The 144,179-nt window shown below is 39.2% G+C and overlaps 4 protein-coding genes across 11 annotated transcripts; all 4 read left to right on the top strand.

The window, feature by feature from the left end:
* The first annotated feature begins 46,591 nt into the window (after positions 1 to 46,591).
* Positions 46,592 to 57,464, top strand: LOC145774243 (hypoxia-inducible factor 1-alpha-like). 5 transcript variants are annotated; one of them, XM_082585430.1, is made up of 18 exons: positions 46,592 to 46,914; positions 47,159 to 47,281; positions 48,523 to 48,605; positions 49,217 to 49,365; positions 50,247 to 50,328; positions 50,548 to 50,639; positions 51,552 to 51,588; positions 52,143 to 52,269; positions 52,409 to 52,515; positions 52,836 to 52,983; positions 53,283 to 53,373; positions 54,156 to 54,255; positions 54,555 to 54,632; positions 54,843 to 54,926; positions 55,059 to 55,565; positions 55,649 to 55,726; positions 55,912 to 55,977; positions 56,504 to 57,464. In XM_082585430.1, the coding sequence occupies exons 1-18, from the start codon at positions 46,865 to 46,867 to the stop codon at positions 56,647 to 56,649; spliced, it is 2,148 nt and encodes a 715-aa protein (XP_082441556.1). In that variant the 5' UTR covers positions 46,592 to 46,864; the 3' UTR covers positions 56,650 to 57,464. The 5 variants fall into 5 exon arrangements, with proteins under 5 accessions (XP_082441556.1, XP_082441558.1, XP_082441557.1 ...); XM_082585431.1 differs by having other exon boundaries at positions 46,593 to 46,914; positions 52,140 to 52,269; positions 54,198 to 54,255; XM_082585429.1 differs by having other exon boundaries at positions 46,593 to 46,914; positions 52,140 to 52,269.
* An 8,438-nt stretch (positions 57,465 to 65,902) lies between these two features.
* On the top strand, positions 65,903 to 101,432 carry LOC145774236 (protein STPG4-like). Of its 2 annotated transcripts, none has more exons than XM_082585417.1 (7): positions 65,903 to 66,116; positions 69,762 to 69,833; positions 83,216 to 83,419; positions 85,589 to 85,701; positions 93,866 to 93,920; positions 94,674 to 94,781; positions 99,736 to 101,432. In XM_082585417.1, exons 1-7 carry the CDS (start codon positions 65,976 to 65,978, stop codon positions 99,847 to 99,849), a joined length of 807 nt encoding a protein of 268 aa, XP_082441543.1. In that variant the 5' UTR covers positions 65,903 to 65,975; the 3' UTR covers positions 99,850 to 101,432. The 2 variants fall into 2 exon arrangements, with proteins under 2 accessions (XP_082441543.1, XP_082441544.1); XM_082585418.1 differs by lacking the exon at positions 65,903 to 66,116 and adding an exon at positions 68,222 to 68,338.
* Positions 101,433 to 104,756: 3,324 nt separating this feature from the next.
* Positions 104,757 to 130,605, top strand: LOC145774867 (BTB/POZ domain-containing protein 3-like). The gene is made up of 6 exons (XM_082586198.1): positions 104,757 to 105,015; positions 114,734 to 114,912; positions 118,813 to 118,960; positions 120,540 to 120,741; positions 125,757 to 126,002; positions 126,403 to 130,605. The coding sequence occupies exons 1-6, from the start codon at positions 104,915 to 104,917 to the stop codon at positions 126,994 to 126,996; spliced, it is 1,470 nt and encodes a 489-aa protein (XP_082442324.1). The 5' UTR covers positions 104,757 to 104,914; the 3' UTR covers positions 126,997 to 130,605.
* A 4,581-nt stretch (positions 130,606 to 135,186) lies between these two features.
* LOC145774588 (uncharacterized) lies at positions 135,187 to 138,162 on the top strand. Of its 3 annotated transcripts, none has more exons than XM_082585857.1 (5): positions 135,187 to 135,405; positions 136,378 to 136,497; positions 136,815 to 136,976; positions 137,124 to 137,313; positions 137,636 to 138,161. In XM_082585857.1, the coding sequence occupies exons 3-5, from the start codon at positions 136,832 to 136,834 to the stop codon at positions 137,655 to 137,657; spliced, it is 357 nt and encodes a 118-aa protein (XP_082441983.1). In that variant the 5' UTR covers positions 135,187 to 135,405; positions 136,378 to 136,497; positions 136,815 to 136,831; the 3' UTR covers positions 137,658 to 138,161. The 3 variants fall into 3 exon arrangements, with proteins under 3 accessions (XP_082441983.1, XP_082441984.1, XP_082441982.1); XM_082585856.1 differs by lacking the exon at positions 135,187 to 135,405 and adding an exon at positions 135,421 to 135,902; XM_082585858.1 differs by lacking the exon at positions 135,187 to 135,405 and adding an exon at positions 135,419 to 135,902 and having other exon boundaries at positions 137,124 to 138,162.
* Positions 138,163 to 144,179: the final 6,017 nt, after the last annotated feature.

The following is a 144,179-nucleotide window of genomic DNA, read 5'->3' as shown; positions in this document are numbered from 1 at the left end:
GCTGTCGCAAAGGAGCGCAACACGTACGCACTCAAACTTGTTACCACAATACAAATTACTGAGGATAAAAGACGGAAACTTCGTCTGGTTGGTAAGCACAAGCAAAACAGTTTTAATATTCGACCAACCTTTCTAGCGACAATTCTAAAATGACGAAACTGACTTGAGATATTTCAAACCACATAACTTGCATACTGTGACGTAATAGTAGATAAGCGTTGTTATGCAATTTCACAGGTGTTCAAACGGTTTGTGCAATGTTTTACAGGTGTTACGAAGGATGATGCAATCTCTGCTCATTTTTTAGTGATGTTCCATGACGTAAGACGCCAGGTTAAGTAGACCTTAACGGTTTTATGTGACGTTTGATTTTGGGGAACGATTGTCCGTACTAACAGTACTATGATCATTTTTTTTTATCTGAAAACTTTCAGAAAGCATTTAATTTCGTTTTGTCCTTTTTGTAGCCTACGTCAAAAATATGCAATTTACTGCTTGAAATAATCTTTACTACCACAAGGTAGCCATGTGGATCCTTCGGCCCATGTGGTCAAAAAGCATAACCCAATGGTGCCACTACTAGTGTTTTTCCACTAGATCTAGTGTTTTTAGATTCACTCACTAGCGCCATTGGCTGTGATTTTTGTAGGCTACATCATGGCCATCTGGAGATGCGGCCTGATTTGTCACATTTTGCAGATTTTGATTACAGCTACTGCTAGTGCTTGAAACACATTTTTTGAGATGTTCTTACTTTTTGTGGTTTCCTAATGACATAAAACTTTTTTTTTGCCTTGGGGAAGCAGTAGCAAATGAGAAAAAGTAAGTTGAAAAACGCAAAATCAGACTGTTATTGAAAATTAACAGTCTGACTAAAATCTTCGAAATCAAATTTTCTTTGTTTTTCAACATGTGAGGATGTTAAAACCTATTGTGTCATCTGAGGAAAACAGTAAAGAAAGCGTAAAAATCTAATTTTTAGAAAAATTTATTTATACCTTGGCCCAAAGTTAGAAAAACCTGGAAAATTCTGCAAAATGTGACAAATCAGGCCGTATCTTTAGGTGGCCATGGCTACATTATGCATCTAAATTCTAAATGATCCTGTTTTTATCGTACTGGTGTTTTTTTGTGAATCTAATGTTGTTGTTTTTTCAGTCAAATCTAGTACTTTTGCATAACAAGAGAGTAGCAACATTGGCATAGCCGTAGGAGAGTGAAACCTTTTGGAGGGTCAAATACAATTTGCAAAGATTTTTCAAGATTTGCCCAAAATTTGTCTTTACATAAATATTTTCAAAAATGCAAAATTACTCACAATATCTAGGTAGTGAAGTCTAATAACTCTACAGTTTACACTCATCAACTTGGCTGTGTACAATTACACAGGCAACAAAATGCACAACAGCAAAATAAGGCTGAATTAACTTTAATCTACATTCACAGACCTATCTGTGTCCCAATTAAATGAACCATCAAATTGAAACATTCTTGTGCAGAACAAAAATATATATATATTAAGCATAACTGGATTCAACAACTATTTGAACTGATACTGTAGCATTCCATTATTTCATCATATAAGTTTCCCTTTCTTTTACTATTGTAAACTAGTTTAACCTAAATTTGTTTTCTAAACACTCTGTATTTTCCATGCAAACTGCTCCCGAAGTAAAAAGAAAAAAGAGAACAGAAAATAAAAACTGTTCACACTCGCCTTTTGGACACACAGTCAGACCAGTTCAGCTCCGCTTAGAAAATATCAAATCGACTGTGTACTTTTATATAACATTTGGACGACTACTAAAATGTACTAAATCGCAATAAAGTTTCACTAGCCTGTAATGTTTAATTTCAACTTCTGTCATAAGCCTACAATATAATATGAACACCTTCCGATAACTAGAAATTATAATGCGAATAACAAGTGTGTGGAAATTAGTTCATGGAGTCAGATAGCTAAATTAGATTAAGTTAGATAGAATATTTATTAGATAGTCAGACAGCCTTAATATCAATTCAAATATAAACAAACATTCTTACATACTTAAATAAAACGTTACCACAATACTTCAGTAATAACTGGATAACAATATTGCTGAATATCCATGTCGCCAGATTATTTAAAAATCTCCAGCCCAACTTCAATAAAAGGCCTGACCAAACGTAGCTCAATCTTTTTAATATAAAGATAGTCCAAAGACCCTATATTTGTAAATTTGCATTGAAAACAGTTAAAATGACAACTTATCAGTGATGTACGCGCATACAAAAAATATTGACGCCGTCAGCGTAAACGCAAACGTTCGAAAAACCATACGCCGTATGCGTCAACGTAACTTGTAAAAATAGTTGGCGGCGTCAGCGTTAGCGCATGCATTAGTGTAAACTCGTTTTGTTTGCTAGGTGCCAAACATTCACACGGTATAAACCAAGGAGTCGAACCGAACCCGAACCGGATTTTTGTAAACCGGTTTTGGTGCGATTTTGTCTGAACCTTAACCGGAACTGAACCGAAAATTTGAGTTAGCTAAAACCCTAACCGAACCCAAACCGGTTAAAAAAAGCGGTTCACTCCAGCATTACGTCATTGTTCGCATTGTGGTAAGTGAAGTTGTACGTAGCATGTTGTTATCTTGGAGGCCACATTGTACGGATGAATTATAGCCTATTCCGTAACACACGATCCACTATCATCGATGCTTTGGAGAGGAATTTTTTGAGGTAAGCAACTTCTGTTCTGTGACATCATAGACAATATAGTTTGATTGTAACATGTGTTATTATTCTAAACCTTGGTAGGCTACCAGTGTTTGATTTTAATAGTGGGCCTAGGCCTAATTTTATCGGACCCAAACCGGAACTTACAAAACCGGTGTTAAGACTATTTTTGTCGAAACCGAACCGTACCCGAACCACAAATCATTGTTGTTGAACCGGAGCTAAACCGGAACTCTTAAGTTTCTTCAAACCCAAACCGGAGCTGAAACAAATTTTGAAACAATCTTTGAACCAGAACCGGACCCGAACCGGAAAAATCAAACGGTTCGACTCCCTGGTATAAACCACTCGAAACAAACAAGTTTTATTTTGAATTTCCACAAAGAAACACAAGCATCTGAAAGTGTTCATCTCACATTTTGCTGCGTTTTGGTTTCAATATGTCTTTGCTCATTGAAAACATTCTTTCAACTGCAGCGCTGGAAGGTATTGGCGTGTTGTAGCGAAAAAAAGACATTAAAAAGTATGCGTTGACGCTATGCGCTAAAAAACCGCGAGAACTTTACGGCGTAGCCTCAAGCGACAACTATCCAAAAAAAATGTGGCCGTAAGCGTTAGCGCAAACAAAAAGTCTACGCCGCAAGTCTACGGCGTAGAATTTGCGGCGTATACGTACATCTCTGCAACTTATTCATCTGACTCATAAGGTTACCAGAACCCAGTAGGGTTTTAAAATTCTACCTATGAAGATATCTAGGCTATAGTGTGTAGCCCATATCCTTTGAATGAATATCTGTAATATGCTTACTTCATCAGGCCAAATGCATTATTTTACATTTACGTTCTGCAGATACTGAATCGAAACTTAACATTATGCCAAAATTTTAATGCCAAATACAAAAGTTTCCAAAGTTGTTGATGCTACATTCAAAGAAAAATGTTAATGTATTTTATACAAAGTGCAACACTATAAATTACTAAACTGGTAGAATGTTGAAAACTTATAGTCAGGGCCCACAAGAGGGGAGGACAACCGGTGCATTGCACCGGGGCCCGGTGAGTTCAAGAGGGCCTGACAAAATGTCTAAATTCATGCGATAAAAAGATTGACTTCAACGATTTTGCATAAAATATTGTTTTTATATTAGTAGGCTACCGTATGTCGAATGGGACCCCTTAGGGGTAGCCTAGGTTATGCCCTTTTTTTAAATTACAGAATTTTCAATTTTTTGAGTTTAGGGGGGCCCGACAAAATGTTTAAATTTGCATGCTCAGGTCGATTTTGCATAAAATATTGTTTTTTATATTAATATTAGTTTTGTATTTTGAATGGGCCCCCTCATGGGTATGCCCTTTTTTAGAACAACAAAATTTTCATTTTTTTTTGCGTTTAGGGGGCCAATAAAATGTTTAAATTTGCGTGTTAAGGTCAATTTTGCATAAAATTTTTTTAATATTTTGAAGTTGGTATTTCTTATATGAAGTTGGTATTTCTTGTATTGAAGTTGGTATTTCTTAATGTCATGACCAATAGCAATGCATTCATCCTAAGTTTGCTGCCCTAGTCTCTGCAGATTTCAAGGTCAGAAATGGTATTGTATGTCAATGTAAAGCTGTAAGCACACATATGCAATGCTATGTCTGCCATGTCGGATAGTATTGCAATTTTTATCTTCGAAATGGCTGATTTTATCCACTTGCTACCATGGTTACAATCAAGTGTTGACAGAGTTAGGAACGGTTAGAGTTAGGAAAGGTTAAGGTTTCGATCTTTGCCCAGGACTAAAAAAAATATCCAAAATACAAGTTTTTGTTTTCAACAGCTATAAACTTTTTCTCAAATTAGGGCAGAATTCAATATCTGACAACGCTATTGAGGCTATATTTACACTATGTAGTGTTTTAGCATTTTACAGCATTTTATCTTTGTGTATAACTAGTGTGTATCTGTGAATTTAAAGTTATATTTACATAGTGCATTGTTTGTGAAATAATGGAGTGTTAATACTTTAACCTAATTTATCCTTTGTAAGAACGCGCACCGCAAATTTTGCCTGTGATTGGTGAGACATCACGCGACATGTCGCGCTGGGGGGCCCGGAAGCAACATCTGCACCGGGGCCAGGCAGGGCTCTTGGAGGCCCTGCTTATAGTAACCGGTAGCCTAAAAGTTGATTTGTCCAAATAACTAGAAATCCTTACTCAAATAAATTTTACAAATAACTACATTAGTAGGATATTGAGAAAAAACAAAAAACCTCATAAAGCTACCAGTATCCGCAGCAGGCTTTTTAATATTAGCCTACTCGTGAAGAAATGCAGGCTACATGATAGTGAATATTAGTAGTAAGCTTACCTTTGTTCGCCAACTGTGCTCATTCACAGTTAAGCTACTTTATTCAGCTGTGGAATCTAAACTTATCATTCTGCCCAGATTGCAATACCACATGCAATAGTTTTAAAAATCGATGATACATTTTAGCCTACATTCATTGGAAAATATTAATATATCTCACAAATTATAACAATTGTGTAAAGTTTGTAAACTGGTGAGATGTCAAAACATCATTGTAAGATAGATTTTCCCAAATAACTGGACATTTTTGCGACTTTCAAATTCGCGACGTTTTTTGTCAGTGGAGAGCGATCGCCCTCATCTCCTACGGCTTTGTCTAAAAGCATAGATGCAAACAGTGCAACGTAAAATAAAAGCTGTATGTAAATGCTCCCAATTTAATTGTATGCTTTATAGCACGAAAACATCAGGTTTTGTGCGTCTTACAAAAAAACTTTGTTTAACAACGCCGAAGCAAACAAACAAGAAAAATTTATATTACCCTTGTGGACCGAAGGATTCCTTACGTCACTACTAAAAACAATGACGTCAGCAATTAGTGGTGAATCTGAGTGCAAAAGTCCATGGTGAACTGACTGAAAATAACACACCACCCAATGAATGAGAAGAACCATACTCATGCTTGTTTAATGCTAGAAGGTTAATTTAAAGGAAACTCAGTGTGATTGGAATAGTTCAAGCAATGCGGCAGATGCACATCGCTAAAAAGACGTAAGACTACGTAGGCTATATGTGCATCAAACTGCCGATTGCAAGAGAACGCACAATTTCTGTTAGCGTTTCAAATTCCCAACAAACACAGGTTTCACAACGGCAATAACACGCAAGGAAACATAATTATGTTCACGAAATTATTGCCCAGCTCTATTAGTCCTCGTAATGTATCATAGATTGTGACGCAATCGTGACGTCATCATCTCGATGCACTTTCACTCTTAAACGACAATCTCTTATTATTCTTTCTCTATTTACTGACTCGTGTTTTCGCAACTTGGCGAAAACGTGGTTCGGCCTTTTTGACGATGTGCGAATCCATGGGATGGACGTATTTGAGTGTGCAGTGACTATTCCACATCACATTGAATCCGTCTCTTGTTGACAATAATCTTCACTTAACACATGTGCAGGGGCGCCGGAAGCGGGGGGCAGGGGGGGGGCGGATGCCCCCCCTGCTCTCAATTTTTCTGCGAATGGAGGGGCAGGGGGGCAATGGTGCCCTTTTAAAGTCATGTAAGCTACTGCACATTTTACAATATAACAGTTTCTGCTATTCGCTTTTAGCCTAATTATAATCTTTCATTTTTGCCTCAAAATAATATTTACGGCACAAAATTTTGCAACACAGTAGGCTACAGGCCTTAAAACTCGTTTTTTTTCGGCAGCCATCTCGGCGGCCAAATCTGCGTGCTTGGAGGCCAAAATACAAAATAAAAATAACGATAGCACAAGTAAATAGAATTAAACTTGCAACAATGCTAAAATGATCACTTAGCGTTGTTGAAGTCTGGACCTGGGCGACGTCCTACAATAGAATCGTTGCACCACGCAATAACTTAGGGCTACCATACGTCCTCTTTTAAGAGGATTTGTCCTCTTTTTTTCAAAAAAATGAATTGTCCTCTCATTCCTGTGTCCTCTGAGGACACTAAAAAATGCCCAAATGTCCTCTTTTTTGACAGATTGGGTTTTCATGCTTATATTTCAACGGGATTATATTGCTTGATGACGTTTCAGCGACGGCTTGTAGGCTATTTGTTTTCTAAACATTTTGTATACCAATGTAACATGCTGATTTATAAATTCTACAAAAAATTGGCGCATTTTATGGAACTGTGGTTGTTGAACATTCATTTCCTGGTCCACGGTAACACATTAAATGACATTTTAAAAGCCATGCTCACACTTTCACAAAGAATTATTCTTTTACCTACATACGTTTTATGGTGATACAACGCTTGTAGACGTTGTTGATTACCAACTCAGTTTGGTTTGTTTGTTACTTGAAACAAATCGAAACGAATGTCTAAAGTGCAATGTGTATGACATCTAACCTCCAGCAGAAGAAATCGTGCCGTGGATAGGGTACAGCTTTGCAAGGAAAGGAACAGCCTTTTAGTTCACTCCGTTTTTAGCGTCTTAACGGTAATGTGCAGCCTAGCCTACTATTTTAGTCATATTTCTTGCAAATAATTTAACAATTTCGTTAAGGTTGACCATTTCTTGAAAAAATTTACGACTTGACCAGGAGGTCGTGCTTGATTTGTCACATTTTGCAGATTTTTGCGATCATGGTGGTCACAGCGGTAAACCATAATTCTTCGTGGGAAAATTGTAACATAAAATTCCCGGATCCGTTCGTCTGCATGTAATGACCGAAAAAGAAACACTCTTTCGAAACGTCTATTCAAAAAGTGTATTCCTGTAAAATTAGCCCGCGGCTATCGAAATCGGGATGCAACACCGTACACCACTAAAAATTGTCACTACAGAACAGATTACTTAGATAAAGACGGAATTTTTGTCCAGCTAGCAAGCACTAAGCAAACAGTTAAATGTGCGACTAACTCTCAAGCAACCATTTCACGAATGACCAGAATAGATAGCAATATCTCAAACTCACGTTCGCAGTACTGTGACGCAATAGTGAAAGACATTGTCACGCAATTCAAACAGGTGTTCAAAGCTGGTGATCCAATATTTCATGTTTAAACAGGTTTGACACTGAAACAGGTTTAAACAGGTTTGACACAAGTCGTACGAACGATGGTGCAATCTCTGCTCATGTTTAGGAAAAATTCCATGACGTAATACGCTAAGATTCAGTAGACCTGAACGGTTTTTATATGACGTTTGATTATGTGAACAATTGTCTGGAACATAGTGACCCCTAGTTATGACAGTCTGACATGGCATAACTAAAAAAGAATTGACGACAATTGTGAGCCAATGAATAAAAACACACGATACACAAATTGTTTGAATCACTCACGTTTAAGTTAATACGCAAATACAAAGGGCATGCAAAGAATGAACAGCAATAAGAATAATACACGACGATACATGAAATTGGTACCATAGGTACACACTAAAATGACGCTATATACAATGGTTGCGATAATAACCGACTGTTCTGGGCTCAGACAAGGGTCGGCCACCGCAGACAAAACCAGGCTCAAACCCTAACACTTAGGTGTTCTTTACGGGGGCGAGGCACGAAATATCCCTCAACACGTAGTCTACTTTCACTTTCCCCGTACTCTCATCATAGTTGCAGACGGCAACTTTGGCTCTACGAACCACAGGCTTCCCTTTCCTAATTTGTGGAACTACCTCATGCACCCTCCCAAGTTGATACTTCCCACGTTTACCAATGTCTTGGAGAGAACCTACCACTACAAGTTGACCAGGCTCCAAATTCTCGGCCATTTTTAACCATTTTTTCCGTCCCTGAAGCCCTGGCAAGCAAAAATCTATCCATTTACTCCAAAACTGCTGAGAAAGTGACAAATTGAACCGATAATCCCTTCTTAATTGGTCACGATCATGTGGTTGCCCAACAGCACAGTATGGGTCTAAGAATGGGGTCAAAAGTGAGGCAGGGGTGATGACAGTAAAATCCCTAGGGTCGTCACTCAAAGGTACCAAAGGGCGTTCGTTCACGATCCGAACGGCACTGCCTGTATACGTAGGCCTAAGCAGTTCAATAAAATTGGGCTTACAAATTGAAGAGTCCAAAATGTGAAAAAATGCGATTTTAAATTGTTTTACCATTGCCTCCCAGGCGCCACCTTGCGCCGGAGCATAAGGAGGTATAAATTCCCAGTTTATCTCTGTCTGTCTCAGGGCGTTGTGAAATTCAGCTGATTCTATCAACTCGGGTAACTTCTTAGATGCTGCCTGAAAGGTACTTCCATTATTGGAATAGATAGCATTAACCTGCCCACGTAAATCTGTAAACCTAGTAAAGGCAAGTAAAAAATCGCTCAGCGACAATGACGTAGCCAGCTCAACATGAATAGCGCGAGATGCCATACATGTGAACAAGAGTCCCCAAGCTTTTTTGTGACTTCTACCTTCAACAAAGGTCAAAGGTCCAAGATAGTCTAAGCCGCAATCAAAAAAGGGTTTCCTATGGGCAGTTGTGCGACACAAAGGTAAATCAGACATGAGCTGCCTTATAGGCTGCGCTTTCTCAATCGCACATACACCACAATCATTAAGATACCTCTTCACGGAGGCATTACCATTAGCGATCCAAAACTTCTGTCGCGTAGACAACAAAGTGTGCTGTACTCCACAGTGCGCATTTCGATTATGATGCGACAGGACAACAAGCCTAGTGATAAAGAGTGTTTCGAAGGCAAAACAATCGGATGCTTTGCTTCTAGAGAAATCTCTGGAGAATTACTTAAGCGCCCTTCAATGCGGATTACACCAGCATCATCTACACAAGGTCTGTACTTTTTAAGTGAACGCAATTCTTTCAAGCGTTTCTTCTCACGTTGTGAAGCGCCAACACTACCCCGCTTTATCACTTCCTCAAGGGCATCCGGCGATCGTTTGGTCATTAAATGTACCACATCGCCATACACGCTTTTCTGAACAAACTTCACAGTTAAGTCTAAGACTCTATTAAGATAAGAGGCGTCCAGTTTTGGCTTCACAAAGCTACGCTTTCTTGTTTTACAGCACAAAAATTCAACAAAAGCAGCCAAATAAGCGATTCTCTTTTTCATAACATACAAAGAAGGTGCGGCCTCGATCAATCTGTGAAGGCCACCCTGTCCAACGTCAAGCGACTTCTCTTCGTCACGAAGATATAGGCTATGGATAGGTACTGAAGTGACATTTTCTACAGATGAAATTTCTTCACATTGATAGAGAAGACTAGAACCATTCAACCACAACTCTCGAAATTCTTTCTTTGTAATAAGATTTGCCCGTGTGCCAACATCAGCTGGGTTCATATCGGTAGGGCAAAAACGCCAATCCTGGGCTCCAGACAACAATAAAGTATGCTCAACTCGACGCGTGATAAACTTATTCATAGCCTCCTTGTTAGCACTCCACTTAACAAGTTTAAACCCACGGCTATCAAACAAAGCAATTGATTCATGAGTGATTTGCTGAGCTTCCTCTAAGCTATCAGCCGAAAATATAAAATCATCCATGTACATATTATCTGCAATATTGCAGAGAGTTAGTTCACCAGCACCGCTGGGATTCTGCTCGATCATTTTCTTTATAGCCAAGCAAGCGATATATGGGCTACTCTTTATTCCCCAAGGGTGTACATAAAAACGAAAGGGTACCATTCTACCATTTTCAAGGTCATCATCTTCAAACCACAATATACGAAACAAATCCCTTTACGACTCAGGTAACTTTATTTGAAAGAAGCATTTGGTCACATCAGCCATGAGACCAAATCTACCAAGCCGAAATCTAGCCAAGACATCTACCAGAGGGCTTAACAAGTCAGGAACCGAAAACATTACATCATTAACACAAGTTCCTCGAAATTAAGACTTGCCATCGTAAACAATACGCTTTTTTAATTGTGACGTCACAAAGTATGGTAAATACCATTCAAATCCCTTTACATTTTCTGCTTCACCAGCACGCTCAATATAACCATTAGATTTAAGATCCTTCATGGTGTCAGTAAGGAAATCACAAAGTTCAGGTTGTTTTAAAGCCTTCTTCCTTAAAGCAGCAGATCTATCTGACGCCAACACAAAATTGTTAGGTAAATCAATATCTTCCTTCAACGGTACAGGTATCTCAAATCGACCATCTTTCAACTCAATATTCGGTTCAACAAGTTCTCTAGCCAAATTATCATTGCGAGACAATTCACAGGTTTCATTTTGCAACGTCAAATCCTGAATGACTTTATTCAGGTCTGCTATTTCCATATCACGAGACTCAATTTTACGCTGAAAGCCAGAGATGACATCCGACTCTGAAGACGTCTGCACTCTGCACACATTAGCAACGCTTTCATCTAAGGGTGACTTACCACCACAAGCCAACCAACCGAACGGAGTGAGCAAAGCATGCGGTTCACTACGATTTTCACCACCAACACGCTCCTCTTTGGCCCACATCAAATAAGCGTTGTCGTTGCCAATCAGTACATCTACAGTACTACAATCATTCAAATGAAACATATTCACGTCATGAAAATGACGGAAACCACTTAAATCCTGCTTGTGCGGTAAAGTTCTAACATCGTCAGCCCAAGCTGGGTTAACCACCGAAGTTATATCACAAAACAGTTCATCCGTCTCTAACGACTGGATGTTGAGTTTAACAAGGTTAGCACAAGTAGGTTTCTGACCAGCCAGAGTGTCCATCTTTATCATACGGTTTAACGCCAAGTTCGCACACCAAATCACTCGAAACAAACGTCAACTGCGAACCAGGATCATGCTGACAATACACCAACTTCGATTTGCCAGTTATTGGATTCAAAACACGAGCAGCAGTAACGCGGTTAAAAGCTGCTTTAACATTTCCAATCTTAACATTACGCACAGGAACTCTGGCACCAGCATCATATTTGCCAATCGAATCCAGAGAATCACGTGACGTCACATAAAAATCATGCAGAAGAAAATAGTGTTTCCTGTCGTTGTTAGGGACACACTTAATTACGACAGTTGTTTGCATGAACGTAATCCCTAACCATATGCTGGCGCAAACAATTCAAGCATTTGCTAGCTTTCACAATGACATCTCTCCGACCTTTAGGTGTCAAGCGCAAAAATTCTTTACAATTAGACAAAAAATGATATTCAACTTGACCACGTGACGAACAATAAAAACATGCCAGTATGTCACTACGTCTGGCCACACCACCGCGCGGTGCGCCAACAGCAGTCGAGTACTGCGAACTCCCTGAAATCACATTATGATGGGGTTTTACCGACGTCTGCCTAACCGGACAAGAAGGCAATTTTCCTTTGCCAAACTTTTTAAAATACTGCGACTCACCAGAATTACCCATTAGCATAATGCATAATGCTAAAATCAGCCCATTAGCATAATGCTAAAATCAGTCGACTTGCGCGTTTCCTCCCGTACTACAAAATCAAACAAATTACCACCATACTGATCACCTAAAAAGTCAAGATAACGCTGCTTATAGCGTCAAACGGGAGTCGCTTAGCCAAATCCAAAACAAAACGTCCTTCCAATTTGTCACGCTGACCATACGCTTGCGCGTAAAGCAGACACTGCGACAATTCATCTTTAAACTCTTTCAGATCACTGGAAGAGGTCAAAGTCAATTTGCTACCATAGCGGTACTTCCTAATTTCCGGTTCATCGAAAAGACCTCCATCACGAACTCCAAAACGTTGAGACAAGCGAGCTAATGACATTTCTATCCTGTTTTCCTCTGACAAGCCAGGAGTGTCGGACACCAAATTAGCAATCGTTTGCGCAGCTGTTCTAACACAAGCTGCTTGTAACAAAGTCAAACGAGTTCCTTTAAAGGGAGAAGCTGCCATTAAGGCCGTAACACGATTTTTAAAGAAGATAAATGGCATATTATTACCATCGTAACCAATCAAGGCCGCCTTATCGAAAAACGTCTTACTATTTTGGTATTCAAAAAAGCTATCCTGTTGTTGAGAACTCGATTTAGCGGGAGAAGACAAGCTATATCCCTTAAGGGGCTGAGGGGGCTCAGTCACATGCACAGCCCGATCACGATCCTCACAAACGTTAAAATCAGAAGATGCGATACGCCTCTCACAACCACCCAAATTACGTGTAGTTGGGCGATCAAAAACTAGCGGCGCAGAAAACTGTAAAGGGGGCAAAGCATTACTGCTATCAGCGGCCCGTGACCTGTACGCTCTGGGGGAAAAGTTTGACTAAAAGTCGCAGGCTTTGGCTTTAGATCCTTAGCTGCGGCCCCGAGACCTCCTGAAACAGTTTGAAAACGTGTGGATTGCACTGGTCCACTTACAGATTGAACAGGCGTCTGGAAAAGGTTAGATAAATTAAACTGCGAATGATGTTCACTTCTGGAATGCCTAGAAGATCCCTTCTTAGAGCTACGCCGGGAGCCCACCTCTGATCGATATTCAGCTAAAGCTACCTCCTTACGTTGTTCAGCCCTCAACTGGGCGTCTTTGAGTGCGAAGTCAGCAGCTCTCGCTTCGGCGTCCGCTCTCGCGGCAGCCTCAGCTCGTATGGCCTCAGCTCTGGCGGCGGCCTCAGCAGCTCTCGCTTCGGCCTCAGCTATTGCGGTGGCCTCAGAAGCTCTCGCTTCGGCCTCGGCTTGTATCTGGAGCTCCTCTCGTCTTAGCTGTAGGTTAATTTGTGCAACTATCCGTGACGAGCTCTCAGACATCCTAGTGCTTACATTTGAAGTGCTATCCTCAGGATGTATGTCAGCGTCCAACATATCTGAAAACTCTCTTACTTTTTCTTCGAAGTTATTTTTTAACGAGTTAGATTCGGGATCTACCCTATCACGAAGTTCTGCCAAGATTGCAGAGTTAAAAATTTTAGTCAAAAGAGCATGGAAATGCCGTAAATCCTCTTCCAAAGTAGAGAACTTAGATCTAAAAATTAACAGTTCCTGCTTATCACTCAAAGAACCTAGGGCTACAGAAAGTTCCCAATTTGAGTCAAAATATCCCGTCTAAGATGCCGGGCCTCTCGAACTGACTTAGCCTCATCGTTACTGGGCCCCTCCCCAGAATGGCCTGCCCGACCGCAAAGAACATCATCAGGCCTAAACTCAGTCGAGTCGACGGCGGCCGAGTCCCTGTCGCCACCGAGTGTAGACATATTAAATGTTGGGGCTAAATTTAACAATTAAAAAGTTAAGTTACACAAACACACAAAATTATTACAATAGTTATAAAAAACTTAACTGCAAAGACCGTAAAAATACAAAAAAGAATTTAAATGCACGATACCGTAGCTGTACGAGTATATGAAGTCCAAAAGTCCACAAAACTTGCTTGGATTCTTCGACTTGAATCTTCAAGCACAGATCGATTGTCTTTAATCTTCTTTCTTGCCAATGAATGTCAAAGTTATTTTTCTTCAGTACCAAACTGAGAAGAAATGTCTTTAATTTTTATTTGCTTCTGTAGACTACCAACCAACAAGATCTTCTTTTATTATTTCTTTGCTTCTGTAGCCTACCAATAGCTCATTGTCCGCCGATAGCTCATTGTCCGCCCCGATAGCTCAGTGGTTACGCGCCGGGCTCAAGATCACACGGCGCTGGTTCGACTCTCGGGGTGTGCGCTTGAGCAACGCATATCAGGACTGCTCTCCATTCAGCGGCACCTAGTGAATGGAATAATTTCTCGGCAACAAGACTTCAACAATCGGAAAACTTCACTCCGCCAATCTCGGTAACCGGCCCTGCGTCAAGTGCCTCTACAAGTATGCGAACAAGTACCAGGAATAACCTATCAAGGCTTTGTCAGTCCGAGGATAAAGATTCAAAACCAAACCAAACCAAACCAAACCAACCAACAACTTCGTCTTTATTACTTATGATCACAGCAGTAAACCATAATTCTTCGTGGGAAAATTGTAACATAAAATTCCCGGATCCGTTCGTCTGCATATAATGACCGAAAAAGAAACACTCTTTCGAAACGTCTATTCAAAAAGTGTATTCCTGTAAAATTAGCCCGCGGCTATCGAAATCGGGATGCAACACCGTACACCACTAAAAATTGTCACTACAGAACAGATTACTTGGACAAAGACGGAATTTTTGTCCAGCTAGCAAGCACTAAGCAAACAGTTAAATATGCGACTAACTCTCAAGCAACCATTTCACGAATGACCAGAATAGATAGCAATATCTCAAACTCACGTTCGCAGTACTGTGACGCAATAGTGAAAGACATTGTCACGCAATTCAAACAGGTGTTCAAAGCTGGTGATCCAATATTTCATGTTTAAACAGGTTTGACACTGAAACAGGTTTAAACAGGTTTGACACAAGTCGTACGAACGATGGTGCAATCTCTGCTCATGTTTAGGAAAAATTCCATGACGTAATACGCTAAGATTCAGTAGACCTGAACGGTTTTTATATGACGTTTGATTATGTGAACAATTGTCTGGAACATAGTGACCCCTAGTTATGACAGTCTGACATGGCATAACTAAAAAAGAATTGACGACAATTGTGAGCCAATGAATAAAAACACACGATACACAAATTGTTTGAATCACTCACGTTTAAGTTAATACGCAAATACAAAGGGCATGCAAAGAATGAACAGCAATAAGAATAATACACGACGATACATGAAATTGGTACCATAGGTACACACTAAAATGACGCTATATACAATGGTTGCGATAATAACCGACTGTTCTGGGCTCAGACAAGGGTCGGCCACCGCAGACAAAACCAGGCTCAAACCCTAACACTTAGGTGTTCTTTACGGGGGCGAGGCACGAAATATCCCTCAACACGTAGTCTACTTTCACTTTCCCCGTACTCTCATCATAGTTGCAGACGGCAACTTTGGCTCTACGAACCACAGGCTTCCCTTTCCTAATTTGTGGAACTACCTCATGCACCCTCCCAAGTTGATACTTCCCACGTTTACCAATGTCTTGGAGAGAACCTACCACTACAAGTTGACCAGGCTCCAAATTCTCGGCCATTTTTAACCATTTTTTCCGTCCCTGAAGCCCTGGCAAGCAAAAATCTATCCATTTACTCCAAAACTGCTGAGAAAGTGACAAATTGAACCGATAATCCCTTCTTAATTGGTCACGATCATGTGGTTGCCCAACAGCACAGTATGGGTCTAAGAATGGGGTCAAAAGTGAGGCAGGGGTGATGACAGTAAAATCCCTAGGGTCGTCACTCAAAGGTACCAAAGGGCGTTCGTTCACGATCCGAACGGCACTGCCTGTATACGTAGGCCTAAGCAGTTCAATAAAATTGGGCTTACAAATTGAAGAGTCCAAAATGTGAAAAAATGCGATTTTAAATTGTTTTACCATTGCCTCCCAGGCGCCACCTTGCGCCGGAGCATAAGGAGGTATAAATTCCCAGTTTATCTCTGTCTGTCTCAGGGCGTTGTGAAATTCAGCTGATTCTATCAACTCGGGTAACTTCTTAGATGCTGCCTGAAAGGTACTTCCATTATTGGAATAGATAGCATTAACCTGCCCACGTAAATCTGTAAACCTAGTAAAGGCAAGTAAAAAATCGCTCAGCGACAATGACGTAGCCAGCTCAACATGAATAGCGCGAGATGCCATACATGTGAACAAGAGTCCCCAAGCTTTTTTGTGACTTCTACCTTCAACAAAGGTCAAAGGTCCAAGATAGTCTAAGCCGCAATCAAAAAAGGGTTTCCTATGGGCAGTTGTGCGACACAAAGGTAAATCAGACATGAGCTGCCTTATAGGCTGCGCTTTCTCAATCGCACATACACCACAATCATTAAGATACCTCTTCACGGAGGCATTACCATTAGCGATCCAAAACTTCTGTCGCGTAGACAACAAAGTGTGCTGTACTCCACAGTGCGCATTTCGATTATGATGCGACAGGACAACAAGCCTAGTGATAAAGAGTGTTTCGAAGGCAAAACAATCGGATGCTTTGCTTCTAGAGAAATCTCTGGAGAATTACTTAAGCGCCCTTCAATGCGGATTACACCAGCATCATCTACACAAGGTCTGTACTTTTTAAGTGAACGCAATTCTTTCAAGCGTTTCTTCTCACGTTGTGAAGCGCCAACACTACCCCGCTTTATCACTTCCTCAAGGGCATCCGGCGATCGTTTGGTCATTAAATGTACCACATCGCCATACACGCTTTTCTGAACAAACTTCACAGTTAAGTCTAAGACTCTATTAAGATAAGAGGCGTCCAGTTTTGGCTTCACAAAGCTACGCTTTCTTGTTTTACAGCACAAAAATTCAACAAAAGCAGCCAAATAAGCGATTCTCTTTTTCATAACATACAAAGAAGGTGCGGCCTCGATCAATCTGTGAAGGCCACCCTGTCCAACGTCAAGCGACTTCTCTTCGTCACGAAGATATAGGCTATGGATAGGTACTGAAGTGACATTTTCTACAGATGAAATTTCTTCACATTGATAGAGAAGACTAGAACCATTCAACCACAACTCTCGAAATTCTTTCTTTGTAATAAGATTTGGCCGTGTGCCAACATCAGCTGGGTTCATATCGGTAGGGCAAAAACGCCAATCCTGGGCTCCAGACAACAATAAAGTATGCTCAACTCGACGCGTGATAAACTTATTCATAGCCTCCTTGTTAGCACTCCACTTAACAAGTTTAAACCCACGGCTATCAAACAAAGCAATTGATTCATGAGTGATTTGCTGAGCTTCCTCTAAGCTATCAGCCGAAAATATAAAATCATCCATGTACATATTATCTGCAATATTGCAGAGAGTTAGTTCACCAGCACCGCTGGGATTCTGCTCGATCATTTTCTTTATAGCCAAGCAAGCGATATATGGGCTACTCTTTATTCCCCAAGGGTGTACATAAAAACGAAAGGGTACCATTCTACCATTTTCAAGGTCATCATCTTCAAACCACAATATACGAAACAAATCCCTTTACGACTCAGGTAACTTTATTTGAAAGAAGCATTTGGTCACATCAGCCATGAGACCAAATCTACCAAGCCGAAATCTAGCCAAGACATCTACCAGAGGGCTTAACAAGTCAGGAACCGAAAACATTACATCATTAACACAAGTTCCTCGAAATTAAGACTTGCCATCGTAAACAATACGCTTTTTTAATTGTGACGTCACAAAGTATGGTAAATACCATTCAAATCCCTTTACATTTTCTGCTTCACCAGCACGCTCAATATAACCATTAGATTTAAGATCCTTCATGGTGTCAGTAAGGAAATCACAAAGTTCAGGTTGTTTTAAAGCCTTCTTCCTTAAAGCAGCAGATCTATCTGACGCCAACACAAAATTGTTAGGTAAATCAATATCTTCCTTCAACGGTACAGGTATCTCAAATCGACCATCTTTCAACTCAATATTCGGTTCAACAAGTTCTCTAGCCAAATTATCATTGCGAGACAATTCACAGGTTTCATTTTGCAACGTCAAATCCTGAATGACTTTATTCAGGTCTGCTATTTCCATATCACGAGACTCAATTTTACGCTGAAAGCCAGAGATGACATCCGACTCTGAAGACGTCTGCACTCTGCACACATTAGCAACGCTTTCATCTAAGGGTGACTTACCACCACAAGCCAACCAACCGAACGGAGTGAGCAAAGCATGCGGTTCACTACGATTTTCACCACCAACACGCTCCTCTTTGGCCCACATCAAATAAGCGTTGTCGTTGCCAATCAGTACATCTACAGTACTACAATCATTCAAATGAAACATATTCACGTCATGAAAATGACGGAAACCACTTAAATCCTGCTTGTGCGGTAAAGTTCTAACATCGTCAGCCCAAGCTGGGTTAACCACCGAAGTTATATCACAAAACAGTTCATCCGTCTCTAACGACTGGATGTTGAGTTTAACAAGGTTAGCACAAGTAGGTTTCTGACCAGCCAGAGTGTCCATCTTTATCATACGGTTTAACGCCAAGTTCGCACACCAAATCACTCGAAACAAACGTCAACTGCGAACCAGGATCATGCTGACAATACACCAACTTCGATTTGCCAGTTATTGGATTCAAAACACGAGCAGCAGTAACGCGGTTAAAAGCTGCTTTAACATTTCCAATCTTAACATTACGCACAGGAACTCTGGCACCAGCATCATATTTGCCAATCGAATCCAGAGAATCACGTGACGTCACATAAAAATCATGCAGAAGAAAATAGTGTTTCCTGTCGTTGTTAGGGACACACTTAATTACGACAGTTGTTTGCATGAACGTAATCCCTAACCATATGCTGGCGCAAACAATTCAAGCATTTGCTAGCTTTCACAATGACATCTCTCCGACCTTTAGGTGTCAAACGCAAAAATTCTTTACAATTAGACAAAAAATGATATTCAACTTGACCACGTGACGAACAATAAAAACATGCCAGTATGTCACTACGTCTGGCCACACCACCGCGCGGTGCGCCAACAGCAGTCGAGTACTGCGAACTCCCTGAAATCACATTATGATGGGGTTTTACCGACGTCTGCCTAACCGGACAAGAAGGCAATTTTCCTTTGCCAAACTTTTTAAAATACTGCGACTCACCAGAATTACCCATTAGCATAATGCATAATGCTAAAATCAGCCCATTAGCATAATGCTAAAATCAGTCGACTTGCGCGTTTCCTCCCGTACTACAAAATCAAACAAATTACCACCATACTGATCACCTAAAAAGTCAAGATAACGCTGCTTATAGCGTCAAACGGGAGTCGCTTAGCCAAATCCAAAACAAAACGTCCTTCCAATTTGTCACGCTGACCATACGCTTGCGCGTAAAGCAGACACTGCGACAATTCATCTTTAAACTCTTTCAGATCACTGGAAGAGGTCAAAGTCAATTTGCTACCATAGCGGTACTTCCTAATTTCCGGTTCATCGAAAAGACCTCCATCACGAACTCCAAAACGTTGAGACAAGCGAGCTAATGACATTTCTATCCTGTTTTCCTCTGACAAGCCAGGAGTGTCGGACACCAAATTAGCAATCGTTTGCGCAGCTGTTCTAACACAAGCTGCTTGTAACAAAGTCAAACGAGTTCCTTTAAAGGGAGAAGCTGCCATTAAGGCCGTAACACGATTTTTAAAGAAGATAAATGGCATATTATTACCATCGTAACCAATCAAGGCCGCCTTATCGAAAAACGTCTTACTATTTTGGTATTCAAAAAAGCTATCCTGTTGTTGAGAACTCGATTTAGCGGGAGAAGACAAGCTATATCCCTTAAGGGGCTGAGGGGGCTCAGTCACATGCACAGCCCGATCACGATCCTCACAAACGTTAAAATCAGAAGATGCGATACGCCTCTCACAACCACCCAAATTACGTGTAGTTGGGCGATCAAAAACTAGCGGCGCAGAAAACTGTAAAGGGGGCAAAGCATTACTGCTATCAGCGGCCCGTGACCTGTACGCTCTGGGGGAAAAGTTTGACTAAAAGTCGCAGGCTTTGGCTTTAGATCCTTAGCTGCGGCCCCGAGACCTCCTGAAACAGTTTGAAAACGTGTGGATTGCACTGGTCCACTTACAGATTGAACAGGCGTCTGGAAAAGGTTAGATAAATTAAACTGCGAATGATGTTCACTTCTGGAATGCCTAGAAGATCCCTTCTTAGAGCTACGCCGGGAGCCCACCTCTGATCGATATTCAGCTAAAGCTACCTCCTTACGTTGTTCAGCCCTCAACTGGGCGTCTTTGAGTGCGAAGTCAGCAGCTCTCGCTTCGGCGTCCGCTCTCGCGGCAGCCTCAGCTCGTATGGCCTCAGCTCTGGCGGCGGCCTCAGCAGCTCTCGCTTCGGCCTCAGCTATTGCGGTGGCCTCAGCAGCTCTCGCTTCGGCCTCGGCTTGTATCTGGAGCTCCTCTCGTCTTAGCTGTAGGTTAATTTGTGCAACTATCCGTGACGAGCTCTCAGACATCCTAGTGCTTACATTTGAAGTGCTATCCTCAGGATGTATGTCAGCGTCCAACATATCTGAAAACTCTCTTACTTTTTCTTCGAAGTTATTTTTTAACGAGTTAGATTCGGGATCTACCCTATCACGAAGTTCTGCCAAGATTGCAGAGTTAAAAATTTTAGTCAAAAGAGCATGGAAATGCCGTAAATCCTCTTCCAAAGTAGAGAACTTAGATCTAAAAATTAACAGTTCCTGCTTATCACTCAAAGAACCTAGGGCTACAGAAAGTTCCCAATTTGAGTCAAAATATCCCGTCTAAGATGCCGGGCCTCTCGAACTGACTTAGCCTCATCGTTACTGGGCCCCTCTCCAGAATGGCCTGCCCGACCGCAAAGAACATCATCAGGCCTAAACTCAGTCGAGTCGACGGCGGCCGAGTCCCTGTCGCCACCGAGTGTAGACATATTAAATGTTGGGGCTAAATTTAACAATTAAAAAGTTAAGTTACACAAACACACAAAATTATTACAATAGTTATAAAAAACTTAACTGCAAAGACCGTAAAAATACAAAAAAGAATTTAAATGCACGATACCGTAGCTGTACGAGTATATGAAGTCCAAAAGTCCACAAAACTTGCTTGGATTCTTCGACTTGAATCTTCAAGCACAGATCGATTGTCTTTAATCTTCTTTCTTGCCAATGAATGTCAAAGTTATTTTTCTTCAGTACCAAACTGAGAAGAAATGTCTTTAATTTTTATTTGCTTCTGTAGACTACCAACCAACAAGATCTTCTTTTATTATTTCTTTGCTTCTGTAGCCTACCAATAGCTCATTGTCCGCCGATAGCTCATTGTCCGCCCCGATAGCTCAGTGGTTACGCGCCGGGCTCAAGATCACACGGCGCTGGTTCGACTCTCGGGGTGTGCGCTTGAGCAACGCATATCAGGACTGCTCTCCATTCAGCGGCACCTAGTGAATGGAATAATTTCTCGGCAACAAGACTTCAACAATCGGAAAACTTCACTCCGCCAATCTCGGTAACCGGCCCTGCGTCAAGTGCCTCTACAAGTATGCGAACAAGTACCAGGAATAACCTATCAAGGCTTTGTCAGTCCGAGGATAAAGATTCAAAACCAAACCAAACCAAACCAAACCAACCAACAACTTCGTCTTTATTACTTATGATCACAGCAGTAAACCATAATTCTTCGTGGGAAAATTGTAACATAAAATTCCCGGATCCGTTCGTCTGCATATAATGACCGAAAAAGAAACACTCTTTCGAAACGTCTATTCAAAAAGTGTATTCCTGTAAAATTAGCCCGCGGCTATCGAAATCGGGATGCAACACCGTACACCACTAAAAATTGTCACTACAGAACAGATTACTTGGACAAAGACGGAATTTTTGTCCAGCTAGCAAGCACTAAGCAAACAGTTAAATATGCGACTAACTCTCAAGCAACCATTTCACGAATGACCAGAATAGATAGCAATATCTCAAACTCACGTTCGCAGTACTGTGACGCAATAGTGAAAGACATTGTCACGCAATTCAAACAGGTGTTCAAAGCTGGTGATCCAATATTTCATGTTTAAACAGGTTTAAACAGGTTTGACACAAGTCGTACGAACGATGGTGCAATCTCTGCTCATGTTTAGGAAAAATTCCATGACGTAATACACTAAGATTCAGTAGACCTGAACGGTTTTTATATGACGTTTGATTATGTGAACAATTGTCTGGAACACATGGTAACTTTTGCTGCGTAGGCCTATACTGTAATGATCTAAAAACATGTAAAAGATTATTCAAGCGTAAAATTCTACTTGCTGGCGAAACGTGTCCTCTATTTAGGCGATGAAAATATGGTAGGCCTAAATAACTGCTTTATCGAGATTGTAATCCAGTACTGCGGGACCATCTAACGACACTCGCACGAGTGTCTCCAATGTGGCTGATTTTAAAGAAGTTCGCCACTCCCCTAGAATTCTTTTTAGCAACGAAAAACAACGTTCGACATGTGTTGACGATGACGGCAAGGTAATAAAATAAGTATTTCAATGATGTGAAGGACATTACTAAAAGAAGCATGATTTTTGCAAAATATGATCAAAAAATGTTTTCCCATCGGATGTCAACTAACCTAGTTCTCCTTTTTAACAACGACTCAGGGCGGAATTCAGAAACCAGACTTAAGGCGGCTTAAGTCTGTCTGGACAAAATTCTGCGTTAAGAGTCGATTTTGCGATTCAGAAAGCAGACTTACGCTTTAGCAAGGCTTATACTCGGCTTAAAAGCCGAAAGATATAAGCCACCTGCGAAGGTGGTTTAAGCCTCTGTTGAAGGAAAAAGTGTTTGGCTAATACTGGAGGTATTGAAAGTAGAAGGTTTGTTACAGCATTTTTTTTAAAAATAGACCGTCTGGTGCAAAGGCCGCGAGACTTTTTTGATAGTTTTTAATGTGAAGCAGGTGTGCCTGTTATCTTAGCTTGGTTGCAGGCAGAGTTTCGGTCTGACAGTTGGCTTGATTGTTGAATAACTAGACTGCTTTCAGACGCTGACAATAGTAGGTTACTAGTGTTATTGCTGGTGGTGTAAATTTTGAAATGCCTATTTTGTGTTGTTGAATAACCAGACGCTGACACGCAGTTTAGTAATACTGCTTGTAACATCACTTTTACAAACATACAATTGTGATTGGTCATACTTTTTCCTTTGTCTGCAATGCCAGGAAAAAACAAGTCTATTAACTATCTTACATTTGACAGTTTTCAGACCAAAGGGAGTCTATGCACCCGCCCTTTTAGTCATAAACTGGCAACAGTATTCCTACAATTGTACTATTTTTAACTTTCAAGGCATCAAAAATAACCTGAGTTATCTGATTCTTTCAAATTGATGAATTATTGCAAACGAAAACCATGTGCGTATTGGCATAACGTTGTCTTAACGTTGTTTCAGTGCGTAATGAGTATTACTTGCTTGTGAGGGAAATTTTTGTGCCAGATCTGTTGCGTCATGGATTACTTGGCATCTACGTTAACGAACGACTTACTGATGCAACTACAACGTTTCTATTTCAACGTCACAAAAAACGACTTTTTTCTAGTTGTAGGTTTAAATAGCACAACATTGCATTATTTGTTGATTTAGCATGAATATAGCTCAGCTATACGCAAACACTTCTTCGCGTCAGTTAACTATCGCTAAGATATGAACTACTAAATTCAGTGAGCAACTTGATGAGCGAGTTTACTGCGCTTTTAGATAAACATAGTTTATACAAATTCCCGTAATCCTTTAATGTAAATTGCATTATCATTTCTTATTTCAATAAAAATACCAAGAGGATTTAATTACAACGATTCTGAACGCCAACTGCTTATTGACCTCATCAAAGACTTTCCAGTGGTGGAAAATAAATAAAAAAATGATAAAAAAGCCTTTCCAAAATAATCAAGCGAGGAATGATTTAACTAAAGTTTTTGACGCGAACAGCTCTACTGAAAGGACCACCCAGAGAGCAAAACTCGTTATATTTACATTGATTCAACGTCTGCAGGAGTTGAATCAATGTAAAAATGACGAATCTTGCTGTCTGGGCACAGATCAGCTGAAAAAGTTAGGTTTAGTTAGTCCATCTGAAACATGGCGTTATTGACACAGGTTTTGGTTTGATACTTAGGTCACAGTATATTAATTATTGCATATAATTGTATTTTCGTTTTCTCACAAATTTGCAAACCATTGCTTTTAGGCAACTCTTCGATGAAGAGTATGCAAATATTCACATTGAAAGGCCTGTTCGCAATCATGCAAATCCTTTTAATCAACTTAACGACAAGCAGTTTTGTCAACGTTTCCGTCTTAGCAAAACTGCAACTATGGAACTCTTTGAATTGTTTAAAAATGACGAAACGTTGACAGCCCGATTGCATGCAATACCGCCCATACTGCAGCTATTTGATAAGCCTTCGATTTTTTGCAACTGGCCATTTCCAGAGAAGCGATGGCAACTTGGCCGGGGTTAGTCAAAGTTCTGTTTGCAGAATTGTTGCGCGTATTTCTCGGTGCATACCCATTGTCACCCAATAAGATTCCATCAATTTCTCCTTTTTCAAATTTATCTCGAATGATGCTGTTGTAAAAAATCCGCGCATCATGTGTCAATCCTGGCCATGATTGTGCAAGCAAAGTCAAAACTTTCCTATTTAAGCATCAAAAATAACTTGAGTAACCTGATTCTTTCAAATTTATGAATTATTGTAAACGAAAGCCATTTGCATATTGGTATAACGTTGTTTTACGTTGTTTCATTGTCAAATGAGTATTCCTTGCTTGTGAATGAACTTTTTGTGCTAGATCTGTTGCGTCATGGATTATTTGGCATCTACGTTATGTTTTGTTAAAACAGTGCACAGAAACAAAAATGGATTCTTAGAGAAAGATTGTTGCACAAATGCCAGCATTCAATGAAAGCGAATTATTACCGCAGTAAGCGATGTTAATGTAGAACATTTCAAAAATGGATTGCAGTACTAGTTAACGAACGACTTACTGATGCAACTATAACGTATTTCAACATCATAAAAAAGTGCTTTTTTCTAGTTGTGAGTTTAAAGCACAACATTGCCTTGTTTGGTGGTTCAGCAGGAATGTAGCTCAGCTTTACAGCCTTCAGTTTCACGCTTCATTACCTCAACCAAAGAGTTGCTATAGCAATATCTCTTTCGCGCGAAAACAAAGAGGCTTAATATGGTCTTATATAAGTCGCGCGTAAGTCGAGTTTCTGCATCGCAAATAAGCTTCTCGTATAAACCTGGCCTATATAAGTCTGACTTACGCATAACACTGACTTATGACATAAAAACTGACATAAAAACGACTTATGACATAACACTGACATAAAAACGACAATTCTGCCAGCCGATGTAAATTAGCACTTCGGATAAAGACTTTGTTAAGGGAATTGCAAACAAGACTTACAGCGCTGGTGATCGCAGATGGATATATTCCATCAATAACAAATATTCCCGCACAATGCAACAATGACGATTATGACGCGCTGAAGCTGACCTAATACTGCGTCACTCTTTGATACTAGCTACATATTTTCGACAGTTAATCCACGATCATTCTATTGCGAAATTAAATAATTAGCTAGAAGAGAGCGGCGGCCAAACTTGGCCGATTGAGGAGGTAGCACCGGCGGTCATTCAAGCACTACTTAGCGGCCATGGCCGCAGGCTGCTTTAAGGCTTGACAGTAGGTTACATCATTATAACATAGCATGATGCCCTTCTTTGTATACCGGACATTTGTAGGCTATCATTACTCAATACAAAGTGAGCTGATAGATTAGCATTATCGCTATATCTTATCTTTAAATTTAAAAAAAACGGCCTTTTAGTAAACAAATGTGCCCTTTCTTCGTAATCTTGCCCCCCCCCAGTCAAAAATCGTTCCGGCGCCCCTGCACATGTGGAACTTGAGTCAAAAGTTAGGAAGAAGACAGATTAGGTAGGCCTACCATATTTTCATCACCCAAAAAGAGGACATGTTTAGTAAGCGAGTAGGCTAAAATGCCAGACGATTTTTACGTTTAAACAATTTTTACATCTTCTTAGATGATTATAGGCCTATGTAGCAAAAGTGACAAATAAAAAACATAATATATTTATTTGTCAGATTCAGTCAATGAACATTTTGCTGTTTATATGATTTTCTCCATAGAAAACATGCGTTTTACATTTGCATTTTGAGCCATAGCTTATTGCAGATGAAGAATTGCTCGATTTAACAATTAAAAAAAATCTATAGTTCTGCAATATTTGAACTATTCTGTCCATTTTCTAATGTGCTTTCATTTAAACCAGTGGTTCCCAACCTTTTTGTTGTCACGGACCCCTTTAGACAAATTATTAATTCTGCAGACCCCTACCTAAATTTTGCCTGAAACTCAATTAGGCTAACATACTATTGATTATTGTAATAGTTATGCTACTCAACTACTATATTGTGTCATATTGCATTGCCGCTATGACTCCTGTGGCAAATATCAAGTTTAAAAAACAGTTGCTCCAATAAGAAAATGAATGAATTGTTGAAGAAATGTCAGCAGTATTTGAATATTAAGGAGACCTAAAGTGCCATGCCGAAACTTATGAGATAAACTTGGTTGCACCGCATGCTTTCTATTACGTAATAGACGAGCCAATCCTGATAAATACCGGTAATCGACGGTAACGACCAGAACATCACACAACTAAGGCGAAAGAGAAAATTGAATTGAAATTTGCATCGGGAAAAATGATGGTTTGCCAAAATGAAAGAATTGAAAGTAGTTACTTTTAGCACCAAAAAACTCTTTTTTGCAAACCATCATTTTTTCCCGATTAGTTTTCTTTTTTCAATTTCTTTTTCGCGTTAGTTGTGTGATGTTCTAGACGTTACCGTAATCGACATGCGTTGTGGTAGATGACGAGATGTAGTTTAAGGTCAATGTACAGACTGTAGGCAGCAGCATAGATTTATTTTAATGCATACCTGTACAGTTTATTTTTGCGGGCGTGAGCTTGACACATTTGCATTTAAAGAGAGAAATGAAAGTAAAAAAATCGCTTTTCGTTTTTTTTTCAAAAATTTATCAAGGCAATCATGGACCCCCAAATGCTTTCTCACGGACCCCAGGTTGGGAACCACTGATTTAAACCAATGGTTCCCAACCTTTTTTGGCTGTTCCCCTAATCTCCATCATGAAGTGAGCCAACTACCCCCACGATCAATTTTCAAAAACAAAAGTGTTTATTGCTATGCATTTCAAAGGGCTAACTATGACAATCAAAATGCAATACAATACTAAATACAAAATAACAATGCCTGGTAAGCATTCAATGCGAAGGTTGGGCCTGAACTTCAGCCGCCAGCTTTGTGATCCTGGGCTTTGTGGTACTGAGGGCGACTCTTGCGACTCTTTCGACATCCAGACGATTGCGATTCTTTGTCTTCATTCTCAAGACAGTTGAAAATCCTTGTTCACAGCGATACGTTGTTGAAAAACATGTCAGGATATTTAATGCCAGTGTCGCTAGTGTTGGTGCTTCCTGGAGTCTGCCAATCCAGAAAGGTTCCAAGCTCTTCCCCTCGAAATCAAGTTTCAACGCTTCGTTCATTCTGAGAGTGATAAATCTTTGGCCGACACTTGTCATCCTCCACCTGGCTGTCATCACATGTGAAGGGCTCAGTGCAACATTGGAGACTAGCGGTGTACAAATTCGTAAAGTAGTTGTCCAATGTCCATCTTCTTGGCTTGCTGCCCTAGACCTAAAGGGTCAGCTATGTCCTCCTTCAACGCCGCTGTCAACTCAAGTCCATTGCCTTCGAGGTACATGTCAAGCGTTTGAAACTGCGCCACTGTGCCTTTTCCAACTCGCTTGTTCCACAATTTAACCTTCGCGATAAATGCTGCTACGGCTACTTTGGTGTCGAAAAGATTGCCTTTGTTCAATTCACCAAAAATATCAGCCAGGTAGCACAGCAGGGAACTTCACTGTTAGTTAGGAAAATATTCAACTAAGTCGGATTTCTTTTCTATAAGAAAAACATGAAGTTCGACCAGGCAGGTTATCACTTTGCCACGAGACAGCCATTGTAGCCTACTTCTATGTAGTATACCGAACCCTTGGTTGATATGTGAAGGCAAGGAGACAAGACCTAAAGCAGTTGTTGAATTAATTTCAACTTGTTTATAAGTGTAAATTCCACGTAATAAAATTTGATTTTGTAAGGCAAACCGGGGCGTGTTGTCACAGGTTTGGGGTTTTTCGATTTGTGCTTTTGCTATATACAATGCAAGTGATTTGGTTATATCATTCGTACGCTGTCCACTTACACTTCCTTTTGATACTAGTTAAACTTTTTAATCGCAAAAGAATTTCAAGAAAATCAAATTTTTGTAAAAAAAAATGCTTTGTGACAACACGCCCCGTGCTGGAGCGTGTTGTCACAATTTTTTTTTTTTACAAAAATTTGATTTTCTTGAAATTCTTTTGCGATTAAAAAGTTTAACTAGTGGCAAAAGGAAGTGTAAGTGGACAGCGTACGAATGATATAACCAAATCACTTGCATTGTATACAGCAAAAGCACAAATTGAAAAACCCCAAACCTGTGACAACACGCCCCGGTTTGCCTTATATTTATTGCATGAAAGTCGGTTGGATATAAAATGGAACTAAACCAACATAACCATATCACAAAATTCTAAAATTTTCCCTCAACTGGGAAATATAACTAGAGCAATTCTTCGTTCTGTTTCGCAATAAACATGAAACTGGCAATCTTGGGCATTGCCTGGCACTTTGCCAGGCTTTGCTGGGCATTGTCGAAATTTTTAGGCGTTGTTTCAAAGTTTGTCTGACTATATACTGTAACTTTATTGTACGCTTAACTGTAATAAAAAGTTTGCGAAAACTTTCCAATTGTTTACCGAGGCTGCGGTACCGTTTTTATTTATTTTTTATTATTATTTTTTTTTATTGTGAGAAGTTGAAACTATAAACCTGTAAATTGTTCCTTTAATAAAATGTAGTTTAATAAAAGTATAGTTTTAAAACTTCAAGAAAATTATATGACACTCTGTCAGCCTTTATTTTACCATGACTAATAACTTGCACTAACTTACATTTTCCAAAGGTTAAGTACAATAACATCTTTTCACTGCACTCATGTTTTTTAAGGTCACGACTTAGAAATTAAGATAATTGGACTTCTACTGTATGTGCGAAGAGACTATAGAGTAGGCTTATTAGGCCAGGGATATCTAAAGAAGGGGATACGAAGGCTTTTAATATGTCTGACAGTAGAAGGGTGTAGCGCCCTGCGTTTCACCTTAGGTCTTTTCAACTCTTCTTAAACGCCTATTACCGCCTTGAAATTATCGTTCTGTTGCATATATGTATTGTAATGTTACCCAGTAAGTCAAGTAATTCATGTAGTTTGGCAAGTGTGCTTTGGGCTTCCTGAAGTATGATTAGGAATTTGCTTGCCTCTTAAGAAATCGTATGCCAATCAGCTAAACGCATTCTTACAACCGGCACCTTTCAATCACATATGCGTAATTTTTCGTCTTTTCAACGTTTTAGCTTACAGATGCTTCATTCCTCAGCGACTATGTATATCGCGTTTTGGCCGACCATTCGACAGACAGAGAATTTTACTTTTGGTGTAAGGAGTATGTCAGAGTATGGTATAATTTTGGTGCAGCTCACTATAATATGATTTTAGTACAGTAGTGATATTAATTCTGGCTCCGTCGGTTAACGTTTAGTGTGCAGTTTCCTGGTTCGGACTTATGATTTGGATTTCGTTCTGTTGTGGAAAGACGATTGCAATCTTTTAAGTTATGTGGTGACAATAAAATCATACTTGTAATAAAGCAGTACAGACCTCGTTCTCGGATCATTTCTGCCACATTGTTGTGCCCGAAATGTCGCTGCAGACTAGTATTACAGCTAGGTATGGGCGGATAAGTTAAGTTACCCGTTGTCCGCTACATATTTATGGTGACCCCGACGTGATGTTGGATTAGCGTGGAACTTACATTGGATTAGATTGAATTACTTTCCTGTGGAGTATTGTACGATTCTCTTCACCGGACGCTTCAACAATGACTGCGACAGCTATCATCACTGTTGTGTCCTGTTCAAGTTTGAGTTGGACCCCTGGATTCAAGTTAAATGTTAATTTACAATGTCTATATACTATTTTTATGCTATTGTGTCGGCCATAAGCCTTTTAATCTCTCTCGTTGTTGCCGTCCTTGGTCGTCGCCTCACTCGTGGCTCGCGATCGGGGCGTCTTGACAGCAGTGATGACAACGTGTTTCGCCCCCGTCTGGACGACTCCCTCCAGACCCTGAACTGTGGTGTCTGCAGACACTCTAGGCCCTGCTGCATGTCATTGCCGAAGTTTTTTGATACGGACGTACCTGTTTGGATCGAGTTAGTCGAGAGCTTTAGAAACAGGACTATTGATGATTCCGACGAACGATATGACTTAGTTGTATAGGCACTCAACGAGCAACAATTGCATAGGGTCGCCGACGCCGTAGTCGACCGTGACGGTTGTGACGACCCCTATGCCATGCTCAAACGGGCCCTCCTGTGCAAGTTTGGTCTCACCGAGGAGGACCGTGTGAGTGCCTTGTTCCACAGGACTCCCCTCGGAGCCGAAAGGCCCTCGACTCATTTAGTTAAAATAAGACGACTTTTGGGTAATGCTGCTAGAGAAAATACATCTTTGTTGCGTGAATTGTTTTTGGGCAAATTGCCGACCGACGTTAGGCGCATTCTAGCCGCACATGCGGGAGATAATTTGGAGACATTAGCGCGCCGAGCGGAAGAAATTGTTAAAATTTCAAGCGGCGACGATTCGTACAAGGTCCACGCAGTCTCTCCTCGCAGGCAGACATTAATCAATCTTTGGATAGGCGGCTTCGAATTCTGTAAATTAAGCATGGGTCTGTGTAATGCTAGCCAGACGTTTCAACGCTTCATGAACGCGGTTTTGCGTGGACTGGACTTCGTATTTTGCTATGTCGACGATGTGTTAATCTTCTCTAAAAATAAGGAAGAACATATGACCCACCTGAGGGCAGTTTTTCGGCGTCTCACTCATTATGGGCTCATTCTAAATAAGGGGAAATGTGTATTTGGTGTTCCGAAGGTAAAATTCTTAGGCCACGAAGTCAACTCTGAAGGCATTCAACCCCTCTCCGGAAAGGTGGAAGCAATCCAGAAGTTTCAGCGCCCACTCCAGGCGGGGCAGCTCAGGAGGTATCTTGGCATGCTAAACTTCTATCGTAAATTCATTCCCGATTGTGCACGGCTTTTGCAGCCGCTACACGGCATCTTAACTCCCAAGCTATCCGGTGAGAAACTGATACCCTGGACCGACGATGCAATTTCAGCCTTTGATAGGTCTAAAACTAAGGAGGGTTTAAAGAGCATTTCACTGTTAGCGTATCCAGCTGCCGACGCCGCAACCTCTCTCGTCGTAGATGCATCCTCGGCCGCCGTCGGGGCTGTCGTGCAACAAAAAATTGATGGCAAACAGAAGCCCATCGCCTTCTTTTCCAAATGTCTAGATAATACTCAGCGACGCTATTCTACGTTCGACCGTGAGTTGTTAGCAATATACCTCGCCTTAAGACACTTTAAGTACTTCCTGGAAGGTCGCAAGTTCGCCATATTCACGGATCACAAACCTCTCGCCTTCAAGGGCACGCCTTCAAGGCACGCCTTCAAGGGCACGCCTTCAAGGGCACGCCTCAAAGGCACGCCTTCAAGGGCACGCCTCGCCTTCAAGGTTCCGCCTTCCGATCACCGCCTTCAAGGGCACGCTGACCCATGCTACAGGTAGGCAGTCTCGACATTTTTCCTATATTTCGGAGTTCACGTCTGATCTACAGTATATAAAGGGAGAAGATAACGTTGTAGCTGACTGCTTAAATCGCCCCCACATAAACGCTATCTTCGGAAACTTTCAGGGTATTGACTTACTCAAATTAGTCATTGAGCAGGAGAATGACGAATCAGTGGCTGAACTCTGCAGGTCAGAACATTCTTTGAAATTAGAAAGAAAAACTCTGCCCGACCACGGGATCTCTTTGATTTGCGACATCAGTACCAGGAGGTATCGACCTCTAGTGCCCAAGTTGTACAGACTCCTCGTGTTTCAAACGTTACACAACTTGGCTCATCCAGGGATTAGGGCAACCCGTAATCTTGTAACCGAACGGTTCGTCTGGCCGAAAATGAGGTCCGATTTACGGCAATGGTGTAGGGAATGCTTGCCCTGTCAGCAGACTAAAATAGGACGCCATAACGTTGCCCCATTTCAGCACTTTAACGCTCCTGATGCTCGTTTTTCACATGTGCACGTCGATCTGGTAGGACCCCTTCCGAATTCAGGTGGATATTGTTACGTCTTAACCGTCATCGATAGATTCACTAGCTGGCCCGAAGCCATACCCCTGCCAGAAGTCAGCGCGAAGATTTGTGCTGACGCATTCATATTGCATTGGGTCTCCAGGTTAGGAGCCCCTCGCGTAATATCATCGGATCGTGGTAGGCAGTTCACCTCGGTCCTATGGCACGAGATGGCCACATTCTTCGGAAGTAAGATCGTGCACACCTCAGCATACCACCCTGCGTCCAACGGCATCAACGAACGCTTCAACCGGAATATAAAAGTTTCTTCAAAAACTCAGCACAAGCCCGCTGTCTGGTGTAGTAATCTGGGTCTCGTTATGTTAGGACTGCGCTCTGCACTGAAAGAAGACCTATCTTGTTCGGCCGCGCAAATGACTATGGCTGTCTGACTGAAACTGTCTAAAAATTAAGTATTTTTTTCACTTGTTTCTGACTCATAATAATATAAAATCATTTGTTGTCTTGGAAGCACTAAAAAAGAGAAAAAAATAAGTTATAAACGTTCAATCATTCTGTTTTCTTGTTTTTTTTTGGTAACTTTTGCTGCGTAGGCCTACACTGAAATGATGTAAACAATTCTTCAAGCGTAAAATTCTACTTGCTGGCGAAACGTGTTTTATATTAGGCGATGAAAATATGGTAAGCCTACTATAGCCCATCAGTCATTGAGTCAGCTGCTTCCCTAACTGTTCAATATAACAAATGTCAAGCATTGGCAAATTATGTTTTAGCTATTTTTTCATTTTAGCTATTTAACTCTTTACTTTTCAACTTTTTTGCAAGTTAACTGCTCAAGGGCGGTCGTTTTTGGATCAAATTTATTCAGCTGTTACGTGTGATCCGCTTGTGCTATCTCAAAACAAGTTGTAGGCTACTGGTGTATAAAAAAAATATTTGTCTCTAAGTTTGAAACGTCATATATTCGAAAATTTTAAATGCTAATTTTATTTTTGCAAAGGTAGGCATACTCAAAAACGACAATTTTGTTTTATCTTGCCGCCGTTTGATTACCGTTCTAATCCGATTTCATGCAAAGGTCTGGATAATAGGCTATTAAGCTCGATCAACCGCACGAAGTGACTGTGTGCCCACTCATTGCATTGATAAAGATTTGAGACTTGGGAGAAAATCTTGTTGTGCTCATTCCTTCTAAAATATTTACAACCAGAGTAGGCCTAATACTTTTAGACTATAGCCTAGCTAGGCTACGAATTTGAAAAAAAAACTGCATTTGTTGTTTTATGTTACTGTCCTAAACTAATGCTTTCCGAAACCTATTAGCTAGATTCCAGTTTCATAGGACCAAACTTTTCACAAGTAACACCTTATTTCAGGGCAGGCCCCTTTTGATAACTTTCATTATCTGCTTTGCAAAGTGCAGAGAAGCAACGCGATGGATGCAGCGCTATATAAAAACAAGCATTGTTATTATAATTTCCACTGGGGGGGGGGGAGGCAATAACTTATTATCTGTGATTATGGTAGCAGCTGGAGCTGGAGGGGCTTTGCCCTCCCCCCCCATACCTTCCAGACTTTCCTAGCTCATTCCTTCAAATTTGTGTGTTTACTTCACGGTCCTCTACAAAGTTATCATAACAAGATTTATAAAACTACTATCGGTGCCAATTGTCATTTTACGGTAAACAGAGATTATTTACGATAAACAGTAGCCCTTTGTAGCGGACAACGATTAACTTAACTTATCCGCCCATACCTAGCTGCAGTGGCGTAGCCAAGGGGGGGTTTTGGGGGTTACAAACCCCCCCTTTGGCACGCGTGTGACGTCACGATATTGAGAATGATGCTTTCAGTCTAAAAAAAATTGCCTAATTTTAAACAAAATTGCATTAAAAGAGCAAGTTTTGCCAATACCAAACATCTCAGCCAGGAATTAGCAACAAGAAAACATAGAGACTTAGCTTTATTTCTGAAAAATGCAGAAGAAAACATGATCTTATCCTTTAGCTATGCCACCAGACACCACCATTTTACAGGAATATTTGTAACCACATTTTTGTTGAAAATGCTCTCAGAATGCACCAAATTCAAAGTAATTTTTCAAAATTTTCTGGGGGAGGCCCCCCAGACCTCCCGCCGCTGGGTTGTCAAACCCCCCCCCCTTTCAAAATTCCTGGCTACGCTACTGCCTAGCTGTAATAGGCTACTAGTCTACAGCGACATTTCGGCCACAACAATGTGGCAGAAATGATCCGAGAACGAGGATGATCGCAAAAATCTGCAAAATGTGACAAATCATGCACGATCTCCAGGTAGCCAAGCCTTAACTTTTTTCAACAAGAAATGGTCAGCCTTAAAGAAATTGTTAAATTATATGCAAGAAATATGATTAAAACAATAGGCTGCACATAACCGTTAAGATGCTAAAAACGGCGTGAACTAAAAATCTGTCCCTTTTCTTGCAAAGCTGTAGCCTAGGCCTATCCATGCCACGATTTCTTTTGCTAGAGGTTATATGTTTATTCGGACAGTGTAGGGGAGATGCAGGAGAGTTGAGGCACAGGGAGAGTTGAACCACCACCTCTAGCAGAAATTCTGTTTAACATAATTGCACTCTACTGTCACTAGTGGTATGAAAAAACAATGTTACAGCTTCACTGTTGTCAAGGAGGCTTCACGATATAGCCACGAAAAGTTATCTCTGAAAATGCAAAAAATGTATCAAAAAGTAGATTTGACAAATTTCAGCATTTGCTTAAATAATTCTAGATCTATAAAAGATATTTAAATTACAAATATAGTGCAGGGTACCTTTGGAAAAGGTGATTTTATGCAACAATTACCATGCAGCTTCTTAAAAGCGTTTTGAAGAAATCCATGCTAATTCAAAATGGCTACGATTAGGAGAGTTGAACCACCACGTCAAGGAGAGTTGAACCACATGGCTCAACTCTCCTTTTTATTTAATGAAATTTTTTTTTCTCAAATCTACAATTCTAGCGTTTAAATTGTTGTTTTATGCTTAAAAACGATAGGCCTAATTCAGTGGCGTAGCCAGGAAAAAAATTTGGGGGGGGCCAAATATTTGATGATCTGAAGAGAACAACAAAGTGTTTGATTTAAGCCATCGCCACTTGATGTGCAGTGGCGTATCCTGGTGGGTTGAGCAAGGGAAGCAATGAAAGTGGTGGGGGGTTAGAGCGTGCCGAAGGCACGCGTAATCTAGGGGGGTCCGGGGGCATGCTCCCCCGGAAAATTTTTGAAAAATTACACTCAAATAATGGATTATAGCGCTTTCTAGAAACACTTTTAGGGTAATATTTGTATGAAATTTATTAGCAGATAAACAGCTATTAACTTATTAAAGGTAGCTCTTACACACCAACGGGCAAACACTGCGGCTAAAATTAGAGAACACCAAAAACTCAGCTACACAAAAACTCAATAACTACACAAAAACCCAACAGAGTAAGCCTTTCTGAAATTGCTTTCACAAATTAGTACAAAGAAACGTAAATCGCGTAACTTTTGCGCGATTTACGATTTGCAAAATTTATTGGTGTCTTTCTGTGTGTCTAAAACAAGTCCTTGGAGGTGTTAATAGCCAGATGTCTTGGAAAACGTTACAAATTTCTACAAATTTTATTACATTTTCAACAAAGGGCTCAAGTTCAGAATCCAAACTTGGAAAATTTGGGGGGGGCCATGGCCCCTTTCGCCCCCCCTGGCTACGCCTATGGCCTAATTGCTTGCAACAGTTAATTAATTATATTGAAGCAAAAAGATCAAAGCAACTGAACTTTTGCTTCAACCTATTTGTTAAAACAATCTAGCCAATCATGCAAACGTTTCAGGCATTGTGGTGAGTTCTACAAAAGAGCCCATGCTATACGTTTGCTGAATTATTTGTTATAGGCTACTGTGATTGAATAGCTAACCTAACGGCTTATCTATTACAAGGGTCATCAATATAATTAACGTTACAAGAGATCCAATTCAAAAACTGGCAAAGAAGGCGAACGTGGCCTATGGAACCATGTTCACATTTCTCAAGAAGGATTTGAAGATGAGCCCATTTAAATACATGAAGAAACAGTTGCTAAATGTCAATACTATTGATAAACGTCTCTCCAGAGCCAGAATTCTGCTCTCACGCATTGAAGGAGGCACGCTGCCAAACCTTGTGTTCAGCGATGAGAAGAAATTTGATGTCTAGCATCATTTTAACAGTCAAAATGATCGTGTTTGGTCAAGAAATGGTTACATGGAACGCCGGGTAGTCACTCGGAGACAAGGGGCGGCAAAAGCAGTGATGGTGTGGGCCGCAGTCACCGAATCAGCAGGAAGGAGTCCATTGATTTTTGTGGACCAAGGAGTGAAACTGAACCAAGAAAAACTACTGAAATGATATTCTTACGGGTTCATTGTTGCCTTGGGCAAAGAAACACTTCAAAAAAACTTAACTGGTCATTCCAGCAAGATTCTGTCCCTTCACATGGAGCAAAGAGAACGCAAAACTGGCTTTCAGCTATAATGTGCCGTTTTTCATTTCCAAGGAAGAACGGCCTCCTTCATCCCCAGACCTGAACCTCTTGGACTTTGGTATCTGGTCTTACCTGGAGAACAAGGTTTCGAATAAACACAACCAAAGTTTGGAAGCGCTGAAGGCTAATCTGAAAAAGAATGGACCTAAATACCTCAAAGAGTTATTTGTGACTTTTGCAGGTCCTTTTCGAAGCGTCTCCGACTTGTTATCGACGCAAATGGCGGACACATTGAGTAAAACTTGTTTTTCCTAAATACAGTACCGTAGTCTATATGTCTTGTGGCTGGAAATGATAGCAATCCATTCAGTTGCAAGTTTATCGAAGAAGGTACCGTAGCCTACCAACAGTGTAGGCTATCTATTAAATGCTGTTGCCCTTGCTAATCATGTCGCTTCAGGAGTAGGCTATGTATCGACAACTTTTGGCGATCTTTGAATCCCAACCAGAAGCTTTGTCCTGCTTTCTTGTCCTCTTTCCAGCTATCGGGAATAACAACGTTACTTCTCACAGCAAATTCGTAGGCAAGCATGCGACGTTTGTCTTTTGACCAGCCATAATAGGTAGAGGCCAAGTCTTTCACATGATTGGCTAGCTCGGTTTCCATTTCCATTGTAAATATCATATTAGCTGTTTTACATTTCTTGTATCCAAAATTGTCATGACGTTTTTCTTTGCGTTTCTTAATATATCGCTCTAAAGTGGACCTGTTGTTGACCCCAAATTCGTTTGCAGCTGATCGAATCCAGGTGCCACGTTCATTTGCTTCAGCAGCACGCTGAAGATCTTCTTCAGAGCTACTACGAGTAGAAATCCGGGTGTATTTTATGGCATACTGCTTACAAGCTTGATGTTTTCTTTTAAAAAAGTCTGCACTCATAAAATTTTGTGGTGCATAAATATACAGCACTTTAGGCTTACAGATAGCTTACTGTTTAACAGAAAAAGTCATTCTTAACTGCACTGATTGTTTGTTGAAAGCACAAATTATGACTCACAAGGTTTATGAGGCTTTTGCAGAACATTGCTACTCTAACTTTGAACTTCTACATTACACGGATCAACCCTCCTTATCCGGTTCAACTCTCCTTAACACTATGCTCAACTCTCCTGTAGGTGCAGGAGAGTTGAGCCATTTGGCAAAACTTTTTTAAAGTTAAATTCTGAAAATACGTTTGATATTGACTAACATTTAATCAGAGTGATTGGAAGCCAATTGGTTGTACTTCAACATAAGCACACAACATTTGGACCAGCAACCATTCAATCGGAAATATGGGCTCAAAAGCAAAAATTGGCTCAACTCTCCCGCATCTCCCCTACTATCATAGATATCTTACATATCTATGGTACTACATTAAAGCACAGCCTCTATATAGTAATATAGAGACTGTGGTTAAAGTGCCTACCAAATAATCACGTGTTGAGTCACATGACTAAAGTCAGCTGATTTGCGTGTACGTCACGCATGATTGCGTTATGGAATTCGGACAGTGTACTACGTTAAAGTGCCTACCATGTCAGTGAGCCCGGCAACGAGTTGGCGAAAGCGAAGCACCCAGAGAGGGTCTGGGGTACCTCTCCCAGAACCAGGGGCGGATCTACCGGGTGGGCCTGAATGGTACAGGCCCACCCAAATTGACAGTGGGCCCACCCAAAATCAGATTCATGAAAAAAAAATATTAATGCTTAACACCAGAACAACCAAGCGGTATGAATTGTCTGTGGCATCACTATTTCACACTGAAAGCTACATATGCAACTTTCCGTGAAAATTCGAAGGTTGACTTGCTCAAATTGACAAAAGAACTGATGGTAAAACATGAGATAACTAACTGGGACGTGGTTGCTTCTCGTGAAAGCAAGCTGCCTTCGAAGTTTCACAAGTCTGTTGTTGCTTCAACGCTGGGAAAAACGTCGGCTGTCAAGAGCAAGGAGGATTTAAGGGCGCTGTAGAACTGTATTCTTGACAGGCAGACAACGGAGTTAAACTGCCGCTTTATGGACGACACTTTAGTGATGGATTAATGAGAGCAGCGGCCTCTTTCGCACCTGGATCTACCACTTTTGGCAAAAAAAAACATTCTAAATAGTGTATATGCACTGTATGGCATTGACATCCCAAATGCTGCACATGCTGTATTCATTCAACACATCAGACGGAAAATGGATCAGGAAAACTCTCCTACATTATAGAAGTACTGGACAGTTGTCCTGCTGACATTTTCCCTCACATGAACAGTGTTGGACCATCATAACACTACCTTCCACGTCCTGCAGCGTTGAGAGACTTTTCTCCGCAACAAACAGGATCCAAACGCGCTTATCATCCATGCTGATTGGACGCCTTAACAACTTTAACACTTTTGTCTTTTGAAAGACAACTCATTGACAGTTCGGATGATGATGACATATCAACTTTTTTAACTCGAAACATAGGAGACTCCGCCTTGTGTAGAAGCTCGGTAATACTAAGTTTTTGTATGCTGGACCGCCGTGGCATTATTGGTGAAGGCCCACCAAGATATTTCCTAGGCCTACCCATAAATTACGTTCTGGATCCGCCACTGCCCAGAAACCTTTGAAAAACAAAATATTTGCGAACTACCGGTATTCAGTTCAGTTCAGTTGTTTTTATTTCTGACCATCATATCAAAACAATACACGTCAACATAGCAAAGGTCGAGAAAAGGGTAGAAGCGACAAAACGCGAACGTTAAAACGTGCTTGAGACCGAAGTAAGTTATTGATTTGCAAGAAATTTGGCACGGTCGCAACACCTTCAGAAAAATTTAGCAAAACTCTGTCAAATGATGCTGTAAATGTTTATTCAAAATATTTCGGTGGGTGGGAAACTGCCTCCTTTTCTCTCCTGACTACGCCCCTGCCCCTGGCTAAATTCCATGGCGTCTTGCTAAATCCTAAATGTAATTCAAACAAAAAGAATCGCTTTTAACACAAAACTTCACCAGAGCAATGTTTGATTGCAGGGTTGCCAGATCAAAATTGCAAAAAAAAGCCAAACTTGACTAAAACTCCAGCCAAAATGAAAATAAAAAAGCCAAATATCTTTTGAGAAGAGCCAAAAAAAGCCAAACAAAAAATGACTATCAAGTACTAAAAACAAGTTATCATCACATACTTGGTGTTATTAAATGGACAAATTAACAGTACAAAGCACTTTTTACCTCGTAGGGTGCACTGCAGAGAGCATAGCCAGAACAAAAGTATATTTGGCTAAGAAAAGGCTCTTCAAAACATTCTTCAATTAGACAGTAAGAAATCTTGCACTCTTAAAAAGAGTGTGAAATATTGATTGAAGACCTAGAAAGCCTGTTTTAGAAAACTGTTGCACATTCAAAATAAACTTACAATTTAGGACGTGAGGGGCAATTACACTCTTCCCCTTGCAAGGTGCACCCAAACATATAAGCGGAAACATTTGGTGCTGGCATGAAATCATGCTTCATATTTGAAAAAAATTACAAGTCATCAGTTGAGTCTTGCACGATTTCACTTTTTGTGTGCATTAAGGTGGCTCTTAAAATTGAATTTTACGTGGGACAACCTTTCAAATGGTGAGATTGTCAGAAAAAATAACTCCTGCAAACTTTTTTTAAATTTGAAGTTGATTTTGGGGTGGCGGTGGCCTTCCCCCCTAAAGTAGGCTACTGTGCCTTCCCTCAAAATACCAAATCTGCGTATCTCAAAAACCACTTGAGCTAGAGATAGCCTATAGGCTACGGTTTTGTGTCAAAATATGCAGAAAACATAGTTTCCTATCTGCTTTCTGAACATTAAATGCATCTATCTCAAATAAAAAAGCAGTTATTTAGAAAAAACACAGTTTAACACAAAAGGTTTGATAGCATTAGTTCTATAAAAAATATGTGACGATCAGTGTTCCCTCTAAGAAATTAGGACTCGTGAAATCAGTCCAAATCTTGATTTCCCAATCTTTTTTGCGACCACGAAACAGTCTACAGAATTTCATTTATTTTCTCAATTTTTGAACCTTAGGGAACACTGGTGACGATATTCATTTCAAAATGCAATTCTGGTCTGTACTGCGAGAAGCAATATTATCGACAAAATTGTTCTTGTTGCAATTTGGAAAACAGTTTCCTGTATTCAGTACCGGTAACAACTTGCAAAAAAAACTGAAGTTGGACCTCATCTTTAGTTTGAGTTTGTTAAAATCTTAAATTACAGCAACTCCTCTCTCTGCTCTGTCATTGACTGCTGAAAGTCCCTTTGCTATGTGTAAAGCTTGAATAAATGCACCATATTCAGTCCAATGAGCAGGTTCCTTCAAAAGTATTGCTTCATCTACACCCAACAGCTGAAGAAGCCGTTTTGAATTTAGAGTTGCAAAACTGTTCTAGACCTTTATTGCCAAGAAACGCATCTACTTTGACGCTTCATCTCCTTGATGGACGTTCTGCTGTTTCATCTAACATGGTTGCCGTCATTAGCTTTTTACTTTGCAGACAATCAAGAGTTAAACAAGGCTGGTCAGTACTAGTCACTCTAGAAGGGTAGCCTACATTCCAAACAGCAAAATCCTTCATTTTTACATCGATTTAACGTCTGCAGATGTTAAGTCAACATAAATATGGCGGATTTTTCTGTCTGGGATGTTCAAAACTTAGTCAGGATTTTACGGAATTACCAACGAGAAAAATTGCAGATGTAGCCTATATGTTCAGTACTTAAAAACTTTAAAAAAAATCTATAACTTAACTGGTTAAAAAGCCAAACTTAAAAAAAAAAGCTAAAAAGAAGCCAAATTACAAAAAAAAGCCAAACCGTAAATCTTCCAGCCAAAGGCCTTAAAAAAGAGCCAAATTTGAGAAATTTGGCTAGAAAAAAGCCAACCTGGTAACCCTGTTTGATTGTTCGTGAAGGTTAGCCGAAGCTGTTGCCGAACTTTCGTGACGTAGGATAATGGTTCGCTTCTTGATAAGAAAGGAAAAAAGGGAATCGCGATGTTTCTAGAATCTGCTTTATCGGAATGTTGTTTGGATGAAATAGCGCAGTTTTCAAGCGGTTGTCTTTGTGTAGCCGTTTTAGCTGTTGAGTGCTGGTTTGCTTGCACCGAAGCGTGGTTCAAGCTTTCAAATATTAGATGTCGCTGTATCAGTACCAGTTTAGGTATCCCTGCACTGTATCAACTAAACTGTAGCCTACAAATCTTCCTAATTAAATAAGCAATTTATCGTGCCATGTCAGTCAGATGATGACTAGTTAACTACAATATATTTAACCAAGCATTATTTGAAACATATTACCAGGCTTTGTTGAGCAGCATACAGTTCAGGTGATTAGCGTACCGGTACCACATTTTGAAAAGCAGTGACAAGGCTCTCCTCTAACCATAGTGGTTTCAAAGCAACTTGTTCTAGATTTACATTACGGAAATCTTCAATCTTTCTCAAAAAAGTCCAGCAAATCTGGGTGTTCAGGGCAATAATCATTTTGGTATGGGCTTAATGGTTTTTCGTTAGCTACGTACGTTTGAACCGAATCTTTTGCATTACACAAACTACAAGATTGCCCAAGTTTGCTTTCAAAAGATTTGATACATTATTTATGACAAAGCAGTTTGTTTTGTCGCTGCATCGGAGATTTATTGTTGGAAATTCCCATTTTGCCTCAGCAGAGCTCAAAGTACTGGTACCTTAATCATACTCATGATTTTAATTACTGTATTTGCTTATAGTATTGTATCATATAGCCTAGTATTAGGAAACTTTGGAATTAATTAAAACTGGACTACTACTGCTTATAGAAAAACATCAAATGAACATATAGATTACTGATGTTTGATCCTGTGTGCCAACATGAAGCTCATAACATGATTTTATCAAACATTTTATTTTTCGTCACTAATGCGTCTGGGATGAAAAAGATACTAAGATTACTAAGTACAAAAATGATGAAAAATCTGTATAGACCTACCAGCACGTTAATGAACGGGAAAAGGTGGCAAAACCTTGAAACGTTTAAAACGTGCCTGAATGGAAAATCATGTAGAAGGCTATAATTATATCAGTAGTTATCACGGCCACAAAACCCAAAAAACAAATAGCAAAAAATTAAACATAAACAGAGAGAAGCACACATGTAGCCTAATGAAAAGTGTTGAGGATTGAATTTGTCACTATCAATAATTGTTGATGTGGATGAGCACTACGGATGAGCGTCATACGGTGTAATAATAATAATAGGATGGAGAAAGAAAATGTGACTTAAAAGAAGCCCATCCTCAGGCAAATGCTTGTTTTGATGTGGCCCAGGAGAGCAGGTGTTGAGCTTTTTCTATGGTCAGACTGCACATCACTGCAGTAGCCTAACACAGTGGTTCTCAACCTTTTTTCTTTTATGGCCCATTTTCGTTGCACAAAAATTCTTATGGCTCATTAATTGTTCATGCAAAAAAAATGCAGAATAGATTTAAAAACAAAAAAACAGCGGAAAATATTCTAAAACAGATTATATCATATCCTGCATCAACGAATGCGTGCTCCTGAACATTATTGACCAACTTGTAATTACAGTGGTTTTCAACATTAATGCCGTATTCCTTCTTTGAAAGCCTCAAGTGTTGTCAATTCCTTACCACAATAATTCACAAAAAAAAATTCTAACAACAGATTTGCACAAATTTCTGTAGGCACAAATTTCATATTATTATTTCAATAATTAGAATGGAAATTACCATTCTGCAGCAAATTACAGCAGCTCCATTCATTGTTGCTACAATCAAAACATCTCAACAAAACACACAAGTGTGTAAAATTAACTATAGTAACACAAATGAAACTAAACTTTTCACAAACTCTGGCAAATTTTTAAATAGGTCTATACCTCAAAGTCTTTCCGTGGCCCATTAGTGAGCCATGGCCCACCGGTTGAGAACCTAAGACCATTGAGGTTTGAGATTCAGTTGTTATTTTTTCGTGTCCTGGTGGGTGATGGAGTGAATGAGCTGGTAGATGATGATGTCTTAATGGTGTTGATCGTCAAGTGCGTTGGAATTCAGCAAATTCTTCTAGTTTGTTGCTTTTAAACTTATGTAACATATGATTCCATAAGGCATAATAAGACGCAATATTCCAGCATTTCAAATAGAGATTTTTAAGGGTCCGTAACCACTTCGAAGGTACCGAAAGGGGTCCATGAAGACAAAAAGGTTGAGAACCACTGCTCTAGACTGTAACCCATTTCGAAATAATGAAATTTCGGTTAGAATTTTGGTCAACAATTGTTCACGAAATTATGGCCAAGTTATCTGTCTCCGTATTGTGACATAGATTGTCGCGCAATCGTGACGTCATCATTGCGATGCACTGTCACGCTTGAGCGACAATCTCTCGTCATTCTTTTTCTAAATTTCTAACTTGTGTTTTACAAACGTGTTGCGTCTTTCTTTTACGGTGTGTGAATCTAACGGACGGACGTAATAAGAGTGTGAAGTGACTATTCCACATCACAATTGAACCCGTCTCTTGTTAACAATATACCATCAATCTTCACTCAACACATGTGGAACTTGAGTCGAAAGTTAGGAAGAAGGCAGGTTGGATAGCAGCTCATCAATAGCGGTTATCAAAAAGAAAGAACAACAATGCTAAATCCTCAAGAAAATGTCTGTTCTGTTTGCAAATCGAATTGCCATTTCGCATATAAATGTTATATATGTATGATATATACTGTAGTATAATATGCATATGCAACATATTTCATGACTTGCAAAAAAGACAAATGAAGAAGTTTTACAACAAGTGAACCAAACCAGATAACTGTTTAAAAATATTAACACAGGAAACTAAATTTCTCGGCCATGTCATATGAAAGCAGAAACTGGAGCATATCTGGTGAATTTTTTGAAAAGTGGGAACCTGTTAAACCAAAACAAACTCATCTAATACAATGATTCATACAACGTATCATAAGAATGCTTGGTCTGATTATTCATCAAACGCCGTTGATGCCAGAAACCAGTTCTGCAAACTTTTTTATTTTTGGAAGCAGTTTGCTCTAACCGACCTAGTCCCACTATTGTTTTGGCTATACTGCAGTGGTGTAACCTATATCACAGAACACAACATAGATCTGCATTTTTTGTAAAAATTGAAACACAGAAACTGATGTCGTAATTTCAATAATCTTAACACTTGTTCAAGAGTAGTCGTAGGTAAGTGTAAAATAGTTAAGAGTTACTCAGTTTTGATCTCAAGCTGTTCTTGTTTATATTATCACTGAGAACATGTTCTCGCACAAATATAGAAAGCCGAACAAGCACCAGTACACCTTGCAAATTTTCCCAAAGCAATTTCAGTACACCTGTAATTTCACAGCCTTTCTGACTGAAAATTGATAGATAAATTTTTCCGTAAAAATAAAATGGCAATCTCTGAAAATATATCTGCATCTGTTTTCGTACCACTATGCTCTTCAGGACAATATTAGTTGATTTTGTGATTATGATGAAATAATGGTTATAACTATCTCAAAAAGGTTAGGTGTTTTGAGAAAGTGTTGCCAAGTGCCACATTACTTCATAACTGCAGACAGTGCACACCGTTTTGACCTTCCAGTCATTTGTATACATAATTCATGTGTGTGCTGTTCAAAGATATTGTACCACCTTGTGCAAAAATGTGATTGGTCCGGAGTTGAACTTGGACACTTCAGCACAAGCGTACATATATATACTATATCAACAGTTTCTGAACTGTTTATGGAAAGGTCTTGATTAGTGTCAGTATGTACAATAATTGTTGTACAATAGAAATAATTTTGCGTAGTCTTAAATGGATTTGTAGGTTAATGAAGTAAAGGTTTTGACATCATGTGAATCACATGCTCACCCACGTGCTTTGAGGCCAAGTTCATTGCTAAGACGGCGTTTTATGGTAGATGTTACATTTGTACCTTTACACAACAAAGCCGATCTAATTTTTTTACTAGAACACGTGGGTGAGCGCACTACCATCCTCCTCATCACATGGTCATCTCTTGGACTGGTAACCCTGGGTCTACCACTCTTTTTCAAGTCCACTAAACTTCCAAATTTTTTAAATTTAACTATTACCTGATGGACTGCTGTCTTGCTAAACTTTAGTCTTTCGGATAATTTTCTTTCTGAGTACCCTTCTTTTTTTAATATAACAATTTTTGACCTCTCCACAGCTGAAAATCTCCTTTTTTGCCCATTTTTTTCAGCAAAAAATCTTGAAAAAGAGTTTAATTTTTTTATTTCTGAAAGAAATAGCTCATTCATAATGGCTTAAACAGAAGGCTCTGTTACACAACACTGCAGTAATGGCATAAAACCGAATATGATGTAACATTTAAAATGATTTCCATAGATTATTGTAAGAATCCAAAATTTTGACAGGTGGTCTTAAACTTTTGAGCGCGACTGTAATTGTTGTGACTTGCGGTGTTTAGTATAGTGGTGAATCTGATTATTAATATCATTTTTAATCTAATGTCTTTTGCTTTGGGGCTAACAGTTTTTCGGCTAACAGCATCAATATTTTAATTGAAATTAATTTTCCATGTTATTGAATGTAAGAATTACCTAAATTTGCAATAATTTAACTTTAAAAGTGCTTTGGTTTTATTTTCAGAAATACATATATCAAAAACTAGCCTTTCTGCATTATTAACTAGCGTTGTTTAAACATGTTAGATTTGAACTTAAATGATCAACCAAAGTCTTCAGTATTAAGAAGGTAAGACATGATTTTTAATGGTGGCAGGTCTATGTAGTTGAGTCTGTATGTACAGTACCTGACAATTGTGGGTTTGACATCTGTCAGATGGTAGTTTGTTTTTTGATAACTTTGTGGTGTTGCTCTAAGTTCTATAAAAGTATTTTCATTAGCTTATACCCACTTTAATATTGAAGTCAATATTTGACAATTTTGAACAGTTTTAATTAAAATTCTTTATCCAATTGTATTCTTTCCTTAACAGACAGAGAAGGCGAGAAAAGAGTAGAGATGCTGCTCGATTTCGGCGGCACAAAGAGTCGGACACATTTGATGAAATTTGCAGCAACATTCCTGTTCCACATGATGCCATTAATCACCTTGACAAGTACGTCTGTGTTTGGTTATTCTTTGGCATACAAAAAACCAAGTTGCTTTGAATTTGTGGATTGTTGATTTTATTTGAATCTTGCTTCACCTTTTGTGTGCTAATGTAGATTGTCAAAATATAGCCTAAATTGTCAATTAGATAAACTTGTATATATAACAAAAGAAAACTCAGCTTTTAAAAAGTGCTGTGCCACGGGTCTGCTACTATTCGGTGAGTCCGATTCGGTGAGTTCCTAACCTCTAACCCCAAACCCATAACCCTAAAACGGCAATGATAATTAGGCTACGGTACCCGATAATTTAAAAAAAAATTGAAAAAATCCTCCGTTAAGGGATCGGACTCACCGAAACGGGCCATTCCGCTGTGCCAATGTGTACAAATTGTACTTGAATGCTTACTGATTAGATGCATTAGACATTTGAACTCTTGTACTGATTTTGAAGTTTTGTTTGTTGTTCAATGTTCAATTGTTCATGTATATATATTATTGTTCAAAATATGTGTAAAAGCTTACATGCAAGTTGTTAATTAACGAGATTAGCATACATTTGATGCGTAAAAATAAAGTCATATATTGTCTTTGTCTTATATTTCAAAAAATAAATTCAAATTTTTTTTATTTTTGGGTCATAAAAACTTGCCCTAGTTGTGACACATATATGTTATTGTTTTTGCTATGGACAATCCCGTGGTTAACATTTATGCTTCCACAATAATATACAATTCATGTATATAATTGTTTTTCTAAAACATGTGAATTTACAAGAAATATTATCCAATTCCAAGCTTATCGTTTACACACACATTATAGCAGTCGTTCTGAACTTGTTTATAAAATAAATAAACCATTGCGAAGAAGATAATCAGGAGTAAGTAAAACCACAATATTCTTTTTGCTTTTATGTATTTTGTTTTATTTCCACCGGCTGGCAATGGATCTATGACAGCATCAACTTTGAATGACTGAAGCAGTTAGTTTTTTCCCATAATATTTTAAATATGAAAGCATATCTATTTCTCTATTCACAGTACTAAGGTCCCCAATCTCCAACATGTCCGCAAAATAGTACCGTTTGTCTACTTATGGAATTGTAAATTAATGCATGTTAAAGTGCTGACTAATAGCAAGAGTAATTCTTGGGTAATAACAGGACGCCCCTTGGAGACCACCCCTTGTTGACAAGCACCGAATTATATAGCCTACATGAAGTTGATATCAATTGTGTTACTTTTTTCAGATCTGCAGTGATGCGCCTATTGATTAGTTTTATCAAATTACGACAATCGTTGAATGGAAGGTCAACCACGTCTAATTTCCCAGGTGATGTCTCGAATATGTATATATTTCATGGTGTTTCTATCATAACTATGTTGCTCTGCCGTATTCACAATTATGACGTGTTTAACCATGGCTTATTGCACTCCATTGTCGGCCGATTGCGTTAACTTAATTCACTATAACGTCATATTGATTATATTGATCGCATATTTTAATGGTGGCATAGCCTACTTCATTTTTTGTTTACTTTTGTTGACTTAGTCATGTTTATTTAACACTGTAACAAAATTGACGCATTGTAATCGAAATTACCAAATAACCTTTGAAGATTGTTACCTGTACTTTTCCGTGCACAAGTTTTTAATTACATAAAAAATCTTTAGTTTGCAATCTGTACAATTCGTGCCAATACAAAAACTGTGCTAATTCCCAAACATAATAATATGATGGTTTTCAGAAAAGCAGGTTTGAAGAAATATCGAGTGGTTGTACTTCCCTTTTCAAAATTCACACCTCATAGACAAAAGGAACTAGATAAGTAATGCAACACTTAAAAAAAAAGCGTAGAACAACTTGAAAATTTGACAAACACCGAGTTTGAAAACCTTTGGTCTCATAATAATTTATTAACCATGACATATATACTTTTTCAGTTGTCAAACAGGAGCTCATGGAAGAGTTGAACCTTGTGTCGGCAAATGATCATGTTAACGCATTAAATGCTTTCATTCTCATCCTTTCATCCGATCTGGACATCCTTTATGTTTCTGATAACGTCAAACAATATCTTGGTCTTTCCAAGGCAAGTGTGACACTTTATTCATTGCGACACAGCCGCCAACGTCAAACTAAATGTGAAACTAATTGATATAATTGGTAATTGGTGGTTGTGTTCTCTAGTATTATGCAATTCTGCCAACTGCAACAACGACATCTTTTTGAGACAGAAAACGCATCACTGGTTGTGAAGTGGCTCATCTGGTCTAAATTCTTGAACATTCTCTGCTCAGGCGATGTTTGCATTCATTGACCTCGTTTTGTGCTTAGAGCATATTTATGATGAACGACCAATGGTTCGAAAGTTATGTAGAAATCTCTTAGGTTGCTTGAATAACAATTATAGTAGATACTTCTGTGTTAAATGTTACAGTTGAAAAGTGTAGTGCGGTCCCTTATGTTGAAGTCCCTTTTAAGTTTTTGGTTATGGCCTTAGCAGTGAGAAGATGGATTTCATAGAAAACTAAACGTGGCAACAAATGCTCTGCACTACAAAAGTGTCCAATTCGCTTTCTGTTAGCACATGATCAAATATGATTTCAAGACCAATCTGAATCTTTAAAGACGATTTTGTAATAACTGACATTGCGTGCCTTACCGTTAACACTGGTTAAATGGTTAAACTTAAACTTTCATATTTTCATTTGCACCTTCTTGTGGTGGAGCGCTTTTGCAGGTTGCAATTGTGGTAAATGACCCAAAATCTAACACAATTGTTAAATTTGGTTACAAAAATGAAGCATTTAAAAAGAAAATCAAAGTCATTGGACATTCTTACTTTCTTTGCATCTGTGTGAAAAGGACCGATTTATAGTTCGCGTTAATATCCGTAGGTATGTAACGTTGAATCAACATAATCAGCCATCACACATTCATCATAAATTTTTGATTGTCTGTTATTCACAGCTTGACCTCATCGGGCAAAGCATACTGACCTACGCTCATGAGGGAGACCATGATGACCTCAGAAGTTGCTTCTCCCATGAAGGTAATTGTATCCTGTGATAGTGAAAACATTCAGGCAATCGATTTGTTCTCTGTTTTCGGAATCATTTTTTACTTCGAAAGATTTTTTTTACTACTCATTCTGCACAACTGCTTACATGGTTGTGTTAAATCATGCGGTTGTTGATATTTTTGATTTTATTTACAGTATTTGAAATGTGGATGTGATCATGTAACTGAAGCTTTTGTTTTGTAACCTCAGGTTCATCTAAGCAAAGAACATTTTTCCTGCGTTTGAAAAGCACTTTAACCATCAGTGGAAAAAGCATCAATCTCAAGTCTGCTTCATATAAGGTGAAAAACACACTTTGCAGCATTGAATCTATTTTACTGTAGTTTCGCTTATTATTTTAATTTGTCTCAACTTTTACGATTTTGCATCATCAAATTTCTCGAAAGTTCTATGCACATTGGCGGTTGTGGATTGCAGTTTGCACCCGTCATAGCAACTACGTGACGTTGCGCAATCTGTTTGAACTTTGCGCATGTTGTCTCTCTCCAGCAAGTCCGCCATAACCAATTGTCGAGAACTCACGCGCTTAGTTTGCCTTTTTTTTGTTTTCCGGTGAGAGAGTCCATGCATTTTTGCTTTGAAAGTCTTCTGCCTTTTTCAAGCAGTGCTTTTTGTTAACGTGGTATGGCTACCATTGGCTGGTTTCATTTAGATCAGCAATATTTGCATAAATTGATTTATTTTTCATTTGTAGCGATTTGCACCATTGGTACACTTTTTTATTTTTTTGAGATTCCCCATTTTTAGCAGATTAACTGAATCAATATAATAAATACGGCATGTTTTTTTAAATAAACTGACAGAAAAATAAATTTCCCGAAGCTTTCTCTTCACTCAACAACAACATTCCTGTTCAGTTTGTGCTAATTTGCCTCATGCCCTCAGGCGTGTCTTTATCACCTCATCCAAGGTCATTGATCCCAAAAAGTTTCCACGACTTATTATTTTGAAACTTTGCGACAGATTTGCACTAAATGTGACATCTTCGAAATACCAGCAATTAATCAAAATCTGTAAAGCACTCGCTTCCACTTTCTTTTTTTTTCAATGAGTTGTAAGATGTAACTGAAAAAATATATTTCAGATTTCAACTGGCAACCCGTGAACAAATGGAATTTAGTGATATTAGTAAATGAATTCACGGCATTGATTTGTTCTGTTGAGTTGTAGTTAAAACAAATTGTCTTTTGCAGGTGCTACGCTGCAGCGGAGTCGTCAAATCAACAACAGGTAACTGAGCACTTACTTGATCAAGATTGTCTGGTTATCAATACTTTTCGTTTACGAAACAACTAGTTCATTCCGAAAAATAGATGACACCCTGTTCCACGTTTAAATGCTTAATCACAAATCCTAGTCATTGCAACATTACTTTTATGAAACCTGTAGTATGGCATATTAAACTTTCACTTGCTTTGCTTGTGTTCAGCACTCTAAACCCAACAACAATGTTAATTCACGTTGTTTCAATGTAATTGATTTGTGAAGCGTGTAAAACGATTAGTATATCCACCTGTTGTTTTGTTTGGAGGTTGCAATTCAAAAAAAATAAATTTAGGCTTGTAGCAATGCCTGCGGATGCATTGCGCAATATTGACAACCTAATAGCTGAATGACAGGGACGATTGACTCAGCATCACAACACACGACGACAACATCCTTGAAAAATCGTAATGGATGGTTTCCAAAGAACCGTTTTCTCCTGTTTTCATTATTTTGTTTGCTGCTCAGTTTGTTTTCAAGATTAAGTTTTGAAAGTAAACCTTGAATATTTTTTCTAGAAGATACGTCATGCTTTGTCGCTCACGTCGAACCCATTCCTCACCCATCCAACATCCAGCTTCTATTAGATAGCAAAACATTTGTCACCCAGCACACCCCCGACATGAGGTTCACTTATTGCGACGAAAGGTAATAGTATTTCCAAGATGACGTATTTTTCAAGAATTTATCTAATTTTTACGTTTTCCAGCTTCACAGAATCAAACTTGTTCTTTGCAAACGATAGAAAACTATGTAAAAATTTGTCTCAATTTTACATTCCTTCAAGATTGGCCAAGCTCTTGAACTTCCGCGAACACGATCTGTTGAATCATTCATTCTTTGATTTCTGTCATGCTGCTGACGTCAAGGGTGTTGGGGAATTCATCCATAAATGTGAGTAATTTTGCTGATATTGCTCCATCAGTTAAACGTTAAATTAATTGTGTGATTTATTGAAAATTTCTCTTAAAATATTTGCTCAAATTCATAAAAAACAACTAACATGACGGTGACGGGTACAGTCCTGCTCTTTAACATTTGATAAATGTAAAAAAAGTCTCCATTGCTGGCTTGGAAAAGGTTACGGAAAATATAGCCAAGTGAAATAAGAAGAAAAAAACGAGGTATCCAAGTTTGTTCCAGGGCAAACGGAATTTGAATGCCTACTGCTTGTAGGCTGTTTGCATGTGTGTGATGTCTTCATCTTGTTGCAGTGTTCCGGCTCAGTCAAGTGGAGACTGGTCAATTCCGGATTCTGTCCAAAACAGGTGGTTACCACTGGCTGGTGACGCAAGCTACAGTCGTAACTAACCAGAAGAATCACAAGCCACAGTGCGTGGTCTGCGTGCACTACGTTATCAGGTGTGCATGACTGTTTATGTGCTGTTGTTCCACTTTATGTTTATACGAAGATGATCACCTGACTACTTCCACTCTTGTGTAACTGATTTCTAAGTTATCTGGATTTTGCAGCAACATAATTTTTTGCAATGTTCGATGAGCAAAAGCCCAATTCATGCTTCCAAGGGCTTGATTTCATCCTGGGTTGGAAAAAGTGACCTTTTGACGTGGATTACATATGGTTATGGATGCTCATCATTGTACAATGTTCACCCTAAGTCACTGATGACTGAAACTGACCTAATTATTGTTCTTTGCAGTGATTTAGTTCATGGGGATGTGAAGCTTTCAAGTGAGCAGTTGAGACATTCTGAAGCGATGTTATCTGATCCAGGGTCTTCCCTTTCACTGGTGAGCGCTCTAATTGGCTGGTTTGAATTGTTTCCATTAGTCTGCTGATTCCCAATCTTCATAAACATCTTGAAAAATCTAAACGAACGTTGTAGAAATCTTAGCAATAATTGTGCATTCTTGCACAATAATGTGATTGCTCTCAGTGGGTAGAAATTACCTTCTGTTTACAGTTGAGAGACAGTTTCTTTGTTAGTTGGTCGGTTGTGTAAATCAGCAGTTTTTAATATTGTAGACGTTACCGGCTTCAGGCGTGGTGACGTAAATCTTACATCAGTATCTTTGAAGATTTTGATGCTATTTTGAAATCAAAATTATCGAACGCGTAACCTGTTTCATTCGCTCCATGGTGGTTTGCTGGAATTGCCATGTTGTGGCTGTTTTTTTGCTCGGCAAAGGAAACACTGTAGTTTGCATTAGTATTACTAATGCGCGATTGATATAAAAAAAAAAAAATACAGCTAATGAGTAAATTGATGTGATGTCAATCAACTGTCGCTCTTTTATTGGCTGGTAAACTTTTGACTTTCCGGTTTCTATATTTTTTTGTAAAATATGGAATGTGTTTATCAGACATACTCCAAGTCAGTTAAAAATCTTTCAGTAATTTTCCATCATTTTCTTCGCGGCCGACCCCACGACATAGTTGCTATCGTGTCATGATTGACTGGGAAATCCCTACCATCCAACCGCAACCAGGCTAAACTAACGTGATTACCAAGATTTGAAAATGGCTTAATTTCAGTTTCTTGCGAAATCAATCGTGACATTTGTAATGATAGATTTCAAAACCTGTGTCCAATGCTTGTTTTCTGGAAACGCAGGAAATGGAAGGTATTGAGGAGAATGACGTCACAGTCAATCATCTGTCACATTTATCAGGTACGTTTATTCAAATGTTTGTTAATTAAATTAATAAAGTACTTTTGGACATCAATTCCACATCTTTAACAAATTTCGATCAGTTTCATGTAGGCTGACGTCGCATTGATGCAAAAATGTTGCTTCTTCTAACTTGGATTGTCAATAACTCCGTGGTTTGGTCGAGTGCAAATTGCCTTCTGTTGTTTCTTTCAATCTCGTTGGTGTAACATGAGATTTTGCTTGCAAATGCTGCATGAACATCGATTAACTACTAACTAGATATATATTATATATGTCGATTGATGATGTTTCTGTAGAAGCGGAAACATCCGGTTCTGGAGTGGACGATTGCAGTGTTGCCTCGCTCACTTTTACTGAATTGGACGAAAGCGAAAGTAAGTGACTGTGCTAGAACATATTGACGTCATCGAATATGTCGATCGATACTTGATCGATGCGATTGCAGGTTTACGACTTGAAAACCACGAAGGTATTGCTCGTACCTACTGTTAGTTTATCTTCATCTAATGCCCTCAGCATTGCACTTTCCAAAGCATTAGTATCGCATAGTTTAATAGTTTATTTTTATTGCACTTTTTCATTAGACATCTTCAGTGAAGAAATTTATTACAACGCTCCTTCCATCGGCGACCCGTGGTCTTATCGCGCAACCAACGAACCCGTGACCGGTGAGTGGCTTCTCGTGGTCAACTATTTTCTTTTTTCAATAAACTTAAGTTAGCTTGACAAAACTTCCAATGAACTCCACATTATTGCGAATGTATCGCTTTGTATTTTCTAAGAACGTTTTTATTTTGCAGGGAAGATTGATGACTTGTTTCCTGACGTGATTCTAGACAACAGCATGCAGGAATCTCCTTCGATGAACGAGCCAACAAACGTGACGTCACCATCTAGTTCCTTTCCTCGTTCCGCCATTCCGTTCAGTTCATCCACGCCATGTGACTCTCTGAGTTCATGCGACAGCGCGTACTATGGCAGCCCGTCGCATGGCTCAGACCCTCCACTACGTCATGCACAGGCCGATCATGCGGCTAACGTTGGACATCGTGCGCAAAGCTCCCACAAATCATCAGTCTTTTCCCCGGCGGCGTACCAGCCTGTGGCCGTGCCTCAGAACAAGTACAGCAACCACATGAGAAACTTGAAGCGCGGGTTTGTTGATGGTGTTTGTGGCGACAACGCGGTGAATGATTGGCCCAGGAACAGGAAGCAAGGCCCATCCAAGATCAATTCCGAACCAGCAAAGCGACGATACTTAGACACTAACGTGGTGGCGCCACCATGCGACACCCAATCACAACCAGGTGATTATTATTGATCCAATTAATGAAAGCTTGTTTTCAGTTTAAGTGAAATCTCCAACTTTGACGATATTTTGTTTTTCCAGTAAAAACGTTCTCTTACTCCGATTTGATGAAGTCGTCCAACATTCTAATGCTTCCAGGAGATGGATTCGGCTTGAATGGTGAGTGAAAACTACCAGTACTATAAAACCACACTGCCAACTAACTCCATTGCTACCAGGCTATGGGTTTCAATCCAACAACGTTTGGAAACATTTTCATAGGTGTTTTTTATTTCCTCGAATAAATTACACATTGAACCGACGCAGCTTAAATTTTCAAGTGTCAATTTATTTATGTGGTTTAGATACTTCGCCGGCAGGTGGCGCATCTATTTTGCTCCAGCCGGAGATGAACTTCCCGAGATTTAAAAGTAAGTTATGTCAATCTGATGTTTAAAAATGTAATATCAATGTTATAAATGTATTCTCATTAATCAAGCCGCATTTCTCCAAGCTATTGTTTGTTGTTGGTTCATAGTTTTAATTTGCATCATGAATACCAATGAACTACCGCAACTAAAACACGTCTTGTGTCACTTTCTGATATACTGTATATTCGTAAACTATCATTGTAAAATTGTGTTGCAAAGAAATCTGAAAATTTGACACAAAAATATTGAGTATAACTTTCTCATTTCGCTCAACCACTCAAAATTTGGTGATTGCCGTCTATGCAACGTTGAAGGACTTTGTGTCATGCAGTGGGTTACTTGATCCACAGAAGTGTGTCGCTAGCGATACCTGTCGTGTGCAAATTAGTTGCTAATGCTTTTAGCAAACACTTGTAGATTCATGCTGCCTGACTGTGTTTTTATCGATGCAACATCGTTTGTGGATGAAAGACTTTTCCGATTTGAATTTGCTCCCACTTCCCGGCTAACTCGTGTTTCTGCACAGGTCGGCGAAGTCTCAAAGGCCAAACCATGGGTCTTCTTCCTCAGTTGTCGTTGCATGATTGCGAAGTGAACGCTCCCCTATTTTCGGGTGGTCGAGATCTCCCGCTGGCCGCCGATTGCATCCACGCCTTGGATGCTGATCCCTAGTCGTTGCCAACCACCAATGTTGCATCATGTAGATTTAAATGTTGTTGGTCATATTTCTGCTTTATCGAAGTTTGCGACAAAATGTCAACACTTGCTCCATCGATCCATCTGACGTGATGTACGATGTACTCTTCCATGTGATCCATAGAGCAGTCGTGAGACAGACTTGCATCGGAACAAAGAAGAACTTTTGTTGAAAGAAAAAAACTTGAACAACATTGCGTTGATGTGCGGGTTAGATCTGTTGCATCAAACGTTTGATCCGTAGCCTGGCACTGCTCCAGCATATCCACGGCATATCAACAACGTTGCTTTATTGTTGTTTTGATCCGCATCACCGAATGCCGTTGATGAAGCGTTATATGACACCGCTAGTACTTGGTTTGAGATGACGATATGACAACTCGAAATAATGTTGTGCACTTTGTCACTTTATTGATCGTAAGCCGATCATAAGTTTTGATTTATTGTTATGGATCATGGGTTGATCAGCAGTCGGAACAAACCGACTTTATTTCACTAATGTACAATGGCTTTGCTGCTTTATGTAGATATCGCAAGGTGATGCTTCAGCTCAGTGCAGTCTAACTGTTATCGCTTTGAACTTATGTCAATCTCTTGTTAGTTTTGCAAATACACGCAGCTTGTTTATTTTAGTTCGAATGGATCAGTCGGCAGATGCATCTGTAGGAGAGCGCTGCGGAGGCTTCATCTCGCTCGTCAGTACTTTTTGCACTTTCTCACCTAAGTTATGAGTTGTTTTTTAATTTCTGTTTATTTATTTTTTTGGGAAAAATACAATTTTAGCCAGGGTTTTTGGTCTGACACTTTGTTTTTCTGTAGATTTGATCACATGATTTTAGAAAATATTTCGACAAAAATGTTAAGACCACAGTACCGCGTTTGATGAACTGGTATCGTGGGTCGAACTTTCAAGTTCATTGCTTTCATGCTTTCCATCCAAGTTTAGTGCATGACGTGTTTGTGGCGGGCCTATTGAAAAATTCCCAACCACAAAAGAATTAGCTGCAGCCGGAACTTAGCGAACTAAAGTGAGCATCGAGCGCTCAATCTGGAAAGTCAGTAAAGTTATTTTTACTTTTGGTCAATTCCACTGTGATCGAAAAGTCCCATACTTGATGACGTCATCATCGTTTTCTAAATAGCCGTTTCAGGCGATGAATAGCTCCAATTATTATGGTATAATTTGTTACCTTGAAGAGACTGGACAAAAAGTGACGAATTATGGAAAAAAGTGATAACGATTCGTATGCATGACACGGACTTCAGTTGAATTTAACTCTTCGTATATTTCTCCAATTTGTCAGGTTTTTATCAGTCTCGGCGTACATCCCAGTTCGTCTAATTTGCCGTCGCCAAATTGGTCAATTTACCACTTTGTATACAGTTGGTTGGTTTTGAATCTTTATCCTCGGACTGACAAAGCCTTGATTGGTTATTCCTGGTAGTTTCGCATACCTGTAGCGGCTCTTGACACAGGGCCGGTTACCGAGATTGACAGAGTGAATTTTTTTGATTGTTTAAATGTTGTTGCCGGGGAATTCTACCATTCACTATGTGCCGATGAATGGAGAGCAGTCCTGAAATGCGTTGCTCAAGCGAACACCCCGGGAGTCGAACCAGCGCCGCGTGATCTTAAGCCAGGCGCGTAGCCACTGAGCTAACGGGGCGGACAATCAGAGAGAGAGAGTAAATAATCAATTTTTTGAAATGTGGCTATGAAGACGAGTCCAGTTGGACTGATGAAAGCACAAATGAATGTGTGTGCAATAAAATCAAAACCCTGAAATTGAAGGTATGCTGACTACTATCAAAGAGAAGAATCTCGCAAGTATGACCATCTATTGGACAAGAAGAGGAGATAGTTTGGTTTTGTATGGCCCTCCTTGGGGCTATGGCCTGCTAAACTGAATTAATGTCATTGCTTTCTCTTCACAACAACCCATGGAAATTTCTATTGCTAAATGTTTTATTCAACAGACTATTTCATTACATCTGTTTCCTGCTTTAATCAAAGAGACAAAGCTATAAATGGATTGATTGATAAAAACATGTTTCGACCAAGAAAGCTTCTTTGAAATATTACTTACCTTGGCAGTTTCGAACGGATACACGGTTTCGTATAACTTACTTATAGACTAACAGAGGCTTTGAACCAGTGACGCAGGCTCGATCAACGAAATTGACAGTTGAAGTGCACTTTCTAGGCTAGGCCTACCTGTTATTGAAGTGTTGTTGCTTGTAAATTATTTCATTCGTTTGGTGCGGCTGAATGGGGGTTATCCTGGAAGTGCCTTGCTCAAATGATACCCCGAAAGTCAGGGCCGTAGCAACAAAGAACGTGGCCCCCTCCGAACATTAGTCCGGAGCCCTTACAACGCAGAAACTGGAAAGCGTTATTTATTCTACACAGCATCACATGCAGGGTTCACACTGTGTATGCACAGTAGAGGGCACAGTTCCGCTAATTAGCAAAGCTAACGCTTTGGTTAGCGATTTAGCATTTTTGCTAATATATTTAGAAATTTTAGCGGACTTGTAGCGCCAGAGAGCTCTGACGTCACACGTACACGTCACTAGAATCTTCCAGAAGACTCCGCCTTGAGCGCATAACTGCACGTCTCGGGAATTCAATTCAGCAATCGGGAATTCAACTTCTGTAATCAACGTCCCTATGCCGAATTCCTACCTTGGTTCATCGTTATGTAGAATTGCAGTCGTGTTGCGTTGTGTGATCATATGTAAAACTCGCAATCTCACACTAGTACCTTCTTAAAGAAGTTAAGCTCATGATTTTAAATCAATCAGTCGTTTGCTATGTGAAATTTAGTCTTTTGCAGAGTTCTACAACATGTAAAAATCAGAGTGTGTTAAGTTTTTGCTATGTGAAAATCAATAGTTTGTTGAGTTTTTGTTCAATATGAAAAATCGGTTCTTTCAATATGGAAATCAGTTGAATGCAATGTCAAAAGTCAGAACTTAAAACCAGTATCAAGAAATCAGTCTTGGTAATTCTAAAGCAATATATCGGTTTCGTTGTTGCTACTGTTTTCTATTTTTGGCACTGCCAGGATGACGTTTGGATCAGTTTATTGTTAATGTAGCAGCGACAACATTTCGTATCCAGTTGTTGGTGGTGGAGCTTTAATATTCCGGTGTTTTCCTTTACTTTCTGTGTTGCTGGATCGAAGATTAAAAACTATAAACAATTACGTTGTGAGCAAGCATTGATCTTCTGAGTTGAGTTAGTAAACAATACAGCAGCGTAATCGACCTCGTGTCCTATCATTCCTTGCCGGCTTTGCCCAGGAATGTTGCCATCCCACTGATGGCTGTGTATGGGTGGATATGCTGAACGCAGCGTCCGCTACATATTTCTGGTGACCCCGACGTGATCTTGCTAACTGTGAGCTGTAACGACGTGATCTCACTGTGAATTAATCACTTGACTTAACTGTGAATTGACTGAATGTGAACTGATTGCTGGATGCACTGGATTATTCTGGATTATATCACGGATTATAACAAGCCTGCCTTTCATCGGACGCTCCTTCAACGACGACGCCGTGGAACTCAAGTTAAGTAACATTAATTCATGATGTTTGAATACTCTTTTTACATTATCGTAGTAGCCGTAAGCTTTTTTATCTCCCTCGCCGTTGTCGTCCTTGGTCGTTGCCTCACGGGTTGCTCGCGACCGGGGCGTCTTTACAGCAGCGATGACAATGTGTTTCGCCCCCGTCTGGACTGTGGTGCCTGTAGGTATCTTAGGCTTTGTTGCACATTCACTGTTTAGTTCTCCGTCCTGGGCATGACGTAAAACTGCATCCATCCAGCCGTCCTGGGCATGACGTAAAACTGCATCCATCCAGCCGTCCTGGGTACGACGTAAAACTGCATCCATCCATCCCATCTTTCATCAGTTAGGTGCCGTTCTTGCATACAGCTATCGTATTAATTACAGCAGTCTCCGTCCTGGGTACGACGTAAAACTGCATCCATCCGTCTATCTATCCATCTATCCATTCATTCCATCTTTCCGTAGTTAGCGTAGCCACCCACCGTTCTTGCATATACAGTTATCGAATTAATTACAGTAGCTCTCAACCACCTCTTAGTCCTGGGTAAGACTTGAAACTGCATACATTTCCTCAGTTAATCACTATCTCGTTTAGCAGTTCCCTGCTCTGTAGTTGTCTTTAGGAGCTGCGCTTCCTCACATAGGCGTGCAACGCAGTACATTTCCTGTATATAGTAAGTTACTTGTTATAATCTTTGTCCGTTCACCGTTGCTTTGTTCACGTATCGCCTTGTTGTTTATCCTTGTAGCCACTGTTGTTAGGAACTTGCTTGTTAAGGTGGTGTAATAGATATAAGTCGACATGCTGCTTGCGACTAGCTTGCCCGTCGCTTTCTGCCTTTTTGGCCTTGTCCTGCCACTGCTATCGTTGCTTAGTTATCATAGATGTAAGCCGACATGTTGCTTGCGGCTAGCTTGCCCGTCGCTTTCCGCTCTCTAGGCATTGTCCTGCTTTTGTTGCCCAGCTGCCATAGATATAAGCCGACATGTTGCTTGCGACTAGCTTGCCCGTCGCTTTCTGCCTCATTGGCCTTGTTTCGTCACAGCTACTCGCATTTATCTGTCCACTGCTTCCTGCCCTGTTGGACCGGTTCTCCGCGCAGTCGCTTCGCATAGCTATCATGCTTTCAGTGTATCTATCGTTTGGTCCCTGTACCTGCAGCACTGCATACACACGTTAAATGCTCCCGCAGTGCTCACCTGTTGTAACCGTTGTGTTTAACTTGTACCCTTGTTGTAGTTGTAATTGTAACCTAATTGTAACCTTGTAGTCGTAGTTGTAATCTTGTTGTTGTAATTGTAACCTGTATGTAATTGTAATTCACGATTGTTATCGCCCTCACTAACCGCATTTTTGTTGCACAGAATAGTCTTGTCACTAGCCGGATGTCCGCCGCACGAGACCTCTGCTTCAACCAATCGAGAGCCGACCAGCCGCTCCCCGGAATCAGAGGAACTGTTAGCGCTCGCGCCGTGCGGAGGGGATCCGACCCCGTCTTGTTGTTCACCGTGTGTCTATGTTATAATACGCATCTTGTGCCTCGCCTGTTTCATTTCATGCTGCAAACATCTCATCAGAAGTCAAACGGCCACCCCGTTTTCCTTCTTGCGGGGGTGTCTGTAGCGCCAGAGAGCTCTGTCGTCTCTGACGTCACACGTACACGTCACTAGAATCTTCCAGAAGACTCCGCCTTGAGCGCATAACTGCACGTCTCGGGAATTCAATTCAGCAATCGGGAATTCAACTTCTGTAATCAACGTCCCTATGCCGAATTCCTACCTTGGTTCATCGTTATGTAGAATTGCAGTCGTGTTGCGTTGTGTGATCATATGTAAAACTCGCAATCTCACACTAGTACCTTCTTAAAGAAGTTAAGCTCATGATTTTAAATCAATCAGTCGTTTGCTATGTGAAATTTAGTCTTTTGCAGAGTTCTACAACATGTAAAAATCAGAGTGTGTTAAGTTTTTGCTATGTGAAAATCAATAGTTTGTTGAGTTTTTGTTCAATATGAAAAATCGGTTCTTTCAATATGGAAATCAGTTGAATGCAATGTCAAAAGTCAGAACTTAAAACCAGTATCAAGAAATCAGTCTTGGTAATTCTAAAGCAATATATCGGTTTCGTTGTTGCTACTGTTTTCTATTTTTGGCACTGCCAGGATGACGTTTGGATCAGTTTATTGTTAATGTAGCAGCGACAACATTTCGTATCCAGTTGTTGGTGGTGGAGCTTTAATATTCCGGTGTTTTCCTTTACTTTCTGTGTTGCTGGATCGAAGATTAAAAACTATAAACAATTACGTTGTGAGCAAGCATTGATCTTCTGAGTTGAGTTAGTAAACAATACAGCAGCGTAATCGACCTCGTGTCCTATCATTCCTTGCCGACTTTGCCCAGGAATGTTGCCATCCCACTGATGGCTGTGTATGGGTGGATATGCTGAACGCAGCGTCCGCTACAGACTCGTTAGAGAAATCAGAAATTTCTTTCGTTGAGAAAAGCCTGCAAATCGAGTCTTTAATTTGATGAATATTTTCGCACAGTCGCAGCACAGCGGTTTGGAACATTTGGCGCCGCTCAAACATGTTAGAACCTCTCATTCCTTGCGGGACCCCCTTCGGTCCGAGAAAACGGAGGGCGCTTGCTACGCCTCTGCCGAGAGTCAAACTAGCACCGATTGATCTTACTGTTGCTTTGTTTACAGCGTCGAGAGTTTAATAACTAAGCAATAGGAAGGACTACCATCGATGTGCACTCAAAAATAAGGACCACAAAATTTTTACCAGAAACAATATTTTTCAGTAATTTCTTGTTCGTAGAGATTGCTTTGTGCATCTCAGGGCGACTGCAGTCTAAATTTACTTTTGTATTGTTTTTTTGCTATAATGGTCAGAAAGAAAAACAGTTGAACTGAAGTTTTAATTGCAGCAGGGATTTAACTGTGCTTTCATAAATGTTGTCCCCTTTATAGTAGGCTAATGTAGCCTATACCATAAATTGACATCAACAAATGTGGTTACTTCAAGTCAGCCACCATCATAATTAATAAGATCAAAAAGACATTCAAGAATTATGAGAAAAAAAGATTTGCAACAGTGACAATATTGCTGAAAATACGATAAAATAAAGACGCAAGTCGAAAATAAGGACAATAATATTTTCTAAAACAAAGTTCTTCCAATTGCTAAGAGAGTTCTTAGTTGTAAGACAAATCTTAGAAATAAGGAAGCTATGATAGCCTTGGCTAGGCTATAGGGAATGACTGGTAATAATGAAAAAAAAGATATAAAAAATAAAGCTAGAAATAATAAATTTTACTTTATAGCATTAAATACTAGGAATATTCAAACAAACAAATTAAAAAAAAACATTGGCGAAGTGACACATGATGGTTTAATATTATCACCTGGGAGCAATAAAATCACTAGAACAACTTATGTAGCCTACAGTAATTTGTGATTTTAACAGAAAAACTTTCATGTATTAAATTAATCATTTTATCAAATCGAGTCTCAATAGACCTAACAATTTCTGTGAGAAACTGAAATAACGCTTTGCGTTATAAAAATTACATTTCCAAAATGACGTCACACTGTAACACAGAAGTCTGTTGCTAGCATACCAAACCGTGTCGAAGAAAGGCTTCGTTGAGCACCTTGAATAGCTGTCGACTGAATTGTTCCCATAACTAGTCCAATTAGTTTCGAATTACAATATTTGTACAACATCTTGACAACAATGTTGCTTGTGCCACACAGAGGTCGTGACATCGATAGGATCATGCAGGACAAATCCAAGCGTATGCTATAACGTGCTTGGAACTTAGTAGGAATAAGTAGATGTGTTTTGATGTTTTTTACTGTAGCTTTCAGATATTGATATCATTTTACTTTAAAGAAACATAAAACGATTTGTTGTATAAAACAATAAAAGTATCTTTCAATACAGCAGCAGGTTACATTTTGGTTTATCGAATTTTCATGTAGCCTAAAATTAACTTGAAAAACCGATATCGCTTACAGTAAATAGGATTTGCAGCAAGAATAAAAAGAACAGGATTTGTTTTAAGTTCAAATAAGATAGAATTGCTTGTTTTTGACTGGTGGTCTCCACTGTGCTTGTGGTGTCAACACTTCTTACACAACGAACCTGTGTTTACAGTAAATCATTTCAAAATCACACAATCCCAGTCAAAAGGTTAAGCCAGATGTGTCGGTCGCCATTTGTGCTTTCCTGACGTTTACCAGAGCTATTCAAAATATTCGGCTTTATTTGTTAAAGATTCCTTTTCAGTCAAAACCACACAAATTTGATTTTACAAAAGGCGATGCAAGATTGAACGAAATTCATCAAAAGAAAATTTATTTTCTTTAACATTAATACATTAGAGTTAGATAATACCTCGGAAGGAATGGGTGAAGCTCAATCGCCTGCGGACTGGGGTAGGCCATTTCAATAATAACATGTTTCAATGGAGCCTCGACGATTCATCATCTTGTGCATGTAACTCAGATTCTCAGACTGCACACCACATTATTACCATTGTTTTATATATCGACCCCAGGATAACCCCAGGATAGATAGACCCCAGGATAGATATGTGGACCTCACAACACTCGATGAACACACTACACACAATCTATTTGCTGCTGCGCTTGGATGTAACAACGTGATCTGCGGCGGCCTCAAATGCAAGAAGAATTAGATAATATAAATTGGGTTATATTTATCATATTAGATATTATATGTATTGCACATGGAATTGCATTACACATTAATCCACGCCTGTGTTTTCAAAGTTTTTCAGATTATTTAATTTTTGATTGTTTGTAATCCAAAATAATACTATCTAGGCTACACCTAACAACATACCATGAAATTTTTTTTCCACACTTGTTATATTATTGTCTACTAGAACAAATGAAGTAACTTCATTGACCTTTAAACCTTTCAAGGTTTTGCTACCTTTTCCTGTTCATTAACGTGCTGGCAGGTATATATCGATTTTATGTATCGATATCGAGTTAGTATCTTTTTCGTCCCGGACACGTTAACGACGAAAAATAAAATGATTGATGATTGATTGACCTTGATTACTCCAGCCGCAGGCTGTCACCTGCATAAAAATAGGCTACAAGTGCAATGCCAATAAAGTTGCGAAATAATAGGCAGCTTAATTGTGCAGCCTGATCGACTTTTTCACCGGAGCACTATGCTATTTTTTTGCTCTACCCTGTAAGAAATGCATCATTATTAAGCTGGTACGCTTTATAGGAGTCTCTACACAGCAACTACAAGTCACAGTTATAATTCACTCTGTAACAAAAGCATTGTTACAAACTCAAAAACAGATCTTTGTGCAGAAAAATTGTTTTTCCATTAAAAAAAAATAAGTAGGCCTATTAGACTTATTCTTTCGGTGTGACTTGAGCGCACAGCAGGTTATTTTCATTTATGCAGTCGTAAGCAACCTGACGGCTAATAAGAAATACTTTAGCCCGCGTTGTTTCAAACATTGCATCAAAAAAGTAGATATAGGTTAGTATAGCCTACTGCAACTGGCCTACCGCTCGTTCTTTATTTTTGTCAAATTTAAGTTGTTTTCGTTTTATGTTTTGTAGGTTGTGACAACGTTGCTAATACTTTGACTACAGAAGGTAACGCTGAAGAATCTTCCGTTGAAAGAGAACAATAGCCTACTCGTCTCAACTAGTAGCAAAAAATGGACCTAAAGCCAATCCAAGAGCATTCTGTCATTAAATCTACTCCTTTCACTCAAAAATCTTTATCTCATGCTTTCTTTCGGCTTCCAAAACCAAGGAGCTCTATCACTTTAAGAGAAATGCGGACCATTCCCCGTCGGGTAAGCCATAGACAACATGATCCAAATAATCAAATATTGCAGCTATGTCATTGAACCTTATTGTAGACTATACGAGTATACGTGCAGCTGGGAATAACAGCCAAGTCCGTGGGCAAGCAATCCCCTGTGGCGCAGTTTACTGCAGCTCAAAGTAGGCTGTTCGTATTTATTCTGTCTGCCACACTTGAGTGCTTTGGTATCGCCGACTGTATCATCCTGGCATGATCAGCCCTATAATTTTTCTGCCACCTTTGTCGATATCCGTCAATCTCGATGGAATGCAGTCAAAGACGTCCGAAATTCTCACCAACTTGGAAGTTCGATTCCCGCTCAAGACACATGGATATGCAGAACAAGGGATACCCAACAAGGGTGAAACTCGAGTATGACGTCTTATTCGATCTGGGTTTTAATACTTAATCATATTTGGGATAGGGATATAGATAAACTTTTTAACGTATAAGCAGGTGATATGCTGGTACCCTCATAATGCTACCGTCTGTCTTTGTGATGTATGTCCATGCGTTTGGCATGCGATGGAAAGACATACATGCAGCTGTTTGTTTATTGGAATTTCATTCAGTTCAGATTTTTTCTTTTTTTGCAAGTGGTTTACTTAGTTTGTAAAAAAAAGGAAGGCCACAGCATAAAATTAAATCGCTAATCTCGTCATCCCCTTTCTACTGTCGTATCAGCTAGCGAATGAAAAGTTAACTGCACAAAAGTAATAAATAAATTCTTTTATAAATAATAATTGATAATAAGAGAGCGGGTTGACGCAACAAACGAAATAATGAGTGAATCTCTCAAGATGTCACATTTCGATGGTGGCTCTGTTCGCTTTGTGCCAACATTATCCTTTGATCAAAAGTCTCGTACTTTGTCATGACTTCAACATCACTGTAATGTTTGAAAGCGTCAACACAGCGCCTTTAATTTAAAAGACGTCTTTTATTGTACCACTTACTTGCGATTGGTATTTTCATTCACATCTTGTCTGTCGTCAGCAAAAACGCCAATGCTGTGTTGGCCACAACCAGTTGGCAGTTCAGGAGAAAGCATTCAAGTAGCCTACCGTATTTCATTCCTCTGTTTGACGCCGAAAAGTTTTTGGTAGGTGAGAAAGCATATTTTGGAGAGGATGGCTCGGAGAGACAATTAAACCGTAAATTGAGTTAATTGTAGAAATTAAGAACAGGTTTAAGAAAGGAAAAATTTAATGCTGAATTAAAATCAAGAATGGCATAACAGACGAGGTTGTCTGTGTGAACATTCCTCAATGCATGGCTACCCCCAAGGTTACAAAGACTAACGTTTTGTTAAATCAGCACTAATTGCTACAACTGATTGCATCTTTTCATAACAATGTTATGGTTTATTGGGCCTTTTGGGCCTAGGGCCTTTTAGCGACAAGGCTCATTTTAATTTTGTATCAGATTTACGATGTCATCACATTATTATTCGGCTTATACTTACTGCGTTATACAAGAAAGAACACACTCGGTACGTACCGTTTTTAAAGTCTTCGGTATCACCCGACCTACAATTGATCTCTGATGTAATCAGATCAGGCCACAATGCACACACGTTGACGGGTGTGTCATTCGTCTTATGTCAGTTTCAAAGTAGTTCCATGGATTTTAGAATTTCCGTCACCCACTACTGTCACCCACGCACCCACGCAACACTACTGCGTTTGCAAGTGGAAAGAAAAGACAGGCATGCTTCTAGGCTGCATCAAATTTATCTTCTTTTCCAATAAACCGATTCAAATATAATGATGTAGTTTGTAGGCCAACCATTTGCTTTAAGCAGCCGTTTCTGTTTCTATGTAGTGATAAAGCGCTGTCGCGCATATTTAAACATTCAATCTGTGCTTAGACCAGGTGTTTGGACTTTGGAGACTTCTGTAGAAGCCCCTATAATATTTTCAATCAAAAGTTACAAGAAAACAGGAAAGCCTTTTTTTATTAAAGTAATGAACTAACTTTGTTAAAATATGAGAACTCTCATTTGCTTTTATTCTACGAGTCAAATTTGTTCTGGATTACAACTTATGTTGTTGAACGAGAAGTCTCATTTTTGTTGAACTTTTGCAGTTAAAACTTAGAAATTTCGTGACGTAATCGATAAATACTATGACGTCGGCTCAGTTTTGTAAAACGAGTGAAGAAGAGTCAAGAGCGTTTACTAAACCATATTCAACGTATTCAAAAGTACAGGTGATTGGGGTAAAGTGATCAATAGCCTAAATACTACGATATTTTTATCACTTACTAACTGCCGGACAAAGGCCAAAGAGTTTCGAAGATCACTTTGGGAAAAGATTTTCGTTAAAGCTTCCAATTTGGTGTAACGCCAGGTCACTCACAGACCGTCACCATATACACTCTACAGTCACTAAACAAAAAGCTAACATCTCACGTCGCCTAGCTGAGACGTTTGGCAAGCATAACTTGGGGTGCAGGTGCTAATACTTTGCGCACTGCAACCCTGGCTTTGGTCCACTCCACCGCTGAATACTGCTCCACTACCTCGTGCTGCAGTGCCCATACCAGGCTCATCCAGCGGCCAATCAACGACGCATTGCGTATAGTATGATTGGATGCCTGCTCCTTACTAAAACAGAGCCCTTATCGATCCTTGCAGCCGCAGGCATCCAACCTGCGGAAGAACAAACTTCGTCGACCGTCGTCGTTCTTGAATGCCCCATTTACAAATAGAATGCAAAGTGGCAAAATTAAAAATGACCACAGTAAAAATTTACAAAATTGCTACGAATTTTATGTTATAGCAGACACATAGCAGGCATGTAGCAGGCACATAGCAGGCATATAGCAGGCTCATACTTTTATTTAAAGCCCTATCTGAAAGTTGAGTTGACAATTAACATACACATCTATTGCAACACTTTAAAGTCAATTAGCCCGAGCTTTATCAGACGCAACTAATTAAGTGACTTATACAATTAACGAAAACTTCAGAGCAGCCCTAAGCGCCAGTCAGCCGTTGACAAAGTTGGGTGTAAACAGTTTACTATACTTGTAATTACGGTAAGGTATTTTCCATAAACCTAAAATATACTTGTAATCAAGTTATTTTAGGTTTATGTAAATGCATGCCATCTACTTTAGTAATAGCGGCTAGACTGCACCGTAAGCGTGTTTGTAATCTGCAGGTCGCTGCAGAAGATGAGGTATATTGACCAATCAGAAGGTCATATTTTAAACTAGCTAAAAAAAAAATTCGCCGGGAAATGACTTTGAGATCAGGTTTCTCACAACTCGCAACATCATTTGTCAAAATCGAACTTGGGAAGAATCAGAAGGCGAGTTTTGAAAAAAAATCAACAAAAGTTTAGTAAACAAGGTTTGCATACAAAGTTTTGAATCCGCGTTAAATCCTGCTTTTTGATTGGTCAAAACACCTCATCTGCTGCAGCGACCTGCAGATTACAAACACGCTTACGGTGCAGTCTAGCCGCTATTACTAAAGTAGATGGCATGCATTTACATAAACCTAAAATAACTTACTCAGCATTCTCAGGGAAGCTTGTGAACCAGATTTAAAGTTTTTGCTTCTCGGACTTTGGAAGTCGCTGGTGTAAGTTAATTTATTATATAATAATTCTATTATATTGTGCAGGGCAGAAACACTGCTCAAGACACATTTACGGCTCCAGTGAGCGGAAGAGAATGGTGGAGGGTGGCTCTCAAGGTTGGTGTAGCTTCGTTGTCCAGAAATAGTATTTTCAACATTTGCTTGTTATCTAGCAATCAGTTCTTTGTTGCTCATAAGTGGAGCTATTTTTATCTAGACTAATATTAGACTTTTCTATTTATGGACTTTTAACTATATAGCCTGCTGACATCAAGTTTCGCTATGGCTTTACGTTTTAATGTAGCCAGTAAGCTACGCTATAGAAGTTGATTGACTAATAGCTCTGTACTCAGTCCAATCTTCGCCTGAAGCAAACTGCGCATCAACGCGGGTCGTCTGCCTCCATGAGTCACGGTTCTAAACAAGCCATCGGCATGGTGATCTGCCTCGTTTTATTTTTCCGTTGACTTTACCTTTCATGCAGATTTTGCTGACTCCGTATTTTGATCTTTTAGTATGGCCGAACATTTTTAGAACTTTTGATTTTATTGTTGTTGCATCTGGGTGTAGCTTTGTTATAGTCTTCTATTAGGTCTTCTATTTTCATGTGGTCAAGTAGCTTTTTGTTGGTGATGTTTCTTATGATGTGATTTTGGAAAGTGGTGAGTTTTTTTCATTGTTATTGACATCCTATTTACGCATTCTAGATTGTATAGCACGACAAGTAAAACAAACGTGTTGAAAATTGTTGATTTTAATTTAATTGGGAAGCTATTGTAGGTCAAAATCTTTCCATTCTTCTCAAATGCTGCCCACTGTAGGAAGTATTTTTGTCACACATTTCTGTGATCGCTTGTCACATTGTTGTACATGACATTCGCAAGCCCCACACCGAGGCTAATCGATGTTGATTTTGCTTACCAAATTTTGGACTGAAAATAGGACTGAAAAACCTGACGCCATTTTATGAGATTACAATGAAGGAATAATACCGTATCATCTACGCCGGGCTACTAAACTGGCGGATCGCGGTCCGAATCCGGACCTTCTGGGTGTTGATGGTGGACCTTGAGCTTGTGGAAGAATAACCTCATTGCCACGTTTCAGGGCTTCTTTAAACAGATTTCTACTGGGAGGAAGCAATTTTTACTGTGATTATTCTAGTTGCTGGGGGGCTTCGACCCTCAGACTCCCCAACACTTTCTCAGAAATCCAAGTCGAGTAACATTTTACCTAAAAAAGTGGTTTGGTACAGATAGGTTAGCTTTCGTGGTTGCGTGTGAAATTACTTATTCACCGGACCGCCAAAAATATTCAACTTGTCAAACTGGACCTTTGTTAACATTAATTGAGTAACCCTGATCTATGCTCTGGTTCAACGCCTATGTGCAAACGTTTGTTCACTGTGTGCCGCAATAATAACAATGACTGTTGTAATATTATTTTAGTTATATCTTTCCGTTCATTTGTTTCAAGCTATTTTGTGAGATAGCCTGCAGTCAGTGGAGTACGCAGGTGGGAGGAGAGGTATTGGGCTTGGCCTCCCGTTATAAGATACTGTTTTCCAAACATTATTTTATCGAAGCATGTATTAAACTTTTTGGTTTTGTCATCTTTTCCTTTTGTTGGTTCCAAATTTGTGTGGTTATTTTATCGTTTAGGCTAAATGTTTGCTCCAGCAATGAAAAATAAAATTGAATAATACTCGAGGTAATGCAAATTTTTAATTTAACTATTCTCCTCCAAGCAGGTTATCTTTACATTGTAATGTTATTAGTTCTGAACAGTGTTTGGTTTTCAACCTTTCTACGAGCAATAATCTTATTCTGTCGCAAAAATCATACAACTACTTTTCGATTACCATCGAAGGAGGCGTAATAAGGAATTAGAATTATGTTTATCTTTCATCATCATCATCATTATGTGCCGTCTCCGAGCTAAACGTTGGCTGCCAATTGCTTCCACGCATCACGTTCTTCCGCTACTCTTTTTACTTCTTTGATGCTTGATAAGTTATAGCCCACTGTTTCAGGCTACATCATCTCCCCAAGTTTGTCTACTTCTTTCCATGCATCTCTTTTATTACACCATACCTTCAATAATCAATTAATGTAGCTGTCCTGCCTATCCTCTCAAAATACGTTGCGTAAGCTTCATCGTTTGTTTTGCTAAGTCGTTTGCCCTTTGTCGTTTGCCCTATCTTACAGTCCAATTCTTTTTCTAATTGCTTCGTTTGTAATGTATTTTTTTATATGATAATTTTAATATCCTCTGTAGCACCAGAGTTGAAAAGCATTATTTTTTGTGAATTTTTTGTTGTTGGTTCAATTTTTACTTCCGTATCACATAACTAGATTGATATAAATAACATTGATGCGTTCTACTGGTGCAAATTAAGCTAAACTATCACAGGATGTATAAAGTGACAATCTGCCTTTATTCCGACGTTTCGTCAATCAGACACGATTGACTTCTTCAGGGGGCTAGACCAAGTAGTGACTAGCATGGCAAAACACAGGGCCATGTTGCTGAAATCAACTAAACATGCAAAATGAAAATTCAACTTCTAGACAAAAATTATCGAGCGCAAAGTTTGAACTAAAAAAAGGGGGGTTTAAATGTTAAATCAACAAGAAACTTAAATAACGGCAGAAAAGAGAGCAAACGGCATAAGTCATGATGAATCGAATTGTGTACGCACTACAGCACAGTTTACCACCAGCATGAAAACAATTTAAAAAAAGTCAAATAAGCACTTACAATAGTTTTTTGTAGATAGCAGGAAAAGAGATGCCATCATTACGATTCATTACATGAGGCTTTTGAATGATAAACCAACTTTCAGAAAACATTCGCTTTTTATAATCTTTTTCAACTTTTAGAATTTTAGAATTGCTCAAAGTTATTTTATGATCTGAAGTTATGGCATGCATGCATGGATGCAAGGAGCAGATTGTTCCGGGCGTTGATGTTTGAAAGCTCTTTTGTGTTCATTAATGCGAGATTTAAGATCTCGTTTTGTTTGGTCATTATAAATAAAATTGCAATCATCACAAGATTCTTGGTAGGCTACACTAAACCTAAAATTTCGCTTTGTTTCAAGGAGTCTTTTAAAGACGGCAAAAATTTACTTATTGTCAAGAAAGGTTTCAAAGCGACTTTTACACCAATTTCATTTAAGATACGCCGATTTGTTTGTTTGTTTGTTTGTTTATCTTTATCCTGCATTGCGGGAAAGCGGACTTGAGCGCTATGCATCGGTGTACGCCTTCCGACGTACACCTGACTCACGCTGCAGCCGACGGCAATGTCTGTTTCCGGTTGTCTACTTTACTTATGAATTAAATTTGGTACTACCCATTACTCGAAAATCGATCACTGGGTAGAGGCAATTATCGTAAAGTTTCTTGCCCAGAGAAACAACAGCAAGTGCGGGTGGCTGGAGTCGAACATGCAGGCTTTCGACTGTGAGCCCAACGCGCTAACCACTCAGAAATTACCTTAACATAAGATAAAGAAACAATAGACTTATACTGGGTAGGTGGAAGTACTAAAATTTTAGGTTTTCGTTGGCAAGCATGCTTTCTTGGAAATCCATTGAGGCGCAAAGTATTGTGTAATGCTTTGCTCTGTCGTGAATGTTTATGCGGATCTGCGACATGTGCGTCCATGTGGTCATACAAAGTTTTAGCTACAGTAAGTTTTTGATGTTTGGATGTTGTGAATTAAAATTTAAATATCTGTCAGTGTGTGAGTTTTTTTTTTGAAAATGGTAGTAGTTAACGTGTTTGTGGCATTGTGACGAATAACTAAAACCGCAGCATTTTTTTTTTGGATGTAGAACTTTTTTCTTAGAAGTGTCTTAATTTGAGGCCCGAGGATCCCATTAGCACCGGGCCTAAGCTGTTTTCCCAACAACCCGGCGCATGATGTAGCCTAAGTAGTTTACTTGTGAAGCAAACAGAACTTTGTGTTCGGTGAGAAAGACCAAGATTTGTCATGTTGAGCGAGGGCTATTCCAATCAGCAGACGCTCGTCATTTTTAACATTCTTAATCGGCCAAGCTCAGCACATAATTTTCGTAAAAACTGGCGTGAAAATAAAACATTAGTCTAATACTCTAACTAACGTTAAGATTAGATGCGTTCCATAAAAAAATGCCAGACCAAAGATATTGCCTACGTTATGGCATGATTTGTGCCTTTGTAATAAACTGCACAAAAGTTATGCTAAAGTTCACTGAACGAATTATTTCGCACCATCACTATGATCATCATTAAAATATTCAAATCAGAGGCGTATAGAAGCCGAAGATTTGGAATGTTTGGAAGCAGGAGTTCTGAGTTTCTGCTGGAGTCGAGCTAGAGTGGGAGTATGAAATTAAAAAAAAAGCAGATACCGAATTTGAACCGGAGTATGATTTTTGGTCAGTTAATAATTTTAGCGTACAAATATTAAAATCGCATTTGGAACAGCTGATATTTTTGTGTATTTTTAGGTTTTATTTTCACATCAGTAATTTTTCATTTAAAAATATACTTTTTTGTCATGACAAGGGATAGGGAAGGTATAAGTCTTATAATAATAATAAGACATGAATTATAGTTTGCGGTTTGAAGTCGCAGTGGAGTTTGGAGTCACAGACTTCGGAGTCGAGGTGGAACAGGAGTCCAGAAAACCTGATTCTGTACCTTCTTCGTCGTATGAGCTGTTCTTCTGGACTATATGTTTGGGCATGATGTCATCAGCCACTCGACAGTCTCGTCATCCAGGGCCTTCAGTCCAGGCGCTCCATGTGGTGGTTGATGGATTGGGCAGTCATGGACGACATGATCTACTGTCTGGTCTGTGGCGCCACACTCGCATCCCGGTGAGGGAGCCAGGCCCCATTTGCACATGTCTGAACGAAAGCGACCGACGCCGGTTCGTAGGCGGTTAAGCCGGACCCACGCAAGTCTTGCGAGGGACATTCCCGGAGGGTGGGGATCGACGTCGGGTAGGAAATCACGGAGTCGGGAGGTGTTGTTTTGCCACTCCATGTTCCATGTGTAGTTCGTCCAGTGTGCCGCACTTATTCCAAGATCTTCAACGTTGTTCAGAAGCTGTCGTGCGGCGGGCACAAATGGGCGTCTTGATTTCAGTCGCTGCTGTCCTCCAGGTAGGCGCTGGAATGTACTGTGGAGGAGGTGGTCGGGGTCTAGTGCGCGACGAGCAAGGGAAATCATGGCTCCTTTACGGCGAAGCTCAGCAGGTTGGATGCCTGCAAGGATGGGAAGGCAGTCCGTTGGAGTGGGACGCAGGCATCCAGTCACAGTGCGTAGTGCGTCATTGATGGCGGTGTCAATGTGGCGGGTGTGAGAGCTGCGGCACCACACTGGTGCGCAGTACTCAGCGGTAGAATGGACAAGGGCCAAGGTAGCTGTGCGAAGGGTTTTCGCATCAGCTCCCCACCCGGAACCCGCCAGCCGCCTCAAAAGTGCAACGCGCGCGGATAGTTTTTTGCGCAGTGACTCCAGGTGTCGTCGGTACGTGAGTGACCTGTCCAGGGTTACGCCGAGGTAGGTGGGTTCGGCGCAGTAGGGGAGGTGTTCGTCATCGGTGGTAATGTTGATCTCACGTTTTGCTTCCTTGTTGTTTAGGTGGAAGGCCGCCGACACTGTCTTTGCCTTGCTGAGCTGTAGCTTCCATTTCTGGAGATATGTTGATATAGTTGACATGTCCTGGCTTAGGTTCCTCTCCATTGACTGCCAATCTCCGGCTGGATGCAGGAGAGCCAGATCGTCTGCATAAGCATACTTCCTGGAGATGGTGTCAGGCAGGTCATAGATGTAAGTGTTAAAGAGGAGGGGAGCCAGGACAGAGCCCTGTGGGACACCGTTCCTGAGTCGACGTAGTCTACTTCGTCGGCCGCTACCGGTGGAAAGGGTAAAGCTGCGGTTTTGCACAAGTTCCATAATCATATGGACCATGTGCCTGTCAGGAAGGAGACGGAGTAGTTTGCAGGTAAGGCCGCTGTGCCATACAGTGTCGTAGGCAGCCGTGAGATCGACAAACACGGCGCCAGCCTTCTTTTTTGCCGAGAAGCTGTCCTCGATGTCTTGGGTCATCAGAGTGACCTGGTCTACAGTTGATCTTCCGTGGCGAAAGCCGGCTTGTTCCCGAGGGAGCTGAGGGTCTATTATCGGTTCGACACGGGCGTAGATAAGTCTTTCGAGTATCTTGAAGGGGATACAGAGCAGAGAGATGGGACGATAGCTCTTCGGATCCCCTGGGGGCTTCTTCGGCTTTGGGACTGCAACCACTAGGGCTCTTCTCCAGATTCTTGGGATGCGCAGGTGACGCAAGCAGCAGGAAAGGAATTCTTTTAACCAGGACCTCATAGAGGGGGCAGCTTGGAGTATTAGTTCCGGGCATAGGTGGTCAAGGCCCGGGGATTTGCCTGGCTTTAGGTGCTGGAGGGCGGAGGCAAATTCTTCTGGGGTAAACTCACCAGAGATGTTGCCCTCGACAGGTGTTGGGACCTTCCAGAGGTCCGTCATTTCCTTGAGGACGGACTTGTCTGATTCACGGTCTCTCGTTCTGTGCACTCCATTTTTCACAAGTTGTGAGGCGATGGCATTTGCTGAAATGGGGCATTGGCGACGAGAGGCACGTGATCTGCCAGTGAGGTTGTTGAGTGTACTCCAAGCTGTGCGGCTGGAGTGCGTGAAGTCGATTGAGTCTATGGCTTCTGTCCAGCGCTTCTTCCTCTTTGAATCCAATCCTGCCAGCAGGGCTGTTGCTGAGTTGGTGGTGGCGGTACCCTGGGGGGAACGGAGGAAGTCGCGGTAAAGCCTGTCGCACTCCACATCCCAGCAAGGTATGTAGTTTTTCCGTCGACCTCGCGGGATGGAGTCTTTTGCCGCAGATATGATTGCATCACAGAAGTCCTGGTAGGCTTCATCCACTTTGATGGTGTGTGGGGTTGGGAGGTACTGAGTAGCTTCGTTTGTGAGGAAGCTGTAGTATTCCCAATCGGCCTTTCTGAAGTTCCATCGCTTGACAGGCTTGCTCGGAATAGGTGTGGCAAGCAAGGGGGCCGTGATTAGCGAGGGTCGGTGTTGAGACCTTGGGAACTTCTCTAACACACGTCTGTCCGGCTGGCGATCATCGGGGTCATCACTTGCGAAGGCCAGGTCTGGGTTCGTGCCAGTGTTCCAACGACCGGAGTGGAAGCTCGGTGCGCCCTTAGGATCGTATAAGAGGGCGAGGTTGTTGTTGGTTGCCCAAGCGGCCAGACTATCTCCGTCGTTGTTGATGGAGTTGTACCCCCAGTCAGTGTGGTGGCAGTTAAAATCGCCAGCGTAGAGGCTGGGGTGGGGGAACACTGGGATGGCTGTTGATGTTATCCGCGAAGGTGGGGGCTTGTAGACATTGACGATGTTGTAGCCTGCTACATCTACACAAAGCCACTCGATCTCCGATTGAGCTTGGGATTGGTCAACCAAGGACCAGCTCAGCCGGTCATGGACAAACGTGGCGAGGCCGTGCTTCCTGCTGCAGGTTGCGCCTGCGAGTGTGAAGTTGGTTATTACCAACTTATCCACAGATGTACAGTGAGTCTCCCGGAGGAGGATGATGAGGGCTTGATGCTTGGTGGCCAGGTGCTCGATGATGTTGAGCTTGCTGGCCGTGATGCCCTCGGTGTTCAGCTGCAGTACGGTGGGTCGTCGGTACTTTTCGACAGTGCGAGCACTGCCGTGCCCTGAAAAGGGCATTTTCCTACCCACCCTGCGCTGAACAGTCTCATTAGCTCTTGTTTGACAAGCTTCGTTTCGCATACGTATTTTGTATAATTTTGTATGTTACTGACGGGGGGGACCACGTGAAGGTGCTTGTCTTCCTCCCAAATTCAAATTCTGTACCAATGGCATACAATGACCATTTTTTTGAATTTACTTTTTTATAAAGTTTTAATTAAACACATTCCTGATTTGCACAGTGACTTTTTATATCATATCGTATCGGTTTATTTTGATATGACTTGAACAGCTAAGCAAGCTGGAAGTCTTGTGTGTGTTTAACTGTTTACAGTAAGGCCTGTTTCCAAGAAATGGTTACCATACCCCACTGCTCTGTTCAAACGATCAGGAATCATGGTTGTGACTTTAAATGTTATTAGGATTTAAATCACCAATAGTCTTGCGTTATTGTTACTTATTCAATTTAAAGTTATACCTACTTGGTACTCCCGTTTTGTTTTAGCCATATTTTCAACATTTTCAACATTCAGCCATATTTTCAACAGCGCCCCGATAGCTCAATTGGTTAGCGCGTCACTTCTGGAAAGATCAAGCGGCGCTGGTTCGACTCTCGGGGTGTGCGCTTGAGCAACGCACGTTAAGGACTGCTCTCCATTCAGCGGCATCTAATGGATGGAATAGTTCCCCGGCAACAAGACTTCAACAATCGGAAACTTCACTCTGTCAATCTCGGTGACCGGGCCTGCGTCAGTGATCCGAAGCCTCTACAAGTATGCGAAACTGCCATGATTAAGCTCTGCAAGAAGCTTTCCCAGTCCGAGGATAAAGATTCAATCAATAAATCAATCAACATCAATAATTGATTTTGCTTTAATTTTTTATAAGGTTATACCGTTTTTAAGTAGCCTTGTTTGTTCTTTTAGACGACGTTGTCACAAACAAAGCCAAAACAGGTCGTAATTTATTGATATACTCAGATGACACAAACGTAATTACCCTTGCTGACAAGAATAATTAGCATAAACACATTAACTCTGTGGAGGAAATACAATTTAAAAGCTCGACCAAAGCATTTTAAGATTCATTTGTAGTTTTGGTCTGAACTAGCAACAGCACATTGTTAAATTACTCAAAGTCTTGCAGTACTTTCGTCATCAAAATGAAAGAAGTGTCCACAGTTTCTTTGAAAACTTCGCTGCCGTTAATTCGATTGAACTCATCCAACGATTCGCAGTCTCTCGGATACTTGTTCACTGAGTTGTTATATGCGCAAATCATTGACATTGGTATATTTTCCTACTATTTTGTAGTGTTGAGCATTCATGAGACGAAAGTGAGAAGGTCACAGAAGTCTGCAGCCAACGTCTTCAGAAACTAGAAAATAACCAAAGAAAGTTTTAACAATCTACCGAGAGTTTTAAGTTTATTAGCATCAATTGTGTCAACAGGAAGCGCAGTAGTAGGCTAGAGGTTTTAACCAATATTTTGTTGGAAGTCGATTTAGCCTACTTCCGAGTTGTAATGTATTCAGAAATATCAAAGGAGCTCATGTTAATTTGACTTACATATCAATGTACTCTACAATTTGGTCTCGCCAAAGATCTTTTTATATAAACAAATTGATGAAGCATCTGATATCACCATTCACACAATTTGTGAGCAGAGTTTCATTCTTTTCAGCAGCAGGAATTCCATTTGTATATGCAATTCTCACCACGATGTTGATGCGTTTCACGCATGATGGTAGCAATGACTGTTATGTGATTGTGATTGGAGGTATGGAAGTGCGAAAAACCTTGGGTGCTGTTTTAGGAATCAATGCTATTTTATTCCACATTGTCTCTTCTCTCTTGTTCGCTTACCCGATAATTAAGAACAGATCTGGCGTTGGAACCTCAAGCTCAAATGATACAAAATTGTCATCCAAAAAGAAGAGTTTGATGGAAATGGCGAAAAGAAACTTTGTAATTGCTGTTATTAGCGATCTCGTTGATTGTGTTGGAGCTGTCACACTGAGTTTCAAAACACAAAATAATGATTTCTGGATTAACATGTTTTTAAGAGTAACCCTTTTTGTTGAATTCCTTTTGTTACAGTTAGGGAATGCTCAGTGGAAAACCATCCTATTTCCTTGGTATGAATACTGAAATCAGAAGTGGCGGAATAACTTACCTGTCGATGTATCTACTTGAATGTTCGCATCAAGTTATAAACAAACTCATACTTTTTTGTCGTAGCAGTATAATTGGTAGTTAACGTAGCGTATTGTGTATTGTCATTACAGTACTACGAATTTTTTTTATCTATGAAAACAAGAACGTTAATTGAAAGAAAATTCGTGTACAAAGTAGGTGCCAATATGACGTTTGTTGCCAATATGGCAGTTTTCATTATAGGCAGTTTGATCAACGTTTTATTTCAACAATTCGATAGATTTTGAAATAAAAGTCGTTTTGAAAGGCATGTCGGTTCAAGGAACAAGAACTGAAGACGGTTGTAAATAACTCACCAAGCCAACTTTGATACTGTGTTGGCCGTTCCAAATCTGCAATAGTGAAGTGAGGCCAACTGCGAGCCCCTTTACATATTTTTGTGGAAGTGAGCACAAAACGATGAATAAATATATTGTGCTCATTTCCACAGCTCACCGCAGTAGCGTAGCCAGGAATTTTGAAAGGAGGGGGGATTTTGACGACGTGTTCGCCTTAGACGACACCCAGCGGCTGGGGGGCCTCCCCCAGAAAATTTTGAAAAATTACTTTGAATTTGGTGCATTCTGAGAGCATTTTCAACAAAAATGTGGGTATGAATATTCCTGTAAAAAGGTGCTGTCCGGTGGCATAGCAAAAGGATAAGACCCTGTTTTTTTCGGAAATTTTTCGGAAATAAAGCTCAATCTCTATGTTTTCTTGTTGCTAATTCCTGGCTGAGATATTTGTATGTTTGGTATTGGCAAATCTCCCTCTTTTAATGCAGTTTCGTTTAAAATTAGGCAAACTTTGTTTTTGAGACATAAAGAGACTGAAAGCATCATTCTCAATATCGTGACGTCACACGCTGCCAAAAGGGGGGGTTAAAACCCCCAACCCCCTGGCTACGCCACTGGCTCACCGTCCAGTGCAGTAAAGGAGACGTTTCAATGTACCACTCTGTTGTGAAATGATGTGTTTACTTTCTCAGTTTTGCATCTATTATAACGTTAGCGTAACACAGACTAACAAGTTGATTTGTATATCAGTAAAGAATGAATACAATAGACTGAGTTGAAATTCGATGGCAATTAGGAGCACGACTTGTAAGCGCATGCCAGGCAGAAGCCCACACTGCCACGCCAGCCATTTAGTGCCGCCTCACTGACCACAGTCGCGCAGAACGCTTCAGACGCTATTACAAATAAAGTCCTCTGTAGATCCACTGTAGATTTTCCTACTATCCACTGTAGTAGGAAAATCCACTGTAGATCAGGTCACACTGTTGACCCAGGACATCGAGGACTGCTCTGAGGCAAAAAAGAAGGCAGGCGCTGTCTTTTTAGATCTCACAGCTGCCTACGATACTGTATGGCATCGCGGCCTTACTTACAAGCTGCTTCGCCTGCTTCCTGACCGACATATGCTCCATATGATCATGGAACTTGTCAGGAATCGAAGCTTCACCCTCACCACCGGCAACCCACGGCGAAGCAGACTGAGACGCCTGAAAAACGGCGTCCCACAGGGATCGGTCCTGGCTCCACTTCTTTTCAACATCTACACCCACGACCTGCCAACCACGGTCTCCGCAAAATACGCTTATGCGGACGATCTGGCAATTCTCCACTCCACAAAGTCGTGGGAAAATCTAGAAGACACCTTGAGCCAGGACATGCAAACCATTTCAGCTTATCTCCAGAACTGGCAACTGAAACTCAGCGAAACCAAAACTGTGGCAGCAGCTTTCCACCTACACAATCGGGAAGCTGATCGTGAGCTACATGTCCACAACAACGGAAAACCTCTGTCCTTCTGCCCCGAGCCAAGGTATCTTGGGGTGACATTAGACAGATCGCTCACATACCGCCACCATTTGGTGTCACTGCGCAAGAAACTGACATCCCGCGCTGCATTACTGAAGCGCCTGGCAGGCTCTAGCTGGGGGGCGAGGGCTGACACTTTGCGAATAGCAGCCTTAGCCCTTGTCTACTCTACAGCAGAGTACTGTGCACCTGTCTGGTGCCGCAGTGCTCACTGCCACAACATCGACACTGCCATAAACAGCGCCCTGCGCACAGTGACCGGATGCCTGCGTCCCACACCATTGGACAATCTCCCCATTCTCGCTGGCATCCAACCTGCTGAGCTTCGTCGCGAAGAAGCCACTCTGTCCCTCGGTCGACGGGCACTGGAGCCTAATCATCTTCTCCACCACAAGATCTCTGCCTTCCCAAACGGGCACCCCCGCCGACTGAAATCAAGACACCCATTCGTGCCAGCCGCTCGGCTTCTGATCAACGAAGCTAACGAACAAGACATCTCTGCGGCTACTTGGGCGGACCATAAATGGCATTCTGAATGGAGGTCAAGCACCACCAGACTCCATTCATTCATCCCCGACGCCGACACACGCCCCATCGGCCTGACACTACAGAGACAGGCATGGGTGCGCCTCAACCGTCTCCGTACGGGCGTCGGGATTTTCCGCTCAACCATGCACCAATGGGGAATGGCTTCTTCCTCCTCCTGTGAATGTGGTGCCGAGGAACAGACCGCAGACCACATCATCAATGACTGTACCAAGCCACCTAACGGAGTGGAAGGTCTGCGCGTCATGGATGATGAAACTAAAGACTGGCTGCTCTCTAGCAGCCTTCCAGTGTAGTCCGGGAACATAGTGAATCTGGGGTGGTAAAAGGATAGACCCTCGGCCCCAGAAGCTCAGACGACGACGACAAATAAAGTCTATATTTGCTGAAAACTGAATGAGGCTGTTCACCAGGCATTTACTTAAATAACATGATGCGTTCTACTGGTGCAAATTAAGCTAAACTATCACACGATATATAAAGTGACAATCTGCTTTTATTCCGACGTTTCGTCAATCAGACGCGACTGACTTCTTCAGGGAGCTAGACCAAGTATTGACTACTTGTCTGGCATGGCAAAACACATGCATGGTAAAACACCAAATGTTTGACCTAGGCCTGAAAAAACTTTCCTAAATCAAATTGAAAACTTTCTGACCGTCTGCACTAACTTTGCTGTAAATTCTCTTCTGGTGAGCCCAGAATGACCAGTGAAACATCAATGGAATCGGGAAGTAATACTCTAGCCCCACGTGGTTAAACGGCCATGCTTTTGGCATATCGGGCTTGATCCAGCACAGAATAACAAAAAGCTCTAGGCTACATCTGACAAGACTGAAACCACAAACAAGAACAAGCTACTGCATTACAGACTACCAGCAGCGCCAAGATTGTGATAAGCGCATACTGGTGTGTAAATATTTTAATGCCCTTGAGAATATAATCATATAACATATATGATATTCCTCTTAATTTTCTACTTTGAACGGCATGTGTCATCTTCAGTTTAACAGCATATCAAATAATAGTTTGTACACAACCTTTATATTCATAACATTGACAATGAAAGGGGCCCTAAAATAAATTGGTACCGGGTCTGAGAAATTCTGTCGCCTTGTTAACATATGCAATACCTGGTATTTTCTAAGGTGTTTAATTATTTTTATCAACCAGCTTTATGACTATTTTTTGTTAAGGAAACACCTGTTCCTGGAACTTATGACATCAGGGACTTTCTCCAAGAAAAGGAACTCAACAAAATCAAACCATCTTATAACTTTAAATCAGAAGGAAGAACGAAAAAACCGGGTGTTGTAACAAGTGGCGAGTTGCTGATGCCTGGAGCGTATCAACATGAAGATTTTCTAGAACAATTAGACAAACAGCAATTATCTTACCAGGTAAAATAAAATGTTTTTACATTAAGAAGAACAAGCTCCTTGGTGGCGAGTTATCACATTCATGACCCGTTATTGTGTTGCTTATTTGAGGCTTAAATTGGTAAACTAATTACAAATTTAGATAAAGAGTGGGCACCCTATGACCTACGGTCTACATGGCTAGCGACCGCATTGAGTACGGCACTTTAAAATGTTGTTAGGCCATTATAGTACAACTTTGTATCAAATAGATCAAATGTAAAAGTGACTTCTTGCTTATTCACCTCCACAGTATAAGGTGAAATAAAAGTTCTTGAATTTTTTTTTTGTCTACTAGTTTAACAATTGTGTTAGTGAGGTGGCAATTGTGTTCACCATGAAAGTCGTTTGACGTGAAGCTGTAAAACACTCACAAGACTTCTGATTCTGAATAAAGGAAAGACTGCTAATAACAGTACAAAAAAAAGTGGGAAAGTTCTAACTTCTTAACAATTGACCAATCCGTGTGCTGTAGCCTACAGAATTTGTGGCAAACATATGGTAGAAAAGAAAATTAAAACAGTTGCCTCATTACGACTCCTGCCATAGTGATCTGAAACTGCGCGGTTGCAATAGAATGAAATTAATGCTCTTGAAAAAGGTTAAAAGCCAAATATTTCTAGAATTAGGCTATGGGATTGAAAACTACCTGCTCAATGTAGGGTGAATTAAATAAAAATGTTGGAAGATGTTTCCATACACATGCTATTAGATTATTATTATTGATGGATTGGTGCTTAAAAAGAGATCTTCTCAACTCCAAACAGAAGGAAATTTTTGAAGCGACACTTTTCATCAGAATATATCGCTTCAACAGTTGATTGTTGTTGTATATCTTCGGAGTATCACCGTCTGGCGCCCAACGCTTTCTGTGGCCATAGCCTACTTGAAGAATTTATTTTTATTGATTACCTATCTATAGTGTAACATATTAACTTCACCTAGATTGGGCTCCATTAGGCCTATAAAACAAAACCGTGAATTAAAAAGCTTTTTTGAAAAGTTTCAAATATGTCATTATATTTTTGTCGTATTTATTCCTCTTCTTGCATTTGAGGCCGCCGCAGATCAGGTTGTTATATAGGCTACAGGCCCAGCAGCCAATGGATTGTGTGTTCATCGAGCGTTGTTAGGTCTACATGTCTATTTTTGGGTCGGTATACAGGACATTGGTAGAGAATGTGGTATGCAGTCTGAAAATCTGAGCCACATGCACAAGATGGTGAGTCGGTCCCATAGGAACATGTTGTTCTTGAAACGGCCCACCCCAGTCTGCAAGCGATTGAGCTTTACCCATTCCTTCCGAGTTGGTTAGTTGGTTCTGCTCCTGGTAGAGCATTGGTATTGGGTAGGATCATGAAATGAACAGGTCTTGCGATGTCTTTCCATTCACTATAGCAAACTTCAGAAATGTGGAAGTTGGAGTAGCAGATAGCTGCAGCATGGCGAGGAACAGGCCGTCGGGATTTCAAGTGCTGGGGCATTTGGAGGTGTCGTCTTTATAATGCCTTGTGAACGCTGATTTCTTAAGGGATTTATAATACACCCCACATACACGCTTCATATCATATCTTTACCAATATAGAAGTACATAAGACATTGCAAATAAAAGAGTTGAAAAATCGAATAAATACTTTTACATGGAAATGCAAAACACATAGTACACAATCGATGTAGAGGTCACAAAAATGAAGGTCGAACGTATTTAAATGTATCGGAATTATTGATTGATTTATGGAATCTTAATCCTCGGACTGGGGAAACTTTTTTGAGCTCAATCCTGGCAGTTTCGCATTTTTGTAGAGGGTTTGAGGATTTACCATAGGCGAAAGCCCATTTACCGAGATTGGTAGGATGAAGCTTTCGCTTGTTGTTTTGTCTGAAAATTATTCTATCCACAAGGTGCTGCTGAATGGAGCGTAATCCTTAAAATAAATTGCTCAAGCGCATACCCTAAGAGTCGAATCACCACTGCTTGATTGTGCAGTTTCTGTGTACACACAGCCGGGCGCTTAACGCACTCAGCTATCGGCCGGATATCTTCGTTGCACCATTGCTGTGTTTCTTGACTTGAAGGCAATACGTTTTCAAATTAATATCCTTGCCTACTTTTGTTGCTTTCTGGTTTTGATGGAATGTATTTTCACACAGTTTAAGAGCAGTGGAAGGACAAGAGAACTTCCAGGCTTTAAAGACAGAGATTGCAACGTGTCTCCTTTTGAATACGAGACTAGTAGAGGTCAAGTCAAAAAATTACCAGTATGGTGAGTAACTTAGCCAATAGCAAAGGCAGCTTATCAATCAATCATAAATTTCTGCAAGGACAGCACTAGGCCTATAACTTGGGGGAATCTTGTGAATTGTGTTTCAAATATTAATGCACATTTAGGCTTATATCTTTATTTTCATCGTGACTCGTTGAAGCACCATGAAGGGTCAGTTGATATACTACCTAGACTGCATAGCTTACTATGTTAAAAATAACTTTATTAATACAATAATAAAAGTAATTTGCGTTCTTCTGGTGACTATTTACTAGGTTACCTCCTGATGTTAAAGATGATAACTAGCTTTTGTATTTCCGACGTTTCGTCAGTCAGCACGACTGACTTTATCAAGGTGGCTAAAACAGGTTAACACAACCTGTTCAGCAACGATGGCACAACACAAAAACGTACTGATAAAATGAATAAAGTAAGCAGCAAGAATCAGAATTAAAACACGCAACAAGATACCTAGAGGTTAAACTGAATGCAGTGAATGCCTAAAACCAGTAGGCTGCTTTCCAACAGCGTAAATTTATCTATCTATTGGGCCACCGTCAAGAAACATTGAAAAGTCATCAGACAAGACAGAAACCAAGGGAAATCTTAGCCAAAAATCACTCTCTCAAAGTGAAACTCAAGTTTTGCAAAACGGTCTAAATTTTACCATGTCTCCAAAATCCATCCCAAAACTGGACATTGTGGCAGCAACGGAAAAAGGTTTAAAAGGCATCAGTGACCCATCAGCTACTGATATGGTCAGATCCAAGATCACTCAAATTTTAAGAACAGCTAAACCTCCCCCACCCAACTTGACTCCACAACACCAGCAAGCGTTGAAAGCCCTGCGATCCGATGAATCAATCAAGATTGTGAAAGCAGACAAGGGAAATACAACACTCGTCATGGACAGTAAGAATTATGACTTTAAATTAATGACTCTATTAAATGACTGTAACACTTACAAAATTTTACCTGTGAAACCTAATCCTGTTGTGAACATAGCCAAGTCAGTTACGAAATTAGTTTGGCGATTAGCCACTGAACGAAAAATCACCATGCTTACCTATCGCAGTCTTAAATGTGATAAAGGCGTTACTCCCAGAATTTATGGTTTACCTAAGATTCACAAACCTAACATTCCTCTTCGCCCTATTGTCTCCTTTATTGGCTCACCTACCTATGAATTATCAAAATTTTTAATTGATATCTTATCTCCACTCTTCGATCATCAATATTGCATAAAAAATTCCACGGAGTTTGTCAAAATAATTAAAGATATTGACGTTAGCCAGGAAGACTGTCTCGTTTCGTTTGATGTTGTAAGCCTCTTCACTTCTGTCCCTCTGACAGAAGCCTTGGACCTAATATCTAACCTGTTATCGGCAGACGATTCACTTGAAAGTCGTACAAAATTATGTGCAGATGACGTGATTCAAGCTTTAAAAGTGTGTTTTCAATCTACTGTTTTTTGTTATAAAGATGTGTTGTATCGCCAAATTTATGGTACGCCGATGGGCTCCTGCATCTCTCCAGTTGTTGCTAACATCTTCATGGAATTCGTTGAACGCAAAGCCATCAGCACCTTTCACACTCCTCCACAATTATGGGTTAGATATGTTGACGACACGTTTTGCATCATCAAAAAAACTGCAGTTAATGATTTTCACAAGCACCTTAACAGCATTTCATCATCCATTCAATTTACCATAGAACATGAGGTCAACGGCAAAATTTCATTTTTGGATGTTAAAGTGGTTCGCCATAGCAACAGCAAAAAACTAACCACTACCATACACAAAAAACCAACACATACAGACAGATACCTGCAGTTCAACTCACATCACCCCAAGCATCAAAAACTCACAGTGGCCAAAACATTGTACAACAGACTGGACACTCACATAACGGATGATTCTGAACGTTCACACCACAAGAAAAACATTCACAATACTTTAATGCTCAACGGATTTCCACGAAAACTTGCTTGCATACAGCGACCCAAACCGAAACCTTCGCTTCCTCCTTATAAATCTTTTACTTGTCTTCCTTACATAAGGGGGGTAACCGACAAAATTCAGCGTATCCTTTATGGCATAGGAATCAAAGTTGCGATGAAACCCTATCTGACAATAGGTAAATACCTTCCCTCGGCTAAAGACCCCATGAAAGAAGGTGAAGTTTCTGGATTGATCTACCAAGTTCCGTGTCATGACTGTGATTTAATCTACATTGGACAGACAAAACGTGACCTTAAATCTAGAATCAACGAGCACCAAAGAGCTATTAAATTTCAACGTCCGGAGCATTCCGCTCTTTGCAAACATTCTATAAATTCAGACCATAAAATTACTTGGACCAACGCTACCATTCTTAAAACTGAAAAGGATTACACAAAAAGATTATTTACAGAAAAGTGGTACATAAACCAGAAAGCACAACATGCTCTCAACCAGAAAGATGGTCAGAATTTTCCCTCTGTGTACAAAAAATTACTTTAACTTTAACTTCACCTTTTCCATTCTCAGTGCGTCTTCTCTATCATTGTTATTGCCAATTCCCTTGGTTTCTGTCTTGTCTGATGACTTTTCAATGTTTCTTGACGGTGGCCCAATAGATAGATAAATTTACGCTGTTGGAAAGCAGCCTACTGGTTTTAGGCATTCACTGCATTCAGTTTAACCTCTAGGTATCTTGTTGCGTGTTTTAATTCTGATTCTTGCTGCTTACTTTATTCATTTTATCAGTACGTTTTTGTGTTGTGCCATCGTTGCTGAACAGGTTGTGTTAACCTGTTTTAGCCACCTTGATAAAGTCAGTCGTGCTGACTGACGAAACGTCGGAAATACAAAAGCTAGTTATCATCTTTAACATCAGGAGGTAACCTAGTAAATAGTCACCAGAAGAACGCAAATTACTTTTATTATAAAATGCCTGGTGAACAGTCTCTCTCTGTTTTTATTAATACAATGTTACAAGTACCTTTATAAAGTGTCTTGCACACTAGCAAAACAAAAGATCATACGGCAATGAAAGAATAATTGTTCATAGGCTTGCAGGCTTGATTAGAGATGGTTAAAAACGTTTTTTTTACTCGAAGATTTTTTAATCGTTTTTTTTGCGTTTTTTTTAATTTGTTTTTATTTTTCGTTTTTTATATAGGCTACTCCATTATTTAACTTAGAATTCCATTTACTAAACTTGTTTTTCTGAATAGCAATAATGAACTGGAAAAAATGCAATTGTTTTTGTACAATCTGATAGACCACCAGCTTTGTGGAAAGAGAGATTTAGCCTAAACTTGGTTAAATGCAAGTTTAATGTATGTAAAAGCAATGTAATAATACGTTAACACAAAGACACAGTTTGCGTTTAGAGGTTTTATAGGGACAAGCACCGCTGTGGTTAGCTAATACTTGGCATCACATACGATTATAAAATTAATACAAACTTGATTTTTACAAACTAAGCAATAAGCATATTGTCTACAAGAGTGATTGTTGTATGGCATCATGACAACATTGCAGTTTATCAAGTAGCCCAGGATGATTCAAACCCTGGCACGCGGGCTACATGCGGCCCCTGAACACTTTCTACACGCCGGATTTTTCAGTGCAAAATCCACGGATGTTAAAATACACTTACGTTTTAGATGTAGGCTATGCATTGCATTAGCCGCAGTCTTGAATAAATTGCACACCACCAAAGTGCAAGTCAAAAGGAAACTATGGTGGGGTAACTAACAATTTCTTTTTACGGTATGTGACCACACATGCTTGTATTGATTTTTGCTCTGTAGGCCTATTGCTAGCACAGACTCGCGAATTCAGTTGTAAGTTAGCTGCTATAACTTATGCATTTACTTAAGTGAAGTAATTTATTACTAAAATGAGTGTCAAAAGAAAAGTGTTCGAGAAAAACAGAGAATACAATTCTGTTTGAGAGGGAGATATTTTTTTGTCAATAACAATGGTAAACCACATTGTCTGATATGCTTGCAAGCAACATTTGTTTCGAAGAAGTTTGATATAAAACTTTGTAATGAAGATGTGCTCCATGTTCGGTAGCACATAGCCTACTTTTGCAAAAGCAACCTACTTTCTCAAAGTAGCCTACGCGATTGCGACACACTGAACAGAATGGCTTACGAAACCCTAGATCAGTGGTTTTCAACCAGGGTTCCGCGGAACCCTAAGGTTCCGCCAGTAAGTCTAAGAGTTCCGCAAGTTTACGTTCAAATCTGAGAGTCTATTTTATATGTTTAAATATAATAATCAAAATTGATTAGGTTTGCCACTATTAATAAATTTGCTACACTTTAACTGTTAAAGTGTAGCAAATTTATTAATAGTGGCAAACCTAATCAATTTTGATTATTATATTCGAGATCGCAGCGAACGTGTTAAAGTTTAACACGTTCGCTGCGATCTCGAATTTTTGTTGTTTTCTTGTGGTGCGATTACCTTTAACTTTCTGCTTTCCCGCCAAATTTTGTCGACATATTTTCTTCGCTTCAAGGAGTTCTTTCAGACAGTTTAATCCAGTGGTTCTTAACCGGGGGGGCGCGCCCCCCCAGGGGGGCGTGAAGCCTCTCTCAGGGGGGGCGCGAGCTCTACAACAATTTCAATTTTTTTTAATTACTTTAATGTCCTAGGACCTATGCTGTTTGTCATATTTTGTATTTTATTGTATTTATCTGTATTTATCTGCGAAGCATTGAATACTCTCAACCTTTAGCTTCAAGGGAAAAACATCAACATCATTAAGCATCATGACATCATTTGAACTTTTATAGCTAAACTTGACCTCTGGAAGAGTCGAATTGAACAAGGAAATCCAGCGAGCTTCAGTAACTTGGATTCTGCTCTTAAAGATGGTAACTTTGAGTCTGAGTTGAAGAAACAAATAGAAATCCACCTTAATGAATTGAAAGCGGAGTTCATCAAATACTTTCCAGATCTGGATGAGAAGCGTGAAGCCTGGAAGTTCATCAGAAACCCGTTTCAATGCGAAGTAGTTGATATTTTCGAAGAAGGACAAGAGGAGTTTCTTGAGATGAAGTTCAACTTCACAGCTAAAGAAGACTTCAAAGAACTGGAACTTGAGACGTTCTGGGCCATGGGCCAATTACCTTCCTGTTTACCCTATTATCGCAACTCAGGCTTTTCGAATTCTAACAATGTTTGGATCCACGTATCTTTGTGAAGCTACATTTTCTGCTCTCGTTGCTATCAAGACCAAGTACAGAAATAGGTTGAGAGTTGAAGGAGACTTACGTTGTTCATTCTTGGGAGTTAAACCTCGCATCAAAAATCTAGTTGCTAAGAAGCAGTGTCAAGTATCTTACTGATGTGTACAATAAACAGACAAAAATGCAATTTTTTTGGTATGATACTTATTTAAAGTCTAGGGGGGCGCGAGGCTCATGACCATTATTGAAGGGGGGCTTGATAGAAAAAAGGTTAAGAACCACTGGTTTAATCGTTTGTACACCGGTGGGTCAAATCGCCGTGAACGTGTTAGAGATCATTTTGTTTTGCCAGTAGCCTATTAGGTTTTTTACAGTTTGTATTTTTATTATACATAAATAAATCTGAACATGAGTATTTTAATTTAATTTTCTTAATCAAATGATATTTTTTGCATAAGGCAATTAAATTATTGAACAGGGGTTCCTCGAGCTTTTGGAATGTTTCATTGGGTTCCGTTCCACCAAAAAGGATGAAAACCACTGCCCAAGATGTTTGCTTAAGCCGGTCAACCACTGAAATTAAAATAGAGATTGACACAATAAACCACAACTGCTAGAAAATATAAATTGTTTTGGTTTGTTATTTTGTTGATGTGTGATCTAAGTTATATCAAGGACGGATGCATTAGGAAGCGGAGAGGTGATTTAAAAAAAACACTATGATATGTATTGTAGGCCTACAGTAATCTGACCTTGTAGCCTACTGCAAATACACCGTATCGGCCTAAATAAAATTATTATTCTATGTTTTATGGGTTTTATGGGAGCGATACTGTAGGCTATTGCATTTTTACTAAACTTAATTGAAAATCACGTTTTTGAGTTTCAACCAAGCTGAAAATTATTTTTTAGGGGCCCGAGAAGTTTTCCTCAAATCTTAATGCGGCCTTTCATGCTCGCAGGCTTGAACCACCCTGATGTAGCCCATTGACAAAAAGACAATTGTTGCATAATTACAGTAGGCTTCCATCTCAAAACAGACCCAGAGGTTCACTGTACTAAAAGATGATGCTTTTGCTTTGAAGTAAATGGTAAAACAATGCTTGACCAGAAAGAGTAGCTTTGCATAGTTGAGTTATTAATTTTTGAGAGCTTTAAAGGTTAAACCAGATAATTTAACAAAGCCTTCACTTCACATTATACTGTATAGGAAGGGTTGCTATACCGTCCTTGTTTATAAGATTTGTCCTTATTTTTAAGGGCCAGGTCGTAGAAAACTTACATGTCCTTATTTCTAAGAAATGTCCTTATTTTCGACTTGCGTCCTTATTTTGTCTTATTTTCAACAATTACAGAACATCGATCGTTTTCCTCTGGTATCCAGTGTTGCATAATATTCTAAAATTAGTCTAATTAGTTTCCTCCAGTCATCAGATTCTTCAACGCCAAAGTTGGAGTTCGAGTGCGTCTTCTTGACCTGCGATCGATGCCAGGTGAGACTTCGGCACAGGGACCTATAGACATGAAACAGCTGTCATCCTTTTGTGCCAATAATGCACCAGTGAACTTTAGAGGATCACAGCATAATGGATAAAATAACGTCTTCTTTCGTCTCAAAGAGCAAACATTGCATCTGATCCAAGTCGGCTGCACTGCTCATATTTTGCATAATGCAGCAGAGGAGGGATCGGAGCGCCTCAACCTTGACATAGAAACAATCGTACTGAAGATTGGTAGCCACTTCAAAAGGCAAACTGGTAGAACGATGAGGCTCAAGCGTTTCTGTGAGGAGCTTGATAGCAACAACTCGACTCTACCAACACACACGCCGACTCGATGGACCACACTTGATGCTGTACTCGAGCGAATGATCAATCTCTGGGAACCACTCAAAGCGCATTTTCTTTTGCTGAAACATCCACCAAGAATATTGGAGGATTTCTTCAAATCAGAAGAGTCACTGATCATCGTATCACTCCTCCACAGCGCCCTCTTGCTCTTCAATAAACCACTGTTACTCCTGCAAAAGTCAGCTGCATTGTTTCCAGAACTGTCAGAGATAATTGAATCTTGCAAGATCAAAATATTGCAGCGCCATTGTTCACGGTTTTTCGGAGCGATAACAGACGAACTACTAAGAACAGTCGATGAATTGAAGAGCATGCTAAGGTTCTCAAAGTGAGTTCCCAGGAGTTTTACACCATTACTTTGGAATATATCAACAAGTGGTATTGATTTGAGAAGCATCCAACGCACATCAACTGGACGTGCTGAAAGATCAAGCAATCGAGTACGAGGAAGTCAAGAGGTTGGCGAAGCAAGTTGATCCACTAATGGCAATGAAAAATGAGCTGTTCGATGAGGTCTCGGCTGTTAACGCTCTGCTCAAGAAGATTCCAGATGATCTGTTCAGCAAGGATAAACTTGAGGCCAAGTGGATAAAAATCTTTACCGGAAACAACTTTTTTCCTCTGCTCTACATGCTGGTTAGCATCATTTTCTCCCTTCCGGTCAGCAATGCGTTTGTGGAAAGAGTGTTCTCTCTTGTTTCGGCGCAGTGGACCAAGGAAAGAAACAGACTTAGTGAAATGACAGTCAGATCCCAGCTACAAGTAAAGATATACCTATACCCGAGTTGCCGTGAGATCCATGAAGCAATTTCTAATAACAAGGAGTTGCTGGACCAGATTTTTTTTTGGCAAAAAGTATGGAATGTGATATGACACAACTCGTATAAATACAAAGTATGTCCAAAAACGTTTTTTGAATGTTAATCAAATTTTTCGGTTGTCCTTATTTTTGGGTCCATGTCGATGGCAACCCTGTATAGGTAATAAGAAGACCAAATACACCAAGAATTATGAATATCAGGGTATTTACTTTTGGCATTGTAGTTTTAACTTATTAGACGATTTGCAGAGTGGTCAAACTGCAACAAGTAGCCTATGAACAGCTTAATGTTTTGCTTTTCAGGCACGGCACTTTCAAATCACAATCTCCAAGATTTCCAACCAAATATTTCAAGCCAGTGAGTAAACAAACTTGAATGCAGGTTACCTTTGTACATCAACTTTAAGCAAACTACAAAGCGGAAAATTGCCCGTGTGGGAACATTGTCGTTGAGAAAATTGCCACCTGGAAAATTGCCCGTCTTTGAGTAAGAAATAGCTGCGAAAAAAGTCCAGCTGTGAGAGATGTATTTTCATTATTTTCCTTCTGTATGATCGCTTTGGTTTACACATGAGCAACAATAGTAATCATGTAAATTTCTGATGTAAATTTAAAACTTCCCCATACTTGTCATTCTAATGATAAACTTGTCTAAATGATAAATTTATGATGTGATGTGCCTTTATTACTGCGAATTACCTAATGTACATTTTCAAGTTTGCTACAGATTAAAGTAAGCTACTTCATGAATTTCGCTTAATACCTACATGACAAAATCAGTGTCAAAACGTGATAATTAAATCTCGTCGCACAAATCTGGTTGCAAGGGTGCTTTAGACTATTTGAGGAACAATGATTGAATACAGACTCACTCACGGGCAATGTTCCGACGGGAAATTTTTCGACGGGCAATCTTCCTGTCACGTATTTTTACTGTAATGCGCAGGCCTATGCTGTAGTGGTGCTATAAAACAGGTTTATCTGTGTAAGCTGCATAGCCTACTTGGCAATTGCTGTTTTATTTTTGTTCAGTGTTGCAATTGGCGAATAAAGTTTATCTCAATGTTTACGGTTGCAAAGTAACACATTTATTGTTATTTTTTATTTTCAGAAAGATGGACCTCCTCCAGGAATTTACAATCCCAAGCACTTGACAGACTCTCACGTTGTTTCGTCGAGTTTCAAATCTAGAATACCTCGATTTACTACGTCGCAAACGGTGAGCATATTTTAAAAAAAATTTAAGTAGCAAAGACAAGGCTATAAAGACTTTCATATATTATACAGTATCTTGTATGAAGTTTTAAAATATCATTGTTCTTCTTCGTGTGAGCCTTTACCACCCCAGATTCATGATGTTCCCGGACTGCAGTGGAAGACTACTAGAGAGCAGCAAGTCTTTGGTTTCATCATCCATGACGCGCAGACCTTCCACTCAGGTGGCTTGAAGATGGTACAGTCATTGATGATGTGATCTACGGTCTGTTCTTCGGCACCACATTTATTATGATTAGGGCAACTTTTGAAACTTACTCGTAGCTTGAAGCAGTTTTCAAAATATTTTCTATTGGCCTACCTACTGTGCAGTAACCAATATAGTAAAAAATTTAAGCAGTTTCAGGAACTTTACAATGCAAATTTTTAAGTCCTACTTTCAACCACAGTATTTTTTCAAGTAGGCGTATTGTGCCAAAATCATTGAGAGACTAATTTGGGCATGGACAAACTGTCAATGACATTTCCGCAACTCCAAAACAAAACACTACCGTACCGAAAAAATGAAAAATACCTTTTGAGCAAAATAATTCTTAAAGAGAAATAATACTAGTAAAATTAACAAAAAATAAGTTTTGTCCCATAGGCCTACAGCAGTAATTGTCTAAAATGAACTTGGTTCAAATGTGCTATAGCAAGAGTGTACCCACGCGTTGAGTTTTTGAAGTTCCAGGACCCAACGGAAATATTCCAATCCTTTAAAGCCAGCTCAATCAGTGTAGGCTACAGAGGCACCTTGGGTAACCTCTGTCAACGCCAATGGCCGAACGACAATAGGATGAAAAAAGCATGAAATACAATTGCTTCAGTGTGATCAGTGTGTTTGTATTATCGGTTTGGACTAATTAGTGACTTTGGTCTATAAGCGATTGTGGAAATATTCCAACCAAACATCAACACAGCATTACATGCTAAATTTTTACATTGTTAAGTAATTTCATGCCTTATTGAGCATAGCTTCATCCTCTTGTAGTAGGTAGTAGTAGTAGTCCAGTTTTAATCTGATGATGTCCCCGTTACCGAGGGTGGCCGGATTCACCTCCAAGTGCCGCAATCGCCTCCACATCGATCTGTCTAACTTGTCCTCTCTTGTCAAGCCCACCTTGTTGCTTTCCTCCTAAACTTGCCTTTTTCACGTTTTCTTTGGTCTTCCTTGTTTTCTACGACCCTCCACTTGCAACTCCAGCGCTCTTTTCAAAACATCATTTTCATCCCTTCTCAAAACATGCCCATACCACCTCACCCCATTCGCTTTCGTTAACTTATCAGCATTCTCATGCAACCGCCAACCATCAGTGATGTACGCGCATACAAAAAATATTGATGCCGTCAGCGTAAACGCAAACGTTCGAAAAACCATACGCCATATGCGTCAACGTAACTTGTAAAAAAAGTTGGCAGCGTCAGCGCATTAACTAGCGTAAACTCATTTTGTTTGCTAAGTGCCAAACATTGACACGGTATAAACCACTGGAAACAAACAAGTTTTATTTTGAATTTCCACGAAGAAACACAAGCATCTGAAAGTGTGCATCGGAAATTTTGCTGCGTTTTGGTTTCAATATGTCTTTGCCCATTGAAAATATTCTTTCAACTGCAGCGCTGGAAGGTATTGGCGTGTTGTAGCGAAAAAATAACATTAAAAAGTATAGCCTACGACACGTTCACGGTATACGCTCAAAAAACGCGAAAACTTTAGCTTATGGCGTAGCCTCAAGCGACAGCTATCCAAAAAAATGTGGCCGTAAGCGTTAGCGTAAACAAAAAGTCTATGCCGCAAGTCTACGGCGTAGAATTTGCGGCGTAGCCTATACGTACATCTCTGCATTCAACCCAAGTAAGTTCATTAAGTTCTTCGGTATTCCTTTTGTCCATCAGCTTTACACCACACATTGCTCTCACCATCGCTCTTTCAGTTCTTCTTAAAATCGCCAATTCGTTTTCTCGTTAGCACCATGTCTCACTTCCGTACAGCATTGCAGATCTCATACAACTAGTATAAATTCTTTCTTTCAGTTTCAACGAAAATCTTCTACCACATAACAACTCTGGACACTCTAAATTTCACTTAACCAAACCTTACTCTTGCAGTCACTGCCGCTTCACAACCACCACTGGCATTCAATCTATCTCCTAGATAGCAAAAGGCATTCACTAATTCAACTTCGTCATTCAGCTTTTCAACAGGACCAACCATTCTTTCTACAATCTTTTTGTATCTTTCACATTGAAAACAATCTCCGGATCTGCATGTCACCCTCTTCATCTTTGCACATCTTCAATGCATTCAATTCCTCTTGTTAAAACATCATAGGCTACACATTAAATACAATTTAAATCAAATAAGTTATAGATATTACTATCTGAATCCTTAACAGCCTGTTTCACCTTAACGGATCATCAGAAGGGTCTTATTCAAATAGAATTTATATTTAAAATTTCTAAATTCAATTTCTAAATTTATTTTTCTAAATTTAATTTTTAAATTCTATTTGAATAAGACCCTTCTGATGATCCGTTAAGGTGAAACAGGCTGTCAAGGATTCAGATAGTAATATCAATATTTGATTTAATTCGCTCTGCTTTGCTTTTTTGCTTAGCATTGAGCACTTTTTGTAGTATTATTAGTTTTTATTGTTTTTAAAATACAATTTATATTAAAAAATTGCATGGGCTATAATTTCTTTTCAACAGTATATGGGCTATGATTTTTTTTTGTTAAAAATAATCTCTTCACTAAATTTATTTCGGAATGAAACTAATATGAAACAATAACTTAGCGTCGAAATAAGCATAGGCTAAAGCAGTGATTCTCAATCTTTTTGTTTTGTCCGACCCCTTTTGGGCACTCGAAGCGATCGCGGTCCCCGCGTTTTTCTCTTAACAGAAATAAATATGTCATAAGATACGAATCGACACAGTTAGAAGAATTGTCTGAACTCGCAACGCACGTATGACAATCAATGACATTGGCGAAGTTAGGCTATGTTATAAGCGATATGGTGTCGACATAAGTTATAAGCGATACAGAATTAAAATCTGTCAGCCATAGGGAAAGGGAAGGTAATTTGATACACTCTCCTTACAGAAATATATATTAATAATATTAGTCAAAAATACTCTCATTCAGTGGAAGATCTGTGAAAATAATGCCTAAAAAAATGTAACAATACAACTACAAAAATGCAAACCATGCAGCTAATTCGTGCTTTTGTGGCATAAAATTGGAAAGTGTGTTTTCTGAGTGTTTTTGTGAAGTTTTTAACTCATGATTATTTTCGTCTGGAAAATTGAAGAAAAGTTCCAAAAAGATAAAATCAAACTTATTTGACAGTTGATTGATAAGGCTTCAAAGGCATGTTACGTTTTTTCTGTAATGTGCATCTACTGTAAACATACAACAATTTGAATTGTAGCCTATAATTTTCTTTGAAAAAGGTAAATTGATTGATTGATACATGTGCAGAAGGTAAATTGTAGGGATTGTAGATCATAGGGATGTGAAACTACATCCGCTTTTGGCTTATCCGCAACACTAAAAGGGCTACGTTTTTTTTTTTATTTACAAAATGATGTACTTTTTATAGGTTATATAATATAAATAAGAAGAGTGAAGTTGGTTTTAAAGTAATTGAAGGTTTTTAGTTGAAAACTAGCCAGCAGCAAAGCGTAAAAAAATGTCAAATTGGCAATTGACCCTTCTAATGTTGGCGGAACAACGGAGTTGCGCATCCCGTAAGTAGGCTACTGGCCCTAGGTAAATTAATACAGTATATTAAATTCTCTTTTGTGACTGTAATAAATGTTTTCATTGATCTAGTTAGCCTACTTTAAATAAGTTGTTCCTCTTTAACTAGAGCTGCTACTTTGAGAAACAGCTATTATACACTATACAGGCTTTCGTAGACCTACACGCTATCTGCTTTCAAAAAAAGAGAACAGCGCAAAGGCCCGAACCTTGAATTAGAACTCCAGTCAATCATCCTTCCCATGTCCATCCTGCAACAGAAGCTTTGCCGCACACATGGGCCTCAACAGTCATCTTTGCACCCAAACATGCTAACCACATATTAAATTTTTATTCATTGCTTTGCTTTCAAATGGGATTATTGTATTAGTTTTACTGTATCAAATTACCTTCCTGCTTTAGCAATTTACCTTCCGTGGATGGTAAATTGATACACTTGAATGTCGTTTTTAAAATTTCAATCAAAAAAAGGAACAAAAATAGAAAAATGAAAATGTTTTTAAAAAGTGTGTAAAGGAACAAACTTTCATTTCAACCTAAAATCAATTTAGTTTGTGTCACGTAATTTCAGTTAACAGGCAAAACTGTTAAAAATGTATCAAATTAGCATACCTTCCCTTCCCATGCTGATTTGATGTTTTTATGTACAGTATATAAGCTGAGCTTTATTGAAAATTAATAGCATTTTGTGACCTTTACAAAAAATTTCTTACTTTTTTCATTTAATCAATAGCTTATTTCATTTGTAAATACAGTCATAGCAAAACTGTAAGTGCTAACTAATGCACCGGTATGCATTTCTAAAGGGGCGTCGCGACCCACAGTTTGAGAATCACTGTAAATCCATAAATAAAGTACCGTACAAAGAATTTATCAATCATGCTTCAAATTCGAAAACTTTCATGAAGCCCTAGTTGAGAACAGCTGGGCTAAAGCTAAATGAATTGGAAAATTTAAAGTATTTTTCAAAGTACTTATGTCTTAAATTTTTGAAGTGCGTTTTGTTTTCACTTCACATTTACTTTGAAACGAAATTGCTTTTCTTCCAAAACGAAACTAAACTAAAATCAGCATCAAAACATCAAAACGAGATAAAACTTTAAGAAATTTGTTTGGACAGTCTTAATATATTTATATGCTTTGTGCTCAGAAAGTTCCTGGACCAGCTCATTATGCTCCAACAAGACAATCTCCTCAACCTCAAACTCTCATGAAAATGGGAAGAATGCATGGCTTGTTCTTCAGGAATTCATTTGAAGTTTAAACAAATGAATAATAACTTACAGTTACTCGCTCATGTCATATGCAAGCCAACATCCTACGTCTCAAATTCAATTCATGTTGAAAAATATTATAGGCTACCACAAGCTGCACAGACCGAGCCTACTTCATTGTTTGAATTAAACAGAAACCTATTTAATATCTAACAAATTTAATATCCACGATAGGGTCGAGTCCAACAATAGGCTACATCATATTTTATATAGTAAAATATAGCTTATCTACTGTAGCCTACCGAATCATGCAAAGCACTTATGAAAAACGTTATTAGAAGTGGCGTACAGTGACCTTTTTTATGGTTATTCACTTTTTTTCAGCAAGATTTAAACACAAACTAGGTTTGCTCAATGGCTGTTCAGATTATAAGTTACTGTATTATATTACACTGATGTGATAGGTTATGATACAAAGAGTCACTGTGCCGATCAAGCATGTATTTGAAACTTCAAAAAAAATTGAACACCCAAAAAATTGTCATTGAAAGCCATTGGTCATAACCAGTGGTGGATTTCCAGAAGATTTGCTTCCGGAACGTTAGTTGTTTTACTTTCCAAATGCGCTAGGTGTCGTAGAAGAGATTCAGAAATAATCCCTTATAGTCCAAGAATTTGAAACAACACACTTGATGTAACTTACTTGTTTAAAACGTTGCTAAAGTAAGTAGCCTAGGCCTATCATAGTCTATAGATGATATAACGTTGTTCAAGGCAAATATTCGTATTTTAGTAAAACAATAACACAAAAAATTACAACAAGTTCCACAATTTTTCAAGACATTCATGGTATTTCAAACCATAAGACCTTTGGCGACTTCGGGTCTCAACTTTCTCAGTGGAGGACTGGCAGTGTTGGGCGCGATAACTCATTTTTCAGTTAAGCGATAACGATAATCGATAAACGAAAAATCCCTAAAGCGATAACGATAAACGATAAATCAAAAAAAGTTAAGCGATAACGATAAACGATAAATTATCGCCGATAATGTCCGATAACGATAATTTTTTTTCTTGATTAGCGCTGCCCCATCCCATGCAGCACGAACTGTTTTCATCAACATGCCGAAAAATCGAACATAATATACTGTAAAGGGACAAAACTTTTTGTAAGTTAGGCTATGCATAAATAGAATCGCAATAGCGGCAGTGGGTATCGAATCTTCAACCTCTTGATCCAGAATCAAACCACTGAGGTAACCGCCGTGCTTATAATTATACCTTCAGATACCAGTTGGATGCTTTTATCAATTGAGTTACACTGCCGCTTACGTGCAGTAGGCAAAATAATTAAATCAAATGAAAATACCATAAAAAATTGCAAACTTTGTATTTTGCTTTCTGCTTAAAGGGCTGTTTAGTGTTTACAGCAAAGTCAGCAATAATTGAAAAAATTCCCAAAAACGTAAAATGCTTGAAAATTTATCAGTAATCTTAAGCGTTTATTGGTAGTAAAAATGTGCATACTGTGAAATCCATCAAGCTTGTCAAACTAGTCGTGTTTGTTTAAGAACAATAACATAATTATCGTAATTTAGGCTACTGATAATTTCAGATTTTTTTTTTTTTCTTTGTGAACACCATCATTAAAGCAATGGCAGAACGCTGAGTTGTTGAGATAAGAATTACAATGTAGGCACTGTATTAGTGGGAATAAAAATATTTGATTGAGGTAGGCTATGTCGTATACAGGTAGGCTACAGTAAATGAGAAAGGTTATACTGTATTTAGCATAATTTTACCCGATTTTACCACGCAACTCGATCCGCCTATTGTCATGCAAAAACTAAGTTACTACAAGATGCAAAAAATGTGATGTCGGTCTGCATGTTAAATGCTTCAAGCAATATATTCCGCAATGACTTGTTTCAGTGATGTTGCGTTACTTTGCTAATTTTCATCTTCATATTTTTTGAACTTTCATTTCAGTAAAATGCTCGATGACAATAATGACATGACAAGACATGAACAAAACATTTCCCATTTATCACTTTGCGCGATGAGTAAAATGTAATAACGCTTAAGCATTACGCACAAGAAACTTGTGAAATTTGATAACGGATTTGCTTAGCGTCTTATATATAGGACGGCTTTTTTTCTTAAAAAGTACAAACACAATTAGGAAAAAAATAATTGTGATATGTTTTTTAGGTCATAATTATGCAATATTTAAATTTTCCGAAATTTTTTTTAAGTAGCCTACTTTTACTTTCGGCACAAATGGGTTAGCTTTCTAAGTTAAATGGTAGGCTACTTATTCATTCAGTTATTATTTTTGGATTAAAGTTATATCGCCAAGTTAGAAAAAAATTGATCTTACAGTCTATAACCGATCTTGTGTTGTTATTGTGTGTGAATTTTGTCTTTTAATCTGAGTTTGTGACGTAACCGCACTAGAGAGATTTTATTTTTTTACGACAATTACTAAAAACTAACACTTCCAACGAAAAAAGAAAACACAAGAATAAAATAGTTGATCGTGAGGTGGCGCGAAAGACCATGTTTCCGATGTAAAAGCGGCCTCGTATTGCGACACTTTCACAAACCACTTGCCAATTTCTTTCGCTTCGCGTCAAAGGAACCTGTACCGCCTGTGCGCTTACATTTTAATTGTAAAATTCACTCGCGATTGCCCATTATGCAGCAAAACAAGAAGAGACTTGTTGCATGCATTTCATTGCATTGCAATTTGTAACTCTAAAAATTATTGTGTTGTCAGGGCCGTCGCTGCAGGGGGCGTGCCCACTCCCCTGATAACGACCTGTGCACACACACTTCAGGCACTGAAGAAGAACTGGTTTTAATTTTAGTTTCATTAACTAGGTGGCTAGTAAAAATATTACTTTTCATGATCTTTCCACTTGTGTGTTGATCCGAAATAAAATTTATCGGCGATTAATTATCGGCGATAATCAAATATTGCCTTAACGATAAGCGATAACTGAAAAAACAATTGAGCGATAACGATAAGCGATAAAAATTTATCGCCGATGAATTATCGCCGATAATGCCCATCACTGAGGACTGACCATTCGTATAAACAGTTATCGGTACAGTTTGTAGAGGTAAGTTAGAGAAGCACGGTCAGATGTCAGTATCAGGTTCATTATTTTATGAAAATCCGCGCTCACACTCGCTCGATGAAATTGGAATTAATGGATTTTAGTGACGTTATCAAATTTTGTAATTCACTTCAACCACGCTCTCTCATACCGTAATGCAATTTAACGAAAAGACAAAAACAATCATTCGTACAACATAGGCTATCACAGGAATACTTGGTCTAATTAAACACAATTCTTAATTCATCATATGATGCGTGTTTGCCTCGCGGAATTAACCGCCATGTGATGTGCCTTTCTCCGCTGCTTTGCCGTTTCATTCTTATGCATTTCGTTTTCAATTTATTGTGTAGATCAGTTATTTATTTTAATGTCTACCGGTAGATGTAAAATCAGTTATTTTTTTGTTACCGGTACTTGAAAAGGGCTAACATGTGTAGCCTATGGCCGAAAACGTTCGTAGTTTATAGTTTATGTTCAGTTTAATATATTTTGTTAAATCCCGTGTGGTTGCTTGGTTTTATCTGTTTGTGGTTGAAGAAAGTCACCTCTTTACCAAAATTGTAGCGTAATGATTATTTATTTGAGGCCGTCGATTCCTGGTTCAGGCAAAGCAATTAAAGAAAAATGTAATTTTAATTTATCACTTAATGACACATGATGCATAACATATTTTAAACAAACAAGACAAAGCCTATAGCCTAGATCTACCATGATAACAGTATACCGTACCACCAATCAACAGGCTTCACTATCGAAGATACTCCATATTACGAAGTTCATTGGGTTAAATCATGAGAGGATGGAGGCCATAATTCCTTTGGCCAAAATGCTGCCATATTCTCTTTAGCCTACACCAGTCCTGGACAAGCGTCACTATGTGAGACGTAGCCCCCATCTTGTTGAAGAGTTATTCCGTCTTCTCCAAATGTTGCATTGATCCAGAAAAACAGTTTCTCCAACATTCTTAAATAAACATGTTGATTAACTTTTACTCCTTCTTCAATGAAGAAGAGGGGAGGTTTTTCACCAGTTGAAGTTAGCCTACCACACCTTAAACCATCACAGAGGCTGGTTTCTGTCTCTGGAACATCAGTCTTTCATTTAGTGGGATAGCTTCTTTATTCTTTGCATAAATACGGTAATTCCGATGATTATGTAGGCTACAGCCTGGAAAATGAATAACTTTTCGTCTGTCCAAAGAACTGGTGGCTATGCGTGCCTCCTGCAGTCAAGTGCACTACAGACTAAGGCATTTGGTAAAGGCAAAAGGAGGATATATTGAAAATTAAGAGTAGCCTACATTTTGTTTATTTATACTTTTCTTTGTATTTTTCTTCATAGGCCTATGTGTAATTTTTTTCCTGTTTGAATGTAGCCTACTGTTATTTCAATATTTGTCCACACTTGGCTTGATCACACAGTAAAATAAATCTGACTATGCACTTAATTACTTATTTTTATTTATAGTGCATAATCAGGTTGATTTTATAAATCTCATTTTATGTATATTGCAGATTTAAAGTAATTCTTGATGAGGACACAAGTACGTATTGAAAACGTTGGATTTATTTTTATTATGTTATATTTCTTTGTGTAATAAAATATGTCAAACTCATTGAAGTTACTTTGTTTTGTCTGTCTATTTGGAAAGTTTTGTTAAAAACAGCTCATTTCTTTAGTCAAAAGCGTTTATATTACGCGAGAGCAAATGTGGGAGAAAATTAGTTTCCGAAATGAGGAGGTAAGAGAAAATAGTTACTTGATTATGAAAGAAAGATAAAGTTGTGGAAGCCCTGTGACTTAGTTAACAATATTTACCTGATCATCTTGAATGGTTTTTATTCCTAATCCTGTCCTGTAGGAACTAAACAGCAAACAGGTTAGGTTAACAATACAGTCGCCTACTTCAGTAACCACAAGCACCTGAAAAATGTGATTGTGGATATGCTTATCTTTTTGAAATACTGTAGTATTTCAATGTGTCAATGAAATGGATAGTTTGCTTGATGATGTTAACAACACAGAAGGTGAAGAAAACCTAGAAAATCTGACTGGCACTTCCCAAGAATTGAATAATCAAATTTTGAGCGGGTAAGGGTATCTTTATGTATATTTGAGGAAAATGTAGTTACTGTAATATAATACATAATTATAGTGGACAGCGGCGCAATTAGACAATATCAAAGGGGGTCGGCAACGAGAGAAAACTAACAATTATTTGTAGAAGTGGATATATCACAGTTAGATTGTTAGAATATTAGCCTAGTGTAAATTGACAGCGCAATGATCCAATTCTGTGATGTGCGAAGCGACCTTTTCTCTTTGTCTGCGCTTACTACTCACTCTCAAAAAAAGTTTCCCGCGCTTTCGAAAGTACGGTAGGCAGCAAATTGATTGCTCTCCAGGCCCACATTTTAAAAAGTAGTCCACACAAGCTTAGTGCCTGGATACACGTCAAGTTTGACAAGGTTGTAAAAAAAAATTAACTGCCGTCTTTTTGATAGCAAAATTACAAAATTGGTTTAAGAATGTGTGAAGTTGCGACCATACGAAGATTACAATTCAGACTAGCCTAAAGCCAGCTGCAGTTTCGTTTTGTGGGTTAATAAGGTTGCATCCTAAGTTAGCCAATTTACCAAATTTTAGACACCAAATTCAAGGAAAAGAAATCCTTTTAGTTTCTCCACCCTCATTCTCATAATCCCAATCAAGACAAAGGATTACGTATTCTAGCCTGGCCTTGATTGCCTTATCTGTACCAGGACGAAATCATTCATGTAAAGTGATCGATGCAAATTCAAGAAGACAATTCTAATGTTTACAATCTCTAATATTATTTCTAATGTTTACTGTATGTTTCGTCTATTTGTTATAATACTTTAATGTTTGTTTGTGTAATTTATAGGCCTATCTAAATTGTTTTTTTAAAGCTGAGCCGGCTTCCCGCACTTCAAGTTTTATCGGTGCAACCTAGCTCGTACCCTGAACAGTTTGTTCCCTCAGTTCGTACCCTGAAAAGATCAAGAGAAAAAATTAAAAAAAGCCTAACTTGCTGATTGCAGTTTAATAGCACAAAGCCGAAGTCGCTGATCGGAGTTTCCGCAAACAACTCGAGGGTTAGGGTTAGCGGAAACTGCGGAAAAATATTTGCGGAAACTGCGATCAGTTAGGGTTAGAGCATAGATTACTCGATGGTTAGAGTTAGGTAAGCGGAAACTGCGGTTAGCGGAAACTACGGGAAAATGTTTGCGGAAACTGTGATCAGTTAGGGTTAGAGCATAGGTTACTCTATGATTAGAGTTAGGGTAAAGGTTAGCGGAAACTGCGATCAGCGAGGGTTATGGTTAGAGCCTGGGTTTTTTTTTTTTGCCGAGACTTTTCGGTCATTTTTCCGAAATGACTTGAAAAAATTCGATCAATTTTGTTTATTTCGGTCATTTTTGGTCATATTTAGTCAATTGACTATATATTTTTCGGACATTTTGACCGAATTGACTATATTTTTTTCGGACATTTTGCTAAAACTTCGGTCAATGACCGATAAATGACCGAAAAAAAAACCCAGGTTAGAGCATAGATTACTCTACAGGGGTCGATCTTAACTTTTTTTTTCACTAGCCCACCGGACTAGTTGCTCCCCGTTTTCACTAGCCCGCACGATTTTTCACTATTCCGACCAGTTTACTGACTTTTCACTTGTCTGATGACGTATTAACAATAGCGATAACTCATGCTGGCTTCGTGCTGACGACCTGTAGGGTTGCCAACCTGTCTTCACCAAAAAAAGCCAGAACTAGTCACAAAAAAAGCCTAAAAAAAGCCAGCAAAAAATAGCTGAAAAAGCCAAGAAAAAGCCAATTAGTACTCATTAAACATACACATATAAAAAGTGCACAACCAATTAGTGTCCCACCGAACTTTGACTTCAGCGACAACGCAGACGAAAAGACAAGCAACTAGAAAATTTTCTAGTTTCGCCTTCAAAACGAAATTCGGTCGGACACTACAACCAAATATAAGGTAGAAATTACTGCTCGAATTGACGCAGACCGATTTTTTTTCCTAAAAAAAATCGCGAAAGATAAAATTAAGCCAAAAAAGCCAAAATTATGTTGGCTTTTTATTAATTTGACAAAAAATCGAGGAAACATGAAAAAAAGCCAGATAAAGCCTAATTTTTCTGGCTTTTTTATTTAAAAAAAATAAGTCAAGTGAGTTGAAAAACAGCCAGATTCTCAAAATCTGGCTTCAAAAAAGCCAAATTGGCAACTCTGAACCGACCTGGCGTGCGAAAATGCGAGAAAAAAGTAGTCACGTGCTCTCGCCTCTGGCAAGCAAATTTCTGCAGTATTTCAGAGTGAGAGTGACGTCGCCAATCGCCATTTTGTAAACCAAAACTTTTCACCGGCGAATATTTTCACTAGCCAATCGGATTAGTACTGCAACATTTCTACTAGTCCGCGCAAATTTTCACTAGCCATTGACTAGCGGACTACCGCTAAGATCGAACCCTGCTCTAAGGTTAGGGTGGGTCTGCTACTATTCGGTGAGTCCGATTCGGTGAGTCTGATTCGGTGAGTTCCTAACCTCTAACCCCAACCCCCTAACCCTAAAACGGCAATGATAATTAGGCTGCGGTACCCAATAATTAAAAAAAAAATTGAAAAAATCCCCCGTTAAGGGATCGGACTCACCGAAACGGGCCATTCCCGGTTAGGGTAAGGGTTAGCGAAAACTACGGAAACATGTTTGCAAAAACTGCGATCAGCGAGGGTTAGGGCTAGAGATGTACCGATATATCGGTGATATCAGCCATTTTTTTAGTATCGGTATGGGCAAAATTTGGCCGATACTGTGGCCGATACTAAACATGTAAAAAAAGGCGTTTGCTGCGGATTTTCTGCAGAAGCAAAGTTATAGATTTTTTTAAAGTAGTATAGTCAAACAGGCAAATGCGCGGAGGTTTTTTAAAAACTTTATTCTACATCATTTAATAAGCGGAAAATTTGTCTTATTTTTGTTCAGTTATGTTCGTCTAGTACTGCTCTATGATCGTGCAAAAAATCACAAACTTACGACTTGTGGTTTCGCGTCACGGTAATTAACGCTATTACTAGCGCATTCACGCAATAAAGATGAATGCGCGTCGCGTGTTGGCCTAACGCGCTCGTGCATTTGCTAATACGCGGTCCATGATTAACTAGTGAATTACGTCTTTGAACAACAGCAAATAAATCTGCCAATTATTGCCACACTCGCCCAGTTTGCAAAAAGTCGTTTTAACGTTGATTCAACGTCGTTAGACGTTAAATCAACGTTAAAGCATCAACTTTGATGGCTGGGATCGTTTTAACTCTAGATCTGACAATTCATTTCCTAGTTTTGTAAAAAAAAACACGTTTCTTTAATACAGAACTTTTATCACCGTTACCTCATTGTTGATTGGATTATTTCGTTTATTCGATTATGTCAACCTGGGAAAGATATTGTTTACGCTACGAAATGTTGTGATGCAACAATACAATGAAAAGAGTCGGAACATAGCCCTAATACAATAAAAACAAAAATGTGCATTGAACAAAGAGACGATCGGTGGTAAAAGAAAGTAGAAATGCAGCTGTGAAGGTTTTAGTTCCATTGTTCTCTATAAATAGAGGAGATTAAATAAACGAACTAATTTTTGAAGTTTTTAACAAAGCGTTGGTACGCTACAGTCCTGTCCTCTTTTTCTACGGTTTCAAACAGTTCTTTAATTTCCTGAAAGTTCTTGAGTTGCCATCGACCACCGCGAAGGGCCTCAATTTGCGCCAAAGCTATTACGTTATCTGCCTTGAAAATATCAATGTCCTTGGGTAAGTGAGAGGGCGTGCTGTCATACACTCCTTCCTCGCCAGTATGCTCCTTCAAGCAGCAATCTATTTCAAGACTTTCTATTGGACCATCCTCCTCAGTTAGAAACCGACGCAATGCACGTCCAATGTAGAGCAAGTTCTTCTTCTTTGAGGGATATATACATGCATACCATCGGCTTCTGACTGATGCTTCATCGTTCGGTGGAGACATAGTTTGCCAAAACAATTTCAAATTATGTTCCCAACTAGAAGCTTGCGAAAATAGGGAACACTTGACTCGCTTTTCTTTCTCAACAACACCCCTTTTCTTTTTTGAAATCCTCTCCTCCTTTTCTTGAATTGCCTTTAAAAAGTCGTCACTAGTTATCACCCGTCCTTTCAAGTCCACCTTTCGCCGTTTCTGTGGGGGCCGTGACGTTGGCTCCTTTATTTTGGTTAGCAACAGCTCCTCAAAGCTAGCTGTTGCACTATCTTGCGGTTGTGCAAGTGCAATAGGCCGTGGAATCCACGCCGCTACCCACTCCATTCCATCACTAGGTGGAAGGTCAGGTTTTTTTCCAATAGCCAAACAGACATTGCAATCACACACTCCCTCTGCTGTGATCGCTGTAGCTGTGCTACTGGAAGCAGGAAGTGTTGCAGTAGCAGGCTTACCTTTCTGGGGCGTATTTAAAGCTGTGGCAAGCAAATCTTCATCTTCTATAGACTTTCCCTCTGTCACCCACTTTTCGTATCTTTTCACCAGCCGTCTATCTAAACGCTCTCCTGGATATTTCGACTCATCTACTGGATATAATCCAGTAGTTTCAAAGCCCCTCTTGACGTTTTTTTCATTAAGGCAGTCTCGCCAAATTCTGCAGAGTTCATCCACAAAAAAAGACTTTCCAAGTGCCTGCTTGGCTCCATAGGCAGTACACCATTTATTAAGAACCTCTTCCCACTTTCGTTTTAATGGACCAAAACAAGTTACATCTAGTGGCTGTAATACATCAGTGACATGAGGTGGAAATTTGATTAAAATAATGTTGTTGTCCATAGCTGTTTTTATGACTCTGGCTGACACGTGACTGAGATGTCCGTCCATCAATAGCAAAATGGGTCTCACCTTTACTGTCGCAATAAAATGTTGGAACCACTCCAGAAACACGTCACTGTCCATCCACCCATTCTCACTGACAGCGTATGTACTGTAGTGCCACTAAGTTCGTTAGTACCCTTCCACGTACTCTGTAGATTTTTTCCTTGAAAGATGACCAGTGGGGATAACACATCACCTGCAGCATTACAACTAGCTAGAACCGTTGTATTTTGCCGACCTGCTCCACAAGTCACTTTGTAAGCTGTTTTTCCACGTGGACTCACAACTTTGCATCTTGCTGGATCGTGTGGGAAACCAGATTCATCGCAATTCCACACCTGGTGCGGTTGCAGGTTGTAGCCATTCACCACCTCCCGAAGGAGATCGTAGAAACCATAAATAATAAACGGATTACATGTAGCAGATTTTCTTGCGCTACTTATCATATTAGCTCTTTTCATGGACAGATGATTGCGTTTCATAAAATTGCGTAGCCAATCATAACCCGGCTTCCCTGATGTAAACCTGGTTTTGAAGTTGTTGATTTCTAAATATTCTTGAACCACGTCCAGAATGTCGCTCTGCCGTGGGCTAAACCCATGCTGGCACAGAACCTTCACACACTGAGCCAAGGACGCCTCTACTTCCTCATCCAGTTCTGGCCTCCGACCCTTTTTCCGTGCAGGAACGTCATCCATCCTTGCTATCCTGCTCCTTATAGTGCTTTCTGGAATACTGTATTTCTTGGAAACTTTTCGTACGCTACTGGTGCCAAATTTGATTTCTTCAAGAGCTAACTGCATTATGTCTTCAGTCCACAAAGAAGCCATTGTAAAAGAAAAGATAGCTTTAGAATAATGAAATAGAGTAAAGTATTAGAAAGCCTACATTTTTCAAAAAATACGTTATTTATATAAGAATATATAGCGCAGGCTAGGCTAATTAATAGTTATTGTTAAACTATATTTTTTAAGCTCGTTCTGACCTTTAAAAAAAAAAATCACAACCTCACTGTATTTTCTTAAGCTTGTTCTGACCTTTCAAAGAGAAAATCACAACTTCTTTTTAGTAGTTTTGATCATTCAACTTCAGACAGCAAATCCATCACTTTACATTGATTCAACGTCTGCGGACGTTGAATCAATGTAAAAATGACGGATTTTGCTGTCTGGGCTACTGAGCCATGTGATAAATCAAAGCCTTTGGTTGCGTCATAATGAATTACGTAATTCCAACTTATCGAGCGAGGAGCAAGATACGCGCGCCGGTATTTAAAAGAGAATTGCGGAGGAAAAGAGTGGGAAGCAAGATAAAGTTGTTTACCACAAAAATGAGCGTCACCGCGTAATAACTAAATTCTCGAAAACCTTTTCGAATGCACTGATTAATGATTTTATTTGGGAAAGAAAGCCAGAAAGTAGAAATTTTCTCATTCAGGTAAAAGTGAAACCACTCGACGTTGGACTAAAGCGGAAAATAACTCTATCACGTTGCCTTGCAAGGCGGCAGATCAAAGATAGCAAATCCAGTCGTAAAGTTGATTTTGGGTGAAAATTAGGTCGTTGAAATCAAGGCTTGATTACTCCTAACTTTGATGTGATATAGGCTTAATTTTTTTTTGTAGTCAGAGTGTAAAAATGGAGGTTTGATATCGAATTGAATCGCCGGTTTATACTTGTTTTGATACTCTAAATTGATGGACGGCGCATTATCGTAAAAACTGTCCAACCGCGCATTTGCCAGTTTGACTATAACTAACGTCACATTGCAGTAGAAAAATGACAACCCGTTCAAAATTTTGATACCTCACACTCCCATGACTTCATGCACGCACCTTTTGGCATTGTTTGCTTACAGTGATTCTTTTACTCAAACAAAACGTTTTGTTTCAGCAGTTTTGCGTTGTTCGATTCTTAAGTTGTGAAGGAGACTCAATTTTTCCAATATTTATCATTTGTGTTTCTTTTTTACTCTGAGCAGAGGATAAAACCAGGCCAAGACTACCCAGGTGGCGGGAATGTGTATTTTTGCATCGTTTTTGCGTTGCTGGACGTTTGAGGGACTCGTGTGGCTTGGTTGTTTTTTGTGGGCTGGTTCTGTCAGTTTGTGATTTGGTTTCCGTCTTTCGTTGTGGTGGACTCACCAGGCTTGAACAATGATGTGGCAGAATGGGTGGGCTCGGGGTGGGGGCGGTGGGACTGCGAATCCTCACTGAACTAATTGATAAGTGGTCTTGTTGCCCCTGGGATGGCGGCCTCATTGTGGGGGGGGTGTCCTTCCCTGCTGTTGGCACGGGGCTGGGCGCTCACTGGTGCGGCGGGCTGTTGCGATTCGCTGGCCATAACGGTGTAGCTTCCACGCTAGCCATTTAGACCATCCACTCAACTATATGTTTTTCGGCAGACGTTTTGTAGCAAGAATTGACATCAACAAGAATTGAAATAGCTAGTGCGGAAGTTGCACCGTTGTGGTTGGCCGGTTGCGTCAGCTCGCTGTGCTGGTGAGTGCTAAGCCTTGTGCTCGTGGCCGGGGGGGGGGGGGGGACGCTCCTTTTTTTGCAATGAGGTTGTCATCTTGGGCGCAACGGGACTATTTTGATTGGTTTAGTGAGGATTCGTGGTCCCATTGCTTTCTTTTTGGGCCTACTTATTCTGCCGTGTCATTGTTTGGGCTTGGTGAGTTTGTTGCGGCTAAGGGTGGAAGTTGAATCGCCGACTGGTGGAGCCGGCTTGCTGGGGGCAGCCGGGTTGCACTGGTTTTTTGAGCGTTTGGCGGAGTGGGAGCGATGCAGAATTGTGCATTTTTGCTACAGTCTGAGTAGTCTTGGCCTGGCAAAAAAATCTTTTCAACCAAACGACAAGCGCCCTTAGGTTGCACATTACTTGTCGAATAGTTTTTGTACGACTACACAAATCACTTGGTTTACATTTTACATCTTATTATCAATTATGATAGCCTATTTGGAGAGTTTGCGCAAACACTTTATTAATTTTTCAGAAACCCCAATTGTGATGTAATGTTTCTTCCCTTATACCCCAATCCTCAATTACGGTTGCCTTTCATTACTAAAACCTACTATTATGACACAACAATGCGGTTGAGATTGGATTCTTGAATCTTTAATAAATTGTGCCAATTGAAAGCTTTTTTTAATAGTTTTATGCAAATAAGGTAAAACTTAGCATTTGATATAATTCCTTGCAAATACCAAAATTGCTTCTTCTTGTAACACCAAAGTATCGGCCAAAATATCAGTATCGGTATCGGCCTAAAAAAGTGATATCGGTATCGGCCAAAATATTGGTATCGGTACATCTCTAGAGGGCATAGATTAGTCTATGGTTAGGGTTAAAGGAAAGTGCAGAAAAATATTTGCGGAAACTGCGATCAGCAAAGGTTAGCGTTAGGGTTAGGGTTAGCGGAAACTGCAATCAGCGACTTCGGCTTTGTGCTATCTTTCTCTCGATCTTTTCAGGGGGAAAATTTTAAAATGTTTGCGGAAGCTGCGATCAGCGACTTCCGCTTTTTGTGCAAAGATTAAGCCCGAACCATCTTTACACCCTCCAAACTTCAATAATTTCACATTTGTTTGGTGTCAGTCTCATGGGGGTTAATTACCAACTAGTATAGATTAATGATACGCGAAATGGTAGTTTTGTGACTATTGGTTTGGGAGATAGTGGACATCAAAAATTGATAATTTTTTTTCAATACAAAAAATTTCAATTTTTGAAAGGTTTTATATTTAAAACTAATTTGAAATTAGCAATTTTGGTGGTAGATATGAAAAGTAGGGCTGCTTCTTACTCAGAATACCAAGTTTCAGCTTTGTAAATGATTTAGATTAAAAGTTATGAAGACCCAAACATGGAGGAAAATGTACATGCGAAAGCATTTTGAGGGACCTTGGTGACTTTGAAGAGCTGTAATTTCTAAACGTCTTGAGATAATGAGCTGAATTTTTTTTGTGTTCATTATACATCAATATGAAACTTTAGTGAGAATTTCAAGAAAATCTAAGAGGATCGAGCTTGCACAGTGCACACCCTGTTGAGTTGACATGGAATGACCCATTTGTGTATTATATGCAGCTTTCAAAGTCGGTAGCAACCTTAAAAATGCTTTCAATTGCCCTAAAAATTTGACAGGATTATTTTTTCAGGTATTGACACGATACAAGGGGGTGCCCCATTGAATTAAAAAAAATTTCAATTTATGAATCACCCTAATGACCGTGTTTGCCGAATGACGCATTACATTTTTGCTCTCATCAACAGCCGGTCATGCCACTGCTTTGAGATTTCAGATTTTTATCCAAATGAACGATTGATATATTTAAGAAGTATGCACTTAACCGATTTTGTCTCAAAATGATAGCTGTAAAATTTGTGTGAGCTAGTTTCTCAAATGTTTCAGCTAGTTTCTCAAAAGTTTCTCAAATGTTTTAGATTTGACCATATTTTTGCTGAGATAGTGTATGATTTTTTAGCATTTTATTTAAAAAAATATTTTCTTACAGGCTTGAAAAGGGCTTTATGACTAACCGAAAACGTTAGCTTATTGTTTTATGTTTTTATAATGTTAAATGTAGTATTGTTGCTGAGTTATGTCTTTTTATGCTTTAAAAAAGTTTGGTAAAAAAGTAGTAATATTATTAACATTATTAATAATGTTTAATTCGTTAAGATTAAAGTTATTGTTAAAGTTGAAATAGGTAAACAAAAATCGTGTAGGCCTATAAAAGAATAAAACCAGTTTTGAGCTTTAATGCGCAACTGTGTGTTGTTGACCATGTGCAGTGTGCACACTGCACAGTGCACAGTCTTTGCATAATTTATTTTATATCGGTAATCGTTTTAATTTTGATCTTTGGTGGCAGCTGCACAAGTTCTACAAAGAAACTAAAACCTTTCCAATCCAAATCAAAGAAACCGGATAACAATCCAGCAGAGAGACATTTACAATGGCAAATAGCAAAATCTACAATTCGAGAACGGAATGCTATCATGTTCAACAACGTGCTGTTGAGTGATGTCCGCTTTGCAGTGGGAACAGATAGTATGTTCATTGTTCAGTCAAATTCTGTATCTATATTAGTAGTTAAATAACCTAGTTAACAAACGTAAACCTTTTATTGAAGTTTAAGCAAACAGTAACAATCTTATGCTTGTATTTTATCAATTTCTTGATATTGTTTTTACCATGTAGCCTATCAGACAGTATTTTTAGATGACTGAGTAGTGAGTATATACACTTTGTTAGTAACAACAAGCGTATCGGGATCAAGACATTCTGGCACGGCCTGCGTTTTTCGAATACAATTGACCGTGTCCAACTGTCCAACCTTCGCAGACACTGCGAGACTGTCAATTTTATTACATCCATCGACAGGGTTCGATCTTAGCGGTAGTCCGCTAGCCAATGGCTAGTGAAAATTTGAGTGGACTAGTAGAAATGTTGCAGTACTAATCCGATTGGCTAGTGAAAATATTCGCCGGTGAAAAGTTTTGGTTTACAAAATAGCGATTGGCGACGTCACTCTCACTCTGAAATACTGCAGAAATTTGCTTGCCAGCAGTGAGCACGTGACTACTTTTTCTCGCGTTTTTGCTAGACACGGCACGTGGTAGGATAGTAGTGAGCACGCCAGAGTTGCCAATTTGGCTTTTTTGAAGCCAGATTTTGAGAATCTGGCTGTTTTTCAACTCGCTTGGCTTAATTTTTTTTTAAATAAAATAAGCCAGAAAAATTAGGCTATTCCTGGCTTTTTCATGTTTCATATATTTTTTGTTAAATTAATAAAAAGCCAACATAATTTTGGCTTTTTTTGGCTTAATTTTATCTTTCAAGATTTTTTTAGGAAAAAAATTCGGTCTGCGTCAATTCGAACAGTAATTTCTACCTTATATTTGGTTGTAGTGTCCGACTAAATTTCGTTTCGAAGCCGAACCTAGAAAATTTTCTAGTTGCTTGTCTTTTCATTAACTATGTTTCTGCGTTGTCGCTGAAGTCAAAGTTGGTGGGACACTATTTGGTTGTGCACTTTTTATATATGTGTATGTTTAATGATACTAATTGGCTTTTTCTTGACTTTTTCAGCTGTTTTTTGCTGGCTTTTTTTGGTGAAGACAGGCTGGCAACCCTGCAGGTCGCCAGCACGGAGCCAGCATCCCAGCAAGCAGCAGTTAGCGAAATTAACGTTTTTTTGTTGATATATCATGATCAAATGCTGATTCAACGTTACTACAAAGTGTCTAACGCTGAGTGTTAGCTGGGTAGTTATCACTATTGTTGATACGTCATCAGACAAGTGAAAAGTCAGTAAAGTGGTCGGACTAGTGAAAAATTGTGCAGGCTAGTGAAAACGGGGAGCAACTAGTCCAGTGGGCTAGTGAAAAGAAAAGTTAAGATCGACCCCTGATCGAGCATATTATTTTGCCTAAGTGTGCAGATGTTTCTGATTACCTGTGTCGAATTATCTCATTTTTTTCACTTGATACTTATTATGACTCAATTTTAAGTTATCCAGTATATATTTGTCGCAACAAAGTACAAGCAAAAAGTAAGCAAATATCCTAAGTTACAACTGAAATATGAGGATCTTACATGAATTGTGATGTGACAAAATTACTTGGCTGCACTGTAATAATGACATTAAAAAACTTTGTAGATTAGTGTTGAAATGGAATTTTTTTGGTAGATACGGTATTTGTTATTTTGATCAGCACTATCCATTATATTTGCAACAGTTTCATAGCAGTCTTCAGCATATCGCATTACAGCTTATTTATACTGTAAATTTACACTAATTTCAGTAACTTTATCATAGCTTAAAATCTTTTCATGGCACGAAAAATAATGTTTAAATTATACTGTAGTATATATATTATACTACTTAAAACATGCTTACAATATTCCAAGTTGTTGTTGTCTGCTGTAACTATTTGAAGCAAAACATTTCAAAAGAAATTGCCATTCAATAAAAAATTATATTGTTATTGTGTAGACATGTGAGCCGTTTTTTTTTTTGGTCGTTTTAAAAAAACAATCCTTATTTTGCACTAACAATCCGTCTAAAATTTAAATGTTGAAGCAAAATTTGTACAATTTACCTCCTTAAAATATTTCTCCTGAAATAATCAAGACATGTATTAAGTTACCAAAATAAAACTTTGCCACTAAACCTTTCATTAAAATCCAAGCATCTAAGCTCCCGGCTTCCACAATCCAAGATTTCTCCACTCCAGAAAGATAATACCTGACAAATCAAGACGCTTGTTAGATAAGGACCAAAAGTGCTATAAAAGGTGATCAACCAGTAATGCATGATGTACTGGAGTAGGCTAAGCACCATACACCCACTCAACTGAATTTCATGAATCTATTTTGTAAACTACTTTAACAAAAAGTGTGAATCTGTCGTGTGGTCAAATACTTTTATGATAAAATTTCAGAAATAAAATTACTTCAAATCCGGATCAGAAATATCCAGAAATTATCGGATCCGGATCTCAATAAGCACAAACAAAATTCAATTGCATCAAGATCTTAAAAATCTTGGATCCCTACACTTCTGGCGCAGTGTAATAAAATAATCAAAAAAAATAGAGATACCACACTAATATGCAAAAAGAATGAGAAACGCAATATAGCCTGACGTAAGGGGCTAAGGGCACAACTGCACGCGTCGCGGCCCTAAATTGGCAACTTCAAGTTTATTATTAAATTTAAATTAAAAGAACTTGTATTAACGAATTTCCAGTGGTACTCTACTTTTTTTCGATAAGTTAACTTGTATCAGTCGACAAGATTGAAAATTCACCAAAGAACATCATAATGCTTCAGTTTATATAGTAGGCCTACTCGTCATAAAAGGCTATATAAGCAATGAAAGAAATTACAGGAATGAAATAAACAAATTAATAAAAGAAATTAAGACAAGTAACAAAGGGGGTTGACTGTTAACAACATGATTACCACTGATCTGAACAGTCCTCATGATTGGTAGCACTTGAAATCGGGTGGTTCATTGGTATCATTTCTTTTGCTGATCATGCAACCACACTTCTGAATTACAAAACTTAGTTAAAACTGCAGCAAACTAATATATATATAATAAGTTATTCAGTGCAATAAATGGTAGGTAAAGGTGAGTCCCGTACTTTATCCAATCATTGGGAGATGAGAAGATAAGGTTCTCATTATACTAAGCCTTTGGCACCAGCAACATTTGGGTGACCAGTTCCTTTCTCTCGGTCGCTTTTTGTTCAGCAACTACACCCACCCAATTTATTGCACCCTGGGTAAAAGTGAGCGGTGATTTTCAACAACCAGCTTAAGGCTTAAGCCCGGAGTCGAACCAGGATTGCATAATTGGAAAGCGAGCCTTTATTCGCTGCGCCATCGCATAAGTGCTATAATTCAACACTTTCTTTTGCAGTTCTTTATTATGAATAATGAAAATAGTTGTTATATAATTATACTTAAAAAAATGCATAAAACGATTGGAAATACTGTAGTATAAAAAAAAAACAGATAAGAAACAAAAAAACATAAAAATAATATGATCAAACGTTTTTAACCGTCTCTAATATTGTGACATCGTAGGTTAGCTTTCTCGTTTGTTCAAAGTGAGCATAGGTCACCATGGTTCACAGCTTGTATTTTCTTTGTTCAAATACATCACTTGTGCATCACAATTCACAACAAGTGTTTACTTAAAAAATTGTGATGGGAATTCAATTTTGGTAAAAATATATCCACGAGACAAAGTATGGATAGATGAAATGGAATTCGAGCCAATTAGTCTCACTCTCGTGGTGAGATATCCCTGCGACAGGTCTGCCAGAATGACGAGTACTCACTATTTAACCAATACCATATCTTTGGCTGAATCATCAACCGTTTCATGACACTACCAGTGGCACAGCTTTCTTTTTAATTTTGCCGATATTTTAGAATTAGCCAAAACGATACCGGCACATAAGTACGTGCTAGCTATCGGAAGCTCTGTGTTCTTTGCGATGTTTAATGGGGACTTGGCTGAAAACACGGAAGAAATTCAAATTCCTGATGTAGAACCTGCAGCGTTTCTGACTTTATTAAAGTAAGTTTGATTATGACACATGTACGACTATACGTTACTGATAAAGATTTTAATGTCAAAATAATTGTGCATTCCAACCCCTGTTGTTTTTTTTTGCGGAGACTTTTCGGTCATTTGTCCGAAATGACTTGAAATAATTCTGTCATTTTGTATTTATTTCGGTCATTTTTGGTCATATATAGTCAATTGACTATATATTTTTTCGGACATTTCGACCGAACTGACTATATTTTTTTCGGACGTTTTGCTAAAATGACCGATAAATGACCGAAAAAAAAACCCAGAATTTCCAACTAACCTGTTATTTGTACTACCTTGCTGATGGTTAACTCGTGTTTTTAGTAATAAACTTTTTCTATCTAATACAATTATTGTAGACCGTAAACTTGCAATGAAGAATGGCTGAACTTAGGCTTGGTTGCTGGATGATGTGAAATTGCAAAGACATATCTGGACTAGGCTGTACCAAATTTTGGTAACTTTGTCGGATTACTTAGCAAGTTTCCCAAAAGTTGTGGCTTAGGTACCTAATCAAAATGTCATATTTATTTTTTGAAAAAAATATGGTCTTACGCCTCCTTAATGCTTGTTTCCATGACGACAGGCCCAAAATTGACGAAACAGCTATAACTACGGAACCACTAGAGGTAGAACCAAATTTTTTTTTTTTGAAGATGCAGAACACCCAAGTTCCTATCTGTTGTCAATACATTTTGTAGACCTATGTGCACCACTTTTCCCAAAATTTACAAAAAACTATTTAGCCTATTTATCAGCAACAACTGCAAACACAAAGGCTCAATGAAAATGAATTAGTATAAAAGCTAACATCCTATTTAAGCAAATCAACAAAGGTTAAATAGTTTCACACATCAGTTAGCAAATAACACTTCTCTAAACTTGCACATTTCAGCATGTCTACCTTGAATAAAACATAAAATACTGTACAAATAGTCAGCAACAACTAAACAACAATCGATTGGCAATATTAAGCTAAAATCTCACATTGCAACCAAAAACGTTTAGCTTTGTACAATTGATCTCCTTTTTTAAAAAAAATAAATATGGCATTTTGATTAGGTACCTAAGCCACAACTTTTGGGAAACTTGCTAAGTAATCTGACAAAGTTACCAAAATTTGGTACAGCCTAACGTTCAAAAGGATGTGGGTTTTACACCACTCCAGAACACAAGGCTGTGTCTCGGCAAAGACAGTTAATGGCACACATGTCAAAATAAGGAAGCAGCTGATTCGAAGACTTATAATATATCACTTCGCTGCTTCCTGTGTCTGTTTCTCATCTGTGATCGTACTGTGCTCTATGTTGTCGCACTGGGTGCAAAATAAACCATCATTATTATTATATCAAGTTGCTGACCCTTGAAATGTTGAAATTAAATGTTAATAGGTTGTAACGTTCAGAAGCCTATATCTAATGTCCCAACTTGACAATGTTGAAAAATATTCTTGTTTAAACTCAATCAGACTCTACATATTTGCGAATTACTCGATTCTGTATATGTTACTCACTTGGTAGCTATTGATTGTATACCGAATCACATTTTTGTGTTGTTTCAGATTTTTGTATTGCGACGCTGTTGCGCTGGAGGCGGATACTGTCCTTGCTACCTTGTATGCAGCCAAGAAGTACATAGTTCCAACTTTAGCGCACGAATGCGTCAAATTCCTCCAGACCAGCCTGAGCTACAAAAACGCGTGCGTTTTGCTTTCCCAGAGTTGCTTGTTTCAAGAGGAAGATCTAACCGCGAGGTGTTGGGAAGTGAGTGGAAACGCAATCAGCTAAATAGAAAAAGTTTCTTCAGATCTGTACGTTGTCTTACTGATAACTTCACCTCAATGTTCTCGGTGCACGTTTTTATGACGCCGTCTGAATGACGCAAATCTTATGCCTCGTAGGGGCTCCGAAGGGGGGGGAGAAGTTGGGCAACTTCCTTCCCTGGCATGACATTGTAAAGGAAAAAACGAGTAGGTTTTCGTTTTTTCACTTTTGAGGCGGATCATTTTTACTAAATTTTAATAAAATAAAAATGTAATAATAAAATAAAATAAAAATAGTAAAAATAAAAACCAATTTCAAAATTAACAAAGTTTTGAGTGAAATGCATAGTTCAAGTATTTTTCGATCGTTGTAAATGCTACTTCTGATATTTCTCATCAAGAACAAATCATTTCTATGTTAAATTGCTTCTGGTCATAAAATCTGATGCTGTTAAGCCTACTGGTTTCTGTATCAATGACCGGTTTCTGTTGTTCTAATTTGAAAACTGGTGCTGCTTTGGCAAAGCGTATACAACAGTATTTTTGCTTGATCAACTGAACCTTGACTTCAAAAACTGCGTTGACCAGGCGTATAATAATGGATACAACATATCTAAAAAGATGTCCAATCAAGATTAAAGGAAGTAAACCCGTCCCGCCATAGATGTCAATGCTTAAATCTAGTTGGAGTTCATAGTGTGCAGTGATTGTCCAGATGTCATATCATTTTTGGAGAAATTGATCCACTGTAAGCTTATGTTGTAATGATGTAGTTTTCAATTGTAGCTCAGTCAAATGGAAATTCTAAAGAAAGTTGTCCTATTATTCAAGCAGCCTACTTGAGCAGTTTCTTATCTATGTTTCTCTGCGTTACATGGATTACAGTTCTAAACGACATTCACTCCACAAACCAATTCATACAGCGATAAAGAATTGTTCAATGAACAATTAGTTGATGAAATTATAGGAAGATGTAATCAAAGTTAGAAAAAGCTGGAAAGAGTAGGCTACTCGCAAGCTTAAGTTGTTGTAGGAACTATGAAGTTAAAGAAAAAAAACTTTCCTTCTCTAAGGAGTGAAAGCTCCAACAACTCCGCTTCACCAGCTCAATCATACAAACAAAATTTATTCTGTATTTGCAAAGAATTTTCTGGATTTTGGTAGTGTGCTTAACGGCAATCAAATACTAGATAATATATTTCAAAGTCGCATTCAATGAAGAATCGGGTTGATGCCTCCCAGCTTTGAACTTACAGTCGAATGTTTAAAATTTAAATCGCATGGAAGATAAAACATAGTAATGAAGCATAATCCAAATGCAACTAAAAAAAATTGTAATTTTGTAGTTTTCGTCTATCCTGACTTCAGCTGTAGGGACATTTCGTTATACTGGCATTTGTTCCACAGTCCCGTTTATAAACCAGAGGTAGTTTTCGGCTATAGTGACACTTTTTTGAGGATTCCTTCAGGCATGTTTGCCAGTTTCGCGGATTTTCCGTGGAATTGGGCTAATGGGCTAGTTTTGTTTGGGAGTTGCGGAAATGTTTTAACAGTTGCTTTTTTTCCGTTTCATTCCATTTTGACGGATTTTTTTTCAATTTTGATAATGTTTTTGTGCGAATTTGTCAGATTTTGAGCTTGTTTCATCACTTGTGACAATTGGTCTACATTTCAATAGCAAATGGCCTGGAAATTTTAAAAACGTTTGGCAACCTTGCCTTCGCCCTTTATGTGTCACTTTTGGCGAATTCTACTGATATTTTATCACATAATACGGCAAAATGCACCAGTCTATTTACAATATAGAAGGAAAGCTAATGTTCAGTAAATTAAAATCCGGACCAAGAATAATTTGGGCAGCAAACGTTACAAAATGGTCAAAATTTAAATTATGAAAATGCTGTACAAAGTGCTGATGATCGTGAACAATGGTGCAGTTATCAGACATTGAAACGCATGATAGAGGCTACATTGTGTTGTACTAGAAAAAGTGATACCCCTGTAGTCTGTCCACCGTGATCTCAACAACAGACACAAGAAACAACAAGTCTCGCGTCATTGTGCTTTGTGTCATCACGTCACCGCACTATTCGGTTGTTGTAGCATACAGACCGCGTCATAAAGTCGTGTACTCACTAGGGTGTGTCGTGTGCCCCCAAAAATTTAAAAAATGGTTGAAAACAAAATTATTTGTTTTTGTGGGTGAGGCTTGACTAAAAAAGCAAAATTACAAAATTTTAAAAAATTTGGTCAAGGTTTAGGTGCTCCACATCCCAATTGCCTGTATCCCCTTGTTGGCTTGACAATAGGGTGGATTGAAAAATTTTTTTTTAATTAAAAAAAAGGGGGGTCTAGACCACTGACAAATTGGCTAAAAACAATAACAAAACTGGTTTCAGGGAGTTGTACCACATATTGGCCGTTCTACCCCCCATTTTATGGGGGAATACCCCCAAAATTCTCAAATCGGATGTAACTTTGGAACTGCTGGTGCTAGGAACATGAGTTTGGTATCAAATGATGCAGAATCATAATGTTTTTATCTGCTCTATGAGGATTTTTTGCCTTAATTTCACTAGAAAAAAAGTTATGACAAAAAGCGTATATTTGACAATGTTTTGGACAAAACGGTAGCGCAGGCACAAGGTAATGGGTAAATGCACATGCTGTACTGCATATGTTGATGCAGGTCACAGATGACTTGGATACTTTTGCTTATTGCATTTGCAATAAATATACAGCATGGTATGCATAATATACGGTACACACACATGATGTAGAGAATACAAGGGTTAATCGAGAGCATGTAGGCAGTGGTCTAACGGTCCAGTAGTGTGACTGGAAATACAATATAGTGCTCGTGTCATGTACACACACAGTAGTAAGTAACAACTTTACTGCACGACCTGGGGGTTACTAACTGGACTGTTCAAAGTGTAGGTGCATAAAACAAATACTGTAATTAGTAGACATAATTGGTGATGGGTAGACTGTGATCTGCCATGAAATCATTGTCAAGGAAATACCAGCACACAGATTGATATACTCCATACTGCTGCATGTGCTAGACTACCTGTACTACATTGAGACTTTAGCAACCAGCACAAAAAGGTGAACTTGTCAATCTAGTGGGAATTCCTTCTTGCTGTTGAATTCTTTCATAAGTTGACGAGATCGCACCTTCTGACGAATCAGTCCATCCCTTCTTTCAAAACCTACAGCATATAAGCTTGCTTTAACAGTCACTAGCTTAACGTGACACTCCACTGCTTGGTTGTGGCAAGGATAATCCAGCCGCAGAGGTTCGTCGATGACATTGTCAAGCTGTTGATCTGCTAGCGATCTCATGATAGGTGGCTCAGACTTATGAACTGTGCCAAGCTTCACAAGTTGGTGGTATGATTTTGCTTTAGTATTAAGCTGTGGCAAAAGAAATCTGCATATTGCAGGTGGCACGGCTGGTGAAATTTCCTTTCTCAGCTTTCGATTTTCATCTTCTGCTTTTTGTGAAGAGCCAACATGATTCTTGCTTTGCTTTTCCTGTGCTTGTGCACCTAAGGAATAGATTTGTTGGCCTGCTGCTCTTCTAACTTGGCAGTCTTCATCACCTAGCATTCCAACAATGACATTTTCAGAGTGAGCGAATGATGCATTGCATTCCAAAACCTTCTTGGAAATCTTTTACTTCTTGGTTTGGGAAGATTTCTTTGCAACATGTTGAAGAAGTTTTTTGACCCATCAGATAATGAATTGTGGTGTTTTATTTCAAAACAAGGTGGGAAGCAAACCTTGATGCAGTACTCAGACAAGTTCATGAAACTTTTGGAAGGGTTGATTGCATGAGTGTATTTACGAAGTAGCCTACAAGCAAGTGTAAGCCACCTTGAATGACATAATTTCCCGACTGACAAAAACTGCAAGTCTTCATCAACATTCAACATGCCCAAGCACAATGCAAGCATAATCCTTATATTACACTGGTAAACAAAAAAAGAATTATTTTTTGCTCCATGAACTTTGAAGACTGATTTAGAGTAATTTTGCGGTGCTGAATCCGAATCTAACCTCAGATCACGTCAGGTTTGTGAGATATGATAACAACAAATGGTTACTTTTGTCAAAAGTGGAAGATTTGGCATTGCGTTCACCACCAACATATGCAGTGCTATAACGAATGGTTAGTGTTAGACAGACCAAAACAGCCTAACTAAGGTTACTGTACAAGCATTGCCACAGGCCTACTTAATCCTTTGTGGTTTTATGCAAACCTTTGACGGGGGGGGGGGGGAGGGAGGGTCAGTTATACTTTTAGCCTCCCTTTTAGATTGTTATTACTGCATGGTTAATAATGTTGCTTAGAAAACAAATTGGTATCAAAATTATATTTGGTGTATTTCAGCTACTTATGCACGACATGGCCTGGATTTCTGCATATAGCAAAATATGTATGTGCAATAAACGCAACATCAAATCTTCCACTTTTGACAAAAGTAACAATTTGCTGTCATCATATCACATACTTGACGTGATAGGATAAGTCTGAGGACAGATTCGGATTCAGCACCCCAAAATTACTCTAAAACAGTTTTCAAAGTTTATAGAGCAAAAATCGTGTAGACCAGTGTTATGTTAAAACAAGGTATTTATGGAGTATGGGGGTCGAATTTCCTGTATTTTTAACTGCAATGTGGAGCACCTAAACATTAATATTTTTTGCTGAAATTTCATATTATTGTTGTTTCAGTGAAACCTCACCATTGAAAAAAAATAATACAAAAAATATGAACATTGGGGCACACGACGCACCCTAGTACTCACTGTTCTCAAAGTGTGCTTGTATAGCTTGTGTATAAACTGTTTCGTTAAATTTGAGGGGATCCTGGATAGTGTGTATACCAATGTTCCATGGGCGATGCTACACCTCATCAACAAGCACCAAATCACTAGAATATTTCGGCTTCCGGCTAAGTCTAAAGGGGAGAAGTTGAAATTCTTTTTTTATGCCGCATTTCGCAGGTTATCGACGCCCAGGCAGAGCTTGCATTGGAAGCAGAAGGCTTTCCTGATATTGATCTGAACACACTCAAAGCGATCTTATCGCGCGAAACACTGAACGTGAGGGAAACTGTGGTGTTTTCTGCTGCTCGCCGGTGGGCCGAAGCCGAGTGCATGCGCTTGCGGCTGGAGTCGACGCTAGAGAACAAGCGAAAAGTTTTAGGAAACGCTTTGAACTTAATCCGCATACCGGCCATGACTTTACAGGTATAGTTAAGAAGTTTTTTGTATTTTTTATATATAGTTTTCTTCATTAACTTCTCTTCAAATATTTTTGTCGGTTTGATATTTCTGTTGTAATATTGAATTCTTGCGTTGTGCAATGTGCATACCATCACCTCGTAGGAACAACAGCATGGCTATTCTAATACATGCTAAATATTTAAACTTCCTGCTTAAAGCGATTCGCGGCAAGAAATTTTGTAATTTTTCAAATAAGTTCTATTCACGTAACTTGTAAAGCACCGAACTATTTCATTTCAATGTTGTTCGAATGTGTTATTGGAACTATCACTATTTTAAATCTGGAAGGCTAATTCCTTTCTTTAGTAACATTTGACACTGATTTATCAGAAAATTAACACTGAATTTATGCATGTACCTTCAGGAATTCGCTGATGGCCCGGCTGTATCCGACATCTTAACGCAACAGGAAATAATCGACGTATTCTTCTGGTATTCCGCAACCATCAAACCCCAGCTTAGTTTCATCAATAACCCTCGCAAAGGTCTTGTACCAAACCATTGTCATCGTTTTCAATCGTCCGCGTATCGCAGCAACCAGTGGCGGTACAGAGGCAGATGTGACTCCATAAGGTTCATGGCAGAAAAACGTATTTTTGTAGCTGGTTTTGGTTTATTCGGATCTAGCACCGGGGCAGCTAATTACACCGCTCACATAAAGTTATCTTTAAATGAAGTCATACTTTCAGAGGAATCTTCAACTTTTTTTTCCGACGGTTGCAGCAAAACCTTTCCCGTGTGGTTTCGTCATCCAATTCAGTGCGAGCCCAACTTGTTCTATACAGCCTCCGTGGTATTGGAAGGCAACGAGTTGAGTTATTTTGGCCAAGAGGGACTAGCAGAAGTAGTGTGTGATGGGGTCACAATACAATTTCAGTGTTCTAGTGATAGCACAAACGGTACTGGAGTACAAGGTGGACAAATTCCCGAACTGATATTCTACCACGGGGTGTCTTAACAACCGCTTGATCTGTAAATAATTTCATTGGCTCGACGTGATTTGGCAAAAGAAAGTCGGAAGTTGTGACCAATAAATCATTTCTGTTTAAGGTAACAAGTGCCGTTTCAAAGCGTAGTCCCATAAAACCATGTTTAAAATAATTCATAATTTTTTCTAGCGTTGAAACTAACATCAGAAATTACAAAAAGCCGAATTTGGCTTGATTTCTATCCAGTCAACCCCAATGATATTACAGTAGTGTTGGCTTTGCAATAGACCACTGTGGTATTGAACTCGTTCTGCAAAGCATGACGAGTAGAATACTGCAATTGCAGTAAGCGACATGTCTTGCGCGTTCGATGATAGTTCAGTCAAGCTTTTCCAACCAGCCATTTAGATTTCGGCGGGCTAGTTGGATTTCTGTGCATTACTAATTTCCACCTCTGCAGTCTCCTGTGTTTGTGTGACAACATGGTGTACATTATATTGCATCTTTTTCCATGCTCGTGTTCTCTTACACTCCTTTTTATAGTAGGCCTAGCCTACTGAGCTGTATATATTGTGAGCAACAAATAATTTTGCGTGTAAATACCCTATTATTTTTTCCAACAATGGTTTAGTTTTGAATCTTTATCATCGTACTGACAAAGCCCTGATATTCCCGGTAGTTTCGCATACTTGTGTACTTGTAGTTTCTTAACCTTTTTAGCCCTCGTACACTTTGAACTTTCATGAAATTTTTTCGTATCCCCTGTCTGCAATGGCCGACGAAAGTAAATAAAATCGTAATAATAGGAATTAAACTCAGTGTATGTATCACTTACGTGTTGAATGTACGGTACACGACAAGTGGGCGAGACCAGGTGGGCGACGAGTCAAGTGGGCGACGAGTCAAGTGAGCGACGGCCAAAGTGGGCGACGGTAGCGAAAGTTTAGCCGTTCGGAACGGTGGTGACATATATAACTCAACCCAACACACTTTTTGTGTCAGCATAGTAAATGTCATTCTAGGGTATATTTTGGGTGCTGAATTCAAAAATCACATCAGATTTTTTGTATCACATCAGGATTTTATGATATCTGAATGCTGTTTTGGTAAAAATGGGTAAAATCGACTCCTGATCTATATTGGTAGACTATGGCGTTTCATGGAATTTGAACTCTTTTTTGTCAACAAGGTTTGTGATAAAGTCTAAAAACATCACGATAAAGTCTAAAGTCTACACAAGAGATACAAACATAATATTAATGAAAACATTAAGGTATTTCAAGACCTGTTTTATTTTTTTTATTTTATTGCAGTGTGGTAACTTGAATCCAATTCTTTAAAGTTTATCTGCTAACACTAAACGTTCAACGTCATTTTTTTACAAGAGTAGGCTACATTGTTATTTTTTTCGTGTTAAGAAGTAGGTTTGGTGGCTTTGCAAATCCCCAATACATATTTTAAACCTTTTGGTTTTGCCATCTTTTCCTTTTGTTGGTGCTACAGTTGTGTGTTTGTAATGTCATTCGCTATTATGTTTGCGCCAGCAAAGAAAAATAAAATTGAAGAAATTGAATAGCATAGACACTTAAAAATAGGTTCAAGTCTACAGAAAAAAGGAAATTGACATGCACATTTGGGAAACGTTACTCTGGACAAACTTTTGCTTGCATGATTTTTGTGAATGATGTGAGTGGATTTAGGATTTCCATTGATCTATCGTCTTAGGTTTTCCACACAAGCTTTACATGCAGCATGTGTGGAGCCCATGATTTGTCCTGATCACCCAGGCGAATTTTAAAGTATGTAAGATATGCTTGTTTCACAAAACTTGTTATGGTTTGCCTTTGGTTAGGAACAGTAGCCTATAACTGCCACATATGTAACAAAGAACATCAAGGTCATTTTCACACTTTTTTGAAGATGTCTTTCTGCTACTTATTTACACCACAAACAGAATTAACACCTTGCTAATATGAAAAAATCTGAATATATGAAAATTCAATTAAGAATGAGTTATAGACAAGTTTCACATAAGCTTAAATCTCCACGTTCAGCGAAAAAGATAAAACCGATGTTATATTTTAAAAAGTAGAATGGTACTAAGCATTCAGGCGAAAGTGAATGTAACCCTGCCTGTAAGGGGTGGTTTATGGACAGTTCTCAAAAGGTACATACGTTGGATGGTCTACCATAGACAGATGGTCCACTAGCCAGATGGTCTAGGTGACTCTTTTGACCAGTGGACCATCTAGCTAGGGGGGCTTCTGACTAGTGTACCTTCTGAAGGTAGGTCGGTCACTCCAATGGTCATGGTGTCATGATACATCTCCAAATGTTACAAAATAAAATCATTTCCATAAATATGACAAATTTTCAAACACTATTGGCTCATAAGGTCTTTATAAAACGGTAACAGTAAGAGAAAATTTGGCCAAAAAGCCAATACTATAAGAAAAAACATCATGCAAAAATCTCAAAAACTTGATGCGATGGGTAAAATCTGATGTGATTTTTGAAATCAGCAGCCTCAATATACCTCAAATCACATCTTACATTGCAGACACAAATTTTTTTATCTTTTCTGTTGGCCTGTGATTTATCTAGTTGCTTTGCGGCGTCACGGTTTATCGTGAAACTTCAGAGAAACCCCTCAGAAAAGAGACAAACGAATGGCCAAGGAGTGGTTGAAGTCATCGAAGCTTGTCAGTCGTTATAAAGTCATATTTTCTGTTTTAGATCGTAAAATATTACCTTTAATTTTGACTTTAAAATACAATGATTGATTTGTAGAATGGAGGCAATGAGAGTTCTCACGCTGAGTTTCACGAAGCATTGGAAGCAACATTTTCATTATTTTTTGTAGTCTACTGTAGTAATAGCGCTTTCTGTTTGATGTTAATTTGCATTGTGACCTCATCTTGACGCATTATTTTGCAATTTGCGGTCTCACGGTTTATCATGAAGCTTAAGAGAAACCCCTCAGAAAAGAGACAAACGAATGGCCAAAGAGTGGTTGAAGTTATCGAAGCTTGTCAGTCGTTATAAAGTCATATTTTCTGTTTTAGATCGTAAAATATTACCTTTAATTTTTACTTTAAAATGCAATAATTGATTTGTGGAAGGGAGGCAATGAGATTTCTCACGCTGAGTTTCATGAAGCATTGGAAGTAACACTTGACTCGTCGCCCACCTGGTCTCGCCCAAGTGGGTATCGCCCAGTTTGTCTCGCCTACTTGTCGTGTACCGTTGAACGTATACATTAAAAACAGTCTTGTACGTCCAACAATATTTACAGCGCACCAACCACCAATCAGTCAATTTACTAATGGCTTTTTTGTTGACGACCTGCTTTTCGTCAATGATCATGTTGGAACGAGGTCCTTTCTTTGAGATAGGCACACGCATAACATCTCTTGGATCCAAAAACGATTCCTCGGTTTAGTTTTGATGTTTACAAGAGTTGAGAACCCAGTTTCACACAGGGAGGTTGTCGCAAAAGGCACAAGGATTTCTAAAGCTTTTTTGCTAACTAGGGAAATGAGTTGTGCATACCAGAAGGCATCCAGCTGCATTGAATCAAACTACATTTTGATTTTCTACTACTAGCTTTCATCTCAATAAAATCGTCTTTCATTTGGTCTTTATCATCCATAGAATGTACGCTGAAAATAAATCGGTCTTGCATCCATCTCTGAGAAATATAAACCTCTCCATGATGAAAGTATCCCTGAAAAGACTGCCTAAGCCCCTGCAAGTGTTCCTATGTTTCAGTCACAAAATGTACCGGAAAAGAATCTGTTGAATTGAAAACTTTATCAAGATTTGGAAAATTTACATAGTTTCCACAGGTAATGCGATGTTTCCAGATTAAAAGTTTGTTAGTAAAAACAGATACCTTTTCTCTGGCAGTGATCATGTTTATCCCTGTACCCTGGATGGAGGTGTTTAAGTGGCTGAATATATCTGCCAAGTAGGCCAGAGAACATGAAATTTTCAAAGTGCTTTACTATGCTATGTGTATATGCTTTACTATGCCCTTCTGTCCAAGAAACAGCTCAATTTCTTTGTGCAGTTCGAAAACACGGGAAAGCTGCGCACCTCGGTGTGATAAAGAAGTAGGCTACGTTGTGTTTAGCTCCAAGCTCGTTGCAAAAAAAACTTTAAATAGACGATGATTCGAGTCGTTTCTTCTGATGTATTTGACAGCACTCACAGCAATTGATAACACATTTTTAAGTTCTGGTAATGACTTGGTTGCAAGTGCATGCCGATGAAGCACACAGCGTGTGACTGTTACGTGAGATACATCCTTTTTCACAAGGGCAGTGAAGCTTGATTTGTTTCCAAGCATGGCAGGTGCACTATCGGTGCAAAGTGAAACCGCACATGTCAAGAGTCATTTCATGATTCAAAAAGAACTTCTTGACGATATTGAATACGTCAAGAGAGTTTCTTGTATCTGTTTTGATTAGCTTTAGTGCACTGAATGTTCTTTTCGCAACCGCATTTGAAAGTGGCAAACGTGACAAAACAGCAAAAAAAGTTTTCAAGTTAGGACTTAGAGCACTTGTCAGTAGGCTACCATCAGGAGTTTTGCTTGTGTAGACTTTGCTTCAATAGTCTTTCCATTCTGACGTCTTACTTATTGAATCCACAAATACATGTGATCCCACTCTTGTTCTAGCCTTTCTTTTTCAAGCAATTCTGACAAATATGGATGTTTCCTTACAATAGATGAAAAAGATGGTGGTTTTCTTGTAAATGCATTGGCTGGCATAAGACACTTAATGTCAAGTATTTCCAGATATCTTTTTTGTATTGATATGGCAGCTTCTACCAAAAAGTTGCGGCAGTCCATCGTAAACTGCACTATATCACTTTTGTTAGCCACAGCTTTTAGGCCATTAATGGTCCCAGTAGCTGAGGCTCCAATATAAACATTTTCTACTGGAAAGCTAAAACCTCAATTGCTAAGGTAACAGGGATCAGTTGTCAGTAGATGTTACAGAAAATATATTTCGCACTTATTCAGTGCATCGTCAGTTCTGATAAAGGGCAGTTAAAACCTACAAGTAATGTTTTAAACGACATTACAGTGACGCAATAATGTCAAAACATGAGCGTAAAAAATTGAAAAAGCATAAGCGTAAATATTGAAAAAATGCTGAATGAAAACTAAACCAAGCCGGCAGTAAAGTAAATTACTGTACGTATCAAATATAAACTAGAATTGATGAAAGAGCGATGAGCAAAGCCTGCAAATGTAGCGTTGTGACAAATTACGGCAAAGAAAATAAAGTATATGCGGAACACGGCAGTCAAAGGCAGTGATAAACAAACTAAGTACAGCGATAAATAATTAAATGGAGCGTCTTGGAAAACACAAAATGTAGCGTTGTGGAAAAAAGAGTAGGCAAAGACGGCAGTAAATAATAAGGCAGTAAAATATTGAAAAAATACCAAAAATGTAGTGGAGCGTCAAAAAATTAAACTTGTGGCAGAATTAATTTTTGGATATTTATTTTGGCATGTATCGTATGTATCCATTTATCTTCACAAGCATCTAGATCAGTGGTTCTCAAACTTTTTACAGTCTAAGCGCACTTACAATACTACAAATAATTCTGGGCACACTTTATATAAAAATGCACTAAAATGTCATAATTAAGTCAAATAAATAAAACTCAAAAATAAAGAAATTATATTTTTATTAATGGGAAACATGTGCTTGATGAGCCTGTGAGATTTTCTCAACGTTCGGTCTTATGTTTGAGAGGCAAACTCTCATTTCCTCATCGATGCATTGCAGAGTTCCTCTCTTTTTACACTTAATTGTGGCGAGGGTAGAAAAGCCAAGTTCACATAAATATGACGTTGAAAGTTGCAATAAAACAGTCAGTGCTTTTTTAGATATCGCGACATGTTCTTTTCTGATAGAAATCCAAAAAGCTTCAAGAGACCACTCTTTGTATTTCATCATCAATCCACGATCTGTGGACACAGCTGCCAGTTCTTCTTCTTCTGTCAGTGTTAAACTATATTCAGAGGTACTTTCTAAAAAAGGATTTCTAATCCAGTCATATTGCGCAGTGTTAAGTGATGGAAAGTAAAAATTCATTTTTTCTTCTAAAGTTGATAAATGTTCAATTACAAGTGGAAGGATTTCAGTTTTGCAAGTATTAGTTACCAATAGGAACATTTCTAAACTACCTTTAATCGCTGCACTTTTCCAAACGTGTATTTTTTCTGAAACGCTTTTATCTTGTCAGTGGATGTAAGAACGTTTTGCCCTTTCCCTTGCATACTGGTGTTCAAAATATTGAGATGCTGAAATATATCTGCCAAATATTGTAATTTAGCAATCCAAAATTTACACTGCAAGAGGTCACAAAAATGTGACTGCTTCATTGCTTCAAAAAATACAAGAAGTTCTTGTCTTAACTCGTGTACACGAGTAAGCACTTTGCCTCTTGATAGCCACCTCACCTCGGTATGTAAAAGTAATCGTTTGTGTTGAGATTCCATATTGGTACAGATTTTTTCAAATAGCCGCGATTTTGCAGGTCTTACTTTTATAAAGTTTACCATCTTAACAACTTCATCTAAAACCTCTCTTAAATTTTCTCCTAAGGTTTTTGACATCAAGGCCTCTCTATGCAGAAAGCAGTGAGTTACAATAACATTCTCGTTTTTCTTCTTTATAAAGGATACAAGTCCCTTGATAGAAGGTGCTCCATCTGTGCAAATGCCTACACACGATTTCCACGATAACTGCCACTTATCAAGGTAGTCATTCAGAATGTTAAAAACGTCCTCACCTTTAGTAGTCACACTTAATTCTTTGCAAAAAAGAAACTGGTTTGTTATTTCGTTTTCGTTAATAAAACGAACGAATGCTATGAGTTGTGCCTTGTTGGTAATGTCGGTAGTTTCATCAACTTGCAGAGCAAAATCTGAAGAGTGGAGTTTATTACCACTTACATTTTTCTCAATATCAGAAGACATTTCCAGAATACGCCTGCGAACAGTATCGTCTGACAGAGGTATCTTGCTTATTTTTAATGCTGCTTCGTTTCCTAACATCGTACTGACAATCTTTTTGCAAGCAGGCAAAATAATTGACTCACCTAAAGTATGAGCTTTCATATTTTGAGCAATCAGTTCAGAGACTTGGTAAGAAGCAATTTGAGCTTTATCAGAAACAGTCACTATACTCTTAAAGGAACTTGCTGTTTTTTGTTGTTGCTCAGACATTCTCTGAAAATAGCTTATGGGTTTATCTTGTAGATAAAAGTGTTTCTTTTTAAAATGTTTAGCAAGTTTACTAGGGACCATTGATTCATTGGCCATCTTCATTCCGCAAACTAAACGTACAGGCAAAGGATTATCATGACTTCCGATCCAGGAAAACCCAAAACTTAGATAGCTATCATCATATTTACGTTACTACTATACTTCATTAATGACTACCTACAGTACACTACTATTAACACCTCTACCACCTTTCCTATGAACACTAACTCAGCAACTAGCGATTTCTTTCTGCTTTACAATTACATTCTGAATCTACTCCAACAGCAAAAAACACACATAGACAATTGCTATTGTGAGCAACAATAGACAATTGCTATTGTGAGCAACAAATACAAGTTTTACCGAATGTCTGCGACCGTGCCTGAAATTATCGTAATAATGATGTTAAACGGAAGGAGCAGATAAGAAAATTGATCTAATATGGTAACTATTCTTTTTGTTTTTCTTATTAGAATACTTTTTTAGGAATGCTGTTGGGCACACCTAGATAACCCCTGGGGCGCACCAGTGCGCCCGGGCACACCGTTTGGGAACCACTGATCTAGATTATCAATATTGGGTTGTTCAAGAAATGTGACATTGTAGCATTGGGAAAGTTGTGGTTCAGTACTTAGATCATGGACCATTTAACTCATTAACTCATTGACCATTAACTCATGACTCATTAAAGTGCTACTGCACGATGACTTTGACCGCACTTTATCTGAAAGAGCATGTTTCAATCTATAAATACCAACCTCGCCCTTACTTTTTAAGGCTATAATTATCTCAATAAAAATTATCAAAACTATGGTTTTCCACGCGCTTGTATTTTTGGCCACGTTCCGCCAGCATTGCGCAACACGCGGATTATGACGTCAGTTGGAGTCAGTCAGATCGAAGCGACAACTGGTTTTACAAGTCTTTTACTAGTTTTAGTTTAGCTAGTTGTGTTTGTCCTAGACCTAGAGAGGAAGGAAGTTTTTTTTCGCTGCTTCGATCTTGTTGCACGTGCTTTTTATGTGAAGACAGGTAGTATAGGCTCTTTGCAATCTCGAGTTTGAAAAAAATAAGCCAGGTCTGTTGACTTATCCATTGAAATTGTTGGTGAAGGGACAGACCAAAGCTGTCATAGGCCATGCAAGGTAAGGTACGGACCGTACGGTACATCTTAACCAATGTTATGTGACATTCTTGTAAGCTTCAAGTCTTTAGTTCAAATATATAAAACTTTTAAAACAAAACATTTCTCTTGCAACTTCGTTTCTTAGATTATTGTAGTTCTGAGCCAAACATTTAAAATGGTGAAAATTTGCTCTATCACACAAAATTTGTTTCTGGTGCAAAGGTGACATTTTTTGCCTTCCTTAACAATTAACGTTTGCAAATTAACTGGTGCAAGTTTGCTCATCAAGTCCGCAAATGGAATGGACCCTTCCCTACCAGTGTTATCTGCTCAAATCACTTTCTTGAGCAGGATTTTGAAAATTATTTTGAAGTTAGTATGGGATTTTGCAAACGTTACATTCTGAAGAAATCTGCTGTTCCCACCATAAAATGTACTTCTGCTACCGGTACGTCTGATGCTACTGCATCTAAGCTGGATAGAGATCATCGAATGCAAAAGCGGACAATTGTGAAGGTTTGTAGTTACACAATAGAAGCTATAGGCTGCATATCCTATGTAATGTTTTTAGGCCTACTTGTTTTAAAGTTTATGAACATACAATGTGCCATCTGCTCAAAACGATTAAGTAGTTATGTAATACCGGTACCACTCTTATAGTCTAATTACAACAGATCACAACCTTGCAAAACAGCAAGGTTGCAAAACTTACTGTGTTGCTTACAGTACTTACTTTGACATAACACCTTTTATCTCTCAATTGGGATTAACAAATTTTGGCTCAGAATATGTGGCTTAGCAATTTTTTATATAAATTTGATGTCCAGATTGTTTTCTTTCCTAACTTTTACAGAATGTAGCTAGTGGGATTCATAATCTGATCATAATTCAATGTTGCTCAAACTACAATTGTGCTACCCAGGTCTTCATATGTGTTCAGGAGGTGTGTGAGACATGCAGTAATCTGATATTAATTGTCAATTTTTTGTAGGCCATGAATGATGAAATGGGTGCGGGTTCGACCAAGAAAAGTAAAACCACTGCATCTCAACAAGCTGTGCCGACTGCTGCTGAAGATTCCATTGACGTTGCTATGCATGATCAGATGACAGTATGTAGCCTTGCATTGTTGAATTGATGAACCAACATAATTAATATAGGCTACAGGTTCAATTTAATGTGCTGCTTGTATTCAGTTAGGGGTGACGTCCTCCTTTATCTCTGGTGGTGGCCGAAGGGTTTATCGTTCTATCATATTTCATTCTTTTTTGTAAATTACCCAGTAGTCAAAATCACCGCATAATGCTGTTGCATTAATCTCTTATGTACAATTCAAGTGCATCTAATACTGGCATGGTACCAATTTCAAAACGTTATAATCTTCAATGGTTGTTAATAAAGCAAAGTGTACTTTACAATACATATTAGGTATTGGAGGTTGCGGAATGCGGATGTTGACAAACAAATGGTTAGCTGCGAGTTTTCAAGTGAGTCATTCGGATGTTTCCACCCAGTGTGAAACAGCATCTTTCCAATCCAAGGCTTGTCAGGTTTCATTAAAACAGGAGCAGACTACAAAGCGATCTGTTGGTGAGTCACATCAATAAGTGCTTATCTGCTATCTTTTTTTTAAAGTTTGATTGATTCTGCAGTCAATGTTAAAATGTTTCTTTTTGCTTATTTACAACTACTCATAACAGTCTATTGTGCCACTACTACAGCATTAGTTCTCAACAGGTACCCAAACGTGGTTTGGACGAAATACCGTGGGCACGAACACTGAAACAATGTTGCTTTCCAGTCCGGTTAAGCCAGTTGCATCTTCTACCCCACTTAAAAATGGAGATGCATCTGCTCATTCTTCATTTTTCTATCTGTCATCTGAATATGAACTATCCGAGAAGTCGTGGGACACAACAATTGAAGGGCAGCAATATTTGAAATAAAATAGTCAAAAAGATTGGTGGAGTATTGTAGAGTTACCTTAGTAGTGTAACAGTTGCATGTTATAACCGGCATATCTAGTATGCTCTTAAAACATATCCATTTGCATATGGGTGGAACCAGTATATGAAGTATATTCCTTCATCGCCTTGTAGGCTATTAGGTTTACATTTCTATTGACATCTCTTTTTCTTATGAGTGAGTTCACTTGAGCTTGTTTACTGTTCATTGTTCAACAGCCTTTCAAGAGCTGGTTGCGTAATTGTTCCATTCATTATTAATCGACTTGCTGTTACATTTCCCAGACAATTCAGGCTGGTCGCCTAACGCCTATAGGCAGGTGCTGGAGTGGCTGTTGGATGGAGAAGTTCTGGGCAAGTCCAACAGAGTCGTGCTGCCATCCTGCATTGTGTCATTTATCCGCAGAAAGTATCCCAGTGACGATGGAGACTATGCTGGGTTCCAAAGACCAGTGTTAACATTTTAGTCTTGGTTTAACCTGGTTTATTGCAACCGTTTCGTTTATTTTTATTTTTCGATTTGGTGTTTTTTGGTTTGGTTTGTTTTCGATTTGTGTGTCGCAATGCGATTTATCATCAGTATTGTATGTTGGTTTATTCTTTTACTTTATTTCTGCTTCAATTTGGCTTATTCTGGTCTTTTTTTAGCTTCATCTAGATTATTTTTAAAGAACGGAGATGTCAACACCGCCGAAGACAGTCCCAATGAATGCTAAAGCGTTATCGCATGATAGTCGACTGTAGGCTACTATGTCCTGCAATACCGTACAATACAACATATTTTCGATATAACCAAGTTTGGCTGTTGTAATCTACGAAACTAGCCTTCGGCGATGGGCTTCGCAAACCACTCCTGGCACACAAGCATGGACAACTAAATTTGTATAATGCTGGCTGAAAGATGCGTCTTCACTATGGATGCCTTATAAATTTGCGCATTCAGTAGCAACCAAGCCTATCTCAGCTAGTTTGGTCTCGACTCCAACTGACGTCATATCGCTAGGTGGCGTTGACGAGTTTGCTACTTCCAGGTAGCGTGAGAGAGAAGCGCTAGAGAGCGTGAGAAAAGGGTCGGTTTCTCGACTGTGGGCCTCAATTGTAAGGAAGTGAGTTCTTCAACAGGTTCCAGATGTCTTGGCAATGGATTCTAGCCTATGTTAATTCAATCGTGCAGTTGCACTTTAACTCATGGATCATTAACTCATTGACTAAGCTCTTCTACTGGAAGGTAGCCTACTTATATGTATAGAGAGGCTGAAGATCTTTGACGTCTGTTTTTCTTACTTATTGGGGATCCATGTAGACTGCCATAATAGATTGAGTTAACTCGGTAAGTTCGGACTTTAACATAGGCGTATGCAATAAAGGTTTCTCGGACTGAAATAAGCGATTAAAATTATTGAGCCGTTCCAACTGAAACAACAAAAACTCAAGATAAGCTTTTGTGAATTGATTGGAGAGTGAACAACAAATTCTGTCACAGGAGTATGTTAGATCCTCAATTGCTAATAGTGTAAAATATTGCCTTGAGGTATTAACTGCTCAAGTAGCCGCTGCACATAGACTTCCAAAGATAACCAACGTGTTTGTCCAGGTGAAAGTAGTTTGTGAGGTTCCACATTAAAAAATTATTGAAACTCCTGATAGCTGGCTTGTCTTTTTGAAGATCTAAAAATGCCAAAAGCATTGCAACGAAGTTACTCATCTTTATTTCAGTTCCATGTCATTCCTATGTACTTAATAGTAGTATAAGAGTTGTTATTATATATTGGAAGGTTGCAGTGGTCACTAAATAAAAGCGAATGCATTTTACCGCATATAAATTCTTTGCGTAATTAATGTGATTTGAAATGTCGATTTGGGTGAAAAACCCCACTAATGGCCAGCTTTCATTCATCTACTAGATTCTACTATGCCAAAAGGTAAGGCACATTATTTAGACAAATCTTCTTCTTTCGTATGAGAGGTTGTTTTTTGTGACTACATTTCATTGGGGTCAAATGTCCGGGCATTCTTCGAGCAGCCACTTGACTGTAGAGTCCTCCAGTGTTGACAGGCCAACTGCCCTTGGAGGAGTAAATGTCGGGCTGTGGTAGAAGATGTGACCTGCTTTCTGTTCCTCAGCACCACAGTTGCATGCCGCAGATGTTGATAGGCCCCTTTTGTGCATCAGGGAAGCGAAGCGCCCAACACCCGTGCGGAGGCGATTCAACCGTACGCAGGCGGGTTGTCTGAGCTTTCCTGGTGGCATGGGTCCAGCGTCGGGACAAAGGTGTGGAGTCTGGAGGTGTTGTCTGTCCACTCCTCTTGCCAGGTATTAGTGATCCAGGATGAGGCACTGGGGTTGTGCTCCAGCAAGGATTGTGCTTGAGCGACAAAGGGTCTTTTCGATTTGATGCGTTTCTTTATTACCGATCTGGTGATGGAGCGTGTGGTGTGGCTCCAGTGACCGGCGAGCCAGGGAGAGTGTGGCAGCTTTGCGGCAAAGCTCAGCAGGGGCGATGCCTGAAAGAACTGGTAAAAACTTGGTAGGTGTAGGTTTGAGACATCCTGATACAATACGCAAGGCGTCGTTTATGGGTTTGTCGAGCAAGTGAGTATGAGCACTACGACACCATACAGGGGCGCAGTACTCCGCAGTGGAATGGACAAGAGCCTGGGTAGTGGTGCACAGAGTTGTTGCTGTCGCACCCCAGCTCGTATCTGCCAGTCGACGAATAAGGGCAATGCGTGATGTTGCTTTCTTACGAAGTAATTCCAAGTGGTGTCGGAACGTGAGAGTCCTGTCCAAACTAACACCAAGATAGACTGGTGTGGGGTTAAAGGGCAGAATGTTTCCATCGATGTGGATGGTCAGCTCACGCTTTGCTTCCTTATTGTTTAGATGGAAAGCGGTCAACACCGTTTTAGATTTACTGAGCATGAGACTCCACTTGTGGAGGTAGTCGGACATCTTAGCCATATCTTGAGTTATTTAGACCAGGGGTCACCAAACTACGGCCCGCAAACTGATTTTATTCGGCCCGCCACGTGCTGCGGAAATAACAGCTGCACTACAAGTGTTAAGGAAAAAAGTTACGTAACTTTTTGTAAAGGATTGACGTTGCTGTTTGTCATTTGGCCACCACAAATGGGGACAGCCTAGGCCAAATTTGGATAGATGTAATGTTTTTTCAAGAGCACGATGCCCTGTAGTGTATCACAGCAGGGAATAACTTTTCCAGCAACCTTTCGATTTTCATCACAACTTTGCTATTCCACGGCTGATTTTGTTATTTATTGTGCTCAATTCAAGTCAATGGAGATTCTAAACAGTTGTATATCTTTTTGCAATTTGCATCCGGCCCGCAGCTGTTAATCTCGCAGCAATCTGGCCCTCAGAGAAAAAAGTTTGGTGACCCCTGATTTAGACAAATAAGAAATATATATACAGTATTTGTAACTACCTGTGAAAATAATTAAACACATCTCTGCAAAGGTCTTCCAGGCTTTTTGGCAACTTGAGGGCAGCATAAGAGGCAACCAAATGAATTAAATGACAAGAACACTTCATAATGGATAGGCCTATATGAGGTTGAGGAATGTCACCTTTCAACAATCTTGACACTGAATTATGTTCTCCAAACATAACATTGGTCGTATCAGAACAGTAGCCAATTGTATTTTCCATGGGTATGTGGTGGATCTTGTATAGCCTACTCTCTTTAGACTCTGGTATATTCCAGTTGCAGTAGGCTACCTTCTGTTGTTTCAACTATGCCGACAAGCAAACATTTAGTAGTGAAGGAATCGATGTCAAAAAATACTGCATGAACGGCAAGCTGCTTTTTTGTGCTGACATCTGTAGTTTTATCAATAATGATGCTGTTTTTTTGAAGTTTTTCCACCATTTTTTCATGTAGTCAAACCCTAAACATTGTCTAATAATATTTGTTGCCTTCTGTTTTGTCATACTGCATCTGTCATATTGATATTGCACATTTGGCAATATAATTTCTGCTAAGTTATTCGCTTTTAGCCTAATTACAATCTTTCATTTTTGCTTCAAAATAATATTCACAACACAAAATGCTGTATCACAGTAGGTTACATCTTTATAACATAGCATGATGCCCTTCCGTGCCATTGTTCTTTGTATACCGGACGCTTGTATCATTACTCGATAATGAACTGATAGATGAGCATTATCGATATATCTTATCTTAACCCTATTAGTACGAGCTGTTTTCGTACGCGGAAAGTAGGAGTCACGGGCTATCTTAGCCCCGTGCTAATTAATCACTAATAACGGGAGCTATAAAAATCACTGAGCCAAAATATTTTACAAGATAATAGCCATGTGTATTGTGCGTATAGAAATTAATTTTTTTCCAACAAATTGATTGAAATAAAATGTTTGAGATGAAAAAACGTCAGAAAGTCGGTTTTTATTCTAATTTCCCGAAAATAGCTTCAAAAATGACCGTTCGAACGCATATTTTTGAATTATAGGCCTAACATAGAATAATGCTAAACTAAACAAAAAATTATATTTGCTCATAAATATAAGGCATTTTGGGCGTTTTTACATTTCAAAGTAATTGCACTAACGGTTAAAAGCTATACAGTGCCGGCAAAAAAAATCTTTGCATTCAGTCGGCAAAAAAAAACTTTACATGTAAAATCTGCACAAGTTCTTAGCTTACTGTTCCCGCCAAAAGTATTGCGTTACAAAAACGCTTATAGTTACATCATTAGCTACTCTCTGGCAACACTTCACCGTAAAGCCGGTAGGCACTTTAACATTACCCACTGGTCGAAGAGGTACGCAATCATGCGTGACATGTTTAATCAATATTTGTGTTTTAGTCACAATTTCGACTTGTTAAAGTGGCTACCATTAAGATCCTTCTTGCACTCAGTTCAGTTGCAGAAGAAAAAAATAGTATTAGCAGAGGGTGGGAATCGAACCCACGAAATCGAAATTACAATACTCCTCTGCCCTACCCATTGACAACGGTGGTTGTGGTGAAGCATTCAGTTAAATTTCTTTGTATCAAAATTTTTCGATCAGAATAACACGTCACGAGTCACATGACTGAAATCAGCTGAATCGCGAATGAACATGTCACGCATGATTGCGTACCTCTTCGACCAGTGGAGAATGTTAAAGTGCCTACCCCATCCATGTTTTGATAGTCCATTACCTAATTACAATATGTGTGTGTTAGTTTGTTTTTGTGATGTTGTTAGGTTCAGTCGTGTTCTCATTGCTTTAAGAATTGGCGCTTCAATTGTTTCAGCAACGAGGAGGCGACTGATTCTTAACTAATTCATCTAGGCTACTTGTTTTACAGTATCAGGTTTGGTGGCCGTGCTTAACTATACTTATCGATGCAAATACCGCAATATTAGATCTTTTTATGCACGTCTTAAACCATTAAGGTTTTGCCACCTTTTCCTTTTGTTGGTTTTGTTACTGTATTTCTTTTTTTACAATATCATTTCTTTTTGCGTTCTGACAAAAAAAAATAAATTGAATTGAATTGAATTTTTATTTTCTCAAAGTTTCGAGGTCTTGCAAAATTTTTTTCAAAAACTAAAATGGGTCGAAAGAAGAAGCAAATGGAAGAAAAACCTCGTGCGTTGACTTTTGTTAGAGAAGGGAGATTCTTTGTTTGCTGTAGCCAGAGATATTGGGGTCTCAACAGAGGCAATGTATCAACTAAAATCTTTACAATGAGTGAATATTTCACCTTTTGGTGGGAGCCATGATCCACCCCTTTTTTTCTAATATAAATTATTCTTTTTGCTTATTTTGATGTCATTATATATTTTATGCTTGAATAACTTTCCCACAATGCTTTGGTCAAAATTGTACTGAAAATGACGGTGCCATGAGGACTTATAGTTTTTGTGTTAAAAAAGTACATTTTTTTGACTGCATGTGTTTTAAAATAACTCATTTGTTCTGAAAGAAATGTTCATGAACTTTTTTGTCGTCGTTCGTATGAAGCAGAAAGTTTGTGATCAGCCGAATGGAAGGTCTTGGAGCCAACTTTTCGTCAGATCGTCAATTGTGCGGAGGCCTGTTATTCCATTGGGAGGAGAATAGATGGGACACCCAAAGATGATGTGGTTAGCTGTTTGCTCCGTCGCACCGCACTGACAAGCAGCAGAGTCCCTTATGCCCCAGTGTGTCAAGCAAGCATTGAAGCGGCCAACTCCCGTTCTTATTCGGTTCAGTGTCACCCACTCCCTTCTCTGAAGTTCAGAACCAAGTGGGAGTGAAGAGGCAGGAGAGACATCGAATAGAACGAGGCGAGACTTTATTTTTGGCACAGTGCTCAATTCCTCGGACCAGGCATCTGACGTGCTGAAATCAGCGAGCTGGAGTTTTGCAGCATGCCTTACAAAAGGGCACCGTGATGGTAGGCGTTGTATGATTGGAACATAGGGAGTGGATACGCAATCGTGTAGTATGTGGTTCGGATCAGCACAGGCTTTATTTACCAACGAAGACACCATCGCTTCTCTGCGTACATTAGCGGGTAGGATACCTGACAGCACTGGAAGGTATTGCTGTGGTGTTGGTTTTAAGCATCCAGTAATAATGCGCATTGTCTCGTTTAGGCAGGCGTCTAATTTTTTGGTGTGCTTGCTGCGACACCATGCCGGAGCTGCGTATTCCGCGGCACTGTAGGCAAGCGCCAGGTCGCCTATGCGGAGGGTAGATGGTTTTGCCCCCCATGTTGTGCCGGCCAAGCACCTCAAAAACGGAAATGCTGCACGAAAAAATATCAGTGTAGATTCTAAATGAAATGATAACACGTTTAGGCTACCTAGTTTA

Source organism: Aplidium turbinatum, chromosome 7 (assembly GCF_918807975.1).
Source record: "Aplidium turbinatum chromosome 7, kaAplTurb1.1, whole genome shotgun sequence".
Taxonomy (NCBI): domain Eukaryota; kingdom Metazoa; phylum Chordata; class Ascidiacea; order Aplousobranchia; family Polyclinidae; genus Aplidium; species Aplidium turbinatum.
The sequence above is the reverse complement of the archived record's forward strand: the minus strand, read 5'-3'. Positions and strand labels throughout refer to the sequence as shown.

Excerpts from the sequence above, each read along its gene's own strand:
- LOC145774243 (XM_082585429.1), top strand. The coding sequence starts at position 46,865 with ATGTTAGATTTGAACTTAAATGATCAACCAAAGTCTTCAGTATTAAGA. Across the intron at positions 46,915-47,158 it reads AAGTCTTCAGTATTAAGAAG|ACAGAGAAGGCGAGAAAAGA; the intron begins GTAAGACATGAT and ends TTTCCTTAACAG. Across the intron at positions 52,984-53,282 it reads TGCGTGCACTACGTTATCAG|TGATTTAGTTCATGGGGATG; the intron begins GTGTGCATGACT and ends TGTTCTTTGCAG.
- LOC145774236 (XM_082585417.1), top strand. The coding sequence starts at position 65,976 with ATGGACCTAAAGCCAATCCAAGAGCATTCTGTCATTAAATCTACTCCT. Across the intron at positions 93,921-94,673 it reads CAACCAAATATTTCAAGCCA|AAAGATGGACCTCCTCCAGG; the intron begins GTGAGTAAACAA and ends TTTTATTTTCAG. Across the intron at positions 94,782-99,735 it reads GATTTACTACGTCGCAAACG|AAAGTTCCTGGACCAGCTCA; the intron begins GTGAGCATATTT and ends CTTTGTGCTCAG.
- LOC145774867 (XM_082586198.1), top strand. The coding sequence starts at position 104,915 with ATGGATAGTTTGCTTGATGATGTTAACAACACAGAAGGTGAAGAAAAC. Across the intron at positions 118,961-120,539 it reads GCGTTTCTGACTTTATTAAA|ATTTTTGTATTGCGACGCTG; the intron begins GTAAGTTTGATT and ends GTGTTGTTTCAG. Across the intron at positions 120,742-125,756 it reads TAACCGCGAGGTGTTGGGAA|GTTATCGACGCCCAGGCAGA; the intron begins GTGAGTGGAAAC and ends CGCATTTCGCAG.
- LOC145774588 (XM_082585857.1), top strand. The coding sequence starts at position 136,832 with ATGCGGATGTTGACAAACAAATGGTTAGCTGCGAGTTTTCAAGTGAGT. Across the intron at positions 136,977-137,123 it reads GACTACAAAGCGATCTGTTG|GTACCCAAACGTGGTTTGGA; the intron begins GTGAGTCACATC and ends AGTTCTCAACAG. Across the intron at positions 137,314-137,635 it reads TGGGACACAACAATTGAAGG|ACAATTCAGGCTGGTCGCCT; the intron begins GCAGCAATATTT and ends TACATTTCCCAG.